This window comes from Mytilus californianus, unplaced genomic scaffold (genome assembly GCF_021869535.1).
Source record: "Mytilus californianus isolate M0D057914Y unplaced genomic scaffold, xbMytCali1.0.p SCAF_9, whole genome shotgun sequence".
Taxonomy (NCBI): domain Eukaryota; kingdom Metazoa; phylum Mollusca; class Bivalvia; order Mytilida; family Mytilidae; genus Mytilus; species Mytilus californianus.
In genome coordinates, this window is record NW_026262745.1 from 59,009,759 (window position 1) to 59,153,937 (window position 144,179).

At 32.0% G+C, this 144,179-nt stretch overlaps 1 protein-coding gene across 1 annotated transcript; it reads right to left on the minus strand.

The window, feature by feature from the left end:
* Nucleotides 1–546: 546 nt before the first annotated feature.
* On the minus strand, nt 547–88,671 carry LOC127716458 (uncharacterized). The gene is made up of 13 exons (XM_052222674.1): nt 88,617–88,671; nt 84,954–85,137; nt 75,218–75,520; nt 72,425–72,491; nt 50,557–50,636; nt 33,925–33,981; nt 33,751–33,783; nt 28,110–28,190; nt 21,120–21,185; nt 16,718–16,807; nt 16,030–16,101; nt 15,118–15,201; nt 547–5,775 (listed from the first exon to the last, which is right to left on the minus strand). Exons 1-13 carry the CDS (start codon nt 88,635–88,637, stop codon nt 4,907–4,909), a joined length of 2,007 nt encoding a protein of 668 aa, XP_052078634.1. The 5' UTR covers nt 88,638–88,671; the 3' UTR covers nt 547–4,906.
* Between the last annotated feature and the right edge of the window lie 55,508 nt (nt 88,672–144,179).

Consider the following 144,179-nt stretch of genomic DNA (forward strand, 5'->3'; position numbering starts at 1 on the left):
CTACATGTATATATAATTTAACTCAGAACTTAGAAAGTTTATACCAGCGCGGTTTATGCTTAAACCTTATTCTAGATGTCAGGTAACCTACTTGTGTTTATGTTAGATTGCTGTCTGATTGACACATAACCGCCATTTTATAAATATATATATTTTTTTGTTTTTGTTAAGTGCTGCATCCAGTTGCATCTTTTCATTTATGATATATTTCCGTGACGTAACCTCAACAGATTAGTTACTTCAACAAATAATTATTTTTAGGAAAAACTAAACCTCTTCTCGCATGTCGCACTTTGGGTAATTGTGAACCCTGTTCTCTTCGACAAAATACGGCCTTGAATTTTATTTTTGATATAAATATAAAAAAGCCACAATTTGGTCCCTAAATGGATATTTTTCAAAACCCCTAAAGCTAGGTAAAGCCTATCTCTTGATAGAAGCTCTTAAATTCAGCACGTTTTAGAGATTTTTAGAAAATATGATGGTGTTTGCCTTGTTCGAAACTAAAACATGACCGAATATAACTAAATACATGTAAACTAAAAATATGTTAAACAAATTTATTCTTGCTGTCAAATAAAAATACATTTAAAAAGCCATTACATTGATATAGATTATATTCTACTGAATTTACTATATCGATAATTTAAAATTCGATACTATTACGTAATATATATAAAAGTCGTGTATCCAGGTGAGAAATAACAACATGTGCCAAAATGTTTATCGTCTTCCATTATACATGAGGGTGTGGATGGGGGCTTACAGAATAGAAAATAATTGACAAAAAAATAAAGAATATAGAAAATAACCAAACAAATATAGAAAAGAGAATGATGAGGTACTAGCATATAAGGAATAAAGAACGATGGGCAAAAAGTATAACGAATAGAAATTATGGCCTAAAAATAATAGAATACAGAATTAATTAATCCCCACCCAGACCCTCATAATCTGACGATGACATTTAGCTTTAGGGCAATTATGGGCATACGATTCAGTATTTTTTTACGAAAGTTTGCATACAAGATATTTTTTACAAAATTATTTTGAATATGTAATAAAAAATATATCTTCATGTGCTAAATTTTAAAGATAAATGGGTTTGAATTTTTCGACATTTACTAAAAATTTTGGTTTCTTGGACATTTTTGTCCTCAAAACAGACATCCTTAACTTTTTTGTTTCAAAAGATAAACATAGGCGGATTTCGGTAAAAGGATAAGAATATCTTCGTTACAAAATAAGCCCCTACATTTGTGTAACAATTCTTTGTTAATAATTCATCTTTGTTAAAACAAAATTGATCTTAGAAAAAAAAAACGGCATTTTTGTTGTATATTTAACTAGTTTAAAAAAAATTGGTGATTTCTTCATACAGTATCAAGACAAATGTCATTTCACAGTTTGACGTCGCGAAAAATAACATGTTACGTCAGCAATTTAAAATGTGTCTATAAAAAGAACGAATTCTACACCATTTAAAATTCTGTCAAAAAAACATTTTATAGGTAAACTTTATCAAAGTCATCCGAAAAAGTGATTAGAATGAGTACATACTTATTTAATTTCATGCTAAAAGTTTTAGATCATGTAGAAGAGAGAGTTAAATTTTGATTCTCGAAAATTCGTCGGCAGACATTTTTGATATTTCTTTTGTCATTCAATTTGTTCTATAAGGTTCCGTTTTACTGATATGCATTTATCAAGGGACAGTCGGGATCAATTTCATCTATCCAATTAAAAACGCATGTTGAAACTCCCGGTTACGGTTGACCACAGAGATAACACGTATTTGTTGATATTGAAAAACTTACCGTGTTGACAACATCGGCGCGTGTTAATTAATTAGATGAGTATTTATACAAATATATTAAAAAATCAATAGCTATTGGATTTTTTCCCTTTTTTTAATCAAATACGGAAATGGCATTATGTAGCATGAAATCATATTTGATAAGTAATAATACACAATGACATGACATGATAAAATTTTGATTATACAAATCCTTGTTCAGATCCAGGGACAAAGATGTCCAAATCATTAAGTATACACCACATTCTGAAATATTAAATGAAATGGCCATCTTAGACGTTTTGTTTATCTAAAAGGGCTTTCTTTTATCTCTTTTTCAGTATTTTCTGTGGGCCGGAAAATTCTCAAAACTTCATTATCCCGTCAAAAATACTAAAAAGTGCTAAGTTTTATAATTTAGGAATTTTTAAAAAGTATTATTTGCAATGTTGCATTCACAATGCACCTTTTTTTCATATAAATATATATACATAATTACTCTAAATATCAGCACAACAATGTTAAATCTGTAAATTTGCGGAAGCAAATTTTTGTTCTTCCCTCGCCGGGATTGATGTTTGCGTAATATCCAGTGGCAAATATTTCATACATTTCTGAACGAAAACAAATGATCAAAAATTAAAAAATGGCTGGATCCGCCACTCTTTAAAATGTAACAATTTATAAATATTTTTTTTATCTAATTTAATATCAAGTTGAATTATAAAAATCGACGAGTTTTATAATTTGACAACACTCATAGATATATATATCCCGAATACTAATATGATATTTGCTTGCAATTTAAACTCTCAAAAAATCCTATAATATCAAACCTACAAGCATAATTCATGTTTTACGTTGAACAGAAGATTTGTGTCTATCAAATGCAGTTTCAAGAGTGTAAGATTCTTATTGTTGTGATCTTAAAAAATATGATTTATTTCATTCCCGCCAAAAATAAAACGTAAGAATGAAAAACGTTTCCAGTATAAAAAAATTACTAATTTTCATGGGTTTTTTTTCTCGTTTGTTTTGAAGAAAAGAGTTTTGTCTTTCTTCAGAACATTGAATCTGACATCATAGTACACGTTTTCCTTGCTGGCGCACTATATGAAAAAAATTGCAAATTGGACGTTTGAAACCCACATTTAAATTTTCAAGAATAACAACTATATTCACCTACTTTGTTATCCAGAAATTGAAACTATAGGCATAAATATATGAATTAAAATTTTTGATTCTAAAACATTATACATTCATTTAACCTCTGATCATAAAATCCCCGTTATTACTACCTCAAGTGTTTTATGTAAACGATATAGTAAATATTAAATACAAATAAGTTTTTTTTTAATGCAAAAATTTATTTAGAATCTACGAAATAATTTTCCGTTGAAAACTATAAAGTATTTCTCAAAACAGGATAAAATGTTATGAATCTAAATCGCTCATTTTGGAAATTAAAACAAAGTCAAGGTTGTATGTATAGATTGCCGGCATTGAAAATCAAAATTTGTTTTCAATCTTTCCGGTCATTGTAGCTCTTTGAAAGTGAAAAATTTTATGTTGGATCTTATTCTTGAAGAAATTGTTTTTGTCATAAGTTAAATTTACAACAAGTTTAGTTTTAATTTTGATTTTAATTCACATTCACTGAGTATTAATTTCTTATATTTTTTGCCTTAAGCTTCAGTAAGATCAGGCGAAATCTTTCTCATTTCTCCTTAAGACAATTTGAAATGAAACAAATGACAAAAGACAATGAACCTTCATCATTTTATTTTTACTATAAGATTTTGTCGAATTAAGCAGTATAAATAAAATTTAACTTCATTGCAAGATCAGACATTATTATACGAGAATCATCATTGCGCCGATTTAATTCTTTCATTAGCGCCTATTTTATTTGTTTTATCATTTGTCCCAATACTATATAATTGATATACGAGTAAATACATGTACATGTAGTAAACCTAGAATGTATATTGGTAATATATGGATATAAACAGTGTTCCCTTATGTTTAAGATAATTTTGGTCATATTGTTCGAGAACGTCGTTTTGACAAGAGAAAGAAAAGATTGACTTCGTTTCGTTGTTGGCAAGTACAACAAGTATAAAAGAGATGAAATGACAAGAATGGAATATATCAGATGTGTATAGCATATAAGTACTCGGCAAGAACAGTAAGTATTTCATTGTATTACGTTTTTATGGATTTGATTGTGGTGCTTTAAAATGCTGTAAATAGAGTTTTACTCCATGATTTTAGTGGATGTAAACAGAGTGCACAAATAACTTTTAAATTGACTTATCCTGCTCAAAATTCAACTCCCACCTCTTCTTTGTGAGCAGGTGATAACAGTTATATACATGTTATAATTGACAATTCATAACATATGTACAACTGGCTAACGGAAGAGGTTTTACATGATAAATAAAAAATAATAATTTTCACCTATAATTTACCTGTACACAACCGGTGCAAATGAAATACAAAATCGGCGCTAGTGAAAGAAAAAAAGTGAATGCAGATCAACGCAAATAAAAAAGCCGAGTTCAAAATTTAAAATTTGTTATTTTTATTATTAGAACTGAGGTAACTCAGGATACAGATATTGTAGTATCTTTTGTGACCATTTGTGTTTTATTTCCACTAGATATCAACGCGACGCTTAATCCACTTTTCTTGGAAGACGTTTTTTTATAAAAGCGTACACCATGTTGGAATTCATGAAAAACGCGAAATAGGACGTTATAATTTGACGTTTTTTCATGGCTAGAAACAACGTCATAGAACTTTTCTATCACTAACAATTTGCATTAGTTGATGCGCATAAACAATAGACTGTTAAAAGGACAATGTTTAAAATAACTCGTAATCGTTGCTCCAAAATCTTATATCGGATATTATTTTAATCAAAAGCAATTAGATATAAACGCAAAGATATACACAATATAGTTTTTTTCCAAAGTCTGAAGTTTGCAAATCTTCCATGAATACAACAGGGGGTTTGGAATTATAAAAGTGGTGAATTACCGAATCTCTATCTATCTATCAAATTTACAAAACTTGTTAACGTTTATCAGGCAGCTTGTCTGTTAATCACTATTTTGTCATTTTGTCATGTTTTTGCAAGACAAACTCCTTAAATTCATCAATGATATTCGATTTCAGGAATTCTGCACGAGCTGTCTCCCTGGCACGCACGAGTTTGTTTTCGTAATCGATTTGTAATGCTTTTATTTGGCGTTGATACTTCTCTTCATCCCATATTTTATTGTTTAGTTTGTCCAGGTTCTCTATTTTTTTCTTTAATTCATTTTCCAGTCTGTCCACTACCATTTTCTGCTTTTCTTTAACTCTGTGTTCAGCTTCATTTATTGCGTCATCTGTATAATGAATAACGGCATTTTTTAATCTCAGGGCATTAATCTGGTTCAGAAGATTTTGTACGAACATTTCTTGTTCGCGTGGACCGGCATTATTATCAATTGAACAATATCCTCCATCGCATTCATGTAAAAATGATTGAAGTTCAGGTAACCCCTTCATCCACTGCTCTAGTGTGATATTTTTATTTATTTCGTCAGCATGTGTGAACACGGTTATAATAAAATGCTTTAGTTCTTTTCCAAAGTAACTCAGAAAGGTGTCGATTGATCGTAAATCCTCCCCTGTTAAACGACCAAACTGGACAACAAACAGAATGGCATTTGGACCAGGTGCTGTTAAATGAATACATCTCTTTATTTCCCTTTCAATATCCTCTGCCTTTTTGCTTAATGCAAATATACCTGGTGTATCGATTAATTGAAATTGTGTCTTTCGAAATGAACCGCTGGCCTCACCACATTTGTCTGTAACTGATTGCGCACAATTATCTGTTTCAAAAACATCACGTCTAAGTAAAGTATTTCCTGTTGAACTCTTTCCCGATCCCGTTTTTCCAACTAGAACTATACGAATCTCTTCATCTACAAAATACAAATTCATTAAAAATATTACTTGTAATATTAATAACGTTTCACCATTACAAACAAATTGACTAAATAGTAATTAAAGGTCTTTCCACCAAAAATATGATTAAGATACGAAATATGAAAAAAAAAGGTAAAAATTGACACTTAATGAAGGAGAAAGCAGGTTACCTAAACACTAATTTCAAACAGCATATGATTCAATACACTTTCACTTAAATAAAGGAATATAATAAGCTACTTCTGGTTTAGAAATTGTCATGTCATAGGTCAAATTAAAGGTTTTTTTATACTAATTTTATAACCCACATGGTTGCTAGGGACTTTTCTGTGAAACAAGGGAGGTTATCTCTCCCTTTCGTTGTAAAGAGGATCACTTTCCAGTGAACAGTTGATCACTTTTGATGTCATTAAATAACTGAATTTAAACTGATTCAAAAATATAAACTGTCCTCTAGAAAAAGGGAGATATATTAATTTACCTTTACTTAAGATAAGAAAGATAATCAGCCACGTCAAGTTAACAGGTCACATTCGGTGCCATAATATAGCTTAAGTTATACTGATTCCCAAAATCTATGGTTTCTATGTATATTTCTTGGCAATAAGGGACATAACTACTTCCGGTTATCAAAAGGTGACTTCCGGTGTCATAACAAGGTTACTGTGTGACTAATGTAAACATATTTGGTTTACTTGGTGCTTTTTCCAAGCTATAGTGCAAAAATGGCTACTTCCAGTTTGCACAAAATCACTTCGGATTGATTTCATGTCTCACACAACCTGCTGCAAAATACCTTTTTATTTAATCATATCCCAGACTTAAGTAATAATCAATTGATATTTTTAACATTTCAGGGGTAATAACTCCTATAAGATATCATTCAATCGCGTCGGTCTGAATTTTCTATTTCTTCGTCTCAACAACCAATATATTTTGAACAGTGTGTTCTTGTCTAGCTTTCATAGTTAGTAACAAGATGTACACGCAATCAATGAGCAAAGTCTAAAAGATCAATTTCAATGTTGACCATTACCTTCACCTCCAATTTATGACCCAATTATCTCACATCAAAATATTCTATGTCTTTATGGCGTACGGCTTATACGTTACATTAAAAAACCGATCGACATTGTGAGTTCGAATAACGCACGAAGGATCGTTTTCGGACTGAAGGTTGATGGTTATCTCCGGGTACTCCGGATTCTTCCATTAATAAAAACTAATCGCCACAAAATAGCACAACAGTTTTTTAAACCAATCAACAAATCAATTAGACCGATAAGTAAAATAGTGACGGGAAAATGACCAAAACTTCCTAAGGATGTATCGAACATTTAAGAAAACTGAAATTAACAAACAAGATAAACGGCGTAAAGGAAGATAATTTTTACCAAATATGTGTTCGGTAAAAGGTTAAAAGCAAATCTACTTTTCATTATATTATACCTAACATCTAAGCAAAATGTTGCAAAAAAAAAATTACACAGAAACATTTGGTGGAACCAAACATTTAAAAAAAAAAACCAATTGTTTACCGAACAATTGAAGGTCTTTCCTCCATTATATTTCTAAACTATTGATAAGAAGCCATTTCTTTTTTTAATAACATGAGAAAATGTTTGAATAACATAAGTAATTTTTTTTAAATACATGAGTGTTATTTCTGCTATTAAAAAAGTAGCAAATAATTATAACAAAGATTCATATAAGTTATGTTGTCCATTTATTCCAACTTGCTAACAAGTCTTTTTTAAAAGTAAAAAAGGTCCTAAAGATATGTATAGAATACTCATTAGTAGCAATTTGACTCCAACAGGACAACTGAAGTGGAGTGAAATATTCGGCAAAAATCTTATTTGGGAACATAAATTCAAACTACCTTTTACAGTGACTGTCAATACTAAACTACAGTGGCTTCAGTACAGAATCAACCACAGAAGTCTTGCAAAACATATCGTTTATGTAAAATCCAATTTATTGATAACCCTTTATATACTTTTTGAATATTAGAAGATGAAACTGTTGAACATATTCTGAGGAATTTTGAGATTATCAACTTGTTTTACAAGATATTTAATATTTGTTTTATGTGAGGGGTAAGCCTGCCATTGAATAAGTTAACTTTTACTTTTGGAGAAAGAAAAGGTGACCCATATAATTTGATTTTTTTTACATGAAACAATATATATACAACATTAAATATTTTTCAAAAGATCTTTCACTCAGTGCCATTAAAGAAAGGCTAAAATATATGTACAATTTAGAAAAATTATGTCAGTCAAAAATAAGAGACAAGAGCACTCTGATACTATGTGGAATGCATTTAAAGAATTATTTTTATAATTCAATTTGTCATTTTTTTTAAGATACTTATTGTCAAAACTAAAATAATATATAATTTTATCTAATAGCAAAATTCATTATGTACAGAAATCTTACAGAATATTTCTAATCTCTTCCTTCTTCATAAAATACTTTACCCTTCTCATGTACCACACAGTGGTACATAAACATTTAACTCAAATTATCTTTTTTTCCGTATTTATGTTCTATTTTGATATGAATATAAAAAATAATTTTCAACAATGTTTATTGTATATAAATAAATATATATTAAAAGAAAAAGAAGAAAGCTATTACTTGCGCCAAATAGCAGGTTTCTACTGACTTTCTTTTAGAAAATTCATGATTTCTATATACTTTTGCCTGACACAAAGGAGACATTTTGTACTTTCAGTTTCGAAAATGTCATTTCCGGTTTCTTGTGATAACTCACACAGATTAAAATATATATAGTCTATATATACTTTTCCGGAATGAAAGCGATGATTTGCTTTTATCAGTTAAAGATTGTCACCTCCTGTCCTTCATTTAATGCTGAGGCATTCCTTTCACAGATACGGTTTCTGGGATGTTTTCTATGAAATACTTTCGATTTACTAAGGGTCACATCCAGTTGACATTTTCGAGGTCGTATATCACCAACAATTTTACAAAGATCTCATGGTTTTATAATGTACCAAGTTTAAATCATAATCAAGTACCTTCAAATATACACATTTCAGGAGTAATAACTACTTTAAGATGTCATTTTTTCCTAGCCAGATGTATCATAAATCATCGTAATAAATCAACCATTTTAGTTCTAGTATATCTATACTTTACAGTTCAAGATATAATGCAAGAACAAGCAAAAGTCAAAATTATGGACTTGACTTTTGACCTTGACGTAATTTAAAGCTCAACTGGCCCACAGGGCCATGTGAGCTTATGCCATCATTTGGCGTCCGTAGCCGTTTGTAGTCTGTCGTCGTTACTAAATGTTTCTTACGGTATTTAGTTTATAAAATGTATCCGAAGTTTTGCTCCATCAACAAACATGGCAACCATTATTAAAACAGACAAATGCAGTTTTTGGCTTATATCTCAAAATATAAAGCAGCTAGAGCAAAAGTGACAGAAGTATTGAGTATTGAATAGATTAAGATCTATCTGCAACAAAATGTTCTGAACAATTTGCCAACCGTTGTTTGGTTGTTGTACGAAATAGTTTTTTGGGGAGAAATTATAGTTTCGTTTATTGCGATTGAAAGAGTATTTTTTTACAATTTTCTTGTTGAATCATTACTGTTTTCATTACTTTTTCTCTGAACCTACAAGACTTTATTCATCTCCTTTTTACTAGGTATACCTATGGATACTTAATAACCTCTGATGCTTAAATTGGGACATAGGGTGAAATGCAGTTTTTAATTAGCTAATATCTTTAAAACAGTTAAAGCAAAACTTACAAGGGTTAAACTGATCAATATGACTAGATTATCTTACAATTAATATTTTAAACATATGATGCTGAATTAAAATGAGGTCAATCTTTCAATGGACTATTAGGGGACGAAAGTACTAATAAATCGTAGTCTTAATTGCGTTTTAAAGAATTAGACAATTGATGCTATCTCATGATTATCAGTGACTTATTTTACTGGACTATTAGTGGTAAGTTACCGATGTTCCTTACATTTTAAAACCAAATTGTGTCAGTACTGATGTCAATGAGTAATACGCATATAATTGCATATAAACTCATTGGACTTTTTTCCAGATGCAAATGATAGCGTCATTGAATTAACAAAAAGATATATTTTATCCAGTCTTGGTTTCCATAAGTTTTCTTTTGTAGAGCTGTTTAGTTCTATTAGAAATTATTTATTTGTATGTTTTGTGTTTTATCAGTAATCAAACACGAATAAATAATAAATTATAAATAACAAAGTGGCATTTTAAGCAAACAACGATTTACATTAAAAAGGAAATATATAAATCAAGATTGATAAATGAATTGAGCAAAAAAAAATAAGGTGATCGATTAAGGCCCTTGAGAGCCTCTTATTTTTATTTAAGGCTTAATACCCTGGAAGAAAAGATCCAAGGTCTATACGGCTTACGTTTCCTGAGTTATAAAAATATTCCGACAGATGCAATTGCTACCGGTAGATTTCTTTTATAACATGCCGCTGAATCGCTTCGGTCCAAATCAATCAACATTTCTTTAGGATTAGAAGAAAGACTTTTGTTGATATCTTTTTGATTGAGGAGGAGATGCTCACACAAGAAAAAACATTGTTTGGGCAAATAAATCTTAGAATAATAGGTTTCAGTTACACAGATAATACCATATTATTACATGGCATTCAGATGTTTTATCAGCCCTAGGTTCAATATCAGCTAAAAAGCCGGAGGCTCGATGGCTGATATTAACGGAAGGCTGATAATACATCTGATATGAAAAATTACATTCTATGATCTTTGTATCATATGCTTCATCAATGGAGAAACATAACAGTTTAATATACTGATCCTTTTAAGTGGTTATCAAGTAGAAGTTAAAACATGAAAAGGTTACGGACGCCGCACGCCAAATGTAATATCTCCGATATGAATTTTTTCTATCTTATGCCTCAACAGAGTAGAAAAACAACAGTGTTATATATTTTTATATTGACAATAAAAAAAAATCAACAAAAAATAATAAACACTGGTTGGAAAAGTCAAAATTTGTAATTTGAAAGTAACTTTCTAAATTATGCTTAAAACTTTGAAATATGCATTCATTATATCATTTGTTTTTTGCATTTTATAATATATATATTCCTGTTTCCTAATAATTGTTTTGTACTTTGTTAGATTTTTTTTTTATTGGGGTGTACTCTCCGGAATTTGCTGAGTAATGCCGGAATGCCATGCGATAGCCGGAGGCATGTGATACACTTTTATATTAGCCCGCTGAACACCATTTCGGAAAATATGGAATTCGCGTAAAATTAATGCTATCATCATACTGTAAAAGGTGTTGGTTTTTTACTCAAACATGTCAAAGTAAATGATAAGATAAAATACAGTGTAACTTAAATACTTCTCAAGGTATTAACATAAATGGCAATATATTATCAAACAATATTTATTAATACTAGCTCATACAAAAACAGTAATTAGCAATTTGACGTTGGTATTTTTCTAAGATTTGGAAAACCGAGAAGTTTAATATTAACGTAGTTATGTATATGTTACAGTGAATTTGTATAATTAGGAATTATTGAGAATCCCTGATTTTTCAGGGACTTTGTATAATCACTAAAATCATTACTGATTATATATATATATCCATAAAAATGACCACTGATTTTAAATAATCACTGAACCAAAAATAATTACTTTACAAATTCCCTGGAATGTTATTATCAGGGATTATCACTTACACAATCTGTTTAGTAATAATCAATCAAATAATACAAATAAATAATATTTATAACCTCTTTATTATTTAAGTGGACACTTTTAATTTCCTTTAAATTTAACAAATCTTATTAAGATATTATATTTAACCTGGTTAAAACACTTTAACTCAAAGACAATTAAAAAGATTTTAAATCAATTTATAGAATAGATAATAATGGAAAAACAGTGCAAAATAAAGTGCTTAAAGTAAAAAATTGAAAAAAATAAGAATTTAGAATAATAGTGTGCTAAAATATACAGAATAGAGAATAATGGGCAAAATAATATAGAGAAAATTATCTTAAAAAAGAATGAATACAGAAATTATGAACCCCTTAACCAGACCCTGGTTGTAAATTGGTTTTATAAAGTTTACAAGTTAGAATAAAGTATAATAAATTTAAACAAGATTTTATATCTTTTTTTTTCAAATAAAAATGAACAAATTTTATTATATTATATATTGATCTCTTAATCAACTCAATGTTTAACACTGTTTTCCATCATATAATCAAATATGTTTTATTTTTTCTAAATTCTTATTAATGAATATTATATATTTTTTTACTGTAGTAGTTTTCTTAACCACCATCTAGTAATTAATGGCTGAATAGTTTACGTTTTATTTTTCTATTTTGCTTTTTCATAAGATTGATAAATAACATTTTTAAATTTATCAATGTACTATTTTGCTATGTGCGAAACAGATGATGAAGAAAGTAATATTTGGTATAATCAGTGATTTGATAATTGTTATTCTTTTTTTCATAGTTAGATTTCTGTTCTCCCAATTTTCAATAATCTCCTCGGAATTTTCTCATTGTTTAACAGCATCGAGTGTTTGACGTTCATTTTCATTACAACCAACAACAAATAAACCTAAACATTTCGCCTGTTGATGTTTTAACATTTTTCTTTGCAATGTTTATGTTGTCCCAACCATATGCCTTCTTGTTTCGATCTGTTAAATGTAACCCCTGATAATGTTTCAAACATGTCAATCATATTTAGAATTTTTGAAATGTCTATTTTGTGTTTTTAGAAAAAGTGTGATTTCATCTGCAAGTTGACTGATACTTTATGAATGTGTTTTCTCATCTATCTTAATTCTAAATACTTTAATATTACGGTCTTGCCTTATCTTACAGGCTAATATCTCTACAGCAATAACGGAAATCAGTGCACTGCACGGACATCCTTGTCGAATTCAACGATGGATGCTAATGGTTTCAGAAATCAACCAGATATAAATTTATTACTGCCACTGCTGGTGGAGTTTTAATTCCCCGAGGGTCTCACCAGCCATGTAGTCAGCACTTCTGTGCTGACATGAATTATCATTGATATGAACATAATTATAAATTAACTGTTTACAAAACTTTTGAATTTTTGAAATACTAAGGCTTTTCTAACTCAGGAATAGATTACCTTAGCTGTATTTGGCAAAACATATAGGAATTTTGGTCCTCAATGCTCTTCAACTTCGTACTTTATTTGGCCTTTTCAACTTTTTTGGATTCGAGCGTCACTGATGAGTCTTTTGTAGACGAAACGCGCGTCTGGCTTAAATACAAAATTTAATCCTGGTATCTATGATGAGTTTATTTTTAAACATCTGGTTATTTATAGAATAACTAATCAAAGAATTCAAATAGAGAAAAAATAGTCTACGAGTGACCGAACAATAAATCAATTCACGAATGCGCGTAGCGCATGCGTTTATTATCAGTGTTGTTCAATCACTAGTTGAATATCTTCGATATTTTAATTCTTCGATTAGATTTTCTTTTTTATTACATTGGCAAATGATTTTTTTATGATATTAAAGTAGAAAATGTATGGAGCTATATCCACGATATCCTTTTCTATACATTCAAATTTGGTTTGATGCGAAATCAGCTACAATGTCTTGATAACGCTTATTGTTGTATGACGTCAGAGGAGTGAAATAATCACGTTTATTTCAGATGTAAAAATTATCGGTTTTTATTTCACTGGGAAATCAATGTAGTTCATTGCAACCACTGTAATTTAAAGTTTTAATCAATTTCAGCATAGAATTTTGAAATCCAAATCTTTTTAAGCTGAAAACATAACATCCGATTTTAAAGAGTCAAATGCTTTTGAGAAGTCTAAAAATAGTACTGACCATTTATGATAATCGTTCTGCATAATCAATAATATCCTGGATTTGTCTTATGTTATAACGTTTATATATATGTTTGACATCACATTTTTGGTAAGTTATTCTTAATACGCAGAGCCAATGAATTTGCAATTATCAATATTTTTTCTAATCCTAAAACATTTTCTTTTTCTACTACTTCTACTAATTGTATTCTCCACCTTATTTGAGCCCCTTTTCTTTATATTTCATAAGATTATCTTAGTTTACATTCATTGAAAGTAGTATTATTCTTGAAAAAAAAATAATCTTTACAATTTCTGCTTATACTTTCATTTGATTTTTCAATCTTATTTTCAAAACATTTATTTCAATTGTATATTGTTTTGCTATTCTTTTACAGTACGCAACAGCATGTTCACATCAGCTTTGAACAGATCCTATCGATGGCCACTGCTATCAGTAAGTGCTTTTTTGTATTTCTGAATAAGGCCTTTTATTATATTTCTATTATATATCATGTATATTATCCAAAATACTGATATTATTTTACAAAAGCCTTTCCCTTTTGATTGTGATCCTCCTTTTAACTTTAGTGATAAAGCTTGGTGATTTGTGTGCGATAGAAGTACAGGTCTTATATCTGCTGAATATATTTGTGACCTATTTCTGTGCAAAAAAGAAAGTAATCAATGTGAGAAGATTCATTCATCTAATTTTCCGTCTCCATGTAAATTGTTAGTTTTGATACTATGTAGATCCATCCAAATGTCTATCAACTTATGTTTTTTTATTTAATTTTTTAGATTGTTGGTTTTTTTCTTTCTTTTTGTGCTACTTTTATCTGTCAAAATTAGATAGTGTATCATTTATATCTCCCCCAACTATGACCATACTGTTTTTCGTATCGTTTACTTAATTTTTCAATGACGATAGTAAATAAAAATACTAGAAAAGAATGAAATAATAAAAAGCGTTAGGCATTTTACGGAACACTCCCAATAACACTACGAGGGTCACGAATTCTAAACGCGTTTTGTACAATGTTGTATTCCTCTCGACATTCAGATGTTGTAATAAATGCATTGTCTTATTTTGGCCTGATAGGGATGACACAACCTTTATAACTGCATCTCATTTCTTTGTAATATTTACATTGCGAGCCTACTAAATATTGCTTATATCATTTATGAAGGCGTAATAATAAGTTACAAATGTCCATTTAACTTTACTATCCTTCCACTAGAAAATATGACGTGTAATAATGCTTTAACAATGTGTATGACAATGTATTGTGACTGTCGCTTTCTCAATCAGTGTTTATTTGATTTCGACAAAAACGCCAGTCTTAGGGATATATATTAATGAATATGAAATATTCTGAAACAATATCGCTTTAAATACCGTAATTGAAATATTTCTATGTTCAACTTACCTATAAACTGTGAAGCTCTTATTCTTGCTTCCGATATAAATTTGTCAACCCTTACTTGAGCAGATGGATCGCTCGGAGATAAATCTGCAGGTGCCATGACAAAAATGGTGAATATGAAATAATAAAGACGAAATATTTTATTTAAAGTAGAAAAAAACAAATGAAATTTAATAAGTCGTTCCCAATCACTTTAAAATAAAACATCAGCATAGAAACAAAGGATGTTATCGATATTGACATAATGATATATTATGTTATTGCTAATGCGTAAGCTATCCTGCGCAATGGCAATGTTAACAACAAATTTGTTAACGGACGGCTTCAATTAATGAAATAAACGTTTAATTAGCTTTATAAACATAAACAATGTTAACATTTGGTCCAAGTATGTTAAAATATATAAAATCCAAACGCTTCTTACAATCGCTTCTATTTCTTACTAGCAATAAAAAAAACTTTAACAAGGTACATTTTTATTACAGAGTCGTCGTCAGTTTCGCATGAATTACCATAAATACATATAATTTACAAAATATTAAAACACATCCTAGTACCAAAAGTTGAATTAGAAATATAAGTGAACGTTATACAGTGTTATATCAATAAATATGACACAGAAACAATGATGTAATACCATGCCGAACAATAAATATAAATAGGGAAACTCGACAGAACATCTTGAAATTGATATCAAACTATAGTTACTTGACTAGGTATTTGTATTACGTGCAAAATATGTTGTCTCTAAAAGCGCCATATTGCAAAATTGTAAAAGTAACACTTACTGAAATTTCGATTGCAAACTCCAAAAAGTAAAGCCTTCTCGCAAAATATACAATGAATAGTGACCTTTTAGAAACGTTTGGCGTACAAATGTCGGGACCTTTATAATAATTTGAATAGAACACTTACCCTCTTTTCTCTCGCCATCAGTGGCATTGTTCAAGGTCAAATAAAGATCCGATTTTTTCGGAGGGTTCTTGTCTGCTTGTCATATGAAATTAACATTAAAATATGTTTTTACCACTTAGTGAATGATTTCAACATATTTGAAGATATACATTAAAATTTCATTTGTCAATGTAGTCCTCAAAGTTGTAGACTTCATGTCCTGTAATTTTAATGAGATATCAAAATTGTTCTTGATATAATCAAAAGCACCAACAGTGTAAATATCAAAATAGAACAGCCAAAACAGCAAAGGTAAACTTTTCAGTTAATGATTTTTTTATCAAATATTTATGGTAAAATGAGCACAGAGATATTAAGCACTAATTGAAACATAAATGTATAATGATACTCGCTTCTGATACCGATTTACTAAATCATGGTGGTGATAATAACAATTATGTTTGATATTGGTTTTGTATACTTCTATAAAGGCGACAATGATTGTTCTTTTATGGGCTTTAAGGAAAATACTCTTTATATAATTGAACAGGGTATGATGCATGCATGTCAGTTAATGCCATACAACAAATATAGTTGACCTATTACTTATAGTTTAAGCAAAACAGACCAAAACACAAAAACTTAACACTGAGCAATGAACCGTGAAAATGATAAATATATGATGAGTATTTGAGAAGATTTAATTTACCTCTATGGTCTTTGTCTTTCTTCTTTTCCCGGTTTAGATGATGTTTTGATTTATTTGTTATCCGGGACTTTTCCCAAAGGTTAGTATCTACTTTCCCCCCAAGGGTGACTGGGGAATAGAAGTATGGTCACCATTGGTCTTCCTCCGACCGGCAGTAAAACCCGTGCTAAAGTGGGGCGTCCGTTTGGCTGTGCGGGATGTACAAATTTGCAGCCACGTCCGGTCAGAATGGGGACGTTAAATCCGATGCCTCGTGTAAAGAGAGTGCCACGCTCTTTGCACGTTAAGAACCCTTGCAACAACTCTTTGAGGGGTCCGTAGGTGACCTGTTGCAAGGCTAAATTTCTGTCCCTATCCAATATACCCTCATTTCCCGTGGTAGTCTAAATTTCTCCGACCTTAATCCCGGACGCCCCTATTACAGAACCTACCTATTGTATTTATTGTTAATTTGTTCTCGTCCTGAATATGCATGAAATATTTGCCACTGGACGTTAAGCAACCAACAATCAATCAATCAATAGTATCTACTTTTAATGGAAATGTGTCCTTTGTTATTTGTACATCGCCAGTGTATTGTATTGATTGTTACATGTATTGATTTGTATTATCTCCCTTACTCCATGTGATTATGATCATTCTTGGGTTATTTCCCTTTATTTTTTACCGCCTGACATGCATTATTAAATGTGTCTTCCTAACGATCATATGTGTTTGTTTTCTCTGCTTACTGGTGCATGATTGTGTAGATTGTGATAACATACTATAAGTAAATATCTTTTAAATTATTACATGAAAGACTGTGGGTGTTCATTGTTGTTCTATATTATAGAATTGCCAATTGTACATGAAATTTGTAGATTAAATTATGTAATAGTCAGTAAATACATAATCACTGGGGTAAATGTGATATCCGTAACTGCAGTTACGGATATCTAATGATGGTGAAATTGGTCAATATTTCTTTTGTCAATTCTGTAATATCTATGGATTATTCTTCGTTATTTCGTGTCTTTTTTAACATATTTCTAAATTTGAAATTGAAATACTAAGTGTTTGTTCATAGTTCAACCGCTAAATGGAGAAAACAGCCGTCCAAAATATCGCGATGATATGGGTAACTGAAGTAAATAAATTGTCAATGGTATACGTAACTAGAAATATTGATATCCGTAACTGATTTTATTTCTAAACAATGCATTCATGTTTTAAATGAAATTAATGTCTCCGGTTATAAAAATTGTAATAAATCGAAATCAGAATTGTTCTTGGAAATCTTTACAAATAGTATGTGAAAATATATTGATCAGGCTACCAATTTTGTATTTCTATATAGTCAGCAACATGCACAGTGAGCTAGAGGAAGGAAATTGGGCAGCTTTTTGCAGATGAAATATGGGTAGCAATCAAGACAAACATATCGCTTATAACAACAAAAGAAAATGAATAGATACCAAGTAAAATTGAAAACGGACAGTCCTTTAGCAAATGGCAAAATCTAAATCTCAAACACATCAAACGAATAGATAACAACTGTCATATTCTTGACTTGGTTCAAGCATTTCCTTATCAGGAAAATGGTAGATTAAATCTTGTTTTATAGCTAGCTTAACCTTTAACTTGTATGGCAGAATTTCATTATATCAACAAAAATTTATGAGCAAAACAAACAGACATGATAGGTAAATATGTCAAAATTTGGGGTACAACAGTCAACCTTGTTTTATAATCTAAATCACTATAATACAAAATTTGAAACTAACTCAACAAAGAAAAAACAAAATGGCATATAGACGGAAAGTGTCACTTTTGTAATGAAAAAGAATCACTATTTCATCTTTTTATATATTGTAAACTGGTGGAAGACGTTTGGCGGAAAATTTTTGAAAAAATATGGGAATTTTGTTCAAAATTGAGTATCGAAAAATCACAAAAATCGTAAAAGAGTACCGTTTTGGGTGTCATAAATGCAGGTACTTGTTATTTTCAAATTATAGATACGGTGCTTCTTATCATGAAATGGGTTATTTGGAAAACTAGAAACATCGTAATTTATCAAAAGAAAGGGATATTTGAATCGAGGATTTTGAATATAATAAAACATGAAATGCAATTTTTGTTCAAATCACTTAAATCAAATACGAAAAATTAAGCCTTTTCTATAATGTGTGAGACTTTTTGTATATAACTATATATATTTGCGTGGTCAGGCCAGTGTAATAGTCTCTTCAATACTGAATAGATTATCATATACATTGCACTCAACTTCCTTTATGTACTATGCACTTTCTATTGTGTATGTAAATTATGTCTATTATGTACTGGTAACAAGGACATGGTGTATAATAAGCAAATATTTACTCACCATATCTTTGAAATAAATCCATTTTGGGAAACAAAATAATAAATCAAACTTTTATGAATGAATTACACATTTCCTTTCAAATGATTGTTAACGAGTAGCACGTGGCAAAAGATCACTCGACCAGAAATTGAATGTAATAGAAATTAATATAACAAAAGAATGGAGTGAAGTGCTATAAAACTGAAACTGATTGATAAATACAGGCAGCTCTTGTGAGAAAAAGATATATACAGATAGAATGAATACTTTATTCAAATGATTAGAAATGGTGAGATGTATAAATATATAGATAGAGGATAATTACATGAACATTTGTACATAGATAGATGTTAATAAGTTATAAAGGGAGTTTTTTTTCCCTCATTTGCTTTTTCATTTTACGAATGAGACTGTAAAAATTCGATCCCTTAGTTGCTTTCCTGGGCAATTTAGGGTTGATGTAATAGGTGATAACTAATAAAATATGTTTAAAATAAAAACAAATAAATAAAAAAAAAAAAAATTGGGTACAACAGTAAACATTGTTTTATAATCTTAATCACTATAAAACAAAATTAAAAACTCTCTCAACAAAGAAAAAACAAAATGGCATATAGACACGTTATAGATAAAGTTCATGAGCGAAAATTGAAGGTAAGAGTACGAATTGAACACAGCAACATTACACAACGGCAAGATGTATAAATACCGAGCCACGCCAAAAATTACCCCAAATCAACCAACCAATAACATAGAGTAAAGGTTAACAATTTACAAAGACCAATAAAAATAGCATTATAACACGCATTTTAGAAGGTAAGCAACGTCAGTACCAAGAATCTGAATTTCAATAACCCCAAGGGCAGTCCAATTTTTTCCGACCTTCATCCCGGTCTGCATTTATTGTAAGACCTACCAATTGTATCTATTTTTAACTTGTTCTCGTCCTGAACATATATAAAAAAGAAGATGTGGTATTAGTGCCAATGAGAAAACTCTCCACAAGAGACCAAATGACACTGAAATTAACATGTAATTGTTACAATGGATTAAGAGTGAAGACATCATAGACAGTGGCATTTTCTGATTTTGTAATAATATTGTAGGCATACATTTTTTTTCAATTTCCGAAAATTTCTTTTCTTTTGACGAATTTATGACAGTATTATTTTCGAAAAAATGTTCGTCTGATCTATTATCTTCGAGGATAATAAATGAGGCACAAACAACGAAACTCAGCAGTTACGGATATACTTTTCTAAACGTGCATTACAGTTACGGATATCAGTCTATACAGTTACCCATATCCTCGCGTTTTTTTGGGGCGGCTGATGTCAACTTTAGCGGTTGAAGTATAAAAAAAAAACTTTGTATTTTTAGTTTCATACTAAGTAATATGTTAAAACAGACACGAAATACCGAAAAATGATACAGAAATATTACAGAATTGACAAAAGAAATATTGACCAGATACATCGTCCGCCATCCTTGGATATACGTAACTGCAGTTACGGATATAACATTTACCCCGGTGATAATGCAAAAAGCTTAAATCAAGGATAAATATTTCATCTAGGTCATATACTTCTTTTGATGATAAATTTAATCGTCAAAGACCCTAAAGAAACTGATCATTTACAAAACTGTCCCTGGCACTTACTCTAAAAAACATAATAAAGTTGCATGTTCAAAAGCGGCCATGATAATAGAAATTTTTATATTCGGTTGATTATACTCGAACATTATAGATAGAAGGCAGTAGGGGTAATGTTAGAAAGAATATGTTATTTTTTAATTGTACATCGGATTACTGTAATTAATCTATTTAAGTGGAAATATATAAACATTTCCATTTTTGTTTCGTGTAAATGAGGGGGGAAAAATTCCCAGCTATTGCCTACCGTTTTAACATTTCGAAAACAATTGGGTAATCAGTAGTTGCTTGCAAATCTATAAATGTTAGCGTTTGAACTATTCATTTTGCCTCTACAATGTGAGGCATTTAGTGTTATTGTCATTTTGTTTCCATACGTCTTCTGAAATAGTAGTAAAACAAACCTGTTTTAATCGTCGCCTCACTGTCACTTGGGGTATTTTGAGATTCGTCCAATTCTATTTTCTGCTCTGCAAAAAAAAAAAAAAAAAAAAAACCAGACCAACAATAATTTTCCGATCTATCATAAGTATATACAAACGAAAATTCAGAGAGATCATAAGATTTAATATTGATGTTGAAACTTCCATATGTTTTTTATTATAGTTAGCCAAATAACATCTTTATTAAAAAAAGAACGCAGTTCTGATTAAATGTGTATTTACGTTCATTAATTAAAGATTATGTAAGTGATAATCTCCTTGCAGTTGCCATTTGTTAATTTATCTCTTATTCTTGACTTATTTGTTGATGTTTGCAAATTGTTTAACTCCAGTGTTTTGATAGTCTACTTTATCTGACATATCAGGTTTGTCAATTTTGAGGTCACTCATCCCCAACACCGTATAAAGTAATCAGAAAGTTAGTTTTTAAATAGCAGCTGAAATTTTGTATGGGAAATGGATATACATGTTTATTTTTGAAAAATTTTATATTCATTTATTGACCCGCTGTCCATCTACCCCTCCGATATTGTTAATTGTGGTTTGGTACCATGCTATGAGGGCAATGTAAGAATGGATTTTACCCATTCTTTAGTTGTCAAAAAATAATTACCTGAGTTCTCAGTCAGCCCTGAATACAATGGGTAACTAGGCATTTTGCTATTAAGTTCACATCGTTTGAGTTTTCATTCAGTACTCTACGAGTAATATTTCTGTTACAATTATACTTAAGCGGCACGTAACTTTATTTGAAGTCACAGTAATACATCTACACTCTGTGGTCTATTGCAGTTGCAGTGATAGATACTCGAATTATGTGAATTCAGTTTCTTTGTTGAGATATGTATGTATGTTATTTGTTTTTTCAAATATATATCAATCTAAGCATGTAGCCCGTAATGTCATTTTTTATTATTTTTTTATTTGTATTTATTGTGGGGTTTTTTTTTTGTGTTTTGTGTGTGTATATATATATATATTAAATATTTCTTCATTCATTGATTTATTTTGATTTTTTTTTACTTTGGGTAACCTCATTGTAATTACTTCATCAGTCGTTCTGGGTCTGTTTACATAACAGGTTTAATTAATAGAAAAGACAAGACAATATCTTATTTAAATCTCACCTCTTCATTTTATAAAACATACACATAGTTAATAAAACAATATCATGAAACATACAAGAGCCATTCTAAGAAGAGTTATGAGAGACTATCTAAAATGTATTTACACTATTTACACTAAAATTAGCAATATAAAATACATCTTGTTTTCAATAATATGCAGATTTTGGCAGTATAAAAGTACATATTTTCACCTGTGAATAAAGATATAATTTATCGTCATCAGACAGATGCAAAATATTAACATTAAATAGAGATGCTTGATAAAACAAATAACAACGCAAATCTACATACACTGGACAATCATTTATACATGTTTTTCATCTTCAACTAAAATACTTTCATTACAATTGCTGTTATAACAAATTCTGTTTTCAACTAAAAGACCTTCATATCTTCAAGTCTCAATTTTCAAAGGAGCAGTACCACTTTTAAATTTGGCAAATGCACTCCTATATTACCAGGTATGTCTTTTAATAAATAATTTTCTTCACTAAATTCATTTATGAACAGTCTGTAAGTACGTAGTTTGCTACGTTCGTTTGACATTAAATCATTATACCATTTATCTTTAAATCTAGTAAAACAGATATTCTCAATATCTTTTTTAACATGTTTATCAATAATTAAATCAGTTTTACAAAAATGTTCCATATCAACTTTTTTAACCTTTGAGTGTACTCTGAAATTCTAATTTTTCAGTTCATTATTACATATATTATTTGCCCATATACAAACTTTTTTATTTATTCTATTATTACACATTTTTTTAAATCTACTATATGTTCTAAAAATACATGTCCACTGTTTTACAATACATGGCATCCAACCCATATCACCATATAGGGCTAAATTATGTGTGTACTTTCCAACATTCCTAAATAACGCATTGCCCTGTTTTTTACATTAATGCCAAAGTATTCTTTACTTCCCATATGGCAGCAACATTTTCAATAACAAACATAACAAGAGTGTCGAAAAGCTAAGTAAAAGTAGAATACTCAAAACCACCATTTGCTTTGCATTTAGAAATATGTCAGCCTTATAATCTGCTGGCTTATTTTGCTACAATTTTCGCTATCTTATTATAATTCAAAAACTCATTTATTGATAAGCCAAGATACATATATTTTGATACAATATCTTACTGGTTTCCTTTCATCATGAATTCAATTTTTTTTTGTCACAGATTGTGTTCTAAAATAAACATTTTTTGACTTGTCAATATTTACAACTAAGTCATTTATATTAAACCATATACATAAAACATCTAATATTCCTTGAAGGTCATTTTCATTTTCGGCTAATAATACTAATAATATACAAATCTTTTCACCATTTACATTTATACCAATATCTAATCTCTGAAAGTTATCAGTTAAGTTATTTATGAAAATATTAAATAAAAACGGCGCAAATATACAGCTTGTTTTAGGCCAGAAATTAATCCAAACTAATCAGTCAAATTACCATTTATCTTGACACAAGATTTAACATTATAATATAAGGAATGTAAAGCATTTATCATTTGGGTACCTAAACCTAACGATTCTAATTTACAAAACAACAAATTACGATTAACCCAGATATGTGCTTTTTCTAAAACCTTTAAATGCACAGAAATTTGAAAGTTTACAAACTTTTCTCGATTCAATAATAGTAGTTAAAGATGATAGATGGTCTATGGTACTACGAGTCTTTTAGAAACCATACTGTTCGTCGTTGATTAATTCAAGATCGGTAAGTTTTCCTGTCAGACGAGCATTTCAGACGCCACAGTATAGTTTATATGCCACTGGTGCTAGACTTATCCCTCAATAGGACATCGGATCTCTGGGATCTGACGTGGATGACTTGGGGATTGGTGTAATGGTACATTTATTCCACATAGCTGGCACTTTACCGGGGTTATAACATATATTTAAAAGACTGGTAAGCGCATTTAATGATGTAGGATTTTTATATAATTCAACTGGAATATCACCAACGCCCATCGATTTGCCACATTTTGATATTTTTACTACTATACATTATACACTTTGCTAGTGTTAATTTCACCATCTAAAATTTCATCACAAATAATATCCCTATTACAATTTTCTATTTCATTACTATAGCTAGTATCGCTATTTTTATTTAACATTTCCTCAAAATCACATTTCCATTTATTATTAACTATATTTTTATCATTACAAATTGATCCATCATTTAATTTAATTTCCATTGGAATAGTATCCCTACTCTGATCTTGCCAATGTTCCGTCAAAATTCCTTTGTGTTGAATGCCAGTATTGACGTTTTGATCTTTGGACCCTCGGTCAAACAGTTTTCGTTTTTGAACAAATATTTGACGAAGTTCCCTTTTCTTACTACTTAGACGACATTTATTCAAATTTTTCTCCGCATTACAAACACCATTCCACAACATAGTAAGCTCGTCAATCTACCACGATTTTTTACATTTTCTAGCTTTAATGTGAAACGCATTACTGATACGAATTTCTTTACTTGGTAACTTTTCGGACATTTCGGTTTTCAATACAGATACAAAATTTTCATACATTTTATCGATATTTTGTTGTGAATCTTCAAAGTGTTCTAATTGCAATATCACACGATTAATTTCTGTTACAACAGACTCTTCACGAGCAATTCTTCCGGTATACTTTTAGTATCATATTTGATTTTCATAGCATTTTGATTTTTTTCATTATTTTTACTGACTTGGTGTTTAACTGCTAAATGTAGTAGCATATTCCATGTCAATAGTGAATGTTCAGGAACTTTTTTACGAAGATCATATCTACCGGGTTCGCCAAGACTTTGAATTATAGTAGTAGCTCTTGTTACGCTTAAGAAGTTAAATGAATCCAACATCTCGTATGGTAAAATACAGTAGTCTACTACACTGGAACCGTGTATTAAGACAAATGTAAAGTCGTAATTGATAGCTTTCCGACCATTAAGTATACAACAGTTAACATCAATTAGAAAGTCACAAAAAATGTTCCCATATCCGTTTATCTCAAATAGACTATATCACGCTCTGGTAAGCAATCTATTCCTTCGATTGAATCTGAAAAATCAGAACAACGGCTGTTAAAATCACCACACAGGTAGAACAAATTACTTAGTGCGATTGTGTATATATGTGTCATTAATGTTTCCATGAATTCGTGCACATTGACTGCTCTAGTTGAGTTTTCTGGTGGCAGGTAGACGACATTAAACGTAAAACATATTGGCATTACAACTTTTATCTTTAAACTGCACTCTTATATGGATATTCCTTCGGTTATGGCCATACCAGCAGTAACCATTCACGTTTACAGAATTAGAACCCATCAGTTGTGTTTCGGCAATACCAAGTATATGTAGATTGAGTTCCTTAATACAACAATAATACTTGTCGCTATTTACATTAAAGTTCCATCCGATAATGTTCCAAAATCCGCATTCTACATAATGACCGCCACGCCCACTTTTGTAGTGTTTCTCTAATCGATTTCCACCTCGGACACTGTGATATCCCTGTGTATTGTAATTTCGATTTTCATATTCTTCATCCATTGGTAGGTGATCCCTTGGTAGGTGATCCCTTTTTTTTTTTGTTTTTCAATACGACGTGCGTTACTGTCGATTCTGGGTTCACGAAATCTTGACTCTCGAGTTCGGACTCTGCCTTCTTTTATTTTCAGTCTTTTTTCACCAATTGCGTTCACAATATTCTTTAAGTTGTTATTCAGAATCCGTAGCGACTTCGACAAATCATTTTCAATGAATATATCTTTAAAGTTTCAAGAATCCTTCAAATCGCGCTTTTTATTCATGACTTTTTTTCGTCGTTTATCGATTTGTAACTGCAACTTCTTCTTCGTATTTCCCTTCTTTGTAACTCTTCTTACGTCTGCAGATACCTCTTTAACGTCTCTTAAATGGAGACTATCTCTAATCAGAGCGTTCACCTTGTTTAACACATTATCTCCGTTTGACTCGGGCATATTCCTAACAATAACCCGTATACCCTCGACTGTATTTGGTTGCTGTTTCGCCAACTTTGCATAGGTCTTTTCTATATTTTCAACTTTGTCAGACACAGTTTTTAATTCCTTTTGGAACTGATGTTTTACTTTTTGCATTTCTATTGAAATATTACTATCAATCAATTTCGCTATTGTATTCGGGATTGTTTTCTCAAGAAAGATTCTTTGAGTAATCATCTGACAAAAACTGTTAATAGATCCTATTAAACCAACAACTAGCGACTTTAATTCACTAAATTCACTCGAGGTATGTTCATTGATACACATATAATTATCTTTACACTGTGTAGACTGTGTTAAGCATATAATATCTTCATGTTCATCATTAACTAAAAATTTCTACTTTTTCGATGTCCCATCAACAGACTCGTTTGATAATCATCTTTTATTTCGTGATGGTGTTTAATCAGACGTACTATTAAAGTTACTTACAGGTTTTTCTGAATGAATTTCTGCTGTAGTAGTCACTTTACTCACATGAACGGGTGTTAATACCGACTGCACGTATGTATCTGTCAATTGAGGATTGAGGTGATCAAAACTTGAAATGTTCAAATGCTCAATCTGTCCCGTGAAATAAACTCAAAATTGTTCCTCACGTCAAAAGTGTGCTCTAAAGCTTGCAGATAATATATTCCCATGATTCAAATAAATTTTTAAATGCACTAAAATCAGATGTATTTCGCAACAAACAATAAACACTTTTGAATGTTTTGGCGCATGCGTATTATTTCGCGGAGATGCTTCTAACACCCATTAAATTTAAAGCAGCTTGGGGACGGTCATCGTCCGTTCATATTTTTGCTTGAAAGAAACACGACACATTGATGCACTACATAACTGCGGTTCAATCAAACTTACATTTACAGTGCCAATGGATCTGCAACAAATGCACAAACGTCTCTTCAGTGACGTTTGAGTCCAAACAAGTAGGAAATTGAACATTGAAAAGCTTATAAAACAGAAAAAGAAAAGAATGTGTCCAAAGCAAGATAGCAATTTTGTAAATGTTGTTTTTTTAATGTGTATCTTAGTTAAATACCAATGTGACTATGTCCTGAATCTTTTTAATTATCCCTTCACTAATGAACTCATCAGTACCAGACTAACAATTTGGTACACTATGCAAGCGTTGCGTTTATAAAAGACCAATGAAAATCGAATCAAAATAGTTGGAAGGCCAAATTAATAACAAAGTTGAAGAGAATTAAGATTCCAAAATTCCGAAGTTTAGCCAAATATACCTAAGTTAACATATGCCTTTGGTACACCATCTTTAGTAATTATACCATAAAATCCGTCTGATCGTATGGCGTATAACAAAACAAAACTTGCTCCAACAGGAAGAAAAATGAAATTTACATCACATAAACTTAACGGTCACCATCACAAATTAGTTACAAAACGACATGTTTGCGTCTCAGCAATACGTCACATGTTTTTGTAGTCTTCAATCAATCTTAAGATACACGAATAGACCTCAAATCTGTAATTGTTTCCTACTATCGACTATGCCATTTGACTGTATTTGTATGTACATGGCAAGTGATGCATTTTATGAAGAGATGCCTACCCTGTTCAAAAAAAGGTCCCACTTCTTCTGGAGTTCAAACAATTCCATTAGTGTTTGCTTGGTTTTTCTTTTTCTTACTTGATATGAAAATCGTTATACTATTGGGGACATGTTTGCATGTATTTCAATAGCAATATTAGCGTATATAAACCACTCGCGGAAATTTCATATTGTACAGTATATTTCTTTCATAATATGTTTTGCAACCTACCATGTCCTGAAGTGTGACGATTTGCATCTTTTCCTTCTATTATTTTTTTAGATGTTTGTTTCGTTTTAATTTTTGGTCGCCCTTAAAAATATGTATTCATATATATATTATTTATATTATATATATAAAAGTCGACAGATTAGCGCAATGGTACAAGCTGGTGATATACGATGATTATGTTAAATAATCGCGATGACAAATATTTGGTCTGAAGAACTAGCCATCTTCGGTATAAATTATTTTAACAAGTGTTCAAATTATTGACACTGACGAGGCTATTATACCTTTAAATGTCTTTAAAGCAATGTTTCTGCTTCGTCTTTAAGAAATAGGGAATTTTTCGTAGCTTTCCTTATAATCCCTATTTAACCAGTAATTATCTGAAACCGACATGTTGATCAGAACAGCACTCGACATGCTTCAAAGACTGATAATTTAATTATTTAGTGATATCCGTCTTTGAGAAAATTTTCATACTACTCCACACCGGTTAATTCAGTACTGTTCAGACAATTACGATTTTATATCTTTTCAGGGTTATGTATAAATCTGTTAGGAGTCTTGATTGATCTTTCAACATTATACTGAATTTCCTGAAAGCGAATGAACAGCGTTGAGTGTAAGCGAATTGTCTGAATAATACTGACTTGCGTATAGGATAAGTTAGAAAGTTGACAGAAAGACTGAAGTGACAAAATAGCTTATTGTTCAGATTTATTTAGATAATGTAAAGATCAAATGAGCATTTCGGACTTAATTGTATGCAACTTATACATACACGGACTATTTCTTACGAAAACTTACGGATCGTAAACTTGTAGTAAACCGCAAGCATCCGTAAATAACTCGCCACAACTCGTTGTTTCACACAAACACTTTAAACGCATACATATCTCGCATCAACATGTAATCACCATTAAACTTAATACGGATTATGTACTGATGTTTAAGAGCAATTACGTGTTGTTTAAGTTCCATTCGGGTGGAATAACGATGGCTTTAAGAATTGTAACGAGTTATAACGAGCACTTTATTATGATTACTTTACGAGTTGATACGTATACTTACGTTTTGTTTACGATTATCACAACCTCACGGTATCTCTGAGATATCGCCACAAAAAAGATTTAACACCACATTTTATAGCTAGCTAATCTTCCGACTTATATGCCAATTCTGTATAGTTTAATTATATAAACAAAATTGGGTAAGCAATTCAAATGGACAAAATTGTTTAACATGGCAGTAGTTAGGATCTAGCAGCCACACCTGTGTAAACATAGATCTAAGACACACAAACAGAATAGACTTAATCCTTTAAACAAACATATATACGACTAAATTTAACCAAGGCGTCAACAGAAAACAGTTTTTGTAGTTGATAATACAAATAGCATAGTATACATACGGACATAATATACGCTTTTCCGTGCTTCTATAAATTATCATGTTACGGAAATTATTGCAATGCATGTATTTACACTTCACTGCGTCCTTTTGTTCGAGTTTGTTTAAACATTTATGACATATAATTATAAAAAAAATCATATAATGGACAAACATTTCAATGAAAACATTAACTGCAAATTAACAGATTAACTTTCGTGTTGGTATTGCCAAGCTTCGTCAAATGGTAGGTTGATAAAGATCAAAATACACATGTGACTTACATTTTTTTACAAACTCTGAATTATATTTCGGGAATGGAGAGTTTTTTGCTATAGTTCATTTACATTCATCCGGACATTTCGCCCAGATATTGCCATGGGCTCTTTCTTAAAAAGTTATTACCCATGGAAATAATTCTAAAGGACGTAACGCGATACTGAATTAGTTTAAAAACTTACATAAACGGCTGATACTGGATTTTTTGGTTTAATTGTGATCGCAGTTATACAATGAACACCAAAAATCTACTTTTTAATAATTTGGAAGCCGTTATTCAATTGTATAATATAGTGTATCGATTTCTCAAACATTCAACAATATTATCCACAAATTCGTTTTCCGATGCAAATATTTGCTAAATTTCTGTCACGGATACGGTATCCGAGGGGAAAAAGATACACTATTTTCCATTGAATGCCCTTCCTTTTCTGTGCATCTACAAAGTTTCAGATGCGATAACTCTTTTGAATTCCTTTATAGTATTGAACACATTATCTTTATTCAATATGACAGTAGAGAAAAATATATTTCACTTGAGATTTGCTTTTCATTTTACCGTTTAAGATATGAATTCCTTGAAATTTAAATGTGTTGTATTTTGATTTTGTACAGGAGAAGTCGTTTTATTGGAGTATAGATAACGTTTGAATAAGGCTTCTGTTAAATATAGAGAGGCGTTTTACTAAATTTTAAACATAATCAGATAGCATTTTCGATTTCCTTCACTGTTGTTATGTGTCTAATGGCAAGTAAAACAATTATATCGGCATTGAAATTGACGGCGTTAATCTTGAAATGTTTAAATGAAATCAAAAATTGGTTTTCGAGTTAAGTTAGAAAACAAAAACGAATTCTGAAATGTTTTAATCACGCGGTTTCTTTTTAAATTTTGCATCCTTTCTGAAAATATGAAAAAATGAAAAGTATTTTTAGTTTGGTTGTAAGTTGTAGATTTTTCTAAAATATGCATAACATTTTTTTTTCGTTGTTCGTTGTTATGAGCAAAGGGAAAAAGGTCGGGTTAAGAATAGAACACATTTATCTTGTTTGAATTTTTTCGATAAAGAATAATTTATTTAGAACGGTTTGAACTATAGAATCATTAATTGTTTCAGGTATGAGTTATAATCGACCACACCTTTATTAGTTTAATTACCTAGAGTGTTAAATACCTGGAAATGTATTTTAGTTGTGCCATTTCATTTTATCAATGATTCTACATCCAAGAAAACCATAACAAAATGAAATAAAATTCTTAAAATGTAATAATCTGAAGATAAGTGTTTTTTTTATATTTAAAGTTATATGAAACTTCAAATAAAATTATTTATATCTAAATGGCTAGCTTTTATTAGATAACTTATGTTTATATAGTTTTTTTGAATAAAATTCTTCAATTTGTCTAAATTTAGAAGGCAGTAACTTTTTTTAATTGTTGGCTTGGCAAGTGCAAAGGGGAAAACCAAATTGGCAGAGAGAGTCAAAAAACGTAAACATCGCTCCGTCATCGAAATAAACTATATCGTATTGTACATGTTATACATGTGCTTACGTCAATATCCATGCTTAATTCTTTGTTGATTGTTTATAAAGGTGACACTCGGTAAACTTCGGCTTCAAAACACGACAATTATTTAGCTGCCATATTTTCATATCAACACCGACCGAATGAAATATTTTTTAATGTTTATACGATACGGATGCACGAAAAATGATAAAATTGTACACATAAGACTTAGTTTATGATAAATACATGTATTAATTCAAGAATTGGATTAACCATTATTTTTCACCAGTCACTCGTTTCATATGACTTTAAGGTGTATTTTAATTTGTCGAAAGTAAACAAAAATGTCCATTTCTTGGAAAATAATGGTGTCAGCCTCTATAACATCAACACTAAATCCTGGAGCACGTGCAAAAAACTTGAAATGATAGGTGTAATAACACTGTTGTTTTTCTCCTATTAGTCTGTGTTAAATTTGCATTTTTCTAGAAATGGAGCAGAATTTATCTTTGCTTTAAATAAAGAAATACTTGACACGAGTAACGTTGTATCCTGTCAAGTGCTACAGACAAAATTTCACATAACATTTCATTGCATGCACATGTGAGATAAAAACAAACCCGTCTCTGGAAGTTAACCAATCAAATGTTCACCCTTTTTTCCCTGTGTACAAGCTTTAGTAACCATGTAACCTCATGGTTCCGAAATATTCTATAGAAACACAACATGAACAAAAATTGGGCTATGAAACTCTCAAGATAGATGTTTATGACTCAGAATTGATTTTACTGCAACGAAATGTAGAATTTATTTCCTGTAACTGTCGTTTTCAAGGGAATATTGTGTTCGAGTCTTTTTCGTATTACACCTTATAGACATGCAATATAAGAGCATTTATTTTTTGTTATTTGCCGGACCATTATAGTTTTTCAACCAAACGCATATCGTCATACCCATATGAGTATATACTTATATCGTCCGACCACATGCGTATGATCCGGGTAATAGACGAATAAATACTTTCTAAAAATACGATTGTGCCTCAATCAATCATATGGTGAGCATTGTTACATGATTAATGAAATATTGAGATTATTACGTATGGTCGCACCATATGAGAAAACGCACATGGTCATGACCATACACATATGGTTTAAATACTCATAAGGTCTCGAACAGTTATATTTTCCATGCATTCTTGTTTCTTAAATAATTTTAAACTTTGTTTTAACAGTTCTTAAATGATTTGTTCTATTATCTTTTTTTTTTTCAGAATCGATTATCACTTTCTTACTTCCACGTTCGTTTATCAATTCTTTCATTATGGTATTTGCCTTGCATTTGCGCTTGTAGGTTGCAAATTACTAACAAACAGATATAGCTATCGGTAAATTAAAGTATGATCATGATGATAATTCAATAATTCATCTGCAATACATTTCTGATGATTTTGATAGATAAGTCGACCTTAGCGGTTCAAGTATATAAAACGTGTTTAACTTTTTTTTAGTTTGACTTATAATATGGTTTTACGTTAAATATAAACAAAAACAGATACTATAAAACACCACGCGTTCGAATAGTATCTCTTAACGCATCCGCATCAGTAACACCCAAACCCATAACCCCGAAAGCTAAGATACGAATACCGACCTATTTAAAGAGGACCAAACATCCGTAAGCTGGATGCATGGATACCGATCCATGTCAAGAGAGAACATTTAAAATAAAATAATAAACGTAGTCGGCACCTAGAATCTATATTTAAACATACACAAGATCATCTTGTATTATTTAGACACTAAATATATATTTACATGATTTATCGAAAGAAACTAATACGAAGGATGTTTGGCGAAAAATAGGAAAACTAGGAATTGAAAAGGATAGGCATAATACAATACCGACGGCAGTGCGCCTATCAAATAGTAACATCAGCAAGGATATAAATATTGTGTATGAAGCCTAGAAAAATGAATACGAAAATCCATATAATTGTAGCGACATTTTCTTATTCTGTAACTCACTATATGTAATTTTGTTTAATATTCTCAACATCACTATCTGTATAAATCAATTTCTGATACAATGGTAATGAGTACCACGGCACCGCTATAAACAAGCAAAAAGATAAATGTATACTTTTTCATGCATTTACCAAATGGTACATATTACTATTCACATTCATTTTGACATTGTGTTATGTTAGGGGTCAGCAGCTAAATGTTTGACAAAAAAGGTTAAAATAAAAAAAACCTTAGCATCATTTTTCTTTTCATGATCAGTAAAAGGGGACAACTTTTTTTTGTTTTTGATCTGAATTTGTTGTTTTGCATTTTGTGTGTGTCGTTAAAGGCATTTTTTTAAACAGACCTGGATTATCTGTCAAATTAGTGTGTTATTCTTAGTTAATTAATAGATAAATATCAATTTTGTATAATAAAAATCTAATGTTATCCAACTTACCAAACAAGAATAGCAACATAACGATAACACATCCTAAAACAAATTAAACATACATTTACTAAAGTATATCCAGTACACTATGGAAATGCTCATCTGAATTATTTCATTTGAAAGACTAACTGAAAGATTAATTTTCAATCGACAATTACAAATGTATACTGTATTAAAACTTACCGATTGCCGTCGAAATCAAAGCACTTGCAACATTCCTGAATATATATGTTAAGATATCTGAAATGGTAATACACTTGTCATGTAAAACTCAGTAATCATTAGTAAGAATAAAAAAAAACAGAAGTAAATACAAATTTTATTTAATTTTGCTATGTGAATACACTTAAATGATTACTTTTACCTGTTTCTAAGGAGTAAACGATACCTAATAGGAAGTTATTCCAAAATGCGGAACTCATGATAGGAATTAAGTAAAAATCAAATATTATCGCAAAATTGTGTTCACATGCACAATATCAAAGAGGATAATCTGACATTTAATTTACGACTTGTAGCGAAGGACATAGATAGACAATAATGTATGCAAATGTATACACCATTCGCCCTACAGCATGGCCATCGTATTTAAGCTTGAGTTCAGCGTCTCCGTTGCAACTCCGAGTACTATACATTGTTTTCAGTCGTGTATCACCTTCACTGGTGTTCCAATGGATGGATCTGTCGTAGAGATGTCACAAGACGTACTTATTTCTGTGACTGCATCTTACAATCCTTTACGACTGATAATTTAGCTAATCTGCAATCAATTCCATCTTCATGCTTATATATCATGTACTGTGTTACAACTCTAGTTTCTACTGACGAGGAAAGGTAACACTAGTCCACCGAAAGCTGAATTTTTAGTTCAGTTTAGGTGGCTGAGTGGTCATGAGCGCCGGACACAGTGCAAAGCGGTGTTGTCCCGATATCCAAATAGAGTTCGAATCATTGTTTTGCTCATATTTAGATTAAATATGGTTATATTATGTGTGTTCAGCCGTTTATCACCTTCACTGGTGATCAAATGGATTGATCAGTCGTAGATTTGTCACTGGATCGTTACGAGTAACGATACCTGTACACAATAAATAGCTTACATGTGTATAAACAAAATGTACTAAACAACACCAATATTAAACAAATGTCTCGCCTTCTATACTTACCATTGATATTTTTTTGACAGTCCTAAATATAAAGCTTTACTACAACTATCACATCAATTCAACATCATCCAAGAAAATTAGGTCAAGGTCAGATAAACCAAACATGAAATACATGTACACCTTACAATCATGCCATACACCAAATGCACTTTAAATATAGTTGACCTTTTGCACATCGCAGAAACAAATTTAACTAGGAAAACTTAACATTGAACCATGAAAATGAGGCCAAGGTCAGATGAACCCTGCCAGGCAGACAGGTACACCTTACAATCATTACTTTCTTTAAATATAGTTAAGCTTTTGTATATAGTATCTAAGAAACAAACTAAAAACTATTAACTTAAGATTGACCAGTGAACCATGAAAATGAGGTCATGGTCAGATGATAATTGCTAGACAGACATTTACACCTTACTATCATTTCATACTCCAAATATAGTTGACCTATTGCAAATAGTATTAGAAAAACAGACCAAAAACAACAATTTTACATTGAACAATGACCTGTAAAAATGAGGTCAAGGTCAGATGACACCTTCCAAATGGACATGAACACCTTACAATCATTCCATACACCAAATATAGTAGACCTATTGCATTCAGTATGAAAAAAAATACCTAAACAAAAAAAATTAACTATAACAACTGGACCATGAAAATGAGGTAAAGGTCAAACGACACCTGCAAGTTGACATGTACACATAAAAATCATTCCATACACCAAATATAGTAGACCTATGGCTTATAGTACAGTATCTGAAATATGAACTTACCACGAAAACTTAACCTTGTTCACTGATCCATGAAATGAGGTCAAGATCAAGTGAGAACTGTCTGACGGACATGAGGACCTTGTAAGGTACGCACATACCGAATATAGTTATCTTATCACTCATAATAAGAATTCTAAAAATCTTAACTTTTTTTCAAGTAGTCACTGAATCATGAAAATGAGGTCAAGGACAATGGACAAATGACAGACGGAAACTTCATAACATAAGGCATCTATATAGAAAGTATGAAGGATCCAGGTTTTCTACCTTCTGAAATATTTAGCTTTTAAGAGTTTAGCTAACACCGCCGCCGCCGCCGTCGCCGCTGCCGCTGCCGGATCACTATCCCTATGTTGAGCTTTCTGCGACAAAAGTTGCCGGCTCGACAAAAATGGAAACATTAAATGTAAGTATCTATAAATAAATCGGATAACAGCATGATTATGATGTAAAATGAATTATACCAATATATTCTGATTTAACTATTAACAATCTTTATGTTTATACAATTAAAACCGAACAACTCTTGTACAATTCTTAAATAAGTACATATCTTACCTACATTATTTTAGAATTGTCACACACCAACGAGACGAATTGAAAACAACTATCACTTTCCTTTCTTAAAATTAATATTCGCCGAAAAAATGGTGGGTTAAACCTGGTTTTAAAGCTTGCTAAACCTTTTGTATTACATTTTTTTATAGTTCTGAATTATGAAAAAAACATTATGAGCAACCCAGACATACATAACAAGTTAATGTTGCAATTGTTTGGATCCAGCAGCCAAAAACTGAATACGGATACACCACAGATATACAACACAACTGACTAAAAAATTGAAACAAGCATACACATAAAACTGAAAAAACTCCAACAAAAAAGTGATTGTAGTTGATAGTACATATCGTATAAAAAATTAATCTGAAAAAAACGACAACACAATACGTGTGTGTACTTGATAGAAAAAACAGTATACTAGAGCAAACTGCCATAATAGTATACCCTTTCCTGATAAAGATTAGATTCTATAAAATGTAAATACAAAGGAAAACAACATAAAAAACACAAATTGAATATTGATTAACTCACATGCAACATAAAGCCATTAACTCAAAATATTGATGTTCTAATACCGATCCACGTCAAGTGGCATACGACAAAAAAGGAGCATAATGTACAAAGAAAATAAAAGAGAAAATTGTCAAGTAAATTTAACAATACACAGATTTAGCACCAATAATTTATAATTCAAGACAAATCTCATATTGTTTGTGAAGTACACACTAACTTTACTGGCTCATCAAAAATTACAATGTAAACTATAGTCCGAACAACACGAACCTTATAAACAAAAATGAGTCTATATCATATATAAACTAAAATACCTTAAATCTACTAATGTGTTTAATTAATACAACAACAACAATAATATACACAAACAAACACCAAATCCATTCTATAGACTAAGTATAAGCATAATTATATGACTCAAGACAATCACGGACACAGTTCCAGGTTCGGACAGACACAAGGGTACATTTATAAGTGGGGTTTTGATTTTATTCGACCCTCCATTTCTCATATCTATCAAAGAATAAGTTAAATGTAAACAAAAATGTTTGCAATAAAAATGAGTACATAGATTCCTTTAAGGCCAATTAATAAATTTGTCAAACGAAGTGACTTTCTGTAAATAAGAAATCAAAAGTTTTCAATGACGCAATATTTTATTATCACTGCAATTAATCAAAAACAATGACGAATAAAACGCTTTATCCTTATCGCCATTTTGCTCTTGATAACAAGAGCGTTACTGAAAAAAAAATGTAAATCCAGTACGTACCAAGGAAAAAAAATACAACCCAAAAAGAAACTGACAGCACTATCACTAAACAAACAAAAATCTAATCTGCTACACTGTGAAACAAAGTCGATGATGTGTTAAACTCGATACAGCCTTTTATAAAGATCTGGCTAAACGCAAACATCATTCAATCAATTAATCGATGACGAGTTTCGTTCCTTAATGTAACAATATCTGGAAATATGATGAGATAGTACCTACAAAAAGTACAGTATCAGTTAATATTACATATATAATCCGCAATGATCAACCGTATATGCATATCCTTCGTAAAAAGTTCGAAAATTGAACCTAACAGTGTGAGTGTTTTACACTGAACTCACACCATTAATACACTACAGCGCTAATAGCTTAGCCTAATGTCTAGCCCTCTAGACCACTCGACCACATCCGCCATCTTAAAATATAACTGCAATGGTCATAGTGTTACCTTGTCACGTAAGGCGAATATAAAGATAGACATAAGACATGTGTTTAAAGCGTGTGTAGATGTTATATTTTTATACCAAATGTTTTTTTTATTGTCAGCAATCTAACTCAACAATTTGTTATACACCATATGGGATAAGGATTCAATTCACTATCCTTGCCGAAAAATAAGCCTAGCGGGAAAATATTTGCAGCAAACTAGCAGCAAACATTGCCGCAACCATTTTATCTTGCAAATGAAGGTTGCGGCAAGCTTGCTGCAAACTTGCCGCAATTGTTTGCTGCAAATGTGCGGCAAACATGCAGGAACTACACATATGCCAATGTCATGTGTGTAGAAACATTCAATTAATCTCTTTCAAATTGAACATCAAAATTTGAAAAAAAAACGTCCTGCCTATAATATACAAACAGTCATTGAAAGAATACTTGCAAACTAATGAGTTTTAGGGAAATACATAGATGCATTTCATTTTTGAAAAAGGGGGCAGGGGTCATTCTCAAAAGATATATCATATACCGGTATAAAGAAATAAAAACGGGTAAATCTCAGATCACGGTGTATTGAGCATAAAGCTAGGTAATAATTGCGTTACAGATTGAAATTAACTTTATTAAACAGTTTACATTACATCCGTTGCAAAATTCAAACTTATAATAGCTAGAATATTTCAAACATATAGTTATATAACTGAATGGTGACTTTAATTATTTTATTAAATCAACAGTTCTATACAATAATTATTATATGAACAATTTGTACTTACAATATTACATATGGAAAATCCTATATTAATGAACCAAAATGACTCCTTGATCTCTTATATAGGCATATATGTCACATTTATCAAACACAATCAATATGACCTAGCCCAGAATTTCAAATTGTAAGCATCCAGGAAGTGCCAACTAGGCATGCCCAGTCAATATTGTGTAATTCTTGCAATGTTCTGGCATACATATAGAATGGTCAAAGTTTTCTGCAATCTTGCGGCACACATATAGAATTGTCAAAGATTTTTGCAAACTTGCGGCAAATATTCTTTATTATCTTAACTTTCTTGCAATCTTGCGGCAAGCATTGATGTTTCTGCAAACTTACCGCAAGCTTGCAGCAAAAAGCTGCAATGTTTGCGGGAAGTTTGCAGCTTGCGGCAAACATCGACAAACACTATTTTCTGTGTTCCTGCAAACTTTTTGTTTGCAACAAGCTTGCAGCAAGTCTGCTGCAATATTGCGGCACACATTTTAGTTCTATAAGGGTATACAGGCACTTGAAATAAGTATATCATACAAATAAGTCTTAGCAAGTGGCAACCACTCAATATATACATGTATGCCCACTGAGATACAGCGTTGTTACAAATATTTATATAAGTCTGAAATTGAACCAACAGTGTTAGAGTTAGATTTTGATACTGACAAATGTATGTCTATGAACGGGATTTAAACATTATTGATACACGATAACATCAATCGCTAAGCCTCATGTCTAGCGCTCTAGACCTTTTGATATAAATATATATATATATATATAAGTCTAGAGATTTGCACAACGATACTAATATAAGATGGTATCATACGAAGATGTTCTTAAGAAGACGAAGATTAAATCGTATTGACAAATATTTCGTCTTAACAAATAGCCTTCTTCAGTGTCTAATGAAGACACTGAAGAAGGCTATTTGTTAACGATTTAATAACAACATCTTCGTATGATACCATCTTATATTAGTATCGTTGTGCAAATCTCTAGACTTATATAACTTTTTTCCTTATCTACACAGTATCGTCTATTCTAGACGATCCGGTACGTAGTAAATTTGCTGGTTGGTCCTTTTTATAGACTTCTATATATATATATATATATATATAGAAGTCTATAAAAAGGACCAACCAGCAAATTTACTATGTACCGGATCGTCTAGAATAGACGATACTGTGCAGATAAGGAAAAAAGTTATATAAGTCTAGAGATTTGCACAACGATACTAATATAAGATGGTATTATACGAAGATGTTGTTAATAAATCGTAACCAGTATTGTTAAAATAATTGACACCGAAGAAGGCTATTTGTTAAGCCGAAATATTTGTCAACACGATTTATTAACAACATCTTCGTATAATACCATCTTATATTAGTATCGTTGTGCAAATCTCTAGACTTATATATATATATATATATATATATATGCAAGTCTAAATTGAAAACAACGTTAAAACCTATGATTGCGTTGGATATAAACCGCAATTTTTATACGTGTACATGCAAAAAAAATTTCTTGTCAAAGGGGTCTAAATACAGCACAAACAACATTTTCAAAAAGACCAAAAAAGTGAAAAAGCATATTTTAACAAAACGCATTTGACTAATAGTTCGAACAACAAATGTTCTTAAACCCTGCTGACTGCCATTGGCGATTGCCAAATAAACGGATCACCGATGTAATAAATGGATCTTAATTATGAATTTGAAACTAAATAGAAAACAATAAACTTGCGGAAAAGATGATATACCGCAAACAAAAGGTGCAAAGGTTTTTGTACACCATATCCGGATTTCGACAATTAATGTCTCTTCAGTGATGTTAGGAATCGAAATGATATTTGGAAAGCCATACAATTTACCTCAATTTAGGATAGACTCTTGAATTTTGAGGAGTCAAAAAAGGATGAACGGATCTTATAAACCCGAAGGCAAATATAATACAAGCCCAAACGAAAAAATATAAACAAGTCTAAATTGAAAACAACGTTCAAAACTATACGTGTGCATGCAAAACAAATTTATTGTTAGAGGGGTCTAAATACAGCACAATCAACATTTTACAAAAGACCAAAAAATGTGAAAAAGTATATTTTAACAAAACGCATTTGGCAAACAGTTCGAACAACAAAATTAATGTTCTTAAACCCTGCTGACTGCCATTGGCGATTGCCAAATAATCGGATCACCGATGTAATTAATGGATCTTAATTATGAATTTGATACTAAATAAAAAACAATATATATATATATATATATATATAGAGAGAGAGAGAGATATAGATATATATATATAGAGATATAGATATAAGAAGATGTGGTATGAGTGCCAATGAGACAACTCTCCAGCCAAGTCACAATTTATAAAAGTTAATTATTATAGGTCAAAGTACGGTCTTAAACACGGAGCGTTGGCTCACACCGAACAGCAAGCTATAAATGGCCCCAAATATTACTAGTGTAAAACCATTTAAACGGGAAAACCAACGGTCTAATTTATATAAAAAAACGAGAAACGAGAAACACTTATGAACCACATCAACAAACGACAACTACTGAACATCAGATTCCTGACTTAGAACAGGTGCAAACAATTGCAACGGGTTTAAACGTTTTAATGGTACCAAACCTTCACACTTATCTGAAACAATAGTGTAACATCACAACATAGAAAGACACACTATAAAATATCAATTGAAATGGCTTAACTCAATCAAAAGACATATTAACACAAGTGAACAATCACTGAACGAAAAAATTTGATCTATGATACAATGTTAATACAAAATCAATAAAAAAGGGATGAATAATTAAAGTAACAACAATAAGCTTGAACAAAAATTCGCCATTTGCAATAATATTATACACAGTTAAATGAAAATAAATGTGTTGTTGGGTATACATATACAGTTCAAATGGAGAAAGGAAATATTTTTAAAAAATAAATAATTTTGATGTTCATAGTACGAAGACGTGAAAATTTATAAATAAGAATAAGTAAACTTTTAATAGCAAAAATGCATTACAAATAGTTCCAATAGAGAAAGGAAATATTATTACAAAATAAATAATTTTGATGTTCATAGTACGAAGTGAAAATTTATAGTAATACCAAACACTTATCAAAGCTGGTATATAGACCAGATATAACCCTGAATAACATTCGATAACAAAAAAGCAATACAATTAGTATCAACAGGTCAAATAAACAAGAAAGTACGATTTTAGAGTACTTGCAGTTACTGACAGCTAGTTAAAAGCTAAACACAATTAATTATAAAAACTCATGCATCAGAGACTAAAATCAACTAAAACACATCCCAGGGATTTAGTATTTTAACGTAATAGAGAGTCAAAGAAGACATGACTTGTACAATGCCAAAAATAAATGTATCGACAGGCAGTAGGATAGTTAAGAGTTAACCTCTTTATAGATAAAAATGAACGTGGGGGTGTCTTTATACATCCCGTTTGAAAAGTATACAAATTTAGTTATGTTCTAATTTGCTGATGACAAAATCGATATTAGTGCCAATGTTAACTATATTCAAAGATCTAATTACAACATTGGTAAGATAACCTTTACTTATGAGTTTGTTTAAAGTTTCGATGAGTTTACACGGATCACATAGTGATTTCCGCGCTTCAAGTACAATATTACCATAAAATTTAGGATGTGAAATACCGTTTTTAATCATTTTTCCACAGGTACAGCTAAATTTACTAATCAAATCTTTGTACCTATGAAATAATTTAGTAAATGTTTTACGTAATTTATGGTAACGAAATCCCTAACTTAATAATTCACCAGTGATGCATTGATTACGTTCGTTAAAATCTATGACATCACTACAAACACGGGCATAACGAACGAGCTGAGATATATAAACACCGTATGATGGAGCCAAAGGAACATTGCCGTCTTCAAAAGTAAAATTAACAATAGGGAATGAAAAATCGTCTCTTTTGTCGTAAATTTTAGTATCGAGTTTTCCTTTAGAAATTGAAATGTCTAAATATAGAAAACGACAACTACTGTTGTTTATGTTAGATTTAGTAAAAGTAAGTTCTTTTTGGGTATATTTCGATAGTATATTTAGAGAAATCTGGATTATTTAACGAAAAAATATCATCCAGATAACGGAAGGTATTGTTGAATGTTTGAACCAAATATGTTTTTACTGAGTTTGGTCATACCTGAGATTCATAGCAATACAGGAATAAATCTGCTATAAAAGGGAGCAGTTAGTGCCCATAGGAATACCTACTACTTGTCGATACACTTTATCGCCGAAACGTACATATATGTTGTCCAGGAGGAAACTTAAAGCTTCAATCATATTTTCACATTTCGAGTAAGTGTATCTAGCATACTTTTCTTTTTAGTTACAGAAAAAGGCTTTAAAGGAGTTACAGCAAACAAATTTGCAATGAGATTTTTCAAAAGACCATTTAATTAAATATGAAAACTTTTTCTTGATAAAATTGTGTGGAAGTGTAGTGTAGAGGGTAGAAAAATCAGAATAAAAAGGACCATCAAAAAGCGTGTATTTTATCTAAAACCTCTAAAGAATTTCAAACACTCCAAAAATAATTAATACCATTATTTTCATAAACTTTATAACAAAAGTTAATAACAAGTTCTTTGATAGTAGTAAGGGAGGTAGTTAGAAGCACTGATAGATTGGTAGTAGAACACTTACTAGATGCGGAGATTAAACGGAATTTAAATGGTTTTTGTGCAATTTAGGTAACCAGTACATAGTAGGGACTTTCAAATTTTCGGAAGAATCTTTAAGCTGGGTAGTGGCAGTGATATGCTTGTTTATAATTTGACTCTCTGTGGAGCGTACGGGCCTGAATGTAGAAGAATTTATAATTTCGTTTTGGAGAACTTCCGCGTAGTATATGCGTCACATCGCAACTACATTATTGATTGCTTTGTCTGCCGGCACGAACACAAACCGCTTTGCGAGTAACTTGAAGTTTATTTGTTATTCTAGAAAAGGGTATATCATGGACCCTATTATTAGTTCAGAATTGTTTTCAAAATGAAATATACGAATATTAACAGTATTCATAATTGTCTTCAAATAACTGTCTAGAGATTTTGTATCAGAATTTTCACGTTTACACCAATTTTTACAGTAAGCAGACAGAGTGTCTTTAATGACCTGACGAGACTGTTTCCACTCTATTATAAATGGAGGACGATATTTCGGTCCTTTCTTAAGAAAAGTTTTGACCTCACGGTCTTCGGCAATGTTGAGGTCTCCTGTAAGGACATCACCATAGGGAACATATCTAAATTAGATGTTTCACAGTTTCAAGTGGAAGGAACATTATTTTCTATATTGACGTCTGATGTAACTGACGTATAATTAAAAATCAAACTTCTGCTGGGTTTTTTTAAATATATATAATTCGTCTAAATAACAGCTCAACAATGTTAGATCTGTAAATTTACGAAAGCAAATTTTTTGTTCTTCCCTGGCCGAGATTCGATCTCATGCTACTGAGGTATCGTGGCACCAAATCTCCTTGCACTGTGTCCGACGTGCTAGACCACTCGACCACCTCGTCTCTACAATAATAAAGCTTTTGGTGTCCGGGTGTTACCTTTCCTTGTCAGTTTTATTCTAGCGTCGTAACACAGTACATGATATATATGGCATGAAGATGGAATTTTTACAAATCATCTGAATTATCTATAGTAGAGGATCTTACAAATTAATGTAATAAACAATCACAGAAATAATTATATAATAAGTACGTTTAAAACCAGTGACAACTCTATGACAGATTGTATCCATCGGATCACCAGTGATGGCAATTCAAGACTAAAAACACATTCTGTATATATTTATAATTAGTCTAAATAACAGCCTAAAAATGTTAGATTTTCGCAAATATTTTGTTCTTCCCTGCCCGGGATTCGAACTCATGCTACTGAGATATCGTGGCACCAAATCGCCTTCCACTGTGCCCGAAGCGCTCGACATACATATATATATATATATATATAAATTACAACTCGTCTTAACATCAACCCAACAATGTTAGATCTGTAAATTTGCTTTCGCAAATTTTTTGTTCTTGCCTCGCCGGGATTCGAACTCATGTATGTATATTTTTAGATTCCCCATTTCCATTCTCAATTTTATATATATATATATATATATATACAAGTCTAAATTGAAAACAACGTTCAAACCTATGATTGCGTTGGATAAATACCGCAATTTTTATACGTGTGCATGCAAAACAAATTACTTGTTAGAGGGGTCTAAATACAGCACAAACAACATTTTCCAAAAGACCAAATGGTCAAAAAATATATTTTAACAAAACGCATTTGACTAACAGGTCGAACAACAAATGTTCTTAAACCCTGCTGACTGCCGTTGGCGATTGCCAAATAAACGGATCACCGATGTAATAAATAGATCTTAATTATGAATTTGATACTAAATAGAAAACAATAAACTTGCGGAAAAGATGATATACCGCAAACAAAAGGTGCAAAGGTTTTTGTACACCATATCCGGATTTCTACAATTAATGTCTCTTCAGTGATGTTAGGAATCGAAACGGTATTTGGAAAGCCATACAATTTACCTCAATTTAGGATAGACTCTTCAATTTTGAGGAGTCAAAATAGGATGAACGGATCATATAAACCCGAAGGCAAATATAATACAAGCCCAAACGAAAAAATATAAACAAGTCTAAATTGAAATCAACGTTCAAAACTGTGATTGCGTTGGATAAAAACCGCAATTTTTATACGTGTGAATGCAAATCAAATTTCTTGTTAGAGGGGTCTAAATACAGCACAAACAACATTTTCCAAAAGACAAAAAAATGAAAAAGTATATTTTAACAAAACGCATTTGACAAACAGGTCGAACAACAAATTTTCTTAAACTCTGCTGACTGCCATTGGCGATTGCCAAATAAACGGATCACCGATGTAATAAATGGATCTTAATTATAAATTTAATACTAAACAGAAAACAATAAACTTGCGGAAAAGATGGTATACCGCAAACAAAAGGTGCAAAGGTTTTTGTACACCATATCCGGATTTCGACAATTAATGTCCCTTCAGTGATGTTAGGAATCGAAACGGTATTTGGAAAGCCATACAATTTACCTCAATTTAGGATAGACTCTTGAATTTTGAGGAGTCAAAAAAGGATGAACGGATCATATAAACCCAAAGGCAAATATAATACAAGCCCAAACGAAAAAATATAAACAAGTCTAAATTGAAATCAACGTTCAAAACTGTGATTGCGTTGGATAAAAACCGCAATTTTTATACGTGTGCATGCAAATCAAATTTCTTGTTAGAGGGGTCTAAATACAGCACAAACAACATTTTCCAAAAGACCAAAAAAATGAAAAAGTATATTTTAACAAAACGCATTTGACGAACAGGTCGAACAACAAATGTTCTTAAACCCTGCTAACTGCCATTGGCGATTGCCAAATAAACGGATCACCGATGTAATAAATGGATCTTAATTATGAATTTGATACTAAATAGAAAACAATAAACTTGCGGAAAAGATGATATACCGCAAACAAAAGGTGCAAAGGTTTTTGTACACCATATCCGGATTTCTACAATTAATGTCTTTTCAGTGATGTTAGGAATCGAAACGGTATTTGGAAAGCCATACAATTTACCTCAATTTAGGATAGACTCTTCAATTTTGAGGAGTCAAAATAGGATGAACGGATCATATAAACCCGAAGGCAAATATAATACAAGCCCAAACGAAAAAATATAAACAAGTCTAAATTGAAATCAACGTTCAAAACTGTGATTGCGTTGGATAAAAACCGCAATTTTTATACGTGTGAATGCAAATCAAATTTCGTGTTAGAGGGGTCTAAATACAGCACAAACAACATTTTCCAAAAGACCAAAAAAATGAAAAAGTATATTTTAACAAAACGCATTTGACAAACAGGTCGAACAACAAATTTTCTTAAACTCTGCTGACTGCCATTGGCGATTGCCAAATAAACGGATCACCGATGTAATAAATGGATCTTAATTATAAATTTAATACTAAACAGAAAACAATAAACTTGCGGAAAAGATGGTATACCGCAAACAAAAGGTGCAAAGGTTTTTGTACACCATATCCGGATTTCGACAATTAATGTCCCTTCAGTGATGTTAGGAATCGAAACGGTATTTGGAAAGCCATACAATTTACCTCAATTTAGGATAGACTCTTGAATTTTGAGGAGTCAAAAAAGGATGAACGGATCATATAAACCCAAAGGCAAATATAATACAAGCCCAAACGAAAAAATATAAACAAGTCTAAATTGAAATCAACGTTCAAAACTGTGATTGCGTTGGATAAAAACCGCAATTTTTATACGTGTGCATGCAAATCAAATTTCTTGTTAGAGGGGTCTAAATACAGCACAAACAACATTTTCCAAAAGACCAAAAAAATGAAAAAGTATATTTTAACAAAACGCATTTGACGAACAGGTCGAACAACAAATGTTCTTAAACCCTGCTGACTGCCATTGGCGATTGCCAAATAAACGGATCACCGATGTAATAAATGGATCTTAATTATGAATTTGATACTAAATAGAAAACAATAAACTTGCGGAAAAGATGATATACCGCAAACAAAAGGTGCAAAGGTTTTTGTACACCATATCCGGATTTCTACAATTATTGTCTCTTCAGTGATGTTAGGAATCGAAACGGTATTTGGAAAGCCATACAATTTACCTCAATTTAGGATAGACTCTTCAATTTTGAGGAGTCAAAATAGGATGAGCGGATCATATAAACCCGAAGGCAAATATAATACAAGCCCAAACGAAAAAATATAAACAAGTCTAAATTGAAATCAACGTTCAAAACTGTGATTGCGTTGGATAAAAACCGCAATTTTTATACGTGTGCATTCAAATCAAATTTCTTGTTAGAGGGGTCTAAATACAGCACAAACAACATTTTCCAAAAGACCAAAAAAATGAAAAAGTATATTTTAACAAAACGCATTTGACAAACAGGTCGAACAACAAATTTTCTTAAACTCTGCTGACTGCCATTGGCGATTGCCAAATAAACGGATCACCGATGTAATAAATGGATCTTAATTATAAATTTAATACTAAACAGAAAACAATAAACTTGCGGAAAAGATGGTATACCGCAAACAAAAGGTGCAAAGGTTTTTGTACACCATATCCGGATTTCGACAATTAATGTCCCTTCAGTGATGTTAGGAATCGAAACGGTATTTGGAAAGCCATACAATTTACCTCAATTTAGGATAGACTCTTGAATTTTGAGGAGTCAAAAAAGGATGAACGGATCATATAAACCCAAAGGCAAATATAATACAAGCCCAAACGAAAAAATATAAATAAGTCTAAATTGAAAACAGCGTTCAAACATATGATTGCGTTGGATAAAAACTGCAATTTTTATACGTGTGCATGCAAAACAAATTTCTTGTTAGAGGGGTCTAAATACAGCACAAACAACATTTTCCAAAAGACCAAAAAAGTGAAAAAGTATATTTTAACAAAATGCATTTGACTAACAGTTCGAACAACAAATGTTCGTAAACCCTGCTGACTGCCATTGGCGATTGCCAAATAAACGGATCACCGATGTAATAAATGGATCTTAGTGACCTAATACGATATATATGGGGTCAGTAACTTCCATATGGGGTGAGAGCGAAGCTCGAATTCCCATATGGAATTTACTGATTCCATATATATCGTATTAGGTCACTAGCACACGGTGTAACGAATTTATCTTACTGACTATTTTCATTTGTGGTATTTAGACTACTGGCCAATCAAAGTAATTACTTCCATTTGTCTATACAAAAAACAAATTAGTTATATTATATGTTTATATATATAAGCCAACAATAACAACTTGTTAGGTTTAAATTTGTTTTATGAATCTATTTCAATCTTTCATTGTATGTATCAATTTCTTCGTCTGTTGAAACCTTTTAGATTTCTTTTTTGTTTTAAAAGGAAAGTAAGTCTTTAATGCCAACAACAACAACTTGTTAGCTTTGAACGTGTTTTACAAATTTATTTCAATCTTTCATCACCAATTTTTTTGTCTGTTGAAACCTTTTATATTTTTCCTCAACACAGTGTTGTTTTATAAAGGAACGTGCCATCTTTTTTGTTTTTAAAGGGAAGTTACTCTTTACTAACCCCATATGGTAACTAACCATATATGGTAACTAACCATACATTTTTTAGGACACCCTATATCAAATATATATAGTCTCCACGTGTAGTCCTTTAACCAATCATATCCCTATAAATCTATAGGAGGTAAGATAAATATATATATATATATAAACGGCTTAAACATGTACAACTAAGACAACACTAATATAAAAAAAAGAATCATTAAATGTAATTATCTATAAATAGTTCAGATAACAGATATCTTCCATCAGGGAGATTATGATGTAAATTGAAGCATATCAATCTATTCTGATTTAACTATTGTTATCTGTAAATTTTTACAATCAAAATCAAACAAAACAACGCTCGTTCAATTTCTAAAATTACGTAGGTAAGGTATTAACAACATAGACTGCACAGATATGCTTCTAACAAAATAGTAATGTGCGATATGAATTGGACATTTGTAAAATTTCACAGGTGACGAAAGTTAAGGTATTAGAATAAAGACTGCATAGAAACACATTCCCAATGAACAGCACTGACCGATTTGAGCTGGTATAATACTCAAATTTCAACAGAAGCTGCGTATTTACACATCTCAAATATCAGTTTGATAATGATTTTTTTTTTATTATCTAGACAAATGTCAAGTCAGATATGTATAGTATGCATGTCATCGATCCCGAATATTGGTACACAGATATATCTGAGGTTCATTATAATGTTGTCGTGCATGTAAACTCTCAATTGAACTTCAAAGAAGACTAATCTGTATCTTTTGTATCCTTTGTTTATAGTTTCAATGAAATGGTTGTAATCCGTTAATACATCAAGCATTCAAGAAGAGGACACATCTCAACATATTACCGTAACCAAAAGTTAAAAAATCATGTCATGCTGTCTTCGTTTTCCCCTGAAAGATTGCTTATAAAGTCTCGCTAATGTAATTACGGAAACAGTCAATTCCCCATTTCCATTCTCAATTTTAATAAAAGAAGTAGCCATTGTTTGTTCATGAAGAAATGCAATCTGTTTGTTTAAATCATCATCCGCTTAATGTTACGAAAGTGCTAATTTTTTTCATCATATGACGTTCTACTTTCGTAGACAGAGTTTGTTTATCCTGTCTACACAATTGCCCTAATTCGTTTATATTGTTGTCGGTCTACGACTGTTTCATTTAATTTAGTAGGTAGAATGTGGAAAAGTTGATATCCTGGATTTGCCAAAGTCTGCATATAATCCTATGGAAAATTTAAAATTCGTTGAATCTTTCAATTTGTGTTTTATGTACCCACGAAATCAACGAGAGTTGGTTTCCAATGAATAAGAAAACATCCAAAATATTATATATGATTTGTCATCTGTGCTCATCAATACGCTGTAATTCATAATTGATTGTTTATTCATGAAATGCGTGTTTAGCTTATCAAATTTCCAAGTCTGTAATCTTTGGTACGTTTTTTTACCAAAACGAACATGATATTTTCAGTAGGTTTGTCAATATAAAAAAGTACACACAAACGGTGATTAAAATAAGAAAATTCAATACTTAACATACAGGCAATAAACATAGAATATAACTATATACCTTTTTCCTTTCTGTAGGTAGTATGTATCGGCAATTTTGAGTCGATTTTCAAACTATCAGGCGTCACTGGTAATGGCGACCTGATAATGATAAAATTGAATAAATGTACAAGTTTATTTTCAATTAATCGTTTTTTAAAGGAACATTGCCGTACAAAGAAATTGTACAACAAATATTTAGGAAATGCAAAGCTTACAATAATACGATGCTGAATATACACTTTACAATTTAATATTTCAGAGAATCGGTAAGTAACTTTTTACACATAACTGCGGCGAAGTTCAGCAAAAGGTGGTATGACATAATCTGTCAAATAAATTCTATTATATCATCTCTTTAAAAAATGGTCTTTTCAATTATCAATTTAAATCTTCGATCTTATATACATTGGCAAGTCAGGTCCAAGTATTCTTGTGAAAAAGTAACAATAATAACGATCGATTGTTGATTTGCATCAATGGGATGATAGCATACACAATATTCTATTTTATTTTATTTTAAAGTGGTAATTATAACGTATATAGCTTCCGTGACTTATGTAGACTTTTGTTCTCAAATAAGATAAGTAAAAGAAGCATTCAACTCCTAATAAATTCCATTGTCGGTCATATGTGTCAATTTACGTGCACAGGTGCACAATACTACCGTTGTTGTATTTGTAACACTCGACAATGAAATGGGACGTAACCTTTTTTTTTGCTGTTCGAAACGTGAGATTGTTATTATTAAATAAACAGACGCTAAGCTTAACTTCAATTCGGTCGAATAAAATACCTTTATCTTGAACAGAACTCTATATAAGGGCGTTCTCAAATAAATCGTGAAAACATAATGCTTTTCTTAATATTCAATTTAAATATGCGTAAACCACAAGGACCTAATTGGGACCCGTCCAAATAAAAAAAAATATGTGTTGAGAATACCTCTGACCGAACATGTCTGCATATTAATTGCACTTATTAAAAAATCCTGATGTAAAATAAACCAATGTCGTTGTTTGCGCCCATTTTGAAATAAACAATAAAAAAATCAATTTTAGAGGTTATTTAATACTTCAGCAGCTGATTGTTCTGACTTATCCTGATCGGTTGGTCTGTGAGGTTTCAGCCAAGTGATGCTGCTAAATAATCAACAGTTTTATACAACGTCATTTTAGCCTATACTTCACCATCTAGTACCCGTCTCATAAAACGGTTGCTTAAATATTATGTGCATCTTGAGAATTCTATAACTCTTCACCAATAAGCAATCAGTTGACATCGGGAAATATAGCAAAATGTTTTTTTTTTTTAGCTTAAACCACTCTCTTTATATGGCTTCCGGAAAATACCAGAAACCTTAATACTGTATGCCAAACTTGAGTCTGAAAACTGTTGTAGATATGTTCAGATCTCAATAGGGTAAATAAAGGCAATAGTAGTATAACGCTGTTCAAAGGTCATAAATATATTGAGAGAAAACAAATCCGGGTTACAAACTTAAACCGAAGGAAACACATCAATTTTAAGAGGAAAACAACGAAACAACAGAAACACTGAAGTGCAACAAAAAACAAAAGACAATGCAACATACATAGAAACGAACTATTAGATAACAACTGCCATATTCCTAACTTGGTACAGGACATTTTAAGAAAAAATGGTGGGTTGAATCTGGTTTTGTGGCTAGCCAAACCTCATGTTTTATGGCAATGGTAAATATACCACTAACATGACAACATTACATGACAGGAATACAGTACAAATAAATGCAAGAACATTCAGGACAGAGAAATACATAAATAAATAATATAGCAGTACATTTCGACATGTTAACCACAGAATAGCAACGAATACGTAAAATAAGAGTACACCAAAACAGCATAATAGAATTACGAACTGTCCGTCACACGAATGTATAAACGCCACAAAAAGTGACGTCACAGGTAAATTTCTAAAAATTAGATATCAATCAAGATTAGGTTTGTAATTATGTTATTTGATGTATTTAAAATGAGGTTGTTAAATTGATGTATGCCTTTTTGTGCTTCTTTGTTACACTTGTTTGTTTTATAGTCATTAAGATGATAACACAATGTTGACTGCTGTACCCCTATTTTTGACATTTTTACCTATTGTGTCTGTTTGTTTTCTTCACGCATCGTTGTCAATATAATGGAATTTGATGCGACTGTCATACAAGTGAGAGGTTTAGCTAGCTATAAAACCAGGGTCAATCCACCATTTTCTACATATGAAAATGTCAGGAATATGACAGTTGTTATCCATTCGTTTGATGTGTTTGAGCTTTCGGTTTTGCCATTTGATTAGGGACTTTCCTTTTTGAATTTTCCTCGGAGTTCAGTATTTTTGTGATTTTACTTTTTATAACAATTACAAGAATATTAATATAGAAATGTGTCAGTAATTAGATCATTAATAGCGTTATCTAGCTATGTCAGTTTTTCTTCTAAATCAAACTGTTAAACAAATAAATCGTGTACAAATAGTTGCTTTGAACTAAAATTATATAAATGAACTGGTTGATTAATTATCTATACTTTTACATACGAATAGAAAATAAAAGATAGAATTACAACTAGAAACAATAAGACATATAACAATATCAGATCAGAAATATAAATACAACATCGAAACTAAATACATGAATGTTGGATAAACAAATACCGTGACACGTCTTAAAGCAATGCGAATTCACACTCAACAAAACAGTCATATTCGGGAATAGATCACGTTCGATACTTAAAAGACCAGACGACGTAAATGGTAAACCACAATCTAAAACGTGGTAAATATGTCCTTAGTTAGTTTACACAGACACATCGTATGGATCAACCAATTCGTGTTAAATTTGATATCCATAGCTGCAGTTACGTTTATCAAAAGATGGCGGACGATGTTTCTACCAAGTATTTCTTTTTAGATTTTATAATAATCATGATAATTGTGCATTATTCTTCGCGTCTTTTTTATAAAATTACTAAATTTGAAACTGAAATACTAACGGATGTTTTCATAGTTCAACCGCTAAATTGAGAAATAAATCATTAAAAAGGCGATGATATGAGTAACTGTTAAGACTGGTATCCGTAATTGTATTAAACGTTTAGAAACTATATCCGTAACTGAGGAGGTTTTTTTCTGCGTCATTCTTTATCCTCGATTTAATAGACCAGACGAGCAAATTTTTGGAAATAAAACTGTCATAAAGTCGTCAAAAGGATAGAAATTATCGGAAACGGAAAAATGTATGCATTTTTTTTATCACAATATTAGAAAACAATCCAAATGCAAACCGGTCTCATCACATCCGTGGTTCATTGTGTCTGTTGAAGACTACAACAGAACATGGGCAAAACGATAAGAATTTAAACTTGACACTTTGTCAGGATAGGTCAAAATAATCAGGTCGAATTAATAAGTTGAAAAACTGTTAATAATACACAGGCCATTTTCAGAAACAAAGAAGCTGTAACGAAATTCTTTATCATTTTGAATATCGATCTTTCCCTGACATTACTCTATCAAAACGTTTGATTTTTCAACCCTGTTTTCAACCAGTCCCCATATAAAATTGAAAAATCGTCTAAAAACAATGGTAAATTGTAGCATACGCTAAAAATTTATTTCTTTGAGATACTATACAGCATATTTTGTTAATATTCATTTAGGTAACACATGCTACACTTAATGGAAGTGTGAAGAGATGATTGAAGCTGTTAATTTTCTCCTTGATAATATTTATGCACGTTTCGGCAACAAAGTTCACGGGTAGTAACCTCGTCATATCGAGGAGCGTTTAGTACAGTGATTTTGTCATATTTAGGTAAGTTGATCATGGTTAAGTTAAGTTACTTCCCCGAACGATTGCCCCAGTTCTATTCAAACAGGCAAATACAAAGCAAATAAGATGTTTGAATATGTATTGTAAGTCAAACGATCTACATTGGAATCGCTGTTTTCAAGAAATTAACGCAGAATAGCTATCGAAATTGCTATGGTTTGGTTAAGCGATTGACATTGTTCGGTTAAGTGTCTAGAAATTTGTCATGGTTTTGATCACGTCTGTCATGGTTTACATCCAAATCAATGTATATGTGTATCAGCTTAATATTGATAGTTTGTAATTAAACGAAGTTAAACAATTTACCAACTGACTTAGACATGTTAGAAGAAAACTAGACAAAGTGATGCCCTCGCACTCCACTCTGAAGCAACTCTATTAATTCTTTTTGATATTATTGTGTCTGGGAGACACAATTGATGCCCCCGCAGATGCAAAGTGTTTAAAATACACACAATTAAGCATGGGACCACATAGGTCAAAGGTTCAGATCAAACTGTAAGAGGAGTTATGCCGAATAACTATAACATTTAACCGCTTATACCCTAAAAATGACAAAGTTCAACTATCTCCCAAAACAGCAAATATTAATAAAATCAAAACTCTGACCACATGCACACTTTCAATATATGCACAAACAGCCAGCAAAGTGAAAACTTCCTAGCATTTAAACTGTAGAAGTAGTTATCCGGACCTATAACATTTAACTGCTTATACCCAAAAAAGACAAAGTTCAACTACAGTATCTCCAAAAAGAGCAAATATTAATCCAAATCTAAACCCTGACCATATTCACACCTTCAATATATGTACAAACAACCAGCAAAGTAAAAATTTCCTAAGATACAAACTGTAGGAGGAGTAATGCGGAATGACTATCTACCCATAATGGGACGGACGGACGAAAGGACTGAAGGACGGACGGATGGACAGACAGACAGATGGACAGACAGACAGAAGGACGGACAGGGGTAAAACAATATGCCCTCCAACTTTTAGTTGCGGGGGCATAAAAAGACACTTTTAAACCATATTTTGATGGTGTAATCGGTAAAGCGTACATTAAACAATTCAGTTAGGAATAATAGAGCACTCATGTAATCCCACATACAAAAAAAAGTAAAAACACAAAAATACTTAACTCCGAGGGATATTCAAAACGGAAAGTCCCTAATCAAATGGCAAAATCAAAAGCTCAAACACACCAAACGAATGGACAACAACTATCATATTCCTGACTTGGTACAGGCATTTTCATATGTAGAAAATGGTGGATTAAACCTGGTTTTATAGCTAGCTAAACCTCTCACTTGTATGACAGTCGCATAACATTCCATTATATTGACAACGATGTGTGAACAAAACAAACAGACATAATAGTTTAACATGTTAAAAATAGGGGTACAGCAGCCACTATTCCCCTTGTGAAATTAAGAAAAATCGTCTTAATGAAGTAATCCACAATACTTTGCAACATAAAAAGATTAGCATACGCTGTAAATATATTACTTCGGGATAAAATAGCATATTTTGTTAATTCTGAACAAAAAAAGTAAAACATGCTACACTGAGGAACAAGTGATCACTGTACTGGAGTTTCTTATTGACAACATATTTGTTGAATTTGGGGGTAGACTTTTTTTAACAAATTATCGGCATTCCTATTGGAACGACCTGTGCGCATCTCCTTGCCGACCTCTTCTTATTTTCATATGAGTCGGAGTTCCTGCAGACATCAAGGATGGCAGATAATCTAATTTCACATTCAGATAAATTGATGATGTTCTTTCCATTAACAATCCAAACTTTTCTGATTGGGTTCCATTAATATATCCAACAGAACTAGAAATTAAAGAAACAACAGACACGGCTTTTTCTGCTTCATTTTCAGACTTATACCTCGAATTTGAAATGAGCGGTCATCTCATTACCAGAATCTATCACAAACGAGACGATTTTAATTTTTAAATTATCAATTTCCCCCACCTAAGTGAAAACATACATTTATAATACACATTTCTCAACTCATTCGGTATCAAAGAGCTTGCAGCTGCTACTCAAACTTTGTTAAACGTCTGAGCTAAAAGTTGATGAACCAGGGGTATTTCAAAGAACGTCTCGTCCTTATTCTAAAAAAGTTCATCGAAAGATATGAATACCTTGTTGATAAATATTCCTTATCAACTTCACAAATAATAAACGATGGTCTTTACCTCGCCCGTAATTATAAATTATGTAATTCATTGACCGCTCCCGACACGTGTAACTTCAAGGCCTATTTTAGCGGCGATCTGTGTCTTTCAAAATTATTTAACTTTTCTTGTATCCCTGGTGCTTTCGACTGGAGAACCGTCGTACAAAAGCATCGAACAAGTTGGCACTCCGAGGCGGGTGGAGAGCAATAAGGTGAACTGTGGTTTATTTTTATCAATAGTACCGCTTAAGTCGACGCTAGGGGCCGTCTTGACCTTGTTGTAGGGTATGAATGATTCGTTCATTGTTGAAGACCCTACATCAACTGCCAAGATGAAGAACAGGAATAAAAGCCCTGTTCATTGATAATTTTCTATGTTTTCTATGTATTGTGTGCGATTTTGTCCCATGTACATTTACTCCATATCCTTTCATTTTCTATTTAAGTATAAATCCTAGGTACTGACGTTGTTTTTATCTTAATGACGTGTTATAGTGTTCTTTTATTCGTCTTTGTAAATTATAACTTTAATTGTTTAGTCTTTTTGTGTCAATATCCATTTGACGTGGCTCGGTACGTATACATCCCGTCATTGTGTTATTGTGCTACAATGTATGGTAAATTTATGTATTCTTGTCTTTCGTTTTTGCTTATGTGCTTTGTCTATATGCCTTTTTGTTTCTTTGTTGACAGATTTCTTTGTTTTCATAGTGATTAAGATTATAACACAATGTTGGCTGCTGTACCCTATGCTACATGTTAACATGTTAAACTATTGTGTCTGTTTGTTTTGTTCGCACATCGTTGTCAATATAATGGAATTTTATGCGACTGTCATACAAGTGAGAGGTTTAGCTAGCTATAAAACCAGGTTCAATCCACCATTTTCTACATAAGAAAATGCCAGTACCAAGTCAGAAATACGAAATTATAATCAATTCGTTTGATGTTTTTAAGCCTTTGATTTTGCCATTTGCTTACGGACTTTCGGTATAGACTTTTCCTCGGTGATCTGTTTTTTTGATATTTAACTTTTTTGTGCGATAAAATTTAAATGGTCACTGCTCTTTTAAACTAACTTTCGCTATAATTATTACAAAAACAGAAATTGCTGCTTCAGTTTCACATAGAATTTTTCTCCGTATGTCCATGATCGACTATGCCGGGTATATTGTGATCGGCATCACTTGTAAAATAGTTAAAGACGTTTATTAAAGTTGCAAAACGTATCATTTAGTCAAAAAGTTATTTGTGTTTTAATAATTATCAAAGGTGCCATGCTTATAATTTAATACGCCAGACTTACATTTTTTTCTAACAATCCATACATCTGTTGTTTTATTCTGAACCATGTTATGACATGTATGATGAAAAAGGAGATGTAAGGGTTATACGCCCTTGATATGGTAACCCAACCACAAAACTAACCAAACGATATTAATAAGAGGACACCATAAGTCTTCAACCCTTCATAATGTTAACGCGTGACATGGACAACATTTAAAAATTGTTTGTTTTATGAACTGTTAGTGAAATTAAAATAAAAAAATTCTCACGAAGTTCCGAATTTAAATATAAAATAGATCGTAATTTCAAATTAGAATGAAGCCGGTATAATATCCACTTGTATCAATATAAAAAAAATGATTATGTTTTTTTTTTTAGTGATGTCAACCGGTCGGAAGGACCGAATATCGAATACCAAAAACGCTAACCGGTTAACCGGACTTTTTATCAATTTTTATAGATTTGATATAAATGTGTATTGAAATCATTAAATAATTTTGTTTTATTTAAAAATTATTGTCGTGGTAATCATTTTGACAGATCAATTGTCCAGTAAATTGATTGCTATTGTAAACCTAAAAAACATAAAATTATTAGACCTTAGACAACTTATCTATCAGCTCGGGACAAGATTTAAAGTAAACATAATTAGTATACAGGTTTTTTTTTAAACAGTAACTTTAAATTAGTAATCCGATAAAATTTTACGATTTACTTCATTATTTTGTTTTTGATCTAATATTGCGTACACCTACATCTTAATGTGCAATCTCCATCGTGTAAGGCTTTGTCATACTAAAAATTTGAGAAATGCAAATCAACGCGAATGTACTTAAAGTATACTTGATGGTACGAGTAACAGGCTTAATCATTTCAAACTAAAATACTCCACATTATTCTCTGAGACATCAAGAGAAAATGAAAGAATCATCGTTTTCAGACATTTTCAATTCGACGAGATCAAGAATTTTTTTGTTCAATCTGAAGTTATTACAAACGCTAAAGTAGATACGATGTATTTGATTTTAAAAAGTCAAACTTCGCCAGGAATCCTCACAGACAAGCCTTATAATATCAAAGGACAAACTTCAATGCATCGTATTATAAAAAAAGTACATTTGTAGGGCACTATAGATAAGGCCTTCAAACATCAACTTAAACTACAGGGTAACCCATTAGACAACACTGTTGATTTGATAACACTAGTTTTTTTTTTCTCTAATTTTGTGCTATTTTCACATTTCTTGATCGGTGTGAGAAATATATTTTTCATCACAAGTGAAATTTCTCTACTCAGCAAATGATTGGTCGAAATTTAACTATGACGTCAAATGTTCTTGGTTTCTACTAAATTTTCTTTTGTGACATCATGAAAAAAGCGATCAGACCTGACGACGTCACATATAAAGAACAAAGCTTTCCGGTAATCTTTAAAAAGAAAGAAGGCTTATAATAATTAGAGAAAGAGTCCACCACTTTAACTCGTGTATTACGATATTTCTACACACTTAACAGTTACATTTTACTTGTTTAAATATTAAAATGTAACTGTCTCGAGTGGAGAAATATCGTAACTAACTCGTCGCAGTGGATTTTCTCATTTATATTTAGAGTCTTTTATACCTTGCTAAAAGGTATGGATTTTGCTCATTGTTGAAAACCGTACGGCGACATATAGTTGCTAACATCTATATCATTTTGGTCTCGAATGGATAATTATCTCATTGGCAATCAAACCGCATGTACTTATTATATAATACTACATTGTATGTGCTTTCATATGTACTTTTGTATTCTAAATAAAACGATTTTATAAAAAAAATTATTTCAATAGTTGTAAAATGTCTGTTTATTTTGATCGTTACTCTTCCTTCAGACACGACAAGAATCACATAACTGAACCATGTTGAACATGAAACAAACCATTAGGCGACTGAACCAAACCATGACACCGAATTTTCTGTAATCTTAAATTGTGAGCAAGAGTAGACGTTTTTCGGAATAATTGACGGCAGTCTTATATCATAACGAAATATATGATATAATGGAGAGTAAGCAAACTTCTTTTCTTTATGCATTGGAAACGAATCATAACTTTCAAATTTTGCCATACGCAAGCATTATTCTGTGTCAAATTATTAACTATATGATACAAATTTTGATGTATAACATATTAGTTATAAACAAAACCAAAGATGTTGGCATTGTTTGTCATCAAAAACACTTAACACAGTCATGTCTAACTTAACCAAACTATGACAAAAAACCTGTACTACTCGATATTACGAGGTTACTACCCGTAGAGTTTATCGACAGATTGTCGGTATTCATATGGGCACTACTTGTGTCCCTTGTTTTGTACTGTTATGAATTACAGTTTATGACCAAACTCAGTATAGCCCCGCCTTAAGTCCATTTAATTGATAAAATCAACAACACTGACCGTTATCTTGATGATATATTTTGTTAAATAATCAAGAATTCTCTAAATATACTGCCGAACTTATTTTTAAAAAAAATCAAATGTAAACACTAGATTTTAACGAACGTAATCTATGTATTACTGATAAATTATTAAGTCAGGGATTCGTTACCACAGATTACTTAAAACTTTTACTAAATTATTCCATAGATATAAAGATTAGGTTTTAAAGTTTGGTTGTACCTATGGTGAACTTATTTCAAACGGGATAGCACATCCTCATTTTATGAAGAAGTTGTATACCGTGCCCGAAAATTTAGAATCGATCCTGGTAAACTTGTCGATCCTTTAAATCGTGTTTTATTTGTGAAGTTGATACGGAACATTTATCAACAAGGTTTTGTTATCTTCCCATGAACTTTAAAACAAAGAAGGACGAGACCTTTTTTAACATAACCCTTGTTCATCAACTTTCAACTCAGACACTGAGTAAAGTATGAGTAGCAGCTGCAATCTATTGAATACCAAATGAGTTTGGAAATGCAAATCCCATATGCAGATGAATGATTGTCTTGAGGTATTTTTGACATTTTTACCTATTATAAAACTGAGAATGGAAATGGGGAATGTGTCAAAGAGACAACAACCCGACCATAGAACAGATAACAGCAGAAGGTCACCAACAGGTCTTCAATGCAGCGAGAAATTCCCGCACCCGGAGGCGTCCTTCAGCTGGCCCCTAAACAAATATATATACTAGTTCAGTGATAATGAACGCCATACTAAACTCCAAATTGTACACAAGAAACTAAAATAAAAATAATACAAGACTAACAAAGGCTAGAGGCTCCTGACTTGGGACAGGCGCAAATATGCGGCAGGGTTAAACATGTTTATGAGATCTCAACCCTCCCCCTATACCTCTAGCCAATGTCTGCTTGTTTTGTTCACGCATCGTTATCAATATACAGTAATTTTATGCAACTGTCATAAAAGTTAGAGGTTTAACTAGCTATAATACCAGGTTTAGTCAACCATATTTTTCATAAGGAAATGTATACACCAAGTTAGGAAATGACAGTCAATGTCCATTCGTTTTAAGTGTTGAGCGTTTGATTTTGCCATTAAACATGTTAAATAAGGAACTTTCCGTTTTTTGTTTTTTTTTTTTTTCTTAGACTTCAGTATTTCTGTTGTTTTACTTTTTGTCGTTATAAGCAGTATGTGTTTCTTGGTTGCCACCAATTTCATATTTCTTTACTATCTATAAAAGCGTATTTTCATAATCTGAAATAATCTACCAAAGATCCCTCTTCTAAATCAATATATGTGTTGTTTGCTATATAGAAATACGAAATTGGTAGCCTGGTCGAAATATTTTCACCTTATATTTGTAAAGACTTTAAAGACCAATTTTTTTCGATTTACAACGATCGCGATAAATAGACTCTTATTTGATTCCAAACGGGTAGGACAATTGTTTAAGAATAAAATCAGTTACGTATATCAATATTTCCAGCTACGGTTTTCAACCACAATTTATCTTCTTCAGTTACTCATATTATCGCGTTTTTTTGGGCGGCTGATTTCTTATTTCAGCGGTTGTATTTAATATTTCAGTTTATTAATTTTAAATTAAATAGTACGTTAAAAAAGACAGGAAATTCAAAATTATTACTAAATCGGCAAAAGAAATCGCCATCTTTAGATATACGTCACTGCAGTTACGGATATCACATTTACCCCAGTGAGATATTAAACAGAACTAGAGGCTCTCAAAAGTCTGTGTCCCTCACCTTGGTCTATGTGCATATTAAGCAAAGGACACACATTATAGACAAGAATAGAATTAATGACAAAGTTCTCTGTTTTGGTGATGGTGATTTGTTTGTAGATCTTACTTTACAGAACATTCTTGCTGTTTGCAATTATCTCTATCTATAATGAATGCGAACTAGGCCCAGACGTTTCAGAGGAAAAGATTTTTGTAAAAATTTACAAAAAATTACGTAACATTTGATCTTAAAGGGCAATAACTCCGAAAGGGTTCAATTGAAAATTTTGATTTATTTGTAGAGCTAACTTTGTTGAACAATTTTGCTGTCTACTGTTTATCTCTATCTATTATAATATTCAAGATAATAACCAAAAACTTCAGAATTTCCATAAAATTTACCAGTTCAGGGGAAGTAACCCAACAAGGGGTTGTTTGTTGTTTCAGGGCAGACATATCTTGACCTGGTGAACACTTTCACTTCTCAGATTTGCTGTAAATGTTTTAGTTGGTTGATGGACGGGGTCATCGGATACATTTTTTAAACTGGATACCCTAAGGATGATTTAGGCCAAGTATGGTTTAATTTGGCCCAGTAGTTTCAGAGGAAAAGTTTTTTGTAAATGATTACAAAAATTTACGAAAAATTGTAAAAATTGACTTTAAAGGGCTAAAACATTTAACGGGGTCAATTGATAATTTTGGTCATGTTGACTTATTTGTAGATGTTACTTCCCTGATCAATTTTGCTTTTACAGTTTATCTCTATCTATTATAATATTCAAAATATTATATTCAAAAACTGCACACTTTTCTTAACATTACCAATTCAGGGGAAGCAACCGACTAATGAGTTGACTGATGCGTCTGAAAATAGTATGGCAGATAGAACTTGATCTGATGAACATTTTTACCTATTGTAAGATTTGCTCTAAATGCTTTACATTCAGAGAAATAGGCAAAAAACTGTATTTTACCCCCATGTTCTAATGTATGCCACGACGGCAATCTTGGTAGATGGACGGGGTCATCGGATACGTTTTTTAAACTAGATACCCTAAGGATGATTTAGACCAAGTCTGGTTTTACTTGGCCCAGTAGTTTCAGAGGAGAATATATGTGTAAATGTTAACGGACGACGACGACGGACGCCAAGTAATGAGAAAAGCTCACTTGGCCCTTTTGGGCCAGGTGAGATGAAGAGGAATAAAAATTACAAACAGTAGTAGTTATGATTGCAATTTATTATAAACTTTACAAATACAAATCATGAAATCTGGTCTTGGCATTGAAATTTATATATTTAGGTTATCGATACATTTTATGGTATCTTAATAACTCAAAGCATTTTAACGGAAAAAAAATATGTTTGTCACGTCGTAAATAACAATGTTATGACCATTCAGATACATTTTACAACCTTTTTTTATTAGGTCATTACATGATCTAAAACTCGATTGATGAGCACTTCTTAGTCAGTTGTCATTTGTTTCAGTGATCTTGATAAGTTTACTTTGATTTGAATTATCAGGGGACTGTTTATCGGAGAGCTCTTATGACTAGGACATGTTCTTTGGATCATATTTGGACGTATCTTAGTCCTAAGTCGGTTTATCGAACGTGTCATAAACCGTCCTAACTTTAGGACACCTAATTGGTGTCTTTTAAAAGATGGTCTTAGGATAGTCCTCAAAAGCGAAATTTGAAACCCATAGTTGAAAGGTTTTGTTTTAGTGAAAGATTCGTTCAATCAATGCCTACTCTGGCATCTCCATATTGCCGAGACTGAGCAATGGAAATCTGAATCAAGCCATAAGAATATTGCAGGCAGGAAAACATGAAAGTGCTGTTTCCAGATAATTTCACATAAGAAACTCGTCTTACTGACCTTACAATAACAGTACTGGCAGATGGAATTTGTTGCTGATCATCCATAACCAGATCCACCGATTGTGACAACGCAGCGTCAATAAAATTTGATTATGCAACGTAATTTGAGAGACATGTTTACGGCCAAAACGTCAACTGCTAATCTAATCGCCTAATCCAGACATAATTATGCAGAACATCTTTCCCATAAACTGAAATGCTAAAGAATCGTCTGCAGAAATATAGATAGAAATCGACCTTATGCAAGTGCACCTAGACATAAAAATATATAAGACTTCGATTTATTTTGGAAAATTTAAATATGAAATAAAAGAGGAATTTTGGTTTGTTTTGTAGGGTTCTTATAAAAATTCAATTTTCAAACAGTTACAGACTTTCTTTAATGATTTTTTTTAAACAACTTCGATTTGCATAAGGTCGGTTTCTATCCGACGCAGCCCAAATATTATTATTAGGAACACAGTCTCAATTTGAAGAACGTCTTAAGGGCTTACGATACAGTTTAGATCCCATGATGAATTTATAAACAATTTGCATACAAGCTATTTTTCACCTAAGCAATTCAAATATGTAATACAAAATATACCTTCATGTGCTACTTTAAGAGATAAAAGGGGTCGAAATTTTAGACACTAAACATTTCGGTTTTTGGGACATTTCTATCCTTGGGATAGACACACGTAACTTTTTTATTTCAACAGAAAAACACAAGCGGATTTTTGTAGAAACATTATGAAAAATTTCTTTACATAAGTATGCTCTTACTATGTACAACAGTTTTTTGAAAATAATTAATTTTTTACAAAGTTTCAGGATTTTAGGAAAAAACAACATTTTCTGCGGTGTATTTATCAAATTTAAAAATAATTCAATGTTGACATTTTCATGAAAATTGGTACAAGTTATCTTCAAACGTAATCAAACCTAATGCCATTTTTAAAAAGAGGGGTCCATGTTCTTGTTTTCAAGTTAAATCAGTTTAAATCATAAAAAACAGTCGAAAAATGCATCTTTTTCCGATATGTCACAGTTTGACGTCGCAGAAATAACATTTAACATCAGCAACGTCATCACCTACCCTGTTACTGTATCGTATGCCCTTAAGTTTTAAAGGAAAAAACTCACACATTCTCTCAACATATAGTATCGTTGTTATGACCCAAGTCTCTTTTTTACGAATTCTAAATTATGGATATATAGGTAATACTCTAACTGGTATTCATCCCCGTATGTTTTATTTTATCATATGATGACGTGGTGTTTAATTTTTAATACAGTTAAGAAGAAAATGATTTATGAAGGAAAACTTTTAAAACTGAGCCTTTCGAAATGGAATAATATGGCACATTACAGCGTTTTGATAACAAAAATATATTTAAACAGTTTACGCCATATAGTGAAAACAGATAGAAAAGAAAATTGAGTTCGTTGTACGTTTTATGAATATTCATGACATGTGACCATTTGTTTGCACTTAAAACCCGTGCGGTCATCTTTCTGACCATCGACTCTCGCTATAGCCTAAAGAAGAGACACGTGTATTATGTCTGAAGAAGAAATTTCGGTCGTTGAACAAATGGATGAAAGTCAACTTTTTGAAGAAGACGAAAATGACCTTTCAACAGCTGATGCAGTTTTCTTATTTAATAGTTCTTTGAATAAGGCTCTACAATGACAGAAAAGTGACATTTTGTCGGAGGTCAAGAAGACACAAGTAAGCTCTGAAAATTCAAATACACGCACTATCACCAGTGGTCAAGCTTCTACAATTGCTTCCAAGCCTCCGTCTTTTGACTTTAGACAAGAAGGGATTAAGATTCTGTTCAATTTCAACACTGACTTTCAGCTTTGCGAAGAATTGAACATTTGCTAAATTCTGAGTCACTCGAACAAACACTTGACCTACAGTCTATTGTCAAAATTGAACTTGACACTTTCAACCAGCGCAATAAAATTTTGAAAATCTCTGATCGCCATGGATGTGATACCGTTCACGAATATCTGGACGATCCTCCAGCTAACAGTCTAGCTAACAGTGTTGAAGATGGTGTTTTTAGAGCTAACCGTAAGCCTACAGCTAACAAGCTTTACAGCAGAGGTGGTGGCAGAGGAGGGTTTAATGCTAGATACTTTTTTCGTGGCTTCAGCAAAAAATCTGGACCTAGAAATGACAACTACAGTCAGCAAAACAACTCCCGGTAGCAGTATAACGACAGACTGTGCTTTAACTTTCAAGGCCAGGACACACTTGCCGTTTCTGTCCCAAAAAGGACGTGCCTTCAGCAGTACCAAGTCACCACCATCCACTTTTACAAGTGCTCCACCTTTGTCTTAATGAAAATGTTGAGTATGATATAGAATTTGATAGTTATGAATACACTGATGGAATTAAGACTGTAAAAAATCGATTAAAATATCATGTTCAGTTTTGGGAAGATAGTTTAAAACCTTCTGAATTAGTTTTAAGCACTATAAAATTTGTTATGTTATTCCTTTTATTCAAGAACCTCTATCAGTTTATTTGAATAATAACAGATTAGCATTTAATAATTCTTCATTTGTTTTGAAAGCTATTACAGAATTAAAAACGAATGGTTGTATTACTGAAGTTTCAAATAAACCTTATGTAATAAATCCTCTAACTGTAGCTATCAGTGATTCGAAGAAAGAGAGATTAATTAGATTTGAGACACGATAACAAATATGTACACAAACAGGAAATATTAAAGAACCTAAGTGAGCGCGCTTACATACCCCAGTGCCCCCACAATGTCACTGGACAAATAAAATAAATCTAAGAAAAAAAGATTGAATCATTATTTCCTCTCGAAATGCACATCTACATAGTATGTCCTTATTATCTACAAAGTTTCATGAAATTATGTTGTGAGGTTTTAGAGGAGTTTTGATGACAAACTGTTGCAGTAGTATATTGAGGCAAATAAGTTCAAAGGGGTGTAGCTCCTAGAAAAAAAATTGAATCATAATTTCCTGTCGATATGCACATCTACATATCATGTCCTTATTATCTACAAAGTTTCATGAAATTCTGTTGTGTGGTTTAAGAGGAGTTGCGATGCCAAACTGTTGCAGTAGTATATTGAGGCAAATAAGTTCAAAGGGGCGTAACTCCTAGAAAAAAAATTTAATCATAATGTCCTGTCGATATGCACATCTACATTGTATGTCCTTATTATCTACAAAGTTTCATGAAATTCTGTTGTGTGGGTTTAAGAGGAGTTGAGATGCCAAACTGTTGCAGTAATATATTGAGGCAAATAAGTTCAAAGGGGCGTAACTCCTAGAAAAAAATTTAATCATAATGTCCTGTCGATATGCACATCTACATTGTATGTCCTTATTATCTACAAAGTTTCATGAAATTCTGTTGTGTGGTTTCAGAGGAGTTGCGATAACAAGAACAGTACTGACGGACTGACTGACGGACAGACAGACAGACGGACGGACAGACGGACAGACGGACGGACAGACAGACGGACGGACGGACATACGGACAGACGGACGGACAGACGGACGGGTCAAAAACATTTTACCCTCTGCAACTTCGTTGCGTGGGTTATAAAAATGTGAATGAGTTAAAGAGGCCAAGCAATACGCAAAAAAGAATTTTTTCATGTTTAAATTCGATTGACGTTCTGGTTATCACCACATTAATATACATCCAGAACATCAGAAATTCTAGGTTTTTCTTGGTAATTGATGGACAAGAAAGATATTTTATTTTCCCAGTTTTACCTTTTGGGCTATCTTCTGCTAGACATATTTTTACTAAAGTTGTTTGTACATAAGTTAACTTTTGAAGATCACAAAGTTTCCCGATCATTGTGTATTTGGACGACGGATGGGATTGTGTTTACGTATGTCCAAATCTGTTTTACATACTTTATTGAAATCTGGGTTTTTACCAAATTTTGAGAAATTAATTTTTTCACCAGTGCAAAAATTAGACTTGTTAGGGTTTTTTTTATGGAATCTATTATCTGGTGTTATTGAAGTTCCCCAAAAGAAAATTGAAAAAATACAGTTCAAAATCGAAAAAATTCTTTCAGATGATTGCTCAACTGCTAGACATTTGGTATGTCTTTTCGGGAAGATTATATCTTTGATTCCAGCTTTTGGTCATATTTGCCAATTCATGACACGTAATTTATACATGTCTGTTTGCCAGAGAAATACTGGGGACTCATATTTTGAAATGTCCACCCAAGTCAAAACCGAACTGGAGTTTTGGAAAAGTAATTGTAAATCTATACCAAATTTATTAGTATGTCCTATACACAAGATTCCAGAAAGTATTATCTTTTTCCGATGCCAGTATGTATGCTTGAGAAGGTTTAGTCGAAGGCAATGTTTTACAAATTGCTCATTATATGTTCAGTGAACAAGAAAGACTTAAGAGCTCCACCTAGAGAGAGTTGAAATCTGTTGAGTTTATATTAGAAAGTATGTTTGCACAGTTAGCCGGATTACTTGTAAAAATTTATAATGACAATCAAAATGTCGTGTATATTTGTCGAGTGGGCAGCATGAAGCCTGATTTGCATGAACTTGCTATGAATATTTTATAGCTGGCATAGTTAATAGTATAACGATTGAAGTTGAGTGGATCCCACGATTTAAAAATGTACAAGCAGATTACTTTTTCTTTATTTTGATGACTTAGCTGTCAGTTTGGGGGAATTTACTTTAGATAGATTTGCAGACGATAAAAATCAAAAAATTGCTCGGTTTATTTCAAAGTTTTGGGTTCCAGGAACTGGAGGAGTCCACGCTTTCGCTTTCGACTGGTCAGGAGAAAAAAACTGGATTGTGACTCCGGTTGGGTAAGTTTGCCGGGTATAAAAACATGTGTTAACTTGTCGTGCAAAAGGTGGATTGGTAGTTCCTAAAAGGAAGTCTGTTCTGTTTTGGTTTATGGTTTGGAACAACACAGAAAACAAATTTTACGATTTTGTTACATATTTTGTTGAATTTAATCGTCCTAAACATTTCGTTTTATCTGGTTCAGACAAAGACAGTGTTTTCGGTCAATCCCCATTCATCAGTAATGTCCTTGTTTTTAAACTTGATCGTTCATCCTAGGAGGTCACATTCTGTTGTACGTTCAATGCACATTTTTACTATATCGGGTGTAACATTTTGTGAGGGAAGGTGTGCTATACCACTGTTCATTTCAATGCAATTTTTGACAATACTACTATACCAATCAGAATGATTTTTTTTGCAGTGTTTTAAAAAATGATTTTACTTTGTTGTCACGTATTATTTGTGAAACATTGAAAGTTTTAAAAGGGCGAATTTTCTGTATAAAGTCAGTAATTATGTAGACTTTTGAAGCTCAAACTTTCTATTGCTTCAAATACGCAATTGAAAGATAAAAAAACTATACCAATACAGAACGACAAGTTTATGAAAATACAATTAAAGATTTGGTTCACATATTTTTATTCGTTATTGCAAAAAAATGAACTTAAAATATCTGTCATTTTCTCCCTACCCAGTTTACCCCTATTACTTATTATGATGTGGACCGGTCATTGTTATTGAATCTTACGCAATTTGATTGGATTAAGTTATGTATTAGTTTACCTTTAAACTGTTTATGCTTTTCACAAATGTATATTGATTAAATCAGAACGTGCATGCATGTGTACAGTAACTTAAATTACCGTCAAACTGGACACTGGACGAGTCCATATTATGTTTTATCAATGAAAGTAAAGATATGAAAGGTAAGAATTGCCACTTCTTGTATTTTCACAAATTTTCCGAATACACTGTAGATAAATTATTTATGTATTGCCTATTGCAGAGAAAAAAGAGAAAGTTTACAAATGAGACGTTTTATTCCATAAAACAAGTCTTTTTTCGAAGAGAAATGTCGAAATACATTTTACGCACGGTTACGCCAGGTAAAATTATTGTTTATCTTAACACAAAAAAAAACATTTTTCAGTCTCATTGGAATATATTAATAAAAATTGATTCCAAACTAAAGTAATCATTAAAAAATAAAGTCAAAATATGTCCGATCTGACTATTTTTGGACATCTAAAGTCAATACGATCGTTTTAAGGTCAATTTCGTCTACCTCACAAAATCTTGTTAGGCACTTTACAAGGTAAAATACACGTATCTCAATAGGTAACTACTACGGAATATACTATACGCTAACATATGTATACATAATTAGTTGTATAGATTGAAAGAATGGAGATGCACCCTGTGCAGTTATAATTGAGAAGCACCTTGTGCAGGTTATAATTGAGAAGCACCTTGTGCAGTTTAAGTACAAAAAATGCACATTGTGCAGTTTATAACTTAGGAGCACCTTGTGCAATTTAAGCACAATAAATGCACCTTGTGCATTTTACAATTGAAAAGCACCTTGTGCGGTTAAAGTACAAAAAAATGCACCTTGTGCGGTTTAACAACAAGGATGCACTTGTGCAGTTAAAAATGAAATATGCACCTTGTGCAGTTATTGGATAAAAATGCACATTGTGCAGCTGTTAAAGATGCACTTTGCATGATTGTTATGTTATAATGATATATATTTATTATTTAGCTAAGTTGTTGTGCTTAGTTTCATTTATGATTCATTATTACAGGACAGTGCAACATGGAGGGGCATTTCACAGTTTGCGAATTCAAATCAACAGTTTACCGGATGTGAAAAAAAGCATATTCAATATTGAGAGAAGCAGTAAAAAGTATGATGTGTATTTCAAAAAATTTAAAGAATGGTTTATTACATATAAAATTATTACGTTGCCCGCAAGTGTTTTATCCGTTGCAGTTTATGTTAGTGGACTTGTTCAGCAATCCGTATCTGATTCAGTTTTATTAGCTCATTTTTATAGCATAAAGTGGTTTCATGATTTCAGTTTAGTGTATAATCCGTATGAAGACAAGCTTATTCAGATGATGACTGAAGGAGCGAAGAGAATTCTAAGTAAACCAATTTTGAAAAAAAAAGAACCAATTACAGCAGATCATTTATAGAAGATAGTAGACAAAATTGGTATTGATCGTTCTCATTTGCCGAATGTTAGAATTTGTGCGATGATGTAAGTTGGTTATGCAGGATTTTTACGCTACAGTGAGATTGCAAATTTAAAGATGTGTAACATGAAAAATGTTGACACTTATGTTTCTTTGAATATTGAATCTGGGAAAACTGATGTATATAGAAGGGGTAATATTATTATAATTTCTAAAACAAATGTGTCCACCTGTCCAGTAGTCTGGTTATTGACATACATGAATTTAGGTAAACTGTATTTGGATTCTAATCAATATGTTTTTCGTTCTGTTAGATTTTTGAAGTAAAAAAATTCTTATAAGTTAGCAGAAGTTAATCGTCCTTTAATTCATACAAGAGCTAGGGAATTACTTTTATGCACATTAACTGCGATTGGTCTTGATTGTAAACATGTTTGTCTTCATAGTTTGCGCAGTGGTGGTTCCACTGCTGCTGCAAGAAATGGTGTTTCTGGTCGTTTAATAAAAGAACATGGAAGGTGGCGTACTGATTTTGCTAAAGACATTTATATTAAAGATTCTGTTTAAAGGCAACTAACGGTTTCGTCAAATCATGGTATATAACGAGTTATAGACATTTATCTGTTGGTGTTATTATTCAGCTCAATTATACTAAACCTTTACTATTTTCCCTTTGTCCCGAGGTTATAGCGAGTAGCACACCTACATTATGTCTTTTGTTCTTTGTTAAGGCCATAGACTATAATTACTTTATATTCGGACGAACGTAGTGAGGGAGAATATAAATAAAATTTAGTTCGTTGTACGTTTCATGAATATTCATGATATGTGATCATTTGTTTGCACTTTAAACCCGTGCGGTGATCTTTCTGACCATCGACTCTCGTTATAGCATAAAGAAGAGACACATGTATTTGTGGATGATTTAATATGAATTTGCCTTTTTTATTATGACATTATTGTTATTTTGTGTGTATTTGATACATAAGATATAGAATTACAGGTTATAGCGAGTAGCACACCTACATTAGGTCTTTTGTTCTTTGTTAAGGCCATAGAATATAATTACTTTATATTCGGACGAACGTAGTGAAAGAGAATATAACCTAAATTAGTCTATTGAAATATGGCGACTTTTTATAGTAATATCGAACCTTTTGCAATGATGTTAGCTTTTTTACAGCTCTTATGAAAGGTAAACAATATTGAGCATTCTGATTCAATGCACTTATCTTTGTTCTCGCATACACCGTGAAAGTAGTAGGACTGGGTGTATCCAAAGTGTAAGCATCCCAAGCTCTGCATTCAGCACTGTGTTTGTTGGTGGGTAGGCTTGTGTATTGGGATAAAGCGTGTCGATGGGTGGTGGTTGGCTGGCTTTGTTGGTTCGTTTTCGGTTATATTAAGACATGGTTTATTTTTACTAGCCTACCTTGTCAGCATTAGAGGGCCACAAACGTCCGGTTTCTCCAACGTATAATCAGATATACATGTGAATTCTGTAAAAAGATACGCAACACACAATGTTAGTCTGTGTTACATTATTATATACGCTTACATTTGAAAACTCGAAAAACGTTTTAAAACTATGTGCTAAAGTTTTGAATAGTGCCGAATTAAACGAAATCCATTATTAGACTGTCACTTTGTTTTAAATTTATTTTTTATGTCTGCCATTTTTAAGTGACCATTGATCTCTATTGATAGCTGTTATCATTTGCAATCATACTATTATCCATTGATTTTACAATTTTCAAAATGGTATCAACTATTTAAAAAACATTTCAAGTTTTGAAATGGTAATGGGTTTGGGGAAATAAGCCTTAGTGTTCATCGTAAACAATAATCAAAATATTCAATTGAGTTGCCTGATTTGCATTCAGAAATAAGGTAGAAAATGATATAGATATAAGAAGATGTGGTATGAGTGCCAATGAGACAACTCTCCATCCAAGTCAAAATTTATAAAAGTAAACCATTATAGGTCACAGTACGGTCTTCAACACGGAGCCTTGGCTCACACCGAACAGTAAGCTATAAAGGGCCCCAAAAAATTACTAGTGTAAAACCATTTAACGGGAAAACCAACGGTCTAATCTATATAAAAAACGAGAAACGAGAAACACTTATGAACCATATCAACAAACGACAACTACTGAACATCAGATTCCTGACTTAGGACAGGTGCAAACAAATGCAGCGGGTTTAAACGTTTTAATTGTACCAAACCTTCACCCTTTTTCTGAAACAATAATGTAACATCACAACATAGAAAGACACACTATAAAATATCAACTGAAATCTTAACTCAATCAAAGGACATATTAACACCATTGAACATACACTGAACAAATAAATTTGACCTATGACACAATGTAAATACAAAATAAATAAACTAAGGGAAGAATAATAAAAGTAACATGTTATATCGGTACGAAATGTTAAACAATTAAAGAAAAACAATATGCTCGAACAAAAATACCATCCATTTGCAATAACTTTAAACACAGGTAAATGAAAATAATTTTGTTGTTAGGTATACCTGTACAGTACCAATAGAGAAAGGAAATATTTTTACAAAATAAATAATTTTGAATACAAAATAAATAAACTAAGGGAAGAATAATAAAAGTAACATGTTATATCGGTAAGAAATGTTAAACAATTAAAGAAAAACAATATGCTCGAACAAAAATACCATCCATTTGCAATAACTTTAAACACAGGTAAATGAAAATAATATTGTTGTTAGGTATACGTGTACAGTACCAATAGAGAAAGGAAATATTATTACAAAATAAATAATTTTGATGTTCATAGTACGAAGTGAAAATTTATAGTTATACCAAACACTTATCAAAGCTGGTATATAGACCAGATATAACCCTGAATAACATTAAATAACAAAAAAGCAATACAATTAGTATCAACAGGTCAAATAAACAAGAAAGTACGATTTGAGAGTACTCGCAGTTACTGACAGCTAGTTAAAAGCCAAAACAATTAATAATAAAAAATCATGCATCAGAGACTAAAATCAACTAAAACACATCCCAGGGATTTAGTATTTTAACGTCATGAACAGTCAAAGAAGACATGACTAGTGCAATGCCAAAAATAAATGTATCGACAGACAGTAGGATAGTTAGGAGTTTAACATCTTTATAGATCTAATCGAACGTGGGTGTTAGATATGCCTTTGTCTTTGATAGAGCGCACACGCTTAGATTATTGCAATGAGCTTTCAGCTCAAATGACCTCTTGAATGGTTTCATTCAAGATGTCATTTAATTGTATGCTCAATTTGAACATGAAACATGATTTCTCTTTTTATGCATTTCAGTTATACAAAGTGTTAAAAGAAACTTCTTATATTTTGAGACATTTTAATACAAATGTATTTGAGACATTAATAAAACATGAATTTAACAGCCGTTAATTTTCTTACAGTGTTTAAATATACATCGTACGATCATTAAGTGACGTATTATATTTTGTCTTAATTACATGTTAAATCGATCGATTTCAGAATTTGAGTTACAGTTATATTTTATTCCATATTCGGTTCCTATGTTAATCAAATGCATCTTCATTACGTTAAAGCTATTTAACAAAATTTGAAATATAAAATAAATAGAAATTGTGTGAGATTTATTCATTTAAAATTGATGTTTTATATTGTCTACTCGGTAATGGAAATAGCAGTAGCGAGTATCAATGAATCATTCTTTTACAAACCTAGAAGGATATAAAATGATAAAGGCTTAAACAACTATACTAGTGATGTAACAATATCTCATTGAACTAAAAAAGCAGATAAACATTTAGAAAAGAACTTTTAAGTTGAATACCATAGTGAACCATGATCTACATTATTTGTTTAGCTACATTTTCTGCATATTGCGAATGAGTCTGATAAGTAATTATAGATTAATTTCAAATCGCAAATTTATATATGAATATGATTATTTTAAAATTAATTCCTTAACGCATGCTTTATCACCAAAATGCTAGTTACTTTGAATAACAGTAAAATTATTAAATGATTTTTTTTTAGGAAATAATGGAAAGGAAATTTAAATTGCAGTTGAAGCTGTTACAGGTTGGGTTTTTTTTTTGTTGTTGTTGTTGCTTTATTTCAAGATATAGAGTTATCTGTTTGAAGACAACATGTTATCCCTTCATTCATGTAACATTGTGTTAGCAAGTATAATACTTAGATTACCTGAAGATAGATGTGTTTTATCAGGACATGGCTTCAGATAACATGAACAATCTCCTTCCGATGGTACACAGTAACACGGATTACTTGGCTTTTGTATTGGTGCATAGCTTTTGGAATAGTCACACCGACATGATGTATCTTCTGTTGTAGATCCATTGCTGTAAATAATTAGTCCTTCCTCGCTACAATAAGACTTTTTAATCACACACTCACTACTCTCGTTTGTTTTAAAAATGAAAGGTTGGTATCGACTTTTATTGCAGTTTTCTCCATCGAGATTTCCTCTGATTACATATTTGTTACCTGTGTTAATACAATAAGCATGATTAGAAGGAAATAATACTGTAAGAAAGTACATGAAATTCCTTTATTCTTCATTGTTAAGAATCAAGAAGATAATGAGATTGAAATGTTATAGCTCAGACATGTAAATATATAGTCACAGAACAGCAGATTGTTTCGGGCTTATTTTTGTAAGTTAGTTGTATTTAGTCGTTATTAGGACATTTTTAAAGATAAACACTCCCCAACAAAGATACGAAGCAAAATCAGATATTGTTTAATTGTATCGTTTTGCAATTTTCTGAATAATAGTTTAAGTAATTTAAGTAAAAGAAACCACACATAAATAAAACGCTCATATAAACCGACACAAGTGTTACTTCCTTACATTTTTAAGAAGAATCACTACAATATTGCATAGCTAAACAAAACATCGTAATTTAAGTAAAAGGGCTTTAGCTGTTAATTCATATTCATAGATTTGTCTCAATTTCTCATATTTGATTTATAACATTCTAAAACGTATATCCAAAATATAATAAGTCTGAAATAAACATTTAAAAATACGTGTACTCAATAAAATGTATCAGAATTTTGTGGGTATTTAAGTCTAGCGCCATCTAATTACCTATCAAGATGAACTCCGAAGACTGCCGACAGTCACATAACCCAATATAAACATAAACATAAATATAAATAGATAGCTTCCTCGTGCAATTCGACTTTTCTAGGGATGTTTGATTTCATGTTGTAGGTTAAAAAATAAGTTAATTATCGTTCACCTGTATAACAATAATTTTATTTTTATCGAATCAGTCAACGAAATGGTTCATCATTGTTTCACTTTCAATGTTGACATTCTTTTTCGTTTAAAAGCTAAACACAACTATAACATGCGCAACCAATCTCCAGGTAATGAGTTAGATTGAAGGTCACATAAAAAAGGATTCCATAAAATCGAATTATTCTCTTGCAATTGAATAACTTATCACCGAAATGTCTTTGCTTATTATAACAAAATTGAACCAAATTGGCTTCTAACAGCGAATTATTATTTCATTAATTCACTTTTATTAATAATTGAAACAAACAAAATCATGTTCAATTTTTTTTTCTCATCTCGTAGCCAATGCCACTTTAATTAAGAAGTTATTTTTGATAAACTAATAGCTATTTGTACTCATTTGCACCAATTTTATATACAAATATGCAAACATATATGCGTTGATATCTCTTTTTATTACATGTAAATGATGTTTTGTAGAATAATACGAATTTACACTTTCCTTATTTTTTAACAAATTAATTAGTCTTTGAAAAACATAAGGCAGAAAGAAGACTACTTTCGATTTACAAAATGCCCCAATTGATAGCTGTCATTGCAAAAACTTATAAAATATATAATTTTCCTTCCAATTTGTGAAGTTGCTTCGCTACTTCCGGTTTACAGTATGTCACTTCCGGTAAATATCAAAGGTTTCTTCATGCTTAATCCGACATTGTTTGGTTTTTAGATACTTTTACATGAATTGAAGGCAACAAATACTTCTTCCGATCGACTCATTGTCACTTACGGCTACTTTTACAGGGTTAAACGTTCATTCAGCCTAATGCAAAGACCTTTGGGTTTATCAATTACCAGTATAAAGATAAAATCAGTCAAACTTTAAATTGTCAACATTAATTTTGACCTTGACCTAAATATTTAGGTCAAATTAAAGGTCATAGAATTTATATCAATAGATTCCAGGTTCATAATATGTATGGTTCAGAAGTATTTCCATGATATGGCAAGAATACTAACTATCTATATCAAACTTAACTGTATCCTCCCCCTTGTCGTCATTTTACTATATCCAGATGACTGACGAATCAGATGATTCTGCATTGACATAGTACAGTTTCAAATAAAAGCTGAGATTGAAATTGACCAAAGCCACATTTTGTAAGTCAATTCAGAGACTTTCACCCTTTTAATCTACGTTACCGGTTGTACGATAAAGATAAGGCGGATAGTCCATGTAATTCCATTTTTCAACTTTACCTATATAACTGAACTTCTTAAACTACACGTTTTCGTTATTTACACAATTGACAACTTACAAGAATAAAATCAAAACTCGCCCTACATAATGGAAAACGGTATCGTGGTGTATAACATTTATCAGGAACTAGCATATGGCCCACAGAAAAGACAGAAAATGTTGTCTTATCCGATAACATCACCTTTAATGGAACGAAACTTGTTTCTAAAGAACAGAAATTAAAACAAAAAACTCTGAAAAATACACTCACGGCCAACTTGATATCTTGTAGTTATAAAACTATTTATTCTGGCGAGGTCAGGAAGAACAAGGACTTACATGTAGTAACTTTGTGAATGATTATAATTATATCTATGCATTTTTTATATTAAATACACGTCAAGCTTAGGAACCTGGGGTGGTGTTCTCGAATCTATATTAGGATTAGGACTTGTCCTAAGTCCATCTCATGACACGTCTTTGTCGTGTTCTCGAAGCTCTCTTAACTTATAATTAAGATATATCGCATTTTTCTTCCTAACTTTAGGACACCTAATTAGGTGTCTTAAGATCATCCTATCTTCATCCTAACTTAATAAGGTTTGGATTTCGCTTTTTGCTCATTATTTTACGTGAAGATAAACATGAAATGAAACGCACCATTGGTTATTACCTCGTATACAGAGAAATTGTGAATGATTTTAAACTTTGAACTTCGTGTTTCATGATACGATGACACTACAAATTAAATTTTCATTTCAAAACAAATTTTATTCCAGTTAAGATTTCTTTTTGATATAATTTTTTATAATTAAATTTGAAATCATGCCTATAATTATATACGTGAAATTATAAAATTCGTAAAAAATTTTATTAATTGGTTTCGTTGTTATCAAATGTTTTATTAAAAATTTACTTTAACGATTTAAAATATCGCACTTAAGATATGCTTAGGACGTCCTAACATAAGATCCGTCTGAGATAGCTTCGAGACACAACTGAAGTGTGTCACAAGATGATCCTAAGTCCATCATAAAATTGGCTAAGGAGGTGTTTAAGGACTAATCCTAGGATTCTTTCGAGAACACAACCCCTGGAGTCACTGTAGAACCCCTGTTGAAAGTATTTTAGATGAGCATGATGTTCGTGCATTTTCACCATTAAAGACAAAATAGAATTCGTTACCAAGATTTCTTTTTGCAGATTCTGTTTTCAGTATCACTCTTTCTTTTATAGTTTTTGTCCAAAATACAAAAGTGAAAACAAAAATCGTCATAAAAAGGCACTTTTTCTCAGAAAAAGACGTACAATGTCGACTTGAATGAACCTATTTATAAATCTGAGGCCTGTTTATCGACGCTCTCTTAGGACTAGGACGTGTCCAAAGATCACCTTAGGACGTATCATAGTTCTAAGTGGGTTTATCAAACATATAGTAACTTAAGGAAAATCGTAGGAAACGTCCTAAATAGATGTCTTAAGATGATCTGTTTCTGTTGTTTCGTTGTTTTCCTCTTATAGTTGATGTGTTTCCCTCAGTTTAGTTTGTAACCCGGATTTGTTTTCTCTCAATCGATTTATGACTTTCGAACAGCGGTATACTACTTTTGCCTTTATTTAGGATGGTCCTAGCTTCAAGATATATTTTATGATAGTAAATTTATATATAAATACGATTGACTCCTATATATAGATCCCCCTTTTCAAAATATTTTTCTATGTTCACTTATTAAATGAGTTCTTGCTCTTATCCAAAAGATATTGCATAAAACAGTAGTATATGTATGACACCACTCTACTCATATTTTCCACGTGAAAAATGAGACTAGAGGGCATCGTATGTATATATAAGGGTTTAAGAACATTTGTTGTTCGACCTGTTAGTCAAATGCGTTTTGTTAAAATATACTTTTTCACTTTTTTGGTTTTTTGCAAAATGTTGTTTGTTCTGTATTTAGACCGCTCTAACAAGAAATATGTTTTGCATGCACACGTATAAAAATTGCGGTTTTTATCCAACGCCATCATAGGTTTGAACGTTGTTTTCAATTTAGACTTGTTTATATTTTTTCGTTTGGGCTTGTATTATATTTGCCTTCGGGTTTATATGATCCGTTCATCCTATTTTGACTCCTCAAAATTCAGGAGTCTATCCTAAATTGAGGTAAATTGTATGGCTTTCCAAATACCGTTTCGATTCCTAACATCACTGAAGAGACGTTAATTGTCGAAATCCGGATATGGTGTACAAAAACCTTTGCACCTTTTGTTTGCGGCATAACGTCTTTTCCGCAAGTTTATTGTTTTCTATTTAGTATTAAATTTATATTTTAGATCCATTTATTACATCGGTGATCCGTTTATTTGGCTATCGCCAATGGCAGTCAGCAGGGTTTAAGAACATGTGTTGTTCGACCTGTTAGTCAAATGCGTTTTGTAAAAATATACTTTTTCACTTTTTTGGTCTTTTGGAAAATGTTGTTTGTGCTGTATTTAGACCCCTCTAACAAGAAATTTGTTTTGCATGCACACGTATAGAAATTGCGATTTTTATCCAACGCAATCATAGGTTTGAACGTTGTTTTCAATTTAGACTTGTTTATATTTTTTCGTTTGGGCTTGTATTATATTTGCCTTCGGGTTTATATGATCCGTTCATCCTATTTTGACTCCTCAAAATTCAGGAGTCTATCCTAAATTGAGGTAAATTGTATGGCTTTCCAAATACCGTTTCGATTCCTAACATCACTGAAGAGACATTAATTGTCGAAATCCGGATATGGTGTACAAAAAAATTTGCACCTTTTGTTTGCGGTATAACATCTTTTCCGCAAGTTTATTGTTTTCTGTTTAGTATTAAATTTATATTTAAGATCCATTTATTACATCGATGATCCGTTTATTTGGCAATCGCCAATGGCAGTCAGCAGGGTGTAAGAACATTTGTTGTTCGACCTGTTAGTCAAATGCGTTTTGTTAAAATATACTTTTTCACTTTTTTGGTCTTTTGGAAAATGTTGTTTGTGCTGTATTTAGACCCCTCTAACAATAAATTTGTTTTGCATGCACACATATAAAAATTGCGATTTTTATCCAACGCAATCATAGGTTTGAACGCTGTTTTCAATTTAGACTTGTATATATATATATATATATATATATATATATATACATATATATATATATACAACACATAAAGTAAATGTATATATTAGGTTAAATTTTTACAGAATATTTACTTTGAAAAAAAAGTTCAGAAAAGGGGGTCTATTACCCAAGTGCATATGATCCGTAATGAAATAATTTTATGTATAATTCCTTTTTTTTTTATGTTTCCGTTTTAAATTTTCATTGGGTTTGGTGTTTTTTGATATTTTACTCTCTTTTTTTTCGGTATGCGTTTGAATAAAAAACAAAAGCATTTAATATAAGAAAATCTTGTTTTAATACACGTTAAAGAAATCAAACTTAAAGAAATGGTAAAGAAAAGAAATTCTGCAATATTTTGCTTCGGTAGTACCTAATTCTGAAAGCGATGATACTCAGAGAAAACTATTGATTGTGCTGTTATTTTGCAGTGTCATTTATATATAACAACTATCCCAACAATTTCAGTTGAAGTGTTCGTAATTCACTACTCCTCCGATTTTTTTTTACTTTTACATATGGATTTTGCTTGTAAAAATCCATCCGAAATAAAATTTAAAACGGGGATAACCGTTTTCGTTTATCAAATTCATGCTGTTGAAATAAACAGCACGATACGCCAAAAATACAAAAGATATAGGAAAAATCATAATAATAGGCAAATACTTTTACTTTAACAATATTTTCTATTTCGTTGGTCCACAGATTTTTTTTTAAATGATAACGACTCTAAAATGAACGACGAATCCATTAGTGCAACCATGCTAGTTTTCAAGCTTTATCCTGTGGAAGTTTGATTTTTAACCCCAGAAAATCAAAATATTCGGTGACATTATTGATGTTTACTGTACTAACTACACCACAACTTCTACTCTATAACGCTATTATACCGTACAGTGTCGTTACAAAATCGTGAGTGTGTATAAATCATTTTATATAATGATCATTGCAAATGCTCAAGCGTAGTCAATGTTAAGGAAATAAACTGACTAATGTTTAAGAATAATTCTGCTGCAAATTAAAAAAAATGCAAATAGGCAAATAAATATACTGCAAGTGAAAGAAAGTTACGGTATAGACTTTTATTCCATCTTTCTAAATTAGACAGGGTTCCATATCTTTTTTTGAAATGCTTGTATTGTTCAGTTCTTTATGAATCAAATATCGAGTTTGAAATTATCCCCGGTTAACACAACGTTAAAAAAATGATTCTATACATATCTAAGTAATCAGTTATAATATTCGAATCGCGTTTAAACGTTTTTTTGAAATCTTATTTCTGCATGTTTGTATTTAAAAAAAGTAAATATAATTTTCTGCATTTTTTCATCCTCACCTTTTTCGTTGATATTCGAGGAATTCCGCAAAAAACCCATTCTATTTGTCAGCTTCACATAAACGAACGTGTCACAACACAACTCTGCAATTTTATTTTTAAAAATTTCTGTCTCGATCGCTTTCCCTTATCTTTATTACACGACAAAGCATGGTACACTGTTTGCTCGAGTTTCAGTAACAAAGGAAATAATTCCTTGTACCATTATTTGTTAAATATCAATATCCCAAAAATAAGAAATCGGAATCTACATATATATATTATTATAATATCTTGAAAATTTTCATGGTTGTAATAAGGTCAAAAGAGGAACCCGCATATGAATTTCAGCAAAATTAAACAGATTGAAGTTTTTGATATAACTTCCAGTAGCACATATCATTCCCAATGTTTTGCTTTAGCATTGTGTATATCGTAATGCTATCGTGAAATGTGTCCTCAATAAGGACACAATTAAGTTAATTTCCTCTATATAAACAATAGAAAATAACTCAATTTCGCTAATTTCAATGGATTATTCATTGTTATTACGAAGAAAGAAAGTCCCTGATCCCAAGTTGTATATCAAAACATTGACCAGGAAGACTTTTACAGAAGTTTAAGAAACATCCATCGTCGAACATTAAGACACCCTAGCTACCTGAAATAAAGTGGATGTAAGCAATTATTATAAACAACATGCATACGGCCCTCAACCATGAGAAAAATCCATACCGTATAGTCGGATATAAAAGATGCCGACAATGTATACATTATTTTCTTCACCCTTTCTCCCTTCTTCTCCTACCTTATGAATACTCTTATATTTTATTCTCTCATAGTCTTCAATTGAAACTTGGGAAGAAAACAATTACTTCAAAATTGTATTCACTAATTCCAAATGACACAAAAGCACAACAAAAGAAAACACATTTGCTTTCTATTCTAATTCGAAATTTGATGAAGAAAAATAATAACATGTTCGATTCCTATCATACATGAATAGTTTCAGTATCAACCATGGTTCTAAATTCAAATTTTACTTTCACCGAAAATTGTGGACGGAATAGAAAAAAGTAAAATCACAAAAATACTGAACCCCGGGGAAAATTCAAAAAGGAAAGTCCCTAATCAAATGGCAAAATCAAAAGCTCAAACACATCAAACGAATGGATAACAACTGTCATATTCCTGACTTGGTACAGGCATTTTCTTATGTAGAAAATGGTGGATTGAACCTGGTTTTATAGCTAGCTAAACCTCTCACTTGTATGACAGTCGCGTCAAATTTCATAATATTGACAACGATGCGTGAACAAAAAAAAAACCAGACATAATAGAAAAAAATGTCAAAAATAGGGGTACAGCAGTCAACATTGTGTTATCATCTTAACCACTATAAAAACAAACTAACACCTCGCGTTTTTTTTTTGTTTTTTTTTTTTGCACCTTGAAAACTGAGATTTGGATCAAATAGATTTTACTTATTCTTAGATAAATGTTATAGTGCTCGGTTCTTAGTTTCAATGTAATGTTTTGTAGACAGAATCTGATGTATTATGTTTGCTGTTGGCTTTAATCTTCGACTTTAAAATGTTGCACTACTGGTCAATTACCTTTTAGTATTTTTTTTTTACTATTTACATTTATATAAATCATGTACTAAAATTTTCAATTTCATAAAAAACAGACATACTTACGTCTTTCAAGTTCAACACACAAATTAGCATACAATATTAATATACATTACCTACAATTTTAAGCTACACTGTGAATTTCATTCAAAACTGTTCCAGTCTATGGTTTTTCAAAACATGTTGTTGGGTTAATTCAGCTTTAAATTTAATTTTATGAATTTGATACGAAAAGAAGAAGAATTGTCATTGGTTTGTTTGTTTATTTGGTTATAATTTTGTAATTATTGGCGTTTTTATACATTTTATCACTATTTAGTCCAATCCGGAAAAAAACAGTCATTCAGACAACTTCCTGTTAGGGTCAACAGGCAAAAAAACAAAGGTCATCAGTAACGAGCTGAAGGATGAAAAAAATTAGAAAGCGATCAGTAGGAAACTTTTAATCCACTTTTTCGAAACTCAAATTATAGTCAAAAATATATTTTGTTTGAAGTATTTACGATGGTTTAAACAGGTCTCATTAAAAAGTATCATGCATGGTGCATTGTTTAAACAGGGTCCCAGATAGATTCAACTGGATGAAAAAGTTGTGTAATTTTAGAACTTACCCGGAATGGAATAAATAGCGATTAGGTGTATTTTCTGTTAAAATAAAGACGAGTCGTATTGTGCACCTGCTTTTTAAATATAGCTTGAATTCGTGATAGACTGCGTGAAGTCATTTCTCTTTAAAATCATGCACCTATTATTCCTTTTCTGGAGTATAGGCGATAAATCGCGTAACAAAAGACGCACTAGTTCGTTGCATTTCCGTTAAAAACTTTGGTTTTAGTGAACATCATTCGTGCGTTTAGGGGCGTCGTCACTTCCGTACCTATGTTGAGCGATTGGTTGAAAAAAATTATAAGAATTATTCGGCAAGTTGAATTCTTATAATTGATATTCAGCACTACTATCATTAGGGAATTGTGATCAAACAGAACAAATATTATTTGTAGTTTATCCTGCTTAATGACGACCACAAGGACGCTTGATGAACTTTGATAGAGCAGGGATACAGGAGATCCTCTCTATCTGTTAAATGACGTCACATAGGCGTACAAAATTGACGAACTTATCTGGTGAAGGACATAACTTAAAAGTGGTCTTTTGTCGCATGTACATTTGTTACTTGTTAATAGCAATTTTCAATTGAACATATTTCGAAACGGCACGTTTTCTAGGCTTTGCAAAACTGTTAGTCCCTAACAATCTTTTTAAGGGAGCATGCACTTACTAATGTTTCATTTCATTCATTCATATTTATCACTCGTCAATTAGATAATGCTTACCTTGTGCTAACAAACTTGGCGCTTCTCTACAAATTTCTCTGAACGAGTATTTGTTCTCATCATGCAAACAACTGTACCTTGTGGAACTTTTACACAGAGCTTTACCACGAATCTGCCAGCCTAAGGTCACAGGACATCGATATTCATATTTGCTTGAACAAACTCGTAGGGTTATTATGCTAGTCTGAAATGTGTAAGATTATGTATAGTTTTAAAAACACTTTAACATATTGACTATCTTTCAATCATACGTTGTTTCTATTTTTGTTTTATGTTTATGTCTCGTTTAGTAAAAGTAGCGATTAATAAGAACCAACTGATTGAGATTTGGAAGGAAAAATAAAAGGCAACTCTTATTCAATTGTTTGATCTTGAAAGTGAAAAAGAAGAATAATTTAGAAGGAAAAAGCAACTTGTTACTATTTTTGGTTTGTAGGTCAATTCTTTAAATATCTGTGCGTATCGAAAACAAAAGTAAACCCTGATATGGCTTTCAATTAACCCACAAACAACATTCTTGATAAAATATGCGTATACAAAAATACCATATAATTAAAAAAGATTTGTGGATTATGTGCTTTAGTTTAATTTACAAATGTATCTATGTACCAAAATATTTAATTCCCTTCAGAATCTTTAGCCCTGTCATGTTAATTCTTTAACACTACTGAGTACACAAATAACAAGAATGGTCCAAATGATTAATAATGGGTTTGACAAAAGGTTTGTAAGCTAGAAAAAAAACTTGAAAAAACATTAAATAATAGAAGTTAAGTGTTTTGTCTTTTTTCGACATGGTTTGTAATGCTGTAAAAAACAGATAAGAGAACATTAAGATAATATCTGAATAATATATGCTTTTCAAGACATATGAATGTTTTTATCGTGTACAAAAAATAAACTACTACTTAATTACCAAAGTTCAACTCATAAATCTAATCGGATACAATTGTGCTCACCCGAATAAAAAAAGGAACAAGGAATCGCATGATCAACTTCAAAAGCTCTATAACTTTTTTAAAACAAGTTTCTTTCAAAATTGCAAGTTAATTTTCATAATCTATTTTTCTTATTATAATGACAAATGTTTGGCGAAAATGTACACGAACATACACCAGAAAAATAATAAAAACGATGGAAAAAGAAATGTCAGTATTTTATTTCAACCGCAAAATTAATATATGTAAAAAGAATAACGCCAATTATACAGCGAGGATACACTCTTATTTGATTTAAATAGAAATGTTAATGTGTGGTATGAGTACTAGTGCCAATCAGACAATCCTCCATCCAATTCACAATGTGGAAAAAGGAAACAATTATAGGTCAAAGTACGGCATTCAACACGGAGCCTTGGCTCACACCGAACAGCAATATATAAAGGGCAATAAAACGACTAGTGTAAAACAATTCAAACAGGAAATCCAACGGTCTTATCAATAAAAAAAACAAGACATTTATGAACCACATCAACAAACGACAACCACTGAACAACTGGCTCCTGACTTTAAAAGACAGGTGCAAACAAGTGCAGCGGGTTTTAACGCTCAAGGCTTCAACCTTCACCATAACCTGAAACAAAAGTGTAACATTACAACATAGAAAGACACACTATAAAATACCAACTGAAATGGATAAATTCGACCAAAAAGACATACCGGCCGTATGTCATTGAACAAAAATAAGTCAACGTACACTGAACGAACACATTTAATCTATTACACAACATAAACATTGATAAATACAATATTAAAAAAGGGGATGTAAAACAATGTCAAAAGGACAACTCTAACCTTGGACAAAATGGCGCTAAATAAAACAACATACAAAGTAAATTTAAATATGATATTTTGTTGTTAAGAGTACGGAAATGTATATTTCAAAATAAATTTGTCATTCATATTACGAGAACAGAAGTGAACATTTATCGTCATACTAAATACTAAAAGTATGTGACATAAATCAATTTTGTAATAATATTTGTTAGTTTTTTTCACAAGTTTTCTTTTATTATCTATTATTATACATTCCTGATTAAATCGTTTGATCTTTTGGATGATATATTTGCTGTCAATAATGACGACTTCAGTCTGTACCAAAGAGATTTATTCGACGGAACTGACTATGAATAAAGCTAATACTAACAGTGAACACTGCCCTTTCCTGGATCTTGATATTTATATCTTTAACGGGAAGCTTAATTCATACCAAAATTTATGATAAAAGAGATGATTTTTCATTTATTTTCAATTATCCATTTTAAGATGGTGGCGTTCACTTGTCACCATCTTAGGGAGCAACCATTTAACTTCAAGGGGAGAGTTATGAATATTTTTTCACCCAACAAATTTATTTAGTTTTTCGACACGATCAATCAGATTATTTTGTTCAAAATTTAACTCTAAAAGGTATGGGGGAAATTTGCATTAAGATATTTTTATTTGTCATCTGCTTGACCAGAATATTTGTTTTTCATCAAATTGGGGATCAGAATATTTTTTAAGAAAAAAAAAGGATAACCCCCCCCCCCCCCCCCCCCCCCCCACCCTGGAAGTTAAATGGTCATTCCCTTATGGTGTTTATATACGTCAACTTGTTCGATTCATTCGTGTATGTAACAACGTATTTAATATTAACGAAAGAAATCTCTGTATTACTGAAAATTATTACACCAGGGTTTTTGATATCACAGATTGTCAAATCATTTACTAAATTTAATCATCCGATTCGGTACAAGGACATCATTCGTTAAACTAAATCAACATCCAGACATGTTGAACGTTCAGGTATTTCAATCTGAATGGTCATATTCTTTACAAAGCACAAAAATGTCGGTATTCACCTCAAAAAGCTAACCAAACCTTTAAAAGACTTATTAAGAAGGGATATAGTTACGTTACTGTTGTCAGGTCATTAAAGATGGCATATCTTGGTATTAATATTCATTCACTCATATGGTGTTTGCATTGGGAATGAACACATTTATTCCAAAACAAGTTGTTGGCATGATACGGTCTATGCTCTTCTCATTTTTTTTATGATGGTATTATACTCAATCTCAAACGGGTGGGATTGTGCTTGATTTTCATGTGATGAAAACATATTCTTTCATTCAGTTTGATTGAGGTCTGCAGCTAGCATGCCAGTTACTGCTAGTTATCCTTTGTTTATTAAAATATCATTGTCCTATTGCTTAGTTCCTTTGTTTACCTCCTCTGACATCGGACTCGGACTTCTTTTAAACTGAGTTTTAATGTGCTAATTACTGTGTGTTTGTTTTATTGTAAATTGACCAGAGGTACATTTTATAGAGGGAGAGGTTAAATCTCACAAAGCATTTTTAACCCGGCTTACATTTTTATGCCTGTCCAAAGTCAGGAGCCTCTGGCTTTCTTTGTCTTGTATGCTTTTTTATTTTAGTTCAAATATTTGTCTTAAAGTTTAGCATGACGTCCGTTTTCACTGAACTACTACATACTTTGCTTAAGGTGCCAGCTGATGCCCACCTCCAGGTGTTGGATTTTTCTGCTGTGTTTGAGACCCATTGGTGGCCTTGGGCTGTTTTTTTTTTTTTTTTTTTCTCTCTCTCTTTGGTCGGGTTGTTGTCTCTTTGACACATTCCCCATTTTCATTCGCAATTTTATTTTGTTTTACATATCTTACCAAAACTAGGAAAAGGTACATTTCTTCTAGCTCCTGTTTAGCCAATATAGAAATATTTTCCTGAAACATAAATATCTTAAATATCATATCATAAAATACATATAACCTAATGTCGATTTAATGGAAATGAAATCTTGTAAGGGTTCATTCCAGATAATTGAAGGTTTTTTGTTAGTCGCTTCTTATATAAATTTTGAGTTTTGTAAATTAAAACAATCTTATATGCTTTACATTTCTGAACATTTAACTTTATGGTGATACATCCTGTTGATATAATGCGCTTAGTCTATTGCATTCAATTTGGGTATGCTGTTCTCGAACCTTTTATTACATCTTTACACTAAATCTGTAAGATGTGTACTGATCGATACTTTAGTATTGAAAAACATGATTTATCTATATGTTGTTATTACTGATTTTTAACTTGCTTTCAATAACTTCGAGTACTCTCGGTCGACACTTATCTTTCGTCTTCCTGCTAGTTGTGATGTGCTATTAACTGATGTCAAAATCAATCCAGTCAATCCAGTTTCAACTGATATTTTAAATTTTGTTCTTATGTTGTACTGTCACACCACTGTCCAATGGTAGGCAAGGGATGAATATTTAAAAGCATGTAAACCCCCACCACTTTCTATATGAGCCTGTTCTTTGCCATGGTTCTGTTATTTAGTGGTTGTCATTGGTTGATGTTTGTTTTTCGTTTATTTTTTTGAAAAAAACCAAGCCGGTTTATTTTTTTCTTAAATTGTTTATCATTTTGTTATATTTGGACCTTTTATAGCTGACTAAACGGTATGGGTTTAACTTATTGTTTAAATACGGTGATCTATTTTTCAAAAATCTACGTTATTTGGACTCTGTTGGATAGTTATCACATAGGCAATCATACAACTTTTCCTTATATTTGAATACACCTACAAAGAACCTGGTATTTTCTATACACATTGCATTAGGCTCATCGTTTCCATTTCTGAATTTCATAAAAAGGCATATCATATATTTTGGAGGGGATGTATAGTCGCCGTCAGGTAAAATTGACACCATGTTTTTGGTCGAAATTTTTGTCCTACCAACCGCATTCATTCGAGATGACGATTTTCAATTAGCGGAATCAAAAATCTTTCCAAAAAACCAGTACTGTCCTACCTTTTGTTGTGATTGTACTGTATATTCCTGACCTTCACATTATCCAAGATTATTTTTTATTGTAATCAGCCATCATGGTTTCTATGAGCACGCTGAGGATCCTTTATTTGCATAACCGGTAATATCATTTTCATTGATGTGATACAGTTTCACGCGCTTTTTGCATATAACCAATTAAAATACACATCGCGGTATCAATTGTAACCGTTAGTAAAAAACAGTATGAAGGAAGGAAGAGATGAGGAACTTCAGGCATGCAAAACCCAGTTTTCTGTGTGCGTGGGGTTAGGGGGCTAGGAGGGTGTCGGTTGATATCAATTAGTTTTTATCTAAAGAAGTAGGGCATCTTTCCCCTGAATTGGTTATACTTACAGGGACAAAATCGCAAAGACCTACGTAGAGGCGGATTTAAGGAGAGGGCACTGACCTCCCATTTGTGGGAACAATTTGGTTGTTTGTTTAGGAAATCACTGGAGTGGTCCCCCTCTTATGGCAGTCAGTGCCCCCATCATATGAAAATTTTTGAATACGCCACTGCTTCCCCATAGAATACGAAGTTTATATAATATATTTATGATACCTAAACCGATTTAAACTATTTTTTCATATTTCCTTATATATTTAGTGATATACTGCTGTTAACGAAAATTTGCTAAGTACGCTAGTATGTTGATAATACCTTACCGTAAACATATGAATCTAATAATGTGTTTAACTGAAGATTGTACGACTTTTGAAAAATACCCTCGTTTTAAATGGATTCGTGGAAAATTGATCCTACCCCCTTTTTTGTTGTAAAAGGGAAGTGATAAAAATGTGTATTTCAAATCGAAATAGAGTTTGTATAAGAAGTTGAACCGTTATAGTAAAAAATTAATGAAAACAAAATGATTTGTATGCACATGATTACAATGCTACTGGTTGTGCTACGCCATTGAAACCTTTATCATGTTTTGTTAGAGTTTAAAATATATTGTTGTCTCCCGAAAATATACATGTAACATCCGTGAAAAAATGAATTAAAGATTAAGTATGTGGAAGTTTTGGATTACAAATATTTGTTTTTTCTTCCCATGCTCATCCATCGAAACGCCAAGCGTTTCTCGTCTGCGCCAATTTTTCATCTGTTTCAACATTGTACTATGTTTATACGTATTATTGAATTGGTTTACATACAAACATCAATTTAGTCCCAGCTCTTAATAAAAGTATATATTGATCAATCATTGTAAATAACCATAACAAACTTTTACACGGCTGAGTACATTCAATGAGCTAATATATATCATACGATAATTAGAGAAAGGTTCCGATTCAGGTATTCCTCACAAGTAAGTTTATGCATACGACTTGAGAATTTTACTTAACTAAGGGAATTCTTAATGAAATCTTAGTTTAAGGAACACTTAAGTTAAGATGTTTTATGCATACGGCCCTGTTGTGCAGTGGTTTTTGTTTTTTTGTTGGTGTAGTTCATTAGTGTTTCTCGTTTCTTGTTTTTTATATAGATAAGACCATTGGTTTTCCTGTTTGAAATGTGCTAAACTAGTCATTTTTGGGCTTTTCATAGTTTACTGTTCGGGGAAAGCCAAGGCTCGGTCTTGAAGGCTGTTTTTAGTCCTATATATGATTGTTTACTTTTTACACATTATGATTGGATGTAGAGTTGTTTCATTGGCTCTCACGCCACATCTTCTTATTTATAAATACTATGATCATAAAACCAAATAAAAACATCTTTAATTCAATATGAAAACGGTCTCCTACAAAAAAAAATATGTCAATTCAATATCTTCCGCTTTGACTGTGGGTATATAAGTACGATAAGGGCCTACACATTTTAGTACGTTTCACACGCTACACTTTTCTTTTAGAATGGGAAAACATTCAAAATAGTATAATTCCACTAAAGATTTAAATGAACATATTCATGTACGTCCGGTTAATTCTTACGTCCAATTACTGGTAATCATACGTTTTCTCTTTTTTTTTATGCCTATCATTTAAGACGTGAGCTTCAATAATTTGCCAGGATGTTTTTGCTTAACCTCTGTTGCTTGAACTTGCTTCCTCGTGACAAATGCATGGGATCATTTTATTAATTTATTGCGTCCGAAGTACTTTTCTGGTAATATCTTTATCATGAGGGTCAGGCGGGAGAAAACAACAGTACATTTCACCTGTTGGTACTCTAGTATCTATCTTCTTTCAATTTCTTGTGCCTGTTTTTTTTATCAACACCAGGTTAGACTTTTCATTTTCAAAACATGTTTATCCGCCCCTCCTCCCCCGTTCAAAATACGATACTTTTATTAATGGTGACCCCTTTATGATAAACAATAATTAAAAAATATATATATGGCATACAGCTACCGACGAAAACAACAAAATTAAAGGCTCCTGACTTATAACAAGCCAATATATTCGAGTGATACTCCCCCACTCACACCTGGGTAGTGTAAAATCAGTTCATAAGAACAGTGTTGTCTTTTACATGAAACCACGTAAAACATTGGTAAAGCGTTTTTTTCGGTATAAATAATCGAGAAATTAAGAAGGTAACAAACAAATCAAATATTAAAATTTAAACATTATTCATGCAATAACTACAACGTGGATACAGTAGAATGATGATAGAACGGTCATTGATTGATTGATTGATTGATTGATTACTTGATTGATTAAAAAAGGGATTTCTTATGTTACTTCGAACGAAAGTCATAACCATTTGAGAATTCTTTGTTTGTTGTTGTTATTATAATAATTATTTGTATTGTCGTCTTAATTTCACCAAAGAAACTTTACATTAAATTTTGCCTTTGTACAAAGTTTAATTCATAAACTTCTTGAAACTCTTCAATGGCCGTCTGATTACAATTGGACCTGTTAGAATGTGAAATATGAACATTTATTTGGCCTTCAATGCCTCAGCTCTTTTCATGTGGGTATCCAATTCGTTCAGTTAGAGATCGATTTTGACAATTATTCTGCAAATAAGCATAGATTTCTGATAATTGTTCTGCATAAAACCCTATTGGAAAGCACATTGACATAATTTTCTGGACGTTTTTGGAACCCAATGACATTGCATAGTGTTGCAACCTGTAATGTGAAGATGTGTATAACATTGCGGAAGTTATGGATTGGGAACTCGGTCTGGTCAAACCAAAGATTTAAAATTGGTTTTTGCTGCTTCTCTACAAGCACGCAGCATTAATAAGTAAAGCAGAGAATGGTCATCTGGCGTCTTTCGTTCGTCGTCGTCGTCGTTCGTCGTCGTCCGTTAACTTTTACAAAAATCTTCTCCTCTGAAACTACTTGGCCAAATTTAAACTAACTTGACCACAATCATTATTAGGGTATTTACAGATTCTTATTTTGGGGTCCGTATTCAATTTGGTCCACATGAAGGTCCAAAGGGTGCAAACTTAACCAGAAATTGTATTTGAACAACTAATAGAAAGTGTAAGTAGATTCATATAGTTAAAAATATATATCGCATTAAATATTAATTTTATAGAAAAAATTATGTTTAAGAATAGTTAAAAATTTTCTATTCAATATTAGATATTTTACAAAAAATAGTTCAAGGTAAGTTGATGTAATTAGATTTTAGATATTGGACCACATTCTGTACGTGCCTGTCCCAAGTCAGAAGCCTGTAGTACAGTGATTGTCGTTGGTTCATGTCTGTCATATTTGTTTTTTCGTTAATTGTTTTGTTAAAAATTAGGTTATTATTGTTTTCTCAACAGTATTGTTTCATATTTTTCATGTTGTAGCCTTTTATAGCCTACTACTAGTATATGCTATGGGTTTTCTAATTGTCGGAAGACTTACAGTTACCTTTAATTGCTTACATCTACTTTACTTGAACCTTGGTGGATAGATGTCTCATTGGCAATTACAACCCATCTCTTAGTCCTATAAAAGTCAAATTTCAAAATTTTCAGGTCCTTGACCACATTTATTCTGTGTTAGAAACCTATGTCGTGTCAAATATTTTATCAAAATTCAAATTCAGAGTTAACGTTGTCTCAAGCTTTGAACTGTTCATGGTACGACATCTGCGGTCGTATCATTCTGCGCGTCGCAGAGATTTTTATTTATATTTGCAATTCGTTCGATATGTAACTTAACTGCAAAAGTCACAAAGGGACGGTGATGACTTTCAAAGTCGGAGTTAGAGGCACATTGTATACATACTTATATTTATTATTTTTTTTAAATACCTCGTACCTGATGAAACGGGGTTAATATACATTGTAATTTGACTCCAGGCAGCAACAAGGGAACATGTCATGCACACTCTACTTTTGAAAAGAACACTGATGAAAAAAGTGCTTACAATGTCTTTATACCTGCATGATAGAAAGACAGAATAAATGGTATCCATCCATGACACAAAATCAGAACATGTAAAGCCAAAAAACACAACTCTAATTCTTAGCTTTAGCTAAACTAGTCAAAACACAACAGTATAACTATTTTCATTGTCGTTCTTTTCCTCCATTTTAAATTAACTTATATAAATTTCATTTACTCTCATCAACTCAATCATAGTTGATCTGCACTGACTTTTAAACTTGTCCAAAATACGTATTAAGCTAAGACGAGGTCCATATACGATTCCGTATATAAGAACGCATTAAATTATTGAAAATAATTTTTAAAAGGAAGACTAATGGCTAATTTCCCCCTTAATTTTATTCACACCATTGCCATTTTTAGCTCTCCTGGCCCATTGGACCAAGTGAGCTTTTCTCATCATCTGGCGTCTTTCGTTCGTCGTCGTCGTCGTCCGTTAACTTTTACAAAAATCTTCTCCTCTGAAACAACTTTGCAAAATTTAAACTAACTTGACCACAATCAATATTAGGGTTTCTAGTTTAAAAATGTGTCCGATGACCCGGCCTTCCAACCAAAATGGCCACCATGGCTAAAAATAGAACATAGGATAAAAATGCAAGTTTTGTCTATTATTTTGAGAACCGTAGTGAATAGAGATAACCTGAGGTTAGCAAAACTGATCAGAATGTTGAGCTCTACCAATTGTCAATATGTCAAAATTGTGAGACGACTTCTTATAGTAGTTATTACCCTTAAATGACCTTACCATTTTTTCATTTTTACCTATCATCTTGAAACTTTAATAGACACAGAGAAACATTTAAAGGCTAAAATGATCAGCAAGATACGTTCTACAAATAAGTTCAATTGTCTAAATCGTCAGCCGACTCCTTTTCAGAGTTATTGCCCTTGGATGATGATTTTTACCATTTTTTTTGCGTTTTTGCCTGATATCTTAAAAATTATAGTAGATAGATAGAAACTTTAATAAGCAAACATTATCAGCAAGACAATATCTACTTTATTGAGGAAATCGTCCGACGTCTCCTTTGGAGTATTGCCTATAATGACGATTTCTTTCATGTTTTGGGGGTGTTTGCTTTACATGATAAAAATTATAAAAGATGAATAGAAACTTTTTTTAAAAACACAAAAATGACCAAAAAGGCGATATCTACTAACAAGTCACATTTCGCTGTTATAGGTAGTAGGTTGTCTCTCTATAGGAGTGATTGCTCAGTCCCTCAAAGAAGGTTCAGCAATACGAGATCAACAAAACAGAGAGTTGTTTCATGAATTCTATTCTCGTTTAATATCTCGTTGGAGAGTGTCCTTTGTTGAATATGCATATAAACCAAGGTGAGCGACATAGGCTCTTTAGAGCCTCTAGTTAAAAAGTCCATCAATCTTTGACTAAATTCTTAGTACATGATTCGCAACCCATACAATGTAGGTTCTCTAAGGTTCTAACAACATGAACAATATAATGGGTTATTCGTAAACAGATTGAATTTTGAAAGATTTTGGCAAATTTTAAGTATTTATCGTCAACATGAATTAACAAAAATAAAATAGATATAAACATAGTGACGCCTATTAGTCTTTAACTTTCTACGTTGTGTTTTGTGTACTATTATTTGTCTGTTTTTATTTTTATTTTTTAGCCATGGCGTTGTCAGTTTATTTTCAATCTATGAGTTTGACTGTCCCTCTGGTATCTTTCGCCCCTCTTCTATTATATGTATTGTCTTTCGGATACAAATTAATTCATTTTGGTTAGTGTCGCCTGCCGATGTAAAAGTCAAAAGCATTTAAAAACGGTAGAGCCGATTACGCCTTGTTTAATTTCAAACCAGGACCATTTACAAAACGTTTATCAATCTTAAAGCTTAATTAGATTCATAGTACCACATCTAAGAGTTTTACAATATAATCGCTTAATTTTAAACGTATCACCAACTTATAAACGCCTAAAGATAGCTCTAACTCGCGATTTTTGCAAATTTTTGCTTTTAAGTATTTATTCCTAGAACGTATAAGAAGGTTATCGTTAACCAAAATCGAAATTGTGTTAGAAGGAAAGCTATGTATTGTCTTTCGGACACTAATTCATTTTATCACACTAAACTCAAAAATCTATAAATGAATTAAAATTACAAAACAGTATTTCAAATATATAATTTAAACTTTTTGATATTACATTTCAAGTATGATAAAGATATGAAAATTAAAGTTGAGAATGGAAATGGTCAAAAACACATTTAAGACCCTGTGAGTGAAAACAAAAAGTTATTGAGATTAAGGCTCTAACCCTTTACAATTTTGTACTACAATGCCTTTAACAGAAACATATAGCACTGAATATATTTTTTTATTTCAGGGGAACGTGTAAAACTTTGACACAATATATAACGTCATTTTCAATTTTTCAATGTGTAGACCAATTTTCGAATTTGATCCTTTGAGTGATATAAGTCCACGGAAAATTGTCCTCGTCGCTTTCAAAGACCCCCACCCCTTTTTTTCCCCCATAGACGATGGGGTAAAGCCACATGTATCTCGAGTGCCTGTGCTTTTGGCTATTTCTGTGGTTGACCCAACATGCTGCCAACAATTAAGTTTGGATGCTTTACTGCTTGAAACAAAAATGGTCCAACAAGTTCGTGGTTATGAATGATTATCAAATTATCTTTATTACCATCATGCTAAGTCGAAAACAACAAAATAAACCACCAATTATTGAGACAAAATAAGACGAAACTGATCGAACTCAATTAGTCTCACAAACTCATGTTTTGTGATTTGCGACTTAGTAAAAAAAAAAGTCGTAGTAATCTTTTCACATATTCTATATTTTGATATAAATCAAGTAAGGCGGGAAGTGCAATAATGTGACGAGCATTAAGCATCTTCTTTTGAACTGCTTCTTATGACTCATACGATGGCCTACTAAACATCGACTTGAAGTGTGAACTTTTTTTTTAAATAATACATATTACTGTCTTGAATGTTCGTGTAATATTACCTGGTTGGCTTCAGTCTAATAATCTTTGATAACCAACCTTTCAAACTTAAAAGTTAAGATCATTCATCCTTATTGTTCAGGAGTGGTGTTCTCGGACGTATCCTAAGATTCGTCCTAAGTCATACCTAAGACCAATTTTAGGATGGACTTAGGATCATCTTAGGACACTCTAAAGTTGTGTCTCGAAGCTATCTCAGACGCATCTTATGTTACGACGTCTTAAACATATCATACGAGCGAAATGTTAAATAGTTAAAGTAATTTTTTGATAAGACATTTATTAAAGACGAAACCAATTAATAAAATTGTTTACGAAATTTTATTAAAAAAATGTATTTAATTAAATGCATGATTTCAAATGTAATTATAAAATAATATAAAAAAGGATTGTAATTTAAACTGGAAAACAATTTGTTTTGAAATGAAAATAAAATTCGTAGTGTTATCGTATCTTGAAACACGAAGTGTGAAACACGAAGTTCAAAGTTTAAAATCATGCACAAATTCTTTATATACCAGTTAATAACCCAATGGTGCGTTTCATTTCATGTTCATCATCACGTAAAAATTTAGCAAAAAGTATGCACAAAGTAAGGATGAAGATAGGATGATCTTAAGACACCTAATTAGGTGTCCTAAAGTTAGGACGAAAATTTGCAAAATATCCCAAGTTAAGAGAACTTCGAGAACACGACTTAGGAGAAAGACGTGTCAATAGATGGTCTTACATATCTCCTATTTAAATACTTTTTATCTGATAACCGCTGTGCATACTTTAACGGCAAGGCTAGTTTTCTTATCAGATAAGAAGAAACCTCCCTTGTCAATGTGATGTTGTAATCAATCGTTTTATTTTTACCATCTTTATATGATATTTCATTGTATTTTTTCAATTTCTGATTCATTTGAAAGTTAATTATAATAATTTTATTTTTTTATTATAGATAAAAACGAGGAAATTTGAAAGTCTTTGATTCATTAATCACCTTAGTTCAATTCATAAGTCTGGCAGTCTGTTCTGTCTACATAAAGTAGCAAATACACCATGCTAAATACAGGGATGAAAACGCACTACGTTGGCATATTAAAAAAACATTGAAAAACGTAAAACGAGAATTAAATAGAACAAAATACAGATTTTCGATTTTTTGATAAATCAAAAACGAAAAATGAAAACACTTTCCATTTCAGTTTTGATTTTCGAGAAATCAAAAAGGAAAAACGAAAAAAACTTTTGTTTTTCATTTTGGTTTTTGAGAAATCAACAACGAAAAATAAAAACTTTCTATTTTTTTGTTTTTTGTTTTTGATATTTCAAAACAAAAAACGAATGGACGCAAATATGCACGGACCTAAAATGGCTACTTTTTTTATTTTACTTATATTGTACTAAAAGACAGAATTTTAAAATCAATCTGTCCATTACCTCATTAAACGGGGTAGTTCTGAAAAAGAGTGTATATATATATGCACTATATAATGATCTTGCAATTCAGTTAAAAGCAAACAGTTAAAGTACATTGTAAATTTCTATAAATATCAAACTCTTTAAGTCATTTATATCTTTACTACTTTGCTAGTCTGCGTGAGTTAGACAAATCAGGACTCAAATTTTATCATAACAATTGAAAAGAAATGTCTGTGTTTACACATCTCTAACAAACAAATCAGTGCAGTTTAAATAATAATGTTATACATAGCATGGCCTTGCATGACATATCAATGAAAGTTTAAATGGGGTTTACAGAATAGAGAGAAAAAATGATATAAAAATAAGGATCAGAAAATAATGGATCAAAACGTTTGACAAATACATGATGATAACAGAATTGGTTACAATATCATTGATTTCAAACATAAAGGATGTACAGAAATAAAAAAATCATATAATTAGCTATCAATTTTTAAATGAAAAAATCATTATGAGATTTTTATAAAATAAGCGTTACTGTTAAACATTGAGAACAATGATCCCGACAATTACAAAATTCAGAAATAAAAGAAATCCCTCCATCCCAATTCAGAGCCTCGTATAAGGATATTAGAACTGAATAGTCTAGCCTTGAAAGAATTATAAACCAATAACGTACACAAAACAGGATGAAAAGCTTAACAAAATAAAGTAAATCAATGTGTAGTCCACTTTTCTGACAAACGGTCAATTAAAACTTTGGACTGTGAGAATCGATATTTACTCGGATTACCACATCACTGAGCCTCCTCATGGGGTTTTTGATTATGTGATTACTTGGCCGTTTATAGAGCGATTACTTTGATTACCAGACCAAATAGTTCATGATTATTTGATAATCTAGGACTGTATTTTTGATTATTTGATTACCTTGTTTAAACAAATAATTAATGATTATGTAATTATATTGGCAAAACATTTGTGATTATGTGATTACTTTGACACCCCGATGAGGGGCCTCATCACTATCAAAAGCGATCAGAGAATATTGACTTTATCTCCCCACAATAAATAAAATAAAGATAAGGTTTTTCTTCTGTGATGATATTATGTAGATGTATTCATATGAGTAGAGGAATGGATACCTAACGTCTAGTGGCAAATGTTGCATGCATATTCGGAGGATATATTTAATAAAATAATAAGAAATAAAAGATGTGAGAGGATCAACCCAAACATAAGATATAACAATGTTTATCATATCTTTCACTAGAGCTGAACAGTCCATGAAACATTTGAACTACAGCAAAAGTACCTCAACAGTTCTTGGAATGAACCAATAAAAATATTATAATTAACTGTAACAATGCTTGCGTTCTCTTATACAATGATTTAATTATCAACTGTACAACAATCTATTATTAAAATTATACGTCCTTTTAGACCAAAATATTGACAATATAATATAAGAAAAATGAAAATATCGATGAACTGCAAAAAATAAATCAAATAAAAATCAGTTAGAAAAGCACTATTGACATAAATATAAAGTTGCCCAATTAAGATCACAAGACAGGGGAGAAAAGGCCAAAAATACATCATATCTTTTAGGCTAAGAAAAAAGTAAGCAAACTAAAAAAATAAATATAAAACTAAAAGATAACCAAGGAAATAGTGTTACAGAGCACAGCGAAAAACTTCAAATAAAAAAGAAATTTTATAAAAAAAAATATATTCAAAAGACGACGAAGATATTACGCAATAGTGGGAATGTATCAACAGCACTTAAGTAAAACATGAATTATTAAAACATAAAAGCCAAATGTGTGACAGATATGTTACATCAGAGGAATTATCAACAGCAGCTAATAATTTAAAACCCAATAAAAACCCAGGTAAAGATGGTATCACGACAAACATTTATAAAAAGCTTTTATGAAATTTTGGTAATGATTAAGCCTATTCCTTGTTGACATTTTAAATACGTCAAGCTTTCACAGGAAAAAGATACCATTTTCCCAAAGACAAAGTATTGTTAATTTAATATTCAAGAAGAATGATCCATTAGATCTTCCAAACTATAGGCCAATCTCCTAACTAAATTCAGACTATACAATATATTCATACACATTAGCTCAAAGAATGCAAAAATATACTTAATCTAATTATGAAAGCAGACCAAACGGGGTATATTAAAATCCGATATTTTGGTTTCAATCTCAGACAAATACGAGACATCATAGATGACGTTGAAAAATTTAATGTTGGATGTGCAATTGTGTTGAACTTTATAGATTTTCAGAGGCATTTGATACATTTTGTACTAAAATCTTGAATATATTGAATTTAATAATGCATTTCTTAACTAGACTAAGACGGTATATACTGATATAAATATTTCATTTTTTCCATACTGGATGAATTTCTGCACCAGTGAGTCTAAATAGGGAGGTTCTTCCATCATCTTTTGCAAATTAAAATGTTAGCTCCGCACGATCAGTTGAAATAACATTCGTAATATTTCGGTATAAATATAACAGAATGTGAAAAATTAAACAGGGACAACAAGTTTGAAAAAAACCCAAAACAACGTATGAAATTATGAGACAAAACACAAAATACTATTATCGGTAAAATTTTAATAACCAAATCACTTATAATTCCAATATTTGCATACATAGCAAGTATGACAGTCATACATATAACAAATATTTACAATTTAGAAAGAGAGATGTTTAACTTCCTTTGGGACGGAAAATACGATAAAGTATAAAGATCAACTCTTAGATCGGATTACAATAAAGGGGGACTAAATATGATTGAAATCGATAGTTACTTTACACACTTTAAATTAAACGGGAATCAATTTATTAGAGTCAAAACACGATTTGGTCAATTATTTTAGATTTTTTTTTGATAAATACAGCGAAATTTTCTTACATTAATATGAATTTAGATATATATTATCTGAAATTACTTAAAATCACAATTGAATTACCAGACTTTGTCAAAATATTGTGAAATGCTGCATACCTAAAGGTGGAAGTCAAACAAAATCGCCAAAAAATTTTAGAGAAATATAGTGATATGGGGATATAAAACATAAGATATAAAACATAAAAATAAACAGGTAATGATGTTAAGCTGGATCAAAAGCAGTATAATCTATACTAATCTAATGAAAATTACTCAAACGGTCAAATTGAAGACAAAAGTGCGACAGTGACAGTCAGAAATAAAACACAAATTGAGGACCGGATCATCAACACTACAAAAACTATATAACGAAGTTGGACAGAGATTCTAAAAACAAATAAATCTTTTAAAACCCAAGAAAACAAAAGCATAGTATGTGTAGTAAGCATTTTTGTGTTGACATCAAATATTATTCATATGTTCATTTTGTGTAAATGTACTGTTTATAAAATGTTGAATTATTCAAAGAACAAAAAAAGGAGAATATAAACAACATTGACCTAGAAGTAGATTTTCTACTGCTTAATAGTTTTGCTGCCTACAGTTTGTTTCATTGTTTTATTGTTTCCAATAAAGGCAACAGCAGTATACCGTTGTTCAATAGTCATAAATCGATTAAGCGAAATCAAATCAGGGTTACAAATTAAACCGAGGGACACACATCTATTGTAAGAGGAAAACAACGGAACAACAGAAACACTGAACTGCAACAAAAACAAACGCCGAATTACATAGAAACTGACTAGTTGATAACATATGCTATATTTCTGACTTGGTACATGACATTTTAAGAAACAAATGGTGGTATGGATAGCCAAACCTCCTGCTTGAATAGTTATATATTACAATTACTGCAAAAATGACAAAACGACGTGACAGGAATACAGTACAAACAAATACATGAACACTCTGCATAGTCATTCAAAAATGAATAAGACAATAGTACATTACATCATGTAAAACGCAGAATAACAACAGACACCTCACATGAATTTACGACAGCACACCAGAACACCATAAACGAAGTATAATCTGCTCTTCACAAAAATGTTCCAACGCCACAAAAAGTTAGATTTGTTTGATAGACACGCACAAGAATATTAATTTGAGATTAAGTTTGAAATGGTCTTATTTTATGTATTTTCTAACCATGACACGAATATTAAAATGGAATTGTGCTTGTAATGGTGTTTGTTTGTTTGGTTTTTTTTTTGTATATTCTAACAGTGTCGGTTTTTCTTCCAAATCAAAACTGTGTACCAGAACAAAAAACATCATGTTCATATAGTTGCTTCAAACTTAAAATGATAGAAATGAAATAGCTAATATTTTATCTTTATTTTTGCATATATAGAAAATAAAAATAAAATAACTGTAATATAAGGCAAGATCATGTAAGATCAAACAGAACACACGCTTGAAAACAAACACCATGAAACAAAAACACTGCAGTCAAACCACGAGTAACTCGACTTTGCTGACAAATAAGACGTCTGTGAAATGTACCGAAAAATCAAATTTCAAGCCACAAACGATAAGACATAACACAATATCCAACAGGACACAAGAAACATTAAAGATAAATAGTAATACATGAATGTTAAATGTATAAATACTAGAGACACGTCGTATAGTAATGAAAATTTACCATCGGCAAAACAGTAACATTTGGAAAGGGGTCACTATCAGTACTAAGAGACCAAACAACGTTGATAGTAAACCACAGTTTAAGACGTGTTAAAAATGCTGTTAGTTAGTTTAAACACAGAGACATTGTATAGATCAACCAATTCGTGGTTGTGTCCATACAATTGAGAGAGTGTCAATTTTAATCTTCAGACCATGAAGTACTAGATTTACCAAAAAACTGGAAAAACCCCTTTAAAGACTTATTTTTATATATTAAGTAATCGATAAATATTTTCAATAAATTAACTGATTTAGTTTGTTCTGTTGTTTGTGGAAAGTCAGGAAAGACCTTTTGATTTTGTTCTGAATATTAGGTCTTCCATCTTTTCCGACTAAAACCCTTTGGTGTTTGCTACTAACTTCCTTGTTCTGATTATATTTGTTTACCTCCGATCTGTTTCTTTCGTGTAGTTTGATGTTTCTAAACAAATCGCTTAGATATTTGGTACATGTAATCGTACAGTCTATGAGCATTTAAATTTGACCCTGCTAAAACGAACATTTTCTTATTAAGAGTTATATACCTGAAGACTATTTATCTGCACATCTCCTTTGCAATCATAACAGATATCGACATTTTGTTTTTCCAAGTTACAAGTTAAGAAACAATTTTTTTTCTTTTTTTTTTTTTTTTCTTTCGCTTAATTTTGTTTTTTCGTATACTGTGGATTCACTTATTTTCCTGGGTACATGTAATAGTTTTCAGTCATATTGTGGTTTGCAAAGAAATGACTTAAAAACATTTGATTTTTCACAATTATCAAGTGCTGTAAATGAAAATATTACAGTATAGCATTGTACAAGATCTTGTCGTTGTGTACTGTTTAGATGGAATAAGTTATGGAGTTGATTGGTTATCATTTGATTTACTTCCAGTGACAAATGTTTCATGCATGTTTACGACCAGAACACATACATTCTAAATACAATAGGAAATCGACTGTGAGGCTGGAGGACGGGAGCTTGGAATGCCACTGGAAAATGAGGACAATTATATTGTTTACGAACAGAAACTTTGCCTCGATCGCACCAGCTGGCCAAAGACTGGTCCCTCAAAGAATTGGTGCTAACGTTTTTAAAGTGCAGAGAGTGTTGAAACTCGAAATCTACTCTAAAGTCGTTCATCGATATGAAAGTGTAGTTTCCAATGATACTAGGTTATACACTCTTAGCTCGCTCTAGAACCTGTGAGAATTCTATGCAATGCGAAAGTGTTTATTGTAGTCTACTTGGATTTTTTGGTATGATATTCTATATACTACCGACCGCCTCGGTGGTCTCGTGTTCGCCTCGGTGCGAGAGGTCGTGGGTTTGAACCCCAGCCGGGTCAAATAAAGACTTTACTATAATTGGTATTTGCTGTTTCAACGCAAAGCACGTGGCATAAAGGAGTGAGAGCGAAGACTGGTCGGTTCTGAGTCGGAAAAATATATCCGGGTAGGGTGACATTTCTTCCTGCAGACTGTTTCTGTGTGATTAAAAAATGACTGTATATTGATTTTAAATGTTTTGATTTGTCTGTGTCGTTGGGTTGTTTTCCCATTAATTTAATTTAAAACCCTTATCTCCTTTTATTGAGATCCAAAGGTTTGACTTGGTTATATGGTCATCCCTGGACTTCTCCCGGCCGATAGTAAACCTTGCGAAAGTGGTGCGTCCATTTGGCTTTTCGGTTCAGATGTATAAACTCTCAGCTACGTCCAGTCGAAATGGAGATGTTGTAAATCTGATGACTCGTGTAACGAGAGTTTCATGCACTCTACAAGTTAAACAATTATTTGAATAACTCTTTAAGGTGTAACTTAGACATATGCACAAGTTAAATGATTGAAATCCTTAAACAGCAACAAAGGTCAGCTAGATCTTCAAAATAGTCACATGGCTGATTGTTACACATTTTTAGCGCCTTTAGCATAGACAATTATAGAAAGAGAAATTTAAAATTTTATATAGCAAAAACGATCAGTTAGACAATATCTACAAATACACGAATCCTTATAGAAACGTTTGCCATCGAAGGGTGAAAAATTTAGAACACATGCAAAATTAAAAAAATTGCTTCAAACTTGAACGTTAATTCAATCTAGGCACTCCGGAACAGAGCCACTATACGGTATGGGTATTTCTCATTTCTGAAGGCCGTACAGTTGCCTATAATTGCTTACATCAACTTCATTTGAACTTTGGTGGATAGTTGTCTCATTGGCAATCATACCACTCTTCACTTTTATGCGCCCGTTTACGGGACGTATTATATATAGTATACCGTTGTCCACCCGTCCGTCGTCAACAAGTCGGAAAATAACCCAAAAACGCTTCAACCAATTTTTATGATCTATTGACGTAAGCTATCTTTCAACTTTTTGAATTTAAGATTTTACGAATTATGTGATTTTATTGATAAAAATGGGGGATTTTCCAGTTTTCGGACAATAACTCAAAAAATCTTTGAGCAGTTTTCATGAAACTTTTGTAACTGGTTTATATCTTTTAAAAATGAGCTCCCTTTAATTTCTTTTTTATAAATTTCTTATATGACATCGTGGAGTTTTGGAACTTTTTTCGTTGAAAAGCGACGAGTGTATCATGCGCGCATACCGCAGCTCTATTATGTTTACATTCGATAAAAGTTAAGATTCAGTTTCCATGATCTCAACATTTAAAAAAGATACATACATTGATGTAAATGTTGGAGATACATTACAGTGGCTAATCCGGGGAGAGGTCATAGAGGGCGTAAGCCCCTCTCCCGTTGATCGCCTAAAATAATTGTAAAAAATCGATGTTTTTTTCAAAACATATATATCAATTTTTAGTATAAAACTGTTAAAAAAAAGAATTAGACTTGCTCCACTCGGCACTACATATTCAATTATCGGCAATGTTATGCCCGCTTTCAAAATGCATGGATCCCCCCGTGAATTACGTTATCTTTGTCATTAATAGGCTGTTTAGGATGAGGTAGAGTAAGATTTCCTTATGAACTGTACCTGTCTTCAACAGTATAGAGAACACTATATATATATATAAAATATATGACTAGCCACGATATTTCCTGGCTTATGAGGGTAGCTTGTCTAAAATTTGCTTTTTGTATTTTTATTTACTAGAATCTTACTGAAACAAAACACTCTGTCATGTTATATTAAAATTGAGAATGGAAATGGGGAATGTGTAAAAGAGACAACAACCCGACCATAGAACAGACAACAGCAGAAGGTCACCAACAGGTCTTCAATGCAGCGAGAAATTCCCGCACCCGGAGGCGTCCTTCAGCTGGCCCCTAAACAAATATATATACTAGTTCAGTGATAATGAACGCCATACTAAACTCCAAATTGTACACAAGAAACTAAAATTAAAAATTATACAAGACTAACAAAGGCTAGAGGCTCCTGACTTGGGACAGGCGCAAAAATGCGGCGGGGTTAAACATGTTTATGAGATCTCAACCCTCCCCCTATACCTCTAGCCAATGTAGAAAAGTAAACGCATAACAATACGCACATTAAAATTCAGTTCAAGAGAAGTCCGAGTCTGATGTCAGAAGATGTAACCAAAGAAAATAAACAAAATGACAATAATACATAAATAACAACAGACTACTAGCAGTTAACTGACATGCCAGCTCCAGACTTCAATTAAACTGATTGAAAGATTATGTCTTCATCATATGAATATCAGGCACAATCCTTCCCGTTAGGGGTTTAGTATCATACCATTATAACATATATGAGAAGAACATAACCCGTGTCATGCCAACAACTGGTTTTCTAATAAATGTGTTTAGTGCCGATGCAAAGACCCTATAAGTGAATCAATATTAACGCCAAAATATGCAATCTTTAATGACCTGACAACAGTATCGTAACTATATTACCTATTTGTTGTAATAACAATGAAACGAGTCTTTTTAAATGTCGGCATAATGCGTCTATGACAACTATTTAATATCGAAAGCACTAATTCATAAACAAAATTATTGTGTTGTATTGGCGCTCAGTAACAGCGTTTTTTAATACAAATTTCAAATGAATTAAGTTTACAACAGTACAAACAGTTCTAATCTCTCTTTTTGAAAATGTAGTATAAACTTCTTGTAATGAAGTTCGTATAAAATTTGCCAAAGAAAGCTTTGAGGATGTTCGCTACTCTGTTTCAAAAAAACAAGCTTTTTACAAGACTGTTCTAAAATGATAGTTGAAATAAAGGAACTAAAAAAGCAGAAAAAATGAAGGGTCCGTGTGCTTGTTTTCGAGATATAAGCCATTGAAAATTTGGCGGGAAACGATTCTCTCTAGATTTTTCATACGTTTAACATTTGTCGCTTTTTTGTTATTAAAACTGAGAAAAAAAACAAGGATTTCATAAGATTTTCAAATATGGCTTTTTAAACAATATGTAATAAAATTATGAAAATAAAAGTAGAGGTTAGCGGGCAATTTTTGTTAAGGATAATTCATTGATAAAACTAGGGGATTCCGAAAATCTACCAAAATTCAAAAACAGGAGGAGCAAACTTCCTTAAGATCTAGTTTTTAATTTGTCTTTTTACTTAGATTTATGATACATGTACATGTCTCTACACCACATGTCATGCGAAGCATTGCAGTTCAATAGAAGTACATATGACCAAATATACATTTGATACGGTGAATGTATTATGGATATATTTTAAGATTCCATTTATAAAAATCTATAGAGCAGAGAATATTGATTTCTTTTTATCAATTTAATATGAAGTTTCAAAAACCTTTCACTAAACGATAACGTAAAATTCCTTCAGGACTTATATAGTATGTGTATTTTAGTGACAGCAAAAAACTGAGAAGCCAAGGTAAATTGTTAATCTCTTCTTCACAAATACTTAATATTCAATTGATTCTCGAGAAAATTTAAGGTACCATCTGAAAACAGTTATAAATTTGTAGTGATTCATTTACTTAATATATATATATATATATATATATCAAAATTCAAGAGTCTATCCTAAATTGAGGTAAATTATATGGCCTTCCAAATACCGTTTCGATTCCTAACATCACTGAAGAGACATTAATTGTCGAAATCCGGATATGGTGTACAAATTTTTGCACCTCATGTTTGCGATATACCATCTTTTCCGCAAGTTTATTGATTTCTGTTTGGTAATAAATTATTAATAAGATCCATTTTTTACATCTGGTGATCCGTTTATTTGTCAATCGCCAATGGCAGTCAGCAGGGTTTAAGAACATCAGTTGTACCATCTTTTCCGCAAGTTTATTGTTTTCTGTTTGGTAATAAATTATTAATAAGATCCATTTTTTACATCTGGTGATCCGTTTATTTGTCAATCGCCAATGGCAGTCAGCAGGGTATAAGAACATCAGTTGTTCGACCTGCTAGTCAAATGCGTTTTGTTAAAATATACTTTTTCACTTTTTTGGTCTTTTGGAAAAATGTTGTTTGTGCTGTATTTAGACCCCTCTAACAAGAAATTTGTTTTGCATGCACACGTATACAAATTGCGGTTTTTATCCAACGCAATCATAGGTTTAAACGTTGTTTTCAATTTAGACTTGTTTATATTTTTTCGTTTGGGCTTGTTTTATATTTGCCTTCGGGTTTATATGATCCATTCATCCTATTTCGACTCTTTCAAAATTAAAGAGTCTATCCTAAATTGAGGTAAATTATATGGCCTTCCAAATACCGTTTCGATTCCTAACATCACTGAAGAGACATTAATTGTCGAAATCCGGATATGGTGTACAAATTTTTGCACCTCATGTTTGCGATAAACCATCTTTTCCGCAAGTTTATTGTTTTTTGTTTGGTAATAAATTATTAATAAGATCCATTTTTTACATCTGGTGATCCGTTTATTTGTCAATCGCCAATGGCAGTCAGCAGGGTTTAAGAACATCAGTTGTTCGACCTGCTAGTCAAATGCATTTTGTTAAAATATACTTTTTCACTTTTTTGGTCTTTTGGAAAAATGTTGTTTGTGCTGTATTTAGACCCCTCTAACAAGAAATTTGTTTTGCATGCACACGTATAAAAATTGCGGTTTTTATCCAACGCAATCATAGGTTTGAACGTTGTTTTCAATTTAGACTTGTTTATATTTTTTCGTTTGGGCTTGTATTATATTTGCCTTCGGGTTTATATGATCCGTTCACCTATTTCGACTCTTTCAAAATTCAAGAGTCTATCCTAAATTGAGGTAAATTATATGGCCTTCCAAATACCGTTTCGATTCCTAACATCACTGAAGAGACATTAATTGTCGAAATCCGGATATGGTGTACAAATTTTTGCACCTCATGTTTGCGATATACCATCTTTTCCGCAAGTTTATTGTTTTCTGTTTGGTAATAAATTATTAATAAGATCCATTTTTTACATCTGGTGATCCGTTTATTTGTTAATCGCCAAGGGCAGTCAGCAGGGTTTAAGAACATCAGTTGTTCGACCTGCTAGTCAAATGCGTTTTGTTAAAATATACTTTTTCACTTTTTTGGTCTTTTGGAAAAATGTTGTTTGTGCTGTATTTAGACCCCTCTAACAAGAAATTTGTTTTGCATGCACACGTATAAAAATTGCGGTTTTTATCCAACGCAATCATAGGTTTGAACGTTGTTTTCAATTTAGACTTGTTTATATTTTTTCGTTTGGGCTTGATTTATATTTGCCTTCGGGTTTATATGATCCGTTCATCCTATTTCGACTCTTTCAAAATTCAAGAGTCTATCCTAAATTGAGGTAAATTATATGGCCTACCAAATACCGTTTCGATTCCTAACATCACTGAAGAGACATTAATTGTCGAAATCCGGATATGGTGTACAAATTTTTGCACTTCATGTTTGCGATATACCATCTTTTCCGCAAGTTTATTGTTTTCTGTTTGGTAATAAATTATTAATAAGATCCATTTTTTACATCTGGTGATCCGTTTATTTGTCAATCGGCAATGGCAGTCAGCAGGGTTTAAGAACATCAGTTGTTCGACCTGCTAGTCAAATGCGTTTTGTTAAAATATACTTTTTCACTTTTTTGGTCTTTTGGAAAAATGTTGTTTGTGCTGTATTTAGACCCCTCTAACAAGAAATTTGTTTTGCATGCACACGTATAAAAATTGCGGTTTTTATCCAACGCAATCATAGGTTTGAACGTTGTTTTCAATTTAGACTTGTTTATATTTTTTCGTTTGGGCTTGTATTATATTTGCCTTCGGGTTTATATGATCCGTTCATCCTATTTCGACTCTTTCAAAATTCAAGAGTCTATCCTAAATTGAGGTAAATTATATGGCCTTCCAAATACCGTTTCGATTCCTAACATCACTGAAGAGACATTAATTGTCGAAATCCGGATATGGTGTACAAATTTTTGCACCTCATGTTTGCGATATACCATCTTTTCCGCAAGTTTATTGTTTTCTGTTTGGTAATAAATTATTAATAAGATTCATTTTTTACATCTGGTGATCCGTTTATTTGTCAATCGCCAATGGCAGTCAGCAGGGTTTAAGAACATCAGTTGTTCGACCTGCTAGTCAAATGCGTTTTGTTAAAATATACTTTTTCACTTTTTTGGTCTTTTGGAAAAATGTTGTTTGTGCTGTATTTAGACCCCTCTAACAAGAAGAAATTTGTTTTGCATGCACACGTATACAAATTGCGGTTTTTATCCAACGCAATCATAGGTTTGAACGTTGTTTTCAATTTAGACTTGTTTATATTTTTTCGTTTGGGCTTGAATTATATTTGCCTTCGGGTTGATATGATCCGTTCATCCTATTTCGACTCTTTCAAAATTCAAGAGTCTATCCTAAATTGAGGTAAATTATATGGCCTTCCAAATACCGTTTCGATTCCTAACATCACTGAAGAGACCTTAATTGTCGAAATCCGGATATGGTGTACAAATTTTTGCACCACATGTTTGCGATATACCATCTTTTCCGCAAGTTTATTGTTTTCTGTTTGGTAATAAATTATTAATAAGATTCATTTTTTACATCTGGTGATCCGTTTATTTGTCAATCGCCAATAGCAGTCAGCAGGGTTTAAGAACATCAGTTGTTCGACCTGCTAGTCAAATGCGTTTTGTTAAAATATACTTTTTCACTTTTTTGGTCTTTTGGAAAAATGTTGTTTGTGCTGTATTTAGACCCCTCTAACAAGAAGAAATTTGTTTTGCATGCACACGTATACAAATTGCGGTTTTTATCCAACGCAATCATAGGTTTGAACGTTGTTTTCAATTTAGACTTGTTTATATTTTTTCGTTTGGGCTTGAATTATATTTGCCTTTGGGTTGATATGATCCGCTCATCCTATTTCGACTCTTTCAAAATTCAAGAGTCTATCCTAAATTGAGGTAAATTATATGGCCTTCCAAATACCGTTTCGATTCCTAACATCACTGAAGAGACATTAATTGTCGAAATCCGGATATGGTGTACAAATTTTTGCACCTCATGTTTGCGATTTACCATCTTTTCCGCAAGTTTATTGTTTTCTGTTTGGTAATAAATTATTAATAAGATTCATTTTTTACATCTGGTGATCCGTTTATTTGTCAATCGGCAATGGCAGTCAGCAGGGTTTAAGAACATCAGTTGTTCGACCTGCTAGTCAAATGGTTTTGTTAAAATATACTTTTTCACTTTTTTGGTCTTTTGGAAAAATGTTGTTTGTGCTGTATTTAGACCCCTCCAACAAGAAATTTGTTTTGCATGCACACGTATAAAAATTGCGGTTTTTATCCAACGCAATCATAGGTTTGAACGTTGTTTTCAATTTAGACTTGTTTATATTTTTTCGTTTGGGCTTGTATTATATTTGCCTTCGGGTTTATATGATCCGCTCATCCTATTTCGACTCTTTCAAAATTCAAGAGTCTATCCTAAATTGAGGTAAATTATATGGCCTTCCAAATACCGTTTCGATTCCTAACATCACTGAAGAGACATTAATTGTCGAAATCCGGATATGGTGTACAAATTTTTGCACCTCATGTTTGCGATATACCATCTTTTCCGCAAGTTTATTGTTTTCTGTTTGGTAATAAATTAATAATAAGATCCATTTTTTACATCTGGTGATCCGTTTATTTGTCAATCGCCAATGGCAGTCAGCAGGGTTTAAGAACATCAGTTGTTCGACCTGCTAGTCAAATGCGTTTTGTTAAAATATACTTTTTCACTTTTTTGGTCTTTTGGAAAAATGTTGTTTGTGCTGTATTTAGACCCCTCTAACAAGAAATTTGTTTTGCATGCACACGTATAAAAATTGCGGTTTTTATCCAACGCAATCATAGGTTTGAACGTTGTTTTCAATTTAGACTTGTTTATATTTTTTCGTTTGGGCTTGTATTATATTTGCCTTCGGGTTTATATGACCCGTTCATCCTATTTCGACTCTTTCAAAATTCAAGAGTCTATCCTAAATTGAGGTAAATTATATGGCCTTCCAAATACCGTTTCGATTCCTAACATCGCTGAAGAGACATTAATTGTCGAAATCCGGATATGGTGTACAAATTTTTGCACCTCATGTTTGCGATTTACCATCTTTTCCGCAAGTTTATTGTTTTCTGTTTGGTAATAAATTATTAATAAGATCCATTTTTTACATCTGGTGATCCGTTTATTTGTCAATCGCCAATGGCAGTCAGCAGGGTTAAAGAACATCAGTTGTTCGACCTGCTAGTCAAATGCGTTTTGTTAAAATATACTTTTTCACTTTTTTGGTCTTTTGGAAAAATGTTGTTTGGGCTGTATTTAGACCCCTCTAACAAGAAATTTGTTTTTCATGCACACGTATAAAAATTGCGGTTTTATCCAACGCAATCATAGGTTTGAACGTTGTTTTCAATTTAGACTTGTTTATATTTTTTCGTTTGGGTTTGTATTATATTTGCCTTCGGGTTTATATGATCCGTTCATCCTATTTCGACTCTTTCAAAATTCAAGAGTCTATCCTAAATTGAGGTAAATTATATGGCCTTCCAAATACCGTTTCGATTCCTAACATCACTGAAGAGACATTAATTGTCGAAATCCGGATATGGTGTACAAATTTTTGCACTTCATGTTTGCGATATACCATCTTTTCCGCAAGTTTATTGTTTTCTGTTTGGTAATAAATTATTAATAAGATTCATTTTTTACATCTGGTGATCCGTTTATTTGTCAATCGGCAATGGCAGTCAGCAGGGTTTAAGAACATCAGTTGTTCGACCTGCTAGTCAAATGGTTTTGTTAAAATATACTTTTTCACTTTTTTGGTCTTTTGGAAAAATGTTGTTTGTGCTGTATTTAGACCCCTCCAACAAGAAATTTGTTTTGCATGCACACGTATAAAAATTGCGGTTTTTATCCAACGCAATCATAGGTTTGAACGTTGTTTTCAATTTAGACTTGTTTATATTTTTTCGTTTGGGCTTGTATTATATTTGCCTTCGGGTTTATATGATCCGCTCATCCTATTTCGACTCTTTCAAAATTCAAGAGTCTATCCTAAATTGAGGTAAATTATATGGCCTTCCAAATACCGTTTCGATTCCTAACATCACTGAAGAGACATTAATTGTCGAAATCCGGATATGGTGTACAAATTTTTGCACCTCATGTTTGCGATATACCATCTTTTCCGCAAGTTTATTGTTTTCTGTTTGGTAATAAATTAATAATAAGATCCATTTTTTACATCTGGTGATCCGTTTATTTGTCAATCGCCAATGGCAGTCAGCAGGGTTTAAGAACATCAGTTGTTCGACCTGCTAGTCAAATGCGTTTTGTTAAAATATACTTTTTCACTTTTTTGGTCTTTTGGAAAAATGTTGTTTGTGCTGTATTTAGACCCCTCTAACAAGAAATTTGTTTTGCATGCACACGTATAAAAATTGCGGTTTTTATCCAACGCAATCATAGGTTTGAACGTTGTTTTCAATTTAGACTTGTTTATATTTTTTCGTTTGGGCTTGTATTATATTTGCCTTCGGGTTTATATGACCCGTTCATCCTATTTCGACTCTTTCAAAATTCAAGAGTCTATCCTAAATTGAGGTAAATTATATGGCCTTCCAAATACCGTTTCGATTCCTAACATCGCTGAAGAGACATTAATTGTCGAAGTCCGGATATGGTGTACAAATTTTTGCACCTCATGTTTGCGATTTACCATCTTTTCCGCAAGTTTATTGTTTTCTGTTTGGTAATAAATTATTAATAAGATCCATTTTTTACATCTGGTGATCCGTTTATTTGTCAGTCGCCAATGGCAGTCAGCAGGGTTTAAGAACATCAGTTGTTCGACCTGCTAGTCAAATGCGTTTTGTTAAAATATACTTTTTCACTTTTTTGGTCTTTTGGAAAAATGTTGTTTGTGCTGTATTTAGACCCCTCTAACAAGAAATTTGTTTTGCATGCACACGTATAAAAATTGCGGTTTTTATCCAACGCAAGCATAGGTTTGAACGTTGTTTTCAATTTAGACTTGTTTATATTTTTTCGTTTGGGCTTGTATTATATTTGCCTTCGGGTTTATATGATCCGCTCATCCTATTTCGACTCTTTCAAAATTCAAGAGTCTATCCTAAATTGAGGTAAATTATATGGCCTTCCAAATACCGTTTCGATTCCTAACATCACTGAAGAGACATTAATTGTCGAAATCCGGATATGGTGTACAAATTTTTGCACCTCATGTTTGCGATTTACCATCTTTTCCGCAAGTTTATTGTTTTCTGTTTGGTAATAAATTATTAATAAGATCTATTTTTTACATCTGGTGATCCGTTTATTTGTCAGTCGCCAATGGCAGTCAGCAGGGTTTAAGAACATCAGTTGTTCGACCTGCTAGTCAAATGCGTTTTGTTAAAATATACTTTTTCACTTTTTTGGTCTTTTGGAAAAATGTTGTTTGTGCTGTATTTAGACCCCTCTAACAAGAAATTTGTTTTGCATGCACACGTATAAAAACTGCGGTTTTTATCCAACGCAAGCATAGGTTTGAACGTTGTTTTCAATTTAGACTTGTTTATATTTTTTCGTTTGGGCTTGTATTATATTTGCCTTCGGGTTTATATGATCCGCTCATCCTATTTCGACTCTTTCAAAATTCAAGAGTCTATCCTAAATTGAGGTAAATTATATGGCCTTCCAAATACCGTTTCGATTCCTAACATCACTGAAGAGACATTAATTGTCGAAATCCGGATATGGTGTACAAATTTTTGCACCTCATGTTTGGGATATACCATCTTTTCCGCAAGTTTATTGTTTTCTGCTTGGTAATAAATTAATAATAAGATCCATTTTTTACATCTGGTGATCCGTTTATTTGTCAATCGCCAATGGCAGTCAGCAGGGTTTAAGAACATCAGTTGTTCGACCTGCTAGTCAAATGCGTTTTGTTAAAATATACTTTTTCACTTTTTTGGTCTTTTGGAAAAATGTTGTTTGTGCTGTATTTAGACCCCTCTAACAAGAAATTTGTTTTGCATGCACACGTATAAAAATTGCGGTTTTTATCCAACGCAATCATAGGTTTGAACGTTGTTTTCAATTTAGACTTGTTTATATTTTTTCGTTTGGGCTTGTATTATATTTGCCTTCGGGTTTATATGACCCGTTCATCCTATTTCGACTCTTTCAAAATTCAAGAGTCTATCCTAAATTGAGGTAAATTATATGGCCTTCCAAATACCGTTTCGATTCCTAACATCACTGAAGAGACATTAATTGTCGAAATCCGGATATGGTGTACAAATTTTTGCACCTCATGTTTGCGATTTACCATCTTTTCCGCAAGTTTATTGTTTTCTGTTTGGTAATAAATTATTAATAAGATCCATTTTTTACATCTGGTGATCCGTTTATTTGTCAGTCGCCAATGGCAGTCAGCAGGGTTTAAGAACATCAGTTGTTCGACCTGCTAGTCAAATGCGTTTTGTTAAAATAAACTTTTTCACTTTTTTGGTCTTTTGGAAAAATGTTGTTTGTGCTGTATTTAGACCCCTCTAGGTTGCAATTCTGTAAATATAGACAATGCAATTTCCCATAGGAACTCCCTTTGCGGCTGAAACTGTGACACTTTTACTATGAAGTTTCGTGAAAAATAATATCCCAGAACGGAAAGTTTATATGCACTACTGTTTTATTTAAAGGTCAAAATATAGGGCTGTGCGGCATATTTTCAACATTTATATGCCCTGAACTTCTAAGAGTTTAAACTTGTACTAAAATTCTATACTACCCTTACCTCCATATTTGGACCTCCTAAGAATTAAAATGTAGGCGCTACCATGTTTTTCTATACTGGTTACATTCCCAAGTGATGTCTCTATGAGATGAAACACAGAGATCATCAATGGGAACCAGTACGTTAACAAATTAACATATCTATGAATATTATATATCTCCCCAAAAGAGGCGTGGTTTAAGAAACAGCTGTATTTACAAAGTGCAACCTATACAAAGATTTATTCAAATAGAAAACTCTCTAAAAACACTTTTTCTCACAACAATACTTATTTATCAGAATTATAGCCTTAAAGAAATCACTGCATATACTATAAGTTTCCTTTTACAGTACATTTTATACCCCTACCCCTGTTTCAATTTTTTAAAGAATTTGAAAACAAGACTTTAATTATTGACAGCTTACCCTATGTGAATGTTTTCTGACATGAACTGTCTAAAACCTGTTTGAAACTATTCTGATAACAAATTGAAAGCATTTTGTTATACCATAAGTGTATTGTTTAGTAGTTAATCATTCCAACTTTCAAGATTATACAAAGTATTCAATCCTGCCTGTGTCTCCAGTCCACATCTTACTGAATGCCTATTTGTCAATGAAAGTTCATAATTTCTGTCTCAAATGGTCAGTTAAGAATTCTTGTCTCAACAGTATCATCCCTAACCATATATTTAACATAAGTTAGTTAATATATGAACTAGAAGTGTCTAAACAAAGCCATATTTGCAAAAGTTGTATTTAAGAAGATATCAGTCTGGTGCATAAATTCACTAAAAGTTTGATAGAAATGACTGCTTACATCATATTTTTGCATAACTTCCCAGCACAGTTATTGTTTTCTTTACAAAAGACCTTGAAAATAATAAAATCATAGCATTTACAAGTTAAATTATCTGTTTTATGACCCAAGGGTAGGCATTTTTTTCTGTTTTTTGTCCCTGGGGCCTCACATTTCCTAAATATTTTCCCTGTTTCTAGAAATGTGGAATATTTAGTATATATTTAGGATAGAACACACTATTGTAAGTTTTACTGAGGTCTTTTTCTAATTCTAGCTTGTACTTTTTAATGCCGCAGTCACAAAAAAGCATATTGAGGTGTTACGGCTTACTTTTGGGTTATCGACAGGACAAAAACACCCCAACAAAAATATTTAGGAAGGATCAATGAGTTGCAATGACTGCGAAGAGTAAATATAAGCACTTCTAAACAAATTTAAATTACAAATAGGCATATATTATGAATTTATTTTGAATTCAGGGCTTTAAGTAAACCATGCATACTGTAAACTGTGAATTTATGCTGAGTCATTATAGTTAAGGCTCAGGATTTTCTCAATCTTCATGAAATATTTATAAAACTTCATATTTCAGTTAAATTCTTTAAAATCTCTGAGATAAACCAGATTTTGTGAAAATCTGTTTGTTCTATTTTTTTACCCTATATAGGTTGCAATTCTGTAAATATAGACAATGCAATTTCCCATAGGAACTCCCTTTGCGGCTGAAACTGTGACACTTTTACTATGAAGTTTCGTGAAAAATAATATCCCAGAACGGAAAGTTTATATGCACTACTGTTTTATTCAAAGGTCAAAAAATAGGGCTGTGCGGCATATTTTCAACATTTATATGCCCTGAACTTCTAAGAGTTTAAACTTGTACTAAAATTCTATACTACCCTTACCTCCATATTTGGACCTCCTAAGAATTAAAATGTAGGCGCTACCATGTTTTTCTATACTGGTTACATTCCCAAGTGATGTCTCTATGAGATGAAACACAGAGATCATCAATGGGAACCAGTACGTTAACAAATTAACATATCTATGAATATTATATATCTCCCCAAAAGAGGCGTGGTTTAAGAAACAGCTGTATTTACAAAGTGCAACCTATACAAAGATTTATTCAAATAGAAAACTCTCTAAAAACACTTTTTCTCACAACAATACTTATTTATCAGAATTATAGCCTTAAAGAAATCACTGCATATACTATAAGTTTCCTTTTACAGTACATTTTATACCCCTACCCCTGTTTCAATTTTTTAAAGAATTTGAAAACAAGACTTTAATTATTGACAGCTTACCCTATGTGAATGTTTTCTGACATGAACTGTCTAAAACCTGTTTGAAACTATTCTGATAACAAATTGAAAGCATTTTGTTATACCATAAGTGTATTGTTTAGTAGTTAATCATTCCAACTTTCAAGATTATACAAAGTATTCAATCCTGCCTGTGTCTCCAGTCCACATCTTACTGAATGCCTATTTGTCAATGAAAGTTCATAATTTCTGTCTCAAATGGTCAGTTAAGAATTCTTGTCTCAACAGTATCATCCCTAACCATATATTTAACATAAGTTAGTTAATATATGAACTAGAAGTGTCTAAACAAAGCCATATTTGCAAAAGTTGTATTTAAGAAGATATCAGTCTGGTGCATAAATTCACTAAAAGTTTGATAGAAATGACTGCTTACATCATATTTTTGCATAACTTCCCAGCACAGTTATTGTTTTCTTTACAAAAGACCTTGAAAATAATAAAATCATAGCATTTACAAGTTAAATTATCTGTTTTATGACCCAAGGGTAGGCATTTTTTTCTGTTTTTTGTCCCTGGGGCCTCACATTTCCTAAATATTTTCCCTGTTTCTAGAAATGTGGAATATTTAGTATATATTTAGGATAGAACACACTATTGTAAGTTTTACTGAGGTCTTTTTCTAATTCTAGCTTGTACTTTTTAATGCCGCAGTCACAAAAAAGCATATTGAGGTGTTACGGCTTACTTTTGGGTTATCGACAGGACAAAAACACCCCAACAAAAATATTTAGGAAGGATCAATGAGTTGCAATGACTGCGAAGAGTAAATATAAGCACTTCTAAACAAATTTAAATTACAAATAGGCATATATTATGAATTTATTTTGAATTCAGGGCTTTAAGTAAACCATGCATACTGTAAACTGTGAATTTATGCTGAGTCATTATAGTTAAGGCTCAGGATTTTCTCAATCTTCATGAAATATTTATAAAACTTCATATTTCAGTTAAATTCTTTAAAATCTCTGAGATAAACCAGATTTTGTGAAAATCTGTTTGTTCTATTTTTTTACCCTATATAGGTTGCAATTCTGTAAATATAGACAATGCAATTTCCCATAGGAACTCCCTTTGCGGCTGAAACTGTGACACTTTTACTATGAAGTTTCGTGAAAAATAATATCCCAGAACGGAAAGTTTATATGCACTACTGTTTTATTCAAAGGTCAAAAAATAGGGCTGTGCGGCATATTTTCAACATTTATATGCCCTGAACTTCTAAGAGTTTAAACTTGTACTAAAATTCTATACTACCCTTACCTCCATATTTGGACCTCCTAAGAATTAAAATGTAGGCGCTACCATGTTTTTCTATACTGGTTACATTCCCAAGTGATGTCTCTATGAGATGAAACACAGAGATCATCAATGGGAACCAGTACGTTAACAAATTAACATATCTATGAATATTATATATCTCCCCAAAAGAGGCGTGGTTTAAGAAACAGCTGTATTTACAAAGTGCAACCTCTAACAAGAAATTTGTTTTGCATGCACACGTATAAAAGTTGCGGTTTTTATCCAACGCAAGCATAGGTTTGAACGTTGTTTTCAATTTAGACTTGTTTATATTTTTTCGTTTGGGCTTGTATTATATTTGCCTTCGGGTTTATATGATCCGTTTATCCTATTTCGACTCTTTCAAAATTCAAGAGTCTATCCTAAATTGAGGTAAATTATATGGCCTTCCAAATACCGTTTCGATTCCTAACATCACTGAAGAGACATTAATTGTCGAAATCCAGATATGGTGTACAAATTTTTGCACCTCATGTTTGCGATATACCATCTTTTCCGCAAGTTTATTGTTTTCTGTTTGGTAATAAATTATTAATAAGATCCATTTTTTACATCTGGTGATCCGTTTATTTGTCAGTCGCCAATGGCAGTCAGCAGGGTTTAAGAACATCAGTTGTTCGACCTGCTAGTCAAATGCGTTTTGTTAAAATATACTTTTTCACTTTTTTGGTCTTTTGGAAAAATGTTGTTTGTGCTGTATTTAGACCCCTCTAACAAGAAATTTGTTTTGCATGCACATGTATAAAAATTGCGGTTTTTTTCCAACGCAATCATAGGTTTGAACGTTGTTTTCAATTTAGACTTGTTTATATTTTTTCGTTTGGGCTTGTATTATATTTGCCTTCGGGTTTATATGATCCGTTCATCCTATTTCGACTCTTTCAAAATTCAAGAGTCTATCCTAAATTGAGGTAATTTATATGGCCTTCCAAATACCGTTTCGATTCCTAACATCACTGAAGAGACATTAATTGTCGAAATCCGGATATGGTATACAAATTATTGCACCTCATGTTTGCGATATACCATCTTTTCCGCAAGTTTATTGTTTTCTGTTTGGTAATAAATTATTAATAAGATCCATTTTTTACATCTGGTGATCCGTTTATTTGTCAATCGCCAATGGCAGTCAGCAGGGTTTAAGAACATCAGTTGTTCGACCTGCTAGTCAAATGCGTTTTGTTAAAATATACTTTTTCACTTTTTTGGTCTTTTGGAAAAATGTTGTTTGTGCTGTATTCAGACCCCTCTAACAAGAAATTTGTTTTGCATGCACACGTATAAAAATTGCGGTTTTTATCCAACGCAATCATAGGTTTGAACGTTGTTTTCAATTTAGACTTGTTTATATTTTTTCGTTTGGGCTTGTATTATATTTGCCTTCGGGTTTATATGATCCGTTTATCCTATTTCGACTCTTTCAAAATCCAAGAGTCTATCCTAAATTGAGGTAAATTATATGGCCTTCCAAATACCGTTTCGATTCCTAACATCACTGAAGAGACATTAATTGTCGAAATCCGGATATGGTGTACAAATTGTTGCACCTGATGTTTGCGATATACCATCTTTTCCGCAAGTTTATTGTTTTCTGTTTGGTAATAAATTATTAATAAGATCCATTTTTTACATCTGGTGATCCGTTTATTTGTCAGTCGCCAATGGCAGTCAGCAGGGTTTAAGAACATCAGTTGTTCGACCTGCTAGTCAAATGCGTTTTGTTAAAATATACTTTTTCACTTTTTTGGTCTTTTGGAAAAATGTTGTTTGTGCTGTATTTAGACCCCTCTAACAAGAAATTTGTTTTGCATGCACAAGTATAAAAATTGCCGTTTTATCCAACGCAATCATAGGTTTGAACGTTGTTTTCAATTTAGACTTGTTTATATTTTTTCGTTTGGGCTTGTATTATATTTGCCTTCGGGTTTATATGATCCGTTTATCCTATTTCGACTCTTTCAAAATCCAAGAGTCTATCCTAAATTGAGGTAAATTATATGGCCTTCCAAATACCGTTTCGATTTCTAACATCACTGAAGAGACATTAATTGTCGAAATCCGGATATGGTGTACAAATTTTTGCACCTCATGTTTGCGATATACCATCTTTTCCGCAAGTTTATTGTTTTCTGTTTGGTAATAAATTATTAATAAGATCCATTTTTTACATCAGGTAATCCGTTTATTTGTCAATCGCCAATGGCAGTCAGCAGGGTTTAAGAACATCAGTTGTTCGACCTGCTAGTCAAATGCGTTTCGTTAAAATATACTTTTTCACTTTTTTGGTCTTTTGGAAAAATGTTGTTTGTGCTGTATTTAGACCCCTCTAACAAGAAATTTGTTTTGCATGCACACGTATAAAAATTGCGGTTTTTATCCAACGCAATCATAGGTTTTAACGTTGTTTTCAATTTAGACTTGTTTATATTTTTTCGTTTGGGCTTGTATTATATTTGCCTTCGGGTTTAAATGATCCGTTTATCCTATTTCGACTCTTTCAAAATTCAAGAGTCTATCCTAAATTGAGGTAAATTATATGGCCTTCCAAATACCGTTTCGATTCCTAACATCACTGAAGAGACATTAATTGTCGAAATCCGGATATGGTGTACAAATTGTTGCACCTCATGTTTGCGATATACCATCTTTTCCGCAAGTTTATTGTTTTCTGTTTGGTAATAAATTATTAATAAGATCCATTTTTTACATCTGGTGATCCGTTTATTTGTCAGTCGCCAATGGCAGTCAGCAGGGTTTCAGAACATCAGTTGTTCGACCTGCTAGTCAAATGCGTTTTGTTAAAATATACTTTTTCACTTTTTTGGTCTTTTGGAAAAATGTTGTTTGTGCTGTATTTAGACCCCTCTAACAAGAAATTTGTTTTGCATGCACACGTATAAAAATTGCGGTTTTTATCCAACGCAATCATAGGTTTGAACGTTGTTTTCAATTTAGACTTGTTTATATTTTTTCGTTTGGGCTTGTATTATATTTGCCTTCGGGTTTATATGATCCGTTCATCCTATTTCGACTCTTTCAAAATTCAAGAGTCTATCCTAAATTGAGGTAAATTATATGGCCTTCCAAATACCGTTTCGATTCCTAACATCACTGAAGAGACATTAATTGTCAAAATCCGGATATGGTGTACAAATTATTGCACCTCATGTTTGCGATATACCATCTTTTCCGCAAGTTTATTGTGTTCTGTTTGGTAATAAATTATTAATAAGATCCATTTTTTACATCTGGTGATCCGTTTATTTGTCAATCGCCAATGGCAGTCAGCAGGGTTTAAGAACATCAGTTGTTCGACCTGCTAGTCAAATGCGTTTTGTTAAAATATACTTTTTCACTTTTTTGGTCTTTTGGAAAAATGTTGTTTGTGCTGTATTTAGACCCCTCTAACAAGAAATTTGTTTTGCATGCATACGTATAAAAATTGCGGTAATTATCCAACGCAATCATAGGTTTGAACGTTGTTTTCAATTTAGACTTGTTTATATTTTTTCGTTTGGGCTTGTATTATATTTGCCTTCGGGTTTATATGACCCGTTCATCCTATTTCGACTCTTTCAAAATTCAAGAGTCTATCCTAAATTGAGGTAAATTATATGGCCTTCCAAATACCGTTTCGATTCCTAACATCACTGAAGAGACATTAATTGTCGAAATCCGGATATGGTGTACAAATTGTTGCACCTCATGTTTGCGATATACCATCTTTTCCGCAAGTTTATTGTTTTCTGTTTGGTAATAAATTATTAATAAGATCCATTTTTTACATCTGGTGATCCGTTTATTTGTCAATCGCCAATGGCAGTCAGCAGGGTTTAAGAACATCAGTTGTTCGACCTGCTAGTCAAATGCGTTTTGTTAAAATATACTTTTTCACTTTTTTGGTCTTTTGGAAAAATGTTGTTTGTGCTGTATTTAGACCCCTCTAACAAGAAATTTGTTTTGCATGCACACGTATAAAAATTGCGGTTTTTATCCAACGCAATCATAGGTTTGAACGTTGTTTTCAATTTAGACTTGTTTATATTTTTTCGTTTGGGCTTGTATTATATTTGCCTTCGGGTTTATATGATCCGTTCATCCTATTTCGACTCTTTCAAAATTCAAGAGTCTATCCTAAATTGAGGTAAATTATATGGCCTTCCAAATACCGTTTCGATTCCTAACATCACTGAAGAGACATTAATTGTCAAAATCCGGATATGGTGTACAAATTATTGCACCTCATGTTTGCGATATACCATCTTTTCCGCAAGTTTATTGTGTTCTGTTTGGTAATAAATTATTAATAAGATCCATTTTTTACATCTGGTGATCCGTTTATTTGTCAATCGCCAATGGCAGTCAGCAGGGTTTAAGAACATCAGTTGTTCGACCTGCTAGTCAAATGCGTTTTGTTAAAATATACTTTTTCACTTTTTTGGTCTTTTGGAAAAATGTTGTTTGTGCTGTATTTAGACCCCTCTAACAAGAAATTTGTTTTGCATGCATACGTATAAAAATTGCGGTAATTATCCAACGCAATCATAGGTTTGAACGTTGTTTTCAATTTAGACTTGTTTATATTTTTTCGTTTGGGCTTGTATTATATTTGCCTTCGGGTTTATATGACCCGTTCATCCTATTTCGACTCTTTCAAAATTCAAGAGTCTATCCTAAATTGAGGTAAATTATATGGCCTTCCAAATACCGTTTCGATTCCTAACATCACTGAAGAGACATTAATTGTCGAAATCCGGATATGGTGTACAAATTTTTGCACCTCATGTTTGCGAAATACCATCTTTTCCGCAAGTTTATTGTTTTCTGTTTGGTAATAAATTATTAATAAGATCCATTTTTTACATCTGGTGATCCGTTTATTTGTCAATCGTCAATGTCAGTCAGCAGGGTTTAAGAACATCAGTTGTTCGACCTGCTAGTCAAATGCGTTTTGTTAAAATATACTTTTTCACTTTTTTGGTCTTTTGGAAAAATGTTGTTTGTGCTGTATTTAGACCCTCTAACAAGAAATTTGTTTTGCATGCACACGTATAAAAATTGCGGTTTTTATCCAACGCAATCATAGGTTTGAACGTTGTTTTCAATTTAGACTTGTTTATATTTTTTCGTTTGGGCTTGTATTATATTTGCCTTCGGGTTTATATGATCCGTTCATCCTATTTCGACTCTTTCAAAATTCAAGAGTCTATCCTAAATTGAGGTAAATTATATGGCCTTCCAAATACCGTTTCGAGTCCTAACATCTCTGAAGAGACATTAATTGTCGAAATCCGGATATGGTGTACAAATTTTTGCACCTCATGTTTGCGATATACCATCTTTTCCGCAAGTTTATTGTTTTCTGTTTGGTAATAAATTATTAATAAGATCCATTTTTTACATCTGGTGATCCGTTTATTTGTCAATCGCCAAGGGCAGTCAGCAGGGTTTAAGAACATCAGTTGTTCGACCTGCTAGTCAAATGCGTTTTGTTAAAATATACTTTTTCACTTTTTTGGTCTTTTGGAAAAATGTTGTTTGTGCTGTATTTAGACCCCTCTAACAAGAAATTTGTTTTGCATGCACATGTATAAAAATTGCGGTTTTTTTCCAACGCAATCATAGGTTTGAACGTTGTTTTCAATTTAGACTTGTTTATATTTTTTCGTTTGGGCTTGTATTATATTTGCCTTCGGGTTTATATGATCCGTTCATCGTATTTCGACTCTTTCAAAATTCAAGAGTCTATCCTAAATTGAGGTAAATTATATGGCCTTCCAAATACCGTTTCGATTCCTAACATCACTGGAAGAGACATTAATTGTCGAAATCCGGATATGGTGTACAAATTGTTGCACCTCATGTTTGCGATATACCATCTTTTCCGCAAGTTTATTGTTTTCTGTTTGGTAATAAATTATTAATAAGATCCATTTTTTACATCTGGTGATCCGTTTATTTGTCAATCGCCAATGGCAGTCAGCAGGGTTTAAGAACATCAGTTGTTCGACCTGCTAGTCAAATGCGTTTCGTTAAAATATACTTTTTCACTTTTTTGGTCTTTTGGAAAAATGTTGTTTGTGCTGTATTTAGACCCCTCTAACAAGAAATTTGTTTTGCATGCACACGTATAAAAATTGCGGTTTTTATCCAACGCAATCATAGGTTTGAACGTTGTTTTCAATTTAGACTTGTTTATATTTTTTCGTTTGGGCTTGTATTATATTTGCCTTCGGGTTTAAATGATCCGTTTATCCTATTTCGACTCTTTCAAAATTCAAGAGTCTATCCTAAATTGAGGTAAATTATATGGCCTTCCAAATACCGTTTCGATTCCTAACATCACTGAAGAGACATTAATTGTCGAAATCCGGATATGGTGTACAAATTGTTGCACCTCATGTTTGCGATATACCATCTTTTCCGCAAGTTTATTGTTTTCTGTTTGGTAATAAATTATTAATAAGATCCATTTTTTACATCTGGTGATCCGTTTATTTGTCAATCGCCAATGGCAGTCAGCAGGGTTTAAGAACATCAGTTGTTCGACCTGCTAGTCAAATGCGTTTTGTTAAAATATACTTTTTCACTTTTTTGGTCTTTTGGAAAAATGTTGTTTGTGCTGTATTTAGACCCCTCTAACAAGAAATTTGTTTTGCATGCACACGTATAAAAATTGCGGTTTTTATCCAACGCAATCATAGGTTTGAACGTTGTTTTCAATTTAGACTTGTTTATATTTTTTCGTTTGGGCTTGTATTATATTTGCCTTCGGGTTTATATGACCCGTTCATCCTATTTCGACTCTTTCAAAATTCAAGAGTCTATCCTAAATTGAGGTAAATTATATGGCCTTCCATATACCGTTTCGATTCCTAACATCACTGAAGAGACATTAATTGTCGAAATCCGGATATGGTGTACAAATTTTTGCACCTCATGTTTGCGAAATACCATCTTTTCCGCAAGTTTATTGTTTTCTGTTTGGTAATAAATTATTAATAAGATCCATTTTTTACATCTGGTGATCTGTTTATTTGTCAGTTGTCAATGGCAGTCAGCAGGGTTTAAGAACATCAGTTGTTCGACCTGCTAGTCAAATGCGTTTTGTTAAAATATACTTTTTCACTTTTTTGGTTTTTTGGAAAAATGTTGTTTATGCTGTATTTAGATCCCTCTAACAAGAAATTTGTTTTGCATGCACACGTATAAAAATTGCGGTTTTTATCCAACGCAATCATAGGTTTGAACGTTGTTTTCAATTTAGACTTGTTTATATTTTTTCGTTTGGGCTTGTATTATATTTGCCTTCGGGTTTATATGATCCGTTCATCCTATTTCGACTCTTTCAAAATTCAAGAGTCTATCCTAAATTGAGGTTAATTATATGGCCTTCCAAATACCGTTTCGATTCCTAACATCTCTGAAGAGACATTAATTGTCGAAATCCGGATATGGTGTACAAATTTTTGCACCCCATGTTTGCGATATACCATCTTTTCCGCAAGTTTATTGTTTTCTGTTTGGTAATAAATTATTAATAAGATCCATTTTTTACATCTGGTGATCCGTTTATTTGTCAGTCGCCAATGGCAGTCAGCAGGGTTTAAGAACATCAGTTGTTCGACCTGCTAGTCAAATGCGTTTTGTTAAAATATACTTTTTCACTTTTTTGGTCTTTTGGAAAAATGTTGTTTGTGCTGTATTTAGACCCCTCTAACAAGAAATTTGTTTTGCATGCACACGTATAAAAATTGCGGTTTTTATCAAACGCAATCATAGGTTTGAACGTTGTTTTCAATTTAGACTTGTATATATATATATATATATATATATATATTATTTTACCTGGTTTCAACTTCTTTTCATTATTTTTTAGTTTTTTCGTTTGTTTGATAGTTGTTGTTGTTGGGGGGGGGGGGGGGGGGGGGGGGCTTTGGGGGTGGTGGGCTGCAGCTAAATATATGTTAAAAGCATACACTTTTTTTTAAATGACACAATTAACGTTGTCATTGTACCCCCACCCTTTTCAAAATCTTTGAACAACATCTAGAAGTTAATTAGTAATATATTTTAAATCTACGATTGAAATGTCATGGCGGGATACATATAAAGTCCATTAGCAAGAGCTGTGATAGCTTTAACATACTTAGTTAAAAAATAAAGGTATATGGATCATGAGTAATGATGATACACACATTGTCTTTCATTATTTGAGAACCTTTGACATTTAAGCAAGATGAAAACCAACAATGCCACATTCTTTATGTGCCTGTCCAAAGTCTGGAGCCTATTTAGTGGTTATCTTTGGTTCTTGTCTGTCATATTTGTTTTTCGTAAATTGTTTTCTTATAAATTAGGCCGTTAGTTTTCTCAATTGAATTGTTTCATATTTTTCGTATCAGGGCCTTTTATAGCTGACTGTTCGGTATTGGTTTTTTCTCACTGTTGAAGGCCGTACGGTTGCCTATAATTAATTACATCCACTTTATTTGTACTTTGGTGGATAGATGTCTCATTGACAATCATACCTCATCTCCTTATTTTTTGTATTGATTGGAAATGTACAGCTGGAGTTTCCCAGATCAATAAAGTGTTAATAACTATATTCAAGTTTTTTAAAACATCAATGACTATGTGAAACCTATATGGAATTTTATGAAATATGGTCAGAAGCTTGCTGACCAAAAGACAGTATCCAGAGCAAAATTTTGAAAATATTTATTATCATTTTTCCGTACGTTACTGATAATTGGACTAACTTTTTCATTCAACATTCCCACTTTTACACTGACAACAGCAATTACAGGCGAGACACAGGCTTACGAATTTGCTTATACAAAAATTGACAGATTTTTATATAATTGCAGATGTCAGTTTATTAAACGACCCTTCATTTTATGTTTCTGAGAAGTATCTGTATAGTGTATAGGTATTTAATGAAAAGGAAGGATAAACTTTGTTAGATATCGTCTAAAAATCATTAGAGAAACAGATTCCACCACTATAACGATATTTCTCCGATCTCTTTATTGCGATATATAATGCAATTTTTTGCGTTATTTCGAAATATCTAGTATGTTATAACACAATGTTTGCAAAATAATTCAAAGGTTTCCTTCATTTCGCAATGGTTTGTACTATTTAGCAAAGGTTTGAATTATTTCGCAAAGGTTTGCTTTATTTCCCAAAGATTTGCGTCATAGAGCAAAGATAGGAAGAAATAGAAAAAAAAATTGTGATCGGCGCTAATACACTTCCGTATAACAGACAAGCCAGTGTCCTGTCTATTTTTTCCAAAATATTTCATAAGGATTTTTGTCGAGCCTGCGACTTTTGTCGCAAAAGCAAGACATAGCGATCCTACATTCCGTCGTCGGCGGCGGCGGCGGCGGCGGCAGCGTCCACAAATACTCACTCTGTGATTAAAGTTTTTGAAATTTTAATAACTTTCTTAAACTATCCTGGATTTCTACCAAACTTGCACAGAAGCTTGTTTGTGTTCATAAGATAGTATTTAGAAGTAAATTTTGTAAAAAAAAATCCTGTTTATCCATATATATTGTGCGCACAATATGAATATATTGTGCGCACAACATAATATATTGTGCGCACAAAATAATATATTGTGCGGACAATTTGAATATATTGTGCGCACAATTTAAATATATTTTGTGCGCACAATTAGAGTAAAACAGTTTTCCCTCATTTCATGGATCATTGAACAATGTTACGTTTTCGTGGTTTAGTCAAAATCCCATATACCATATGCAATAGTTCTTCTATATTTGGTTGTATGGAACGATTTTAATGTCTTCATGACTACATGTCAATCTGATGATTGTATGGCCTACATGGCTGTCTGAAAGGGTTTATCTCACATTGACATCATGTACATTGAACATTAAATCTTAATGGTAATTTAGTGTAATGCTTGGAATTATAAATTTCCATTTTTTAACTTTCAACATAAATTCAATTGTGAACACAAGAACAGGCGAGACGTTTAAGTGCGTCCACTCTTGTTTTTTCGGTATATCTATGCAGACTTATATATGAGAAGTCAATTGGATGTGTTTGATTGATATTATCCTAGAACAGAGAACACGATTTCCATTTTTTGCAATTGAATTTGAATTATTTTACAGTACTCGAACAGCGATACTTATTTATTTTTTTTTTACTATGAGTTTTGTGTCTTTTCTTCATTTGATGAATACATCCATTTTTAACTATTTTTATAAGTTATTCTTTTTTGTGTTGTTTCAGCTTTGTCACAGTTTTGTGGATGATTGCTCGTTCATAAACATGTTTAAACTAAGACATTTAATGTTTGGCTGTTGAAAGTCAAGAGTCCGTAATTCAAGGCTTGCATCGATACCCGTCTGTCAAATTTGTTTTTGTTGACTGTTTCTTTGTATGAGATGTGGTTGATATGTAGTTGGCTCATTGGCAATCGCACCGATCGCGATCAATCGCGCCATAAGTATTTGAATAAATGATGCAACAAAACGAACCATATTCTGAAACAATGAATCATAATTGTTTCGTTTGTTTTCAAAATATTCCACTGAGATATACATTTGCATTGACTATTCCTAAGTTTCATAATGTATACGAATAACATTCTGTAAAATTTTATAATGAAATCGATCAAAAGTCGATTCTTGTGACCCCTAGTCCTCTCTTCTATTTATCAGAATGAAACTAAAACTTAACCTGAAAAGTTTTTACAAAACCCTTAAAAAGTTTATGTCATAATAAGCATACTGTTCTATGTCAGGATCTTGTTGTTTAGTGATTTTCGTTTGTTGGTGTGGTTCATAGATGTTAATCGTTTTGTTATATTCATTTTGGGGCCTTTTATAGTATGTAGTTTGGTGTGAGCCAACGCTCCGTGATGAACACTGTACTTTCGTACTTTAACCTATAATTGTTAACTTTTAATACATTAACACTTGGACGGAGAGCTGTCTCATTGGCACTCATATTACATCTTCTGATTTATATATGTACTCAGTTTTACTTTTATTTGATCACAACTTCATGGTGAACTTCTTAGACTGATCACATCGTGACATTTTAATAACGAACAGTAAATTTATTTTGGGTCATAACCGTACTTAATCATGATCAAACATAGTAGTCTTTTATAAAGAACGTGTACTTGTACTTAGTTTAATTTAACTGCTCTTTTAAGTCGATTTGACTACCTTTACACTTTTACAATGATATCTTCAGAGAAACCACATAATTTATTTAAGTTGATGACACACAACAACCTCATCATAAACTACTGTGACCAAAACACTTATCCTATAAAGAGATGGACAAACACAAAGACTTTTAAATATAATCACTATCTCATAACAAAATCAAAGTCGTGAATTGAGCAGCATGTCAGTCTTGTGTCAATCAACATATACAAAATCTTGCAATTTGCAGACATACAGTATAATAATAGTAGTACAAATAGTAGTTTTAAAATTGTTACAAGAAAGTAGGTAAAACCATATTATCAAATATAAAAAAGAAGATGTAGTATGATTGCCAATGAGACAACTCTCTACAAGAAACCAAATGACACAGAAATTTACAACTATAGGTCACCGTACGGCCTTCAACAATGAGCAAAGCCCACACCACATTGTCAGCTATAAAAGGCCCCGAAATGACAAATGTAAAACAATTCAAACGAGAAAACTAACGGCCTTATTTATGTACAAAAAATTGAACGAAAAACAAATATGTAACACCTCAACAAACGACAACCACTGAATTACATAAAGTCTACAAACAAACCAAGTTTCAGACGAAATAAACGTAGCTTCTTCAGTATTCGTGTCCGGTGTCGATAAAAAAACAATGCAGTGATGATTTTTTGCAAAAAGTGCGAGTACTTCCATGTAATCTAGCCCCAGTCAAAAGAAACCCTTATGCATTTCTCTATTTTGTCACTTTGAAAAGGAGACATTAAAGCCCCGTATCGTGTGTAGGCTCAATGAATTCGAGCGCACAATATATCATTTTGTGCGCACAATATATTTAAGTTTTGCGCACAATATGTTTAAGTTGTGCGCACAATATATTTAATTTGTGCGCACAATATATTATTTTGTGCGCACATTATATTATTGTGTGCGCACATTATATTTAAGTTGTTCGCACAATATATCATTTTGTGTGCACAATAACCAATTTTATTTGCTAATTAAAATTAAGCTGAATAAAATCATTTAAGACAGCGGAGAAGATAATTCTGTATTTTTGTTTATTACTAAGACTTAAATAAAGAGTGAGCTATTTATACTGTAAATTTATGATGTCTCTAGTCTGGTTAATGGGTCAGAGTTGTCATACTTAATTAAACGATAAATTGTTTAAATTAGATAACATGTTTTCTAGTGCAGAGAAATTTCACTTATGACCAGTGCATGATTGGATTACATCTTTCTTATTGGTCAATGATCTTGCGGGGTCAGCATGAGTTCACGTGTAAGTGCGTTGTGGCCACTTCCTTTTATCATCAGCCTTTGACGTGTTAACTTGTAAAGAAAACTAACGGCCTTATTTATGTAAAAAAAATTGAACGAAAAACAAATATGTAACACATCAACAAACGACAACCACTGAATTACATAAAGTCTACAAACGAATCTATTGGTAAACCAAGTTTCAGACGAAATAAACGTAGCTTCTTCAGTATTCGTGTCCGGTGTCGATAAAAGAAACAATGCAGTGATGATTTTTTGCAAAAAGTGCGAGTACTTCTATGTAATCTAGCCCCATTTCAAAAAAAACCCTTGTGCATTTCTCCATTTTGTCACTTTGAAAAGGAGACATTAAAGCCCCGTTTCATGTGTAGGCTCAATGAATTCGAGCGCACAATATATTATTTTGTGCGCACAATATATTTAAGTTTTGCGCGCAATATGTTTAAGATGTGCGCACAATATATTTAAATTGTGCGCACAATATATTTAAATTGTGCGCACAATATATTAAGTTTGATTTACCGCTAAACTGAAGGATCTTAATGTAAAGTTCGTAACTCAGCGGAACAGCTATACAGGTTTTATATTTATACTTGTTAACGAAATAGAAACATGCATACCTTAAATATAATTTGAATATATATAGTAGAATATCTAGATAGCAACTCCCTGTAACTAAGTTCAATGTCACCGAAATCGCTTTCGAGTTCCGTAAATATCAGTACTCCTACAATCAAATGTCTGCTCAAAGAATAAAGTACAAGTATTGTGTTACAAACTGCTGCTGAAATGTGAACATTGTAAATAACAGATTATTGAAGATAGCATGCAAAAGCTCCGATATAACATCATTTTTACCTGTAATCGATTAAATCAGTTATGCATATTTTCTATAGAACGACATTCTGATCGATAGTTTAATTTAATTGTATTAGAATCAATATTATCGCCATGGTTTCTTTGTAAACAATATATTCATGTTACAGTGGCAAACTGTTCACCTAATAACGTTTATTTTTTAATACATTGTAAATGGAATCATGAAATTCATATCATTAGATTATTTTATCACAGTATCTTTACATTCCTGGCTATCTTTTTGTATCATTTGAGCTTTCCCGATGACGGTAAAAGCCGTCAGGAAGCTTGAGAGTGAGATATTTTCATGGTTGAGGCCAGATACGATTCTCAAAGAAAGGCAGAAGATACCAAAGCGATATTTAAACTTGTCATTCGAAAAAACGGACTGACAATGCCATCAGATATATATACAATCAATATTGAAGTTTGTAACTTACCATATCAAAAGTATATACCATGTTTTAATGTAATATATTGTACATTGTTGTATGAAGAGGGCATACATACCTTGTAGGCCTTGCCTGTTGCCCAATCTGATTTATTTTGTTTTTAAGTAAAATACTGTTCTAACTAATCAAGAGATTTCACAGAAAAGTTTTATCCTCGATATATAAAGAGGGATACAAGTATCACTTTGCAATGACACATGGCAGACAATTCAGGTAAAAGGGACCAGGGCGTTAGTAAGCCCTTTCTGATCTTTAAACCTTCTTCATATTAGTCAAAGAGTTAGCTAACATACAGATAGAAATGAAGTAAAGTTGATTGTTGGTTGCTTAACGTCCAGTGCCAAATATTTCATGCATGTTCAGGACGATGAAATGAAGTAAAGAGAAATGTATGGACACATTTTGTCTTCGATGTGTAAGGAAGACTCAAAGTGACAATTTCGTATACAAAATATATTGCAAACGACTCAAACTTGCAGCCAATTCCAAGAACCAACCAAGATAGCAGCCATGTTATCCCAACAGCAAATTTTTATGATATTTCTATAAAAAAAAAAAAATATCAAAAATGTATAAAACTCAAACGTTCTAAAATCTCAAAATCTTTGTTTAATATAATAGCACATCCTGAGATTGTAGGACAGCAGGGTTTAAGAACATCAGTTGTTCGACCTGCTAGTCAAATGCGTTTTGTTAAAATATACTTTTTCACTTTTTTGGTCTTTTGGAAAAATGTTGTTTGTGCTGTATTTAGACCCCTCTAACAAGAAATTTGTTTTGCATGCACACGTATAAAAATTGCGGTTTTTATCCAACGCAATCATAGGTTTGAACGTTGTTTTCAATTTAGACTTGTTTATATTTTTTCGTTTGGGCTTGTATTATATTTGCCTTCGGGTTTATATGACCCGTTCATCCTATTTCGACTCTTTCAAAATTCAAGAGTCTATCCTAAATTGAGGTAAATTATATGGCCTTCCAAATACCGTTTCGATTCCTAACATCACTGAAGAGACATTAATTGTCGAAATCCGGATATGGTGTACAAATTTTTGCACCTCATGTTTGCGAAATACCATCTTTTCCACAAGTTTATTGTTTTCTGTTTGGTAATAAATTATTAATAAGATCCATTTTGTACATCTGGTGATCCGTTTATTTGTCAATCGTCAATGGCAGTCAGCAGGGTTTAAGAACATCAGTTGTTCGACCTGCTAGTCAAATGCGTTTTGTTAAAATATACTTTTTCACTTTTTTGGTCTTTTGGAAAAATGTTGTTTGTGCTGTATTTAGACCCCTCTAACAAGAAATTTGTTTTGCATGCACACGTATAAAAATTGCGGTTTTTATCCAACGCAATCATAGGTTTGAACGTTGTTTTCAATTTAGACTTGTATATATATATATATATATATATATATTTTATTTTACCTGGTTTCAACTTCTTTTCATTATTTTTTAGTTTTTTCGTTTGTTTGATAGTTGTTGTTGGGGGGGGGGGGGGGGGGAATTAGGGGGTGGTGGGCTGCAGCTAAATATATGTTAAAAGCATACACTTTTTTTTAAATGACACAATTAACGTTGTCATTGTACCCCACCCTTTTCAAAATCTTTGAACAACATCTAGAAGTTAATTAATATATATTTTAAATCTACGATTGAAATGTCATGGCGGGTCACATATAAAGTCCATTAGCAAGAGCTGTGATAGCTTTAACATACTTAGTTCAGAAATAAAGGTATATGGATCATGAGTAATGATGATACACACATTGTCTTTCATTATTTGAGAACCTTTGACATTTAAGCAAGATGAAAACCAACAATGCCACATTCTTTATGTGCCTGTCCAAAGTCTGGAGCCTGTTTAGTGGTTATCTTTGGTTCTTGTCTGTCATATTTGTTTTTCGTAAATTGTTTTCTTATAAATTAGGCCGTTAGTTTTCTCAATTGAATTGTTTCATATTTTTCGTATCAGGGCCTTTTATAGCTGACTGTTCGGTATTGATTTTTTCTCACTGTTGAAGGCCGTACGGTTGCCTATAATTAATTACATCCACTTTATTTGTACTTTGGTGGATAGATGTCTCATTGACAATCATACCTCATCTCCTTATTTTTTGTATTGATTGGAAATGTACAGATGGAGTTTCCCAGATCAATAAAGTGTTAATAACTATTTTCAAGTTTTTTAAAACATCAATGACTATGTGAAACCTATATGGAATTTTATGAAATATGGTCAGAAGCTTGTTGACCAAAAGACAGTATCCAGAGCAAAATTTTGAAAATATTTATTATCATTTTTCCGTACGTTACTGATAATTGGACTAACTTTTTCATTCAACATTCCCACTTTTACACTGACAACAGCAATTACAGGCGAGACACAGGCTTACGAATTTGCTTATACAAAAATTGACAGATTTTTATATAATTGCAGATGTCAGTTTATTAAACGACCCTTCATTTTATGTTTCTGAGAAGTATCTGTATAGTGTATAGGTATTTAATGAAAAGGAAGGATAAACTTTGTTAGATATCGTCTAAAAATCATTAGAGAAACAGATTCCACCACTATAACGATATTTCTCCGATCTCTTTATTGCGATATATAATGCAATTTTTTGCGTTATTTCAAAATATCTAGTATGTTATAACACAATGTTTGCAAAATAATTCAAAGGTTTCCTTCATTTCGCAATGGTTTGTACTATTTAGCAAAGGTTTGAATTATTTCGCAAAGGTTTGCTTTATTTCCCAAAGATTTGCGTCATAGAGCAAAGATAGGAAGAAATAGAAAAAAAAATTGTGATCGGCGCTAATACACTTCCGTATAACAGACAAGCCAGTGTCCTGTCTATTTTTTCCAAAATATTTCAAAAGGATTTTTGTCGAGCCTGCGACTTTTGTCGCAAAAGCGAGACATAGCGATCCTACATTCCGTCGTCGGCGTCGTCGGCGGCGGCGGCGGCGTCCACAAATATTCACTCTGTGATTAAAGTTTTTGAAATTTTAATAACTTTCTTAAACTATCCTGGATTTCTACCAAACTTGCACAGAAGCTTGTTTGTGTTCATAAGATAGTATTAAGGAGTAAATTTTGTAAAAAAAAATCCTGTTTATCCATATATATTGTGCGCACAAAATAATATATTGTGCGGACAATTTGAATATATTGTGCGCACAATTTAAATATAGTTTGTGCGCACAATTAGAGTAAAACAGTTTTCCCTCATTTCATGGATCATTGAACAATGTTACGTTTTCGTGGTTAAGTCAAAACCCAGATACCATATGCAATAGTTCTTCTATATTTGGTTGTATGGAACGATTTTAATGTCTTCATGACTACATGTCAATCTGATGATTGTATGGCCTACATGGCTGTCTGAAAGGGTTTATCTCACATTGACAACATGTACATTGAACATTAAATCTTAATGGTAATTTAGTGTAATGCTTGGAATTATAAATTTCCTTTTTTTAACTTTCAACATAAATTCAATTGTGAACACAAGAACAGGCGAGACGTTTAAGTGCGTCCACTCTCGTTTTTTCGGTATATCTATGCAGACTTATATATGAGAAGTCAATTGGATGTGTTTGATTGATATTATCCTAGAACAGAGAACATGATTTCCATTTTTTGCAATTGAATTTGAATTATTTTACAGTACTCGAACAGCGATACTTATTTATTTTTAATTAATTATGAGTTTTGTGTCTTTTCTTCATTTGATGAATACATCCATTTTTAACTATTTTTACAAGTTATTCTTTTTTGTGTTGTTTCAGCTTTGTCACAGTTTTGTGGATGATTGCTCGTTCATAAACATGTTTAAATAAGACATTTAATGTTTGGCTGTTGAAAGTCAAGAGTCCGTAATTCAAGGCTTGCATCGATACCCGTCTGTCAAATTTGTTTTTGTTGACTGTTTCTTTGTATGAGATATGGTTGATATGTAGTTGGCTCATTGGCAATCGCACCGATCAATCGCGCCATAAGTATTTGAATAAATGATGCAACAAAACGAACCATATTCTGAAACAATGAATCATAATTGTTTCGTTTGTTTTCAAAATATTCCACTGAGATATACATTTGCATTGACTATTCCTAAGTATCATAATGTATACGAACAACATTCTGTAAAATTTTATAATGAAATCGATCAAAAGTCGATTCTTGTGACCCCTAGTCCTCTCTTCTATTTATCAGAATGAAACTAAAACTTAACCTGAAAAGTTTTTACAAAACTCTTAAAAAGTTTATGTCATAATAAGCATACTGTTCTATGTCAGGATCTTGTTGTTTAGTGATTGTCGTTTGTTTGTGTGGTTCATAGATGTTAATCGTTTTGTTATATTCATTTTGGGGCCTTTTATAGTATGTAGTTTGGTGTGAGCCAACGCTCCGTGATGAACACTGTACTTTCGTACTTTAACCTATAATTGTTAACTTTTAATACATTAACACTTGGACGGAGAGCTGTCTCATTGGCACTCATATTACATCTTCTGATTTATATATGTACTCAGTTTTACTTTTATTTGATCACAACTTCATGGTGAACTTCTTAGACTGATCACATCGTGACATTTTAATAACGAACAGTAAATTTATTTTGGGTCATAACCGTACTTAATCATGATCAAACATAGTAGTCTTTTATAAAGAACGTGTACTTGTACTTAGTTTAATTTAACTGCTCTTTTAAGTCGATTTGACTACCTTTACACTTTTACAATGATATCTTCAGAGAAACCACATAATTTATTTAAGACAACCTCATCATAAACTACTGTGACCAAAACATTTGTCCTATAAAGAGATGGACGGACGCAAAGACTTTTAAATATAATCACTATCTCATAACAAAATCAAAATCGTGAATTGAGCAGCATGTCAGTCTTGTGTCAATCAACATATACAAAATCTTGCAATTTGCAGATATAAAGTATAATAATAGTAGTACAAATAGTAGTTTTAAAATTGTTACAAGAAAGTAGGTAAAACCATATTATCAAATATAAAAAAGAAGATGTAGTATGATTGCCAATGAGACAACTCTCTACAAGAAACCAAATGACACAGAAATTAACAACTATAGGTCACCGTACGGCCTTCAACAATGAGCAAAGCCCACACCACATTGTCAGCTATAAAAGGCCCCGTCACCGTACGGCCTTCAACAATGAGCAAAGCCCACACCACATTGTCAGCTATAAAAGGCCCCGAAATGACAAATGTAAAACAATTCAAACGAGAAAACTAACGGCCTTATTTATGTACAAAAAATTGAACGAAAAACAAATATGTAACACCTCAACAAACGACAACCACTGAATTACATAAAGTCTACAAACGAATCTATTGGTAAACCAAGTTTCAGTCGAAATAAACGTAGCTTCTTCAGTATTCGTGTCCGGTGTCGATAAAGAAACAATGCAGTGATGATTTTTTGCAAAAAGTGCGAGTACTTCCATGTAATCTAGCCCCATTTCAAAAGAAACCCTTATGCATTTCTCTATTTTGTCACTTTGAAAAGGAGACATTAATGCCCCGTATCGTGTGTAGGCTCAATGAATTCGAGCGCACAATATATCATTTTGTGCGCACAATATATTTAAGTTTTGCGCACAATATGTTTAAGTTGTGCGCACAATATATTTAATTTGTGCGCACAATATATTATTTTGTGCGCACATTATATTATTTTGTGCGCACATTATATTTAAGTTGTTCGCATAATATATCATTTTGTGTGCACAATAACCAATTTTATTTGCTAATTAAAATTAAGCTGAATAAAATCATTTAAGACAGCGGAGAAGATAATTCTGTATTTTTGTTTATTACTAAGACTTAAATAAAGAGTGAGCTATTTATACTGTAAATTTATGATGTCTCTAGTCTGGTCAATGGGTCAGAGTTGTCCTACTTAATTAAACGATAAATTGTTTAAATTAGATAACATGTTTTCTAGTGCAGGGAAATTTCACTTATGACCAGTGCATGATTTGATTACATCTTTCTTACTGGTCAATGATCTTGCGGGGTCAGCACGAGTTCACGTGTAAGTGCGTTGTGGCCACTTCCTTTTATCATCAGCCTTTGACGTGTTAACTTGTAAAGAAAACTAACGGCCTTATTTATGTACAAAAAAATGAACGAAAAACAAATATGTAACACATCAACAAACGACAACCACTGAATTACATAAAGTCTACAAACGAATCTATTGGTAAACCAAGTTTCAGACGAAATAAACGTAGCTTCTTCAGTATTCGTGTCCGGTGTCGATAAAAGAAACAATGCAGTGATGATTTTTTGCAAAAAGTGCGAGTACTTCTATGTAATCTAGCCCCATTTAAAAAAAAAACCCTTGTGAATTTCTCCATTTTGTCACTTTGAAAAGGAGACATTAAAGCCCCGTATCATGTGTAGGCTCAATGAATTCGAGCGCACAATATATTATTTTGTGCGCACAATATATTTAAGTTTTGCGCACAATATGTTTAAGATGTGCGCACAATATATTTAAATTGTGCGCACAATATATTAAGTTTGATTTACCGCTAAACTGAAGGATCTTAATGTAAAGTTCGTAACTCAGCGGAACAGCTATACAGGTTTTATATTTATACTTGTTAACGAAATAGAAACATGCATACCTTAAATATAATTTGAATATATATAGTAGAATATCTAGATAGCAACTCCCTGTAACTAAGTTCAATGTCACCGAAATCGCTTTCGAGTTCCGTAAATATCAGTACTCCTACAATCAAATGTCTGCTCAAAGAATAAAGTACAAGTATTGTGTTACAAACTGCTGCTGAAATGTGTACATTGTAAATAACCGATATTTACACAAGATTATTGAAGATAGCATGCAAAAGCTCCGATATAACATCATTTTTACCTGTAATCGATTAAATCAGTTATGCATATTTTCTATAGAACGACATTCTGATCGATAGTTTAATTTAATTGTATTTGAATCAATATTATCGCCATGGTTTCTTTGTCAACAATATATTCATGTTACAGTGGCAAACTGTTCACCTAATAATGTTTATTTTTTAATACATTGTAAATGGAATCATGAAATTCATATCATTAGATTATTTTATCACAGTATCTTTACATTCCTGGCTATCTTTTTGTATCATTTGAGCTTTCCCGATGACGGTAAAAGCCGTCAGGAAGCTTGAGAGTGAGATATTTTCATGGTTGAGGCCAGATGCGATTCTCAAAGAAAGGCAGAAGATACCAAAGCGATATTTAAACTTGTCATTCGAAAAAACGGACTGACAATGCCATCAGATATATATACAATCAATATTGAAGTTTGTAACTTACCATATCAAAAGTATATACCATGTTTTAATGTAATATATTGTACATTGTTGTATGAAGAGGGCATACATACCTTGTAGGCCTTGCCTGTTGCCCAATCTGATTTATTTTGTTTTTAAGTAAAATACTGTTCTAACTAATCAAGAGATTTCACAGAAAAGTTTTATCCTCGATATATAAAGAGGGATACAAGTATCACTTTGCAATGACACATGGCAGACAATTCAGGTAAAAGGGACCAGGGCGTTAGTAAGCCCTTTCTGATCTTTAAACCTTCTTCATATTAGTCAAAGAGTTAGCTAACATACAGATAGAAATGAAGTAAAGTTGATTGTTGGTTGCTTAACGTCCAGTGCCAAATATTTCATGCATATTCAGGACGATGAAATGAAGTAAAGAGAAATGTATGGACACATTTTGTCTTCGATGTGTAAGAAAGACTCAAAGTGACAATTTCGTATACAAAATATATTGCAAAAGACTCAAACTTGCAGCCAATTCTAAGAACCAACCAAGATAGCAGCAATGTTATCCCAACAGCAAATTTTTATGATATTTCTATAAAAAAAAAAAAAATTAAAAATGTATAAAACTCAAACGTTCTAAAATCTCAAAATCTTTGTTTAATATAATAGCACATCCTGAGATTGTAGGACAGCAGGGTTTAAGAACATCAGTTGTTCGACCTGCTAGTCAAATGCGTTTTGTTAAAATATACTTTTTCACTCTTTTGGTCTTTTGGAAAAATGTTGTTTGTGCTGTATTTAGACCCCTCTAACAAGAAATTTGTTTTGCATGCACACGTATAAAAATTGCGGTTTTTATCCAACGCAATCATAGGTTTGAACGTTGTTTTCAATTTAGACTTGTTTATATTTTTTCGTTTTGGGCTTGTATTATATTTGCCTTCGGGTTTATATGACCCGTTCATCCTATTTCGACTCTTTCAAAATTCAAGAGTCTATCCTAAATTGAGGTAAATTATATGGCCTTCCAAATACCGTTTCGATTCCTAACATCACTGAAGAGACATTAATTGTCGAAATCCGGATATGGTGTACAAATTTTTGCACCTCATGTTTGCGAAATACCATCTTTTCCGCAAGTTTATTGTTTTCTGTTTGGTAATAAATTATTAATATGATCCATTTTGTACATCTGGTGATCCGTTTATTTGTCAATCGTCAATGGCAGTCAGCAGGGTTTAAGAACATCAGTTGTTCGACCTGCTAGTCAAATGCGTTTTGTTAAAATATACTTTTTCACTTTTTTGGTCTTTTGGAAAAATGTTGTTTGTGCTGTATTTAGACCCCTCTAACAAGAAATTTGTTTTGCATGCACACGTATAAAAATTGCGGTTTTTATCCAACGCAATCATAGGTTTGAACGTTGTTTTCAATTTAGACTTGTTTATATTTTTTCGTTTGGGCTTGTATTATATTTGCCTTCGGGTTAATATGATCCGTTCATCCTATTTCGACTCTTTCAAAATTCAAGAGTCTATCCTAATTGAGGTAAATTATATGGCCTTCCAAATACCGTTTCGATTCCTAACATCTCTGAAGAGACATTAATTGTCGAAATCCGGATATGGTGTACAAATTTTTGCACCTCATGTTTGCGATATACCATCTTTTCCGCAAGTTTATTGTTTTCTGTTTGGTAATAAATTATTAATAAGATCCATTTTTTACATCTGGTGATCCGTTTATTTGTCAATCGCCAAGGGCAGTCAACAGGGTTTAAGAACATCAGTTGTTCGACCTGCTAGTCAAATGCGTTTTGTTAAAATATACTTTTTCACTTTTTTGGTCTTTTGGAAAAATGTTGTTTGTGCTGTATTTAGACCCCTCTAACAAGAAATTTGTTTTGCATGCACACGTATAAAAATTGCGGTTTTTATCAAACGCAATCATAGGTTTGAACGTTGTTTTCAATTTAGACTTGTATATATATATATATATATATATATATATTATTTTACCTGGTTTCAACTTCTTTTCATTATTTTTTAGTTTTTTCGTTTGTTTGATAGTTGTTGTTATTGTTGTTGTTGGGGGGGGGGGGGGGATTAGGGGGTGGTGGGCTGCAGCTAAATATATGTTAAAAGCATACACTTTTTTTTAAATGACACAATTAACGTTGTCATTGTACCCCACCCTTTTCAAAATCTTTGAACAACATCTAGAAGTTAATTAGTAATATATTTTAAATCTACGATTGAAATGTCATGGCGGGTCACATATAAAGTCCATTAGCAAGAGCTGTGATAGCTTTAACATACTTAGTTCAAAAATAAAGGTATATGCATCATGAGTAATGATGATACACACATTGTCTTTCATTATTTGAGAACCTTTGACATTTAAGCAAGATGAAAACCAACAATGCCACATTCTTTATGTGCCTGTCCAAAGTCTGGAGCCTATTTAGTGGTTATCTTTGGTTCTTGTCTGTCATATTTGTTTTTCGTAAATTGTTTTCTTATAAATTAGGCCGTTAGTTGTCTCAATTGAATTGTTTCATATTTTTCGTATCGGGGCCTTTTATAGCTGACTGTTCGGTATTGGTTTTTTCTCACTGTTGAAGGCCGTACGGTTGCCTATAATTAATTACATCCACTTTATTTGTACTTTGGTGGATAGATGTCTCATTGACAATCATACCTCATCCCCTTATTTTTTGTATTGATTGGAAATGTACAGCTGGAGTTTCCCAGATCAATAAAGTGTTAATAACTATATTCAAGTTTTTTAAAACATCAATGACTATGTGAAACCTATATGGAATTTTATGAAATATGGTCAGAAGCTTGTTGACCAAAAGACAGTATCCAGAGCAAAATTTTGAAAATATTTATTATCATTTTTCCGTACGTTACTGATAATTGGACTAACTTTTTCATTCAACATTCCCACTTTTACACTGACAACAGCAATTACAGGCGAGACACAGGCTTACGAATTTGCTTATACAAAAATTGACAGATTTTTATATAATTGCAGATGTCAGTTTATTAAACGACCCTTCATTTTATGTTTCTGAGAAGTATCTGTATAGTGTATAGGTATTTAATGAAAAGGAAGGATAAACTTTGTTAGATATCGTCTAAAAATCATTAGA

Bases quoted from the DNA above. Each gene is read 5' to 3' on its own strand.
- LOC127716458 (XM_052222674.1), bottom strand. From the start codon at position 88,637: ATGTACCTTTTCCTAGTTTTG. The intron at 50,637-72,424 runs GTAGGCTAGTAA...TATCATTATCAG, and splicing joins GGCCCTCTAATGCTGACAAG to GTCGCCATTACCAGTGACGC. The intron at 33,982-50,556 runs GTATATAGTTAT...TTACCATTTCAG, and splicing joins TACCTACAGAAAGGAAAAAG to ATATCTTAACATATATATTC.